The sequence below is a fragment of the Schistocerca piceifrons genome, chromosome 11 (genome assembly GCF_021461385.2).
Source record: "Schistocerca piceifrons isolate TAMUIC-IGC-003096 chromosome 11, iqSchPice1.1, whole genome shotgun sequence".
NCBI classification, from domain to species: domain Eukaryota; kingdom Metazoa; phylum Arthropoda; class Insecta; order Orthoptera; family Acrididae; genus Schistocerca; species Schistocerca piceifrons.
Genome location: NC_060148.1, coordinates 145,502,842 through 145,647,020, shown reverse-complemented (window position 1 = coordinate 145,647,020; position 144,179 = coordinate 145,502,842). Strand labels below are relative to the sequence as shown.

General features: G+C 42.2%; 1 long non-coding RNA gene and 1 other non-coding gene across 2 annotated transcripts; both read left to right on the top strand.

Moving 5' to 3' along the window:
- The first annotated feature begins 55,084 nt into the window (after positions 1-55,084).
- Positions 55,085-121,644, top strand: LOC124720415. Its single transcript, XR_007006152.1, has 2 exons — positions 55,085-55,216; positions 121,305-121,644. It is a non-coding gene; the product is annotated as an uncharacterized LOC124720415 (long non-coding RNA).
- Positions 78,072-78,146, top strand: Trnas-uga. Its single transcript has one exon. It is a non-coding gene; the product is annotated as a tRNA-Ser (tRNA).
- Positions 121,645-144,179: the final 22,535 nt, after the last annotated feature.

The following is a 144,179-nucleotide window of genomic DNA, read 5'->3' as shown; positions in this document are numbered from 1 at the left end:
TATTATTGTAGGAGGTAAAGAAGCAGCCTTGCGCATATCTAGTAATGTGTGTTGACTGTCATCCAATTTCTTTTTAAAAAAATGCCCCAATAATAATTTTTATAATATAAAGTAATTTTTTTAAAAAAAAGCATTCATTTCAATTCAAAGAATATATCCAATGGATAATTATTCCTTTCATGAATCACAAAGCATAGGCCAGCGTTGCACGGAGCTGTGCCGAAAATTTTTTAGGTAAGAGCAGATATATTCGCAGTTTTTATTGAGGTAAGAATTTTTGCTTTTTTTTATTCAGAATACAGGGCCGAGGCGCAGCGTTGCTGCCGTCATAAAATTTACTAGGTTGCTGAATTTTTTTCATTATTTTCGTGTTTAGGAATTTTTCTGTTTCGAACTTAACATTAAATGAGAAAAGAATTTTGTGGGTACATTAAACGTGAATGGATTTCTGCACGGAGATAATAAATGGGAGCCAAATTTTGTTCAGAGGTTACATTAAATTAGAATCACATTCATTATTCTTTTTTATTATTATTACCGTGGCGAGTTTACACTTGGTTCATAGTTTTTTGTAATAATTTTGTGGGGCAAAATTTGAAATAAAAGGTACCAAAATCTAACACCATACTGGTCTTACGGATGAAATCATGGCCTTGAATTAAGTTATGCACCAGTTCCTTAACTAATAATTAGTTGGCAGGTCATGAAAATTCACACATGGAAAGATTTCCCCTCACTTCCCCGCACAGTGGTAACTCTTGCCAACCGATTTCTCATACACAAACAGCAGTTGACCGGCGTTGCCTGGTGAAACGTTGTGTTGCCTCGTGCAAGGAGGAGAAATGCGTACCATCACGTTTCCGACTTTGATAAAGGTCGGATTGTAGCCTATCGCGATTGCGGTTTATCGCATAGCGACACTGCGCTCGCGTCGGTCGAGATCCAATGACTGTTAGCAGAATATGGAATCGGTGGGTTCAGGAGGGTAATACGGAACGCCGTGCTGGATTCCGACAGCCTCGTATCACTAGCAGTCGAGATGACAGGCATCTTATCCGCATGGCTGTAACGGGTGGTGCAGCCACGTCTCCAACCCTGAGTCAACAGATGGGGTCATTTGAAAGACAACAACCACCTGCACGAACAGTTCGACGACGTTTGCAGCAGCACGGACTATCACCTGGGGGCCGTGGCTGCGATTATCCTTGACACTGCATCACAGACAGGAGCGCCTGCGATGGTGTACTCGACGACGAACCTTGGTGCACGAATGGCAAAACTTCATTTTTTCGGATGAATCCAGGATCTGTTTACAGCATCATGATGGTCGCATCCGTGTTTGGCGACATCGCGGTGAACGCACATTGGAAACGTGTATCTGTGATCGCCATACTGGTGTATCATCGGCGTGATGGTATGGGGTGCCATTGTTTACACGTCTCGGTCACCTCTTGTTCGCATTGACGGCACTTTGAACAGTGGACGTTACATTTCAGATGTGTTACGACCCGTGGCTCTACCCTTGTTTCGATCCCTGCGAAACCCTACATTTCAGCAGGATAATGCACGACCTCATGTTGCAGGTCCTGTATGGGCATTTCTGGATACAGAAAATGTTCGACTGCTGCCCTGGCCAGCACATTCTCCAGATCTCTCACCAATTGAAAACGTCTGGTCAATGGTGGCTGAGCATCTGGCTCGTCACAATACACCAGTCACTACTCTTGATGTACTGTGGTATCGTGTTGAAGCTGCATGGGCAGCTGTACCTGTACACGCCATCCGAGCTCTGTTTGACTCAATGCCCAGGCGTATCAAGGCCGTTATTACGGCCAGAGATGGTTTTTTCTGGGTACTGATTCCTCAGGATCTATGCACCCAAATTGCGTGAAAATGTAAGCATATGTCAGTTCTAGTGTAATATATTTGTCCAATGAATACCTGTTTATCATCTGCATTTCTTCTTGGTGTAGCAATTTTAATGGCCAGTAGTGTATTTAGACAACGATTCGTGTGAGTCCTGCATGCGCCAGTAATATCTACACTCTAGCTCTTTGCGCATATGGTCTGATAACTTACCCTGCACGACCAATTGCCTCAGTTGGCAGATCGTCTTACCCTGCTGTAAGTTTTCGGATAGCAGATTACTTAAGCTACCATGTGCTAACTGGTAGAGTGCGGTAAGTATTTCTTAATGCGTCAGCATGTGACTGAAACTTAACTAGCAGCCACAATACCTGTTGTATATTTTCTAAGGTTTCAGTTGACAATTACCGAATACCATTTCAGAGGCACATCATCGGGTTAGGGAAGCGGGCAAAATATTCCCCAGACCGATCACTTAGACCTCGGGCACACATCCACATTCAGCTATTGGATTGACAGAAACACATTCTATATTATTTGTATCAGCCCCACTTTCTAATTCTAAACCTGTAATCTGGATTTGCAAATCAAACAAAGTATTATTTAACCGAATGACATGTGCTAACTGCTCAGGGCTCGGTTCTAGAAGTTTAAGATCCTTTACGCTATTGCGCAAGTGGGCTAATTGTGCATGAATGCGCTTCACTTGCCTCATGGTTGGTTGATTATTTTGGAGAAAGGAGAGGTTTTCTTGTAACTGATTCAATGCTACCATAATAGTTTGTAAATTTTGGCTCAACTCACCAACTGTGCTGACAGAAACGGAGAGTGGTGTGACAACACTACCTGTAACCTGGCTGCCAGCCCCCCACTGTACCGTCAACATTTTGTTGCCTAATGCTCAGCTCATACTCGAGCTGATCCCGTTTTCGGTACGAAATATCGGGATACTCACGTGGATTCATGGTGTGGCTGAGGACAAAAGAGAATAATTAGACGATGCCCCAGAAGAATAAAGTACAAAATTTAAACTGAAGTAGGTTGCATGAAATGAAAATCGTGACAACCCACCGCTAACGGGTCGAAAACAACGTTCTGCTACCAAAGATACGCGATACTTACTGGACTTAAGCAAAACGTGGAATGGAAGACCCACCAATGTAACTTTCTTTTCGTACAACCTGTTTATTTAACAATATACAGGGTGTCCCATATGTACCTTAAATAACTGTTTGTCTAGAAGCAAATTACAAAATGTTTCAAGCAAATTTTCTTTAGCCGTCAGGGGGACATCAATCAGCATGATTGCCATCGTTGTTTTTTACAAAGATATGAACAACGGTATGACTTTTTTAAAAGGCACCCTGTATTTTTTATTCGGTAATTCGTTTCCTCTCCTAAAGGCCTATTCAAAAATGTATCACAGTGTACCATTTACTGAAACACACAACCATATTAATTACAAAACAGAGCATTGATTTTGAGCCCAGGATCACAAACTAGTTCACTTGCTGAAGTTGTCAGAAAACAAATGAAAACCAAGTAAAAACATAACACAAAATTGACTTTGACTCTCCTGCACCATTGCTCAGGAGTAGAACATCCAAAGTTGCTCAAAGTGGTGACCCTGGTCACCAATACACTGGTGCACTCGTTGAATGAAAAAAATTATTTACTGCTTCCAGAGTTACCTGCTGAAGAGAATTACAAGCAAGCACGATACACTCCTGCATGTCCTCTGGAGTTGTTGGAATATCGCGATGGACGACGTCTTTAATACATCCCCAAAGAAAAATGTACAGAAGATTTAAATCAGTAGACCGAGCAGACCAAGTAACTGTTCCTCCTCGACCAGTCCATCTGGCAGGATATCTTCGGTTCAGAACACGACGTGCACGCAAGGCATTATGTGCCAGACATTCATCGTGCTGATACCACATAAGCATTCTGCTTCTTAGCAGCACTTAATCCAGAAGAGGAGGAAGAATTCGTCTGAGAAAGTTGGCACACACTGTGCCGTTTACCACTGATGAAATAAGGGCCAATAATTGTAGTGCCAAACATCCCACACCAGACGTTAACTCTCCATTGACGCTGATATTCCTCCTGTTTAACCCATCGTCGGTTGTCGAGGGACCAATAATGCATGTTACTTGTATTTACCTGTCCTTTATTTGAGAAGGAACATTCATCGGTGAACAGAACATTATAGAAGAAGTTCGGGTTGGTGAGGATTTGCCGCTGTGCCCACTGACAGAACTGTAGACGATTCTGGAAATCATTCCCACGCAATTCTTGATGTAGGTGTACATGGCGAGGGTGGAACTGGTGATGTGTAAGAATACGATGTAGACTGGTGTTAGGAATGCCAATCTCGTGTTCAAGCTGTCGTGTGCTCACACGTGGATTCATAGCAATGGAAGCGAGAACAGTAACCTCGGCAGCTTCGCCGAGCTACGACGATTGCGTTGTCGTGGGTTGAAACTTCGCGCTTCCTGAAGCATCGCAACAAGACAAGAAAACCTCCGTCGGGGAAGGTGGGTTCTTGTCAGGACATCGCTCTCTGTACAGTTCCGCTGTCTGCGTAGCATTTCGCCTACCTTCAACAACAACAACAACAAATGAAAACGCAGTTTGTAGGAAGGACAGCCAATCCGTACCCTGCCGACCCAGCGTACGATGCGGGACAAAGGCAGTAGCAAAAGAAGTAGTAGTTTGGTAATAACGGAGGTTTAAATTCTTTGATTTCTAAGTGGAACATTGCGATATCTGTATATACAGTGTGTACAAAAAGGTACGGCCAAACTTTCAGGAAACATTCCTCACACACAAAGAAAGAAAATACACTCCTGGAAATGGAAAAAAGAACACATTGACACCGGTGTGTCAGACCCACCATACTTGCTCCGGACACTGCGAGAGGGCTGTACAAGCAATGATCACACGCACGGCACAGCGGACACACCAGGAACCGCGGTGTTGGCCGTCGAATGGCGCTAGCTGCGCAGCATTTGTGCACCGTCGCCGTCAGTGTCAGCCAGTTTGCCGTGGCATACGGAGCTCCATCGCAGTCTTTAACACTGGTAGCATGCCGCGACAGCGTGGACGTGAACCGTATGTGCAGTTGACGGACTTTGAGCGAGGGCGTATAGTGGGCATGCGGGAGGCCGGGTGGACGTACCGCCGAATTGCTCAACACGTGGGGCGTGAGGTCTCCACAGTACATCGATGTTGTCGCCAGTGGTCGGCGGAAGGTGCACGTGCCCGTCGACCTGGGACCGGACCGCAGCGACGCACGGATGCACGCCAAGACCGTAGGATCCTACGCAGTGCCGTAGGGGACCGCACCGCCACTTCCCAGCAAATTAGGGACACTGTTGCTCCTCGGGTATCGGCGAGGACCATTCGCAACCGTCTCCATGAAGCTGGGCTACGGTCCCGCACACCGTTAGGCCGTCTTCCGCTCACGCCCCAACATCGTGCAGCCCGCCTCCAGTGGTGTCGCGACAGGCGTGAATGGAGGGACGAATGGAGACGTGTCGTCTTCAGCGATGAGAGTCGCTTCTGCCTTGGTGCCAATGATGGTCGTATGCGTGTTTGGCGCCGTGCAGGTGAGCGCCACAATCAGCACTGCATACGACCGAGGCACACAGGGCCAACACCCGGCATCATGGTGTGGGGAGCGATCTCCTACACTGGCCGTACACCACTGGTGATCGTCGAGGGGACACTGAATAGTGCACGGTACATCCAAACCGTCATCGGACCCATCGTTCTACCATTCCTAGACCGGCAAGGGAACTTGCTGTTCCAACAGGACAATGCACGTCCGCATGTATCCCGTGCCACCCAACGTGCTCTAGAAGGTGTAAGTCAACTACCCTGGCCAGCAAGATCTCCGGATCTGTCCCCCATTGAGCATGTTTGGGACTGGATGAAGCGTCGTCTCACGCGGTCTGCACGTCCAGCACGAACGCTGGTCCAACTGAGGCGCCAGGTGGAAATGGCATGGCAAGCCGTTCCACAGGACTACATCCAGCATCTCTACGATCGTCTCCATGGGAGAACAGCAGCCTGCATTGCTGCGAAAGGTGGATATACACTGTACTAGTGCCGACATTGTGCATGCTCTGTTGCCTGTGTCTATGTGCCTGTGGTTCTGTCAGTGTGATCATGTGATGTATCTGACCCCAAGAATGTGTCAATAAAGTTTCCCCTTCCTGGGACAATGAATTCACGGTGTTCTTATTTCAATTTCCAGGAGTGTATGTTCTGTGGGCATGTGTCCGGAAACGCTTGCATTCCATGTTAGAGCTCATTTTATTACTTCTCTTCAAATCACATTAATCATGGAATGGAAACACACAGCAACAGAACGTACCAGCGTGACTTCAAACACTTTGTTACAGGAAATGTTCAAAATGTCCTCCGTTAGCGAGGATACATGCATCCACCTTCCGTCGCATGGAATCCCTGATGCGCTGATACAGCCCTGGAGAATGGCGTATTGTTTCACAGCCGTCCACAATACGAGCACGAAGAGTCTCTACATTTGGTACCGGAGCTGCGTAGACAAGAGCTTTCAAATGCCCCCATAAATGGAAGTCAAGAGGGTTGAGGTCAGGAGAGCGTGGAGGCCACGGAATTGGTCCGCCTCTACCAATCCGTCGGTCACCGAATCTGTTGTTGAGAAGCGTACAAACACTTCGACTGAAATGTGCAGGAGCTCCATCGTGCATGAACCACATGTTGTGTCGTACTTGTAAAGACACATGTTCTAGCAGCACAGGTAGAGTATGCCGTATGAAATCATGATGACATGCTCCATTGAGCGTCGGTGGACGAATCTAAAATGAGCTCTAACATGGAAATTAAGCATTTTTCGGACACATGTCCGCATAACATCTTTTCTTTATTTGTGTGTGTGGAATAATCCTGAAAGTTTGGCCGTGCCTTTTTGTAACACCCTGTATACATGTACAGCATACTCGGCAAGGCACCAAATGGTGTGAGACGGAGGGTACTTTTGGTACCACTATCTGATCGCTCGAACCCTGCTCCACTAGCGAATAGTGCGTGGGAAGAATGATTGTCGGTAAGCCTCTGTATTGGCTCTAATTTCTCGAGTTTTCTGCTCGTGCTCAATACGCGAGATATATGCGGGGGGAAGTGACATGTTGTCCGACTCCTCCTGAAAAGTGCTGTCCCGAAATTTAAGTGGTAAATCTCTCCACGATGCAAGTCGCATGTTCTGCCATAGAAGTATGATAGATTTTCCATGGAAAATGATGTCCAACCATAAGTAGGATACAGAATTTTGTGGGAAACTGATATTTCAAGAGTCACAGTCATAATGCGGAGGCATTTCCAATACTTCTCTCATTGTTTAATATCATCAGATTGGCACTGGATCATAATATTTAATTGTGATTACACTGATAAATACGTGGCTCGCCTGCTAGGGGAATTTCGCTTTGCATCCAGGGCCATGGTGGAGGTAGCCAGTGGCCTGAATGAATGGACATTTCCATCTTAAGTCCCATGTCACTGCTGAGCCTCCCAAACCTCTCACATGGGGCACAAGGGTGCAGTTGACCTAAGCCTGTACCCCCCTGAGTGGGTTAATAGCGAACCGATACGAAGTGTGTGTTGGGCAGCCTTCACAATCGCATGTGTTGCGAGTGTTACGTGGATATTTGAGAAGGTTCAATATGGCGAGTGTTTGGACTTGTCAATCATTCCCAAACATGTGAATTGGTCAGCTGATTGCTTGGTGGTCACAGTGACACTGACCAATGAGCATCTGGTATCACTGTAGATGAGCCGGACGTAATGGCTGAGCGGTTCTAGGCGCTTCAGTCTGAAACCGCGCGACTACTACAGTCGCAGGTTCGAATCCTGCCTCGGGCATGGATGTGTGTGATGTCCTTAGATTAGTTAGGTTGAAGTAGCTCTAAGTTCTAGGAGACTGGTGACCTCAGATGTTAAGTCCCATAGTGCTCAGAGCCATTTGAACCATGACTGTAGATGTTTGGCCAAGTGCAAGTGTGACCGATGCATGCCCAGACCTCTCCCATTTGGTAGGCGCATGAAGATGCGATATTATGGTCAGCGCCGTTCCTGGCACCCACGTAATTGATTCACACTTTGCAATCGCAAGTGTCTGTGATTGGAGGTTTTTTCCACCAGATGTGTCCAGTGTAAGGTGGAAACGTTGTGGTGGATGAGGATGCTTGTGTTGTCAAACGTCGGTGCATACAAGACTTTGGATATATTGAGTGCTACAATCTATTTGTGGCCTAAATTTAATTATTTGCTTTGTAAAATCTTTGTGTTGGTTTACAGACATTGAAAATATGTTTTATTATGAAAAAGAATCATCATAAGGTGGTGATCAGTGTCTTAAGCAGTCTGCTTGACACCTCTAAATAGTTCAACAATTAATTTGATAGGATACCAATTATCCTGGACAAATAGTGAGTATTGTGACGAATACAGGGATTAGTGACCACAAGGCAGTTGCTGCTAGTCTGAATACCGTATCACCTTCAGTAGAAGGACAAACTTCGTGTCAGCGCACTGTGCATTGTTGCCAAATTTATCCAGGTTGGCGGCGATTTCGTCATCCAAGATGGCGGCATGTAGACTTGACAACATCGCATAACGTCATCCAAGATGGCGGATTTTGGCGGGAGAATAGTCCAATTGTGCTACGTCCACTAACCTAAGCGTCCAGAAGAAAAAAATGACGGGAAGTTTGAATTCCAACAGGATAATGCATGCATTATTCATTATCATTTATTAACATTCATTATTATTTATTATCATTTATTATTATTTATTATTATTGACCTGCCTCCACTAGCAAATTCCCCCCAAAATCAAATTCCAGCACGATAATGGCTGCAAAACCTTACTTTTGTTTATTGTTATTCATTATAATTTACTAACATTCATTATCATTCATTGACATTTATTATCATTCATTATCATTTACTGTCGTTCATTACCATTTATTATTATTATTTATTATTATAGGCCTACCTCCACTAGAAAATTGCGCCAAATTCAAATTCCAACTCGATAATGTCTCGAAAACTGTACTTCTATTTATTATAATAATTTATTATTTATTCAAGGTGTCCGATTTTCTCGGCAAGAAATCCATTTTCCTTACATCCACAACAAAAATCTATCACAAGTTCAAATCCCAACACCATAATTGATCACACGTACGAACTTTCCCTATCACTTATCTTTTTTCACTGGTAGCCTATCATAATCGTGTCAAATAATAAACTGCTCTTATAGTAACGTAAGTCAAGTCCTTTGATTTTGCAGGGGGGAAAGGGACTGAAGACTTTATTTCAAGCAGTGCGGTCATCACTTGTTCTCCAACACAGTCAGCACACACTTGTTTGATATCGCAGTGCAGTCACCACGACGTCCGCGCTCCAACTGAATTAGTTCAAATCCTCGCCACCCCCTGGCCAGCGCGCGGAGACACTGCCGACGCCCGTCACGTGAGGCGGCCGGCCACTCGCGCCGGACTGCCGGGACGCTGGGGGCGAGCCCAGCGATCGCTCCCACGTCGTAAACATGTTTTCGCTGGACACGCTGCAACTTGCCGAGTTTGACGTCACAGCGGTCCCTTGTCCGCTCACCACGTGTATTCGTCGCCTCCGCACGTTTCCCGCCAAAATTGTGTGCCTCCGAGCTGAATCACACAACAGTCGGCTGTTCCCTGCAACACCTTTGGCGCCAAAGTTGTTTTCCTGGGCACGTTCAAACCTGTCGATGCCGACCGCTCACCGTCCACCACGTGTCCCTGTGCGAGTGAGAACGCAGTGCTACACTTTTGGCGGCAAAGTTTGCTCGACAGTGGAATCCGCCATGACTATATAACAGCACATTTGGACCACACTAGAACGCTCGCTAGTAGACTCTCTATAGCGCACGCGTAATAACTGTACAATCGCTGCGGCGCCGCCCCGCTTACGTCACACACCCTCCATACACGCGACGGACCTAGTCTTCTGTAAATACCTAAGTACTTAATCCCATTTCGCTTTTGATCATATTAAACAATTCAATTTACAATTTCATATATGTATGCAAAGGTGTTCAACTACCTAATTTCAACTGCAATTCGAGGACCAGACGCCCGCATCTCGTGGTCGTGCGGTAGCGTTCTCGCTTCCCACGCCCGGGTTCCCGGGTTCGATTCCCGGCGGGGTCAGGGATTTTCTCTGCCTCGTGATGGCTGGGTGTTGTGTGCTGTCCTTAGGTTAGTTAGGTTTAAGTCGTTCTAAGTTCTAGGGGACTGATGACCATAGATGTTAAGTCCCATAGTGCTCAGAGCCATTTGAGGACCAGACAGCCACCTCTTCCTAGGAATCAGCGCTGAGTTGGAATTCTGGCAGTAAAGAAAGGGCACTTCTACCAACCTCCTAGGAACCAGCGCCAAGTTTGAAACCTGTCAGTATACAAAGCTCACTTGCGCTCCCGCCACCAACCTAAGAAAATTGTTGCAAACGAAGCTCATGACCACTAAACTAAGCCACCAGCACTTAACCTCTTCCTATATGTTTCGGCTAAAAGGACTCACCCTGCACTAGGCCCATGGCTGGATGAACCAATTTACTTTATTTAGGAATGGAGTGTATGTATCACACCGACATGTTCCACAACATACAGACCTGCAAAACACTCATACATAATTCATTTAAAATGCTCCAGACACACACTTGCTAATTGTAAACAGTTAAAAATAAGTCATAGCACAGCCTACAGACATGCGAACCGCTCATAAATAATGCAAAACATTTATGTCCAAATAGCCAAACAACCGCTAATTTTCCGCAATGATTTCAGTGCATAGGCTGATGGAAGGAGAAATGAGTCAACTTTATTTATTTGCGACGTATCTTTTTGAAACTTTCGATATGTAAGACTGACATAAGGCAGTTTCTGAACTCCAGTAGTGCACTACATGTGGCAACCCAACCACACCCACCAAGATATTCATTCCAATCCAGACCTCTAACTCCTCTACAGATAAATTTGTCCAGTTATTTGTTGACTCACTCACAGTCTGACTAGATTGCAGTTTTTGCGCAAAAACCACTCAGACTGCGCTGTGCTGCTCGGGGAAGTAAGGAAGGGCTGCACTCTATTTATCTGGAGCCCTTTTATTTAGTCGTTGAGTATATTTGTCACAAAACACTCACACTGATCCGGGTGTGGTCAACTGACGCAGGCCACAAACATGTAAACAACTCCTAATTTCACCACACAGTAGCAAACAGCTCTTAAATAAAGCACCGCACAGTGCACAGACATGCTCGCAAAATAGTGCAACAGACGCACCCAAACACGCTCAGCTGCCAAACCGACCGAAAGTCTCTGCTCGGCCTCCCTCAAACATGACCTCAACACATTCGCATTCGCACCTAACACCGGAGAAATTGATATCGCCTATGCGCCTTAGATTACACTCCAAGGCAGGTACGCGCGCGTGCGGTCGGCGGGGAAGGGGGTTCCAGAGTCTCCAGCCAAGTTCAGCTTCCAAGCGCTCGTGACAGCCGACACATGTGGAAGCTGCATTGTCCTCCTCATGTATACCGCGAGGCGTGCATGTACATAAAGATACAGAAAACAGAGCAAGCACTCTCCGAATGTGGAGGTGACTGGACACTCCTTGATTACATTTAGAGGCAATTTTAGAATACAGAACGATAACTTATGTCGCGATCGCATGGGGGCATTTGTACACGGAGTCAAGTATGCGACAACAAGAGGAATGCAGGAAAACGATGGCATCGAAGAGAGCTGTATAAGGAAGGCAGTCAATTTTTTCTCGTTGAGTTCGTATTATAGTGTATGTCTACTGAGGTAGCAGTGATACACGCCAGTTGAATACTGTATTTGATGCCAAATGTACTGACGTCTGTGTTAAAGGATAACAGAGGGTGTACGGGACGATCGATTGAGACAGAGCTGCAACTAGGTACGATTCAAACGTTGACTCATTTATTCTAGAGAAGCACAAGTTGCTGAAGGTAGATTTTTTTCCCAGTGTTCTATTTGGATGCTTTAGTCACGTGATATAGCCAGCGTTCTGGTCGTATGCGGCTACGTGTTCGGTATGTGGTTTAAAGCACTGTCTACTTGCGATCGTTAATGGTGAACCCGTGGGTCATCAGAGGACTTCCGTGTGACGAAAGTTGACACATTCCTCTAAACGCACTTTGATTTACGCGATCCCCACCCTGTCGCATGCTTGGTGTAAAATCGAGACTTCAGCGTCATAACTAAGTTAGCTGTGGGTATTTGTGAGGGGCTGTAACCATTGTGTACACACTTACCCGACAGACGGGTGTTTACAGAGCTGGTGATGGGAAGACTTGTAATTTTCACATGTTGGACGCTGCTGTTATGCGTATCGGTTTGCTTGTAGGATGTACCGGATGCCAATAACTATCATTTTTATATAGACCTGATGGAGTAACAGTATTATTTCTGACTCGTGATCTGGTGTGATCATTGGGCACTACACGTGTCCGCAGGGCTATATTGGGCTCGTATCATAGAAAGGAAAAGTTTTACGATTGGGGTAGAGATAGCTCAGCGTAGGGTGACTGCGGAGAAGGATGTATGTCTGACAGGACGGAAAAGTAAGCGACGTAAGGTTATTGCCCGTTTTAAGTGCTGAACATTCTAGTCATAGGAGTGTGTGTGTGTGTGTGTGTGTGTGTGTGTGTGTGTGTGTGTGTGTGTGTGTGTGTTTATGTTCTCTCTCTCTCTCTCTCTCTCTCTCTCTCTCTCTCTCTGACCGGAACCTTTGCTGCACCGATCATGGACTCAAGGACAATACTTTACACATGATAGATTGGATGATTTACTTAAAAATCTATCGAACTACGTTGTGTATAAATATCGCTCCATTCTTGTTCTTCTTAACTGTATGCTATTAAATTAAGGAACTTTGAGATCTGTTACTATAGATCGATATGGTGTGCTAAGCTCCAAGACTTGGTTACATTTCGAGAAATGTGGTGCGCTTGGAGGGGTTAGGACTAGGAAAGCTCTATTCAGTCAAGAGAGATGGAGTGTAGCTGTATTCGTCTGGTCGGTTGAGGAATAATTGGGTAGCGATGTTGCGGGATAGGTAGGTCAATGCCGAGGTGGGGATGGTCTTTTAACATAGGAGGACTAGATAGCTCTGTGACCGCCATACGCATAGATATTGATCGAGTACTATGGGTGAGGTCTTAGAAATATGTATAGCGTTGTTTGGTATAATTTGATCGTCTTTATGTGTTCGAGAATTAAGTGTGAATGGTCGTGCTGAGCGGTCATCTATGAATGTTCGCAATGATACTTGCAAAGTAGAGGATGTATGGTTTAGCTATGATACTGAAATTAAGAAAACAAGCTGTCACATGATTGGCCAGTGTTGGACTTACGGTAAACTTTTTGGCGATATCAGCTGTGATGGATAATATTACAGTAGATCGGTGGTGTCTTATCCATCGTGTCTGTGCACTGGGTACGACATAATGATTGACTGACAATGCTTGCTTGAGTTGGGGGCCAAGTTTTGGTTGATGGACCGCAACTTCCAGGGTTGCTAGCACCGAAAACGGTGATCCCGTACTTGTGTGCAAAAATGACCAATCACTAGAAATGGAATGCAGAGTTATAAACTATTTGGTCAGTGCGACATATGAATTTAAATGTAGAGGCCGTCAATCACTTTCGAGGGCAGTGGCTACAACGCCAGCAGGCTCTTCTATTTTCCTTGTGTTGTGGCTGTCCTTTATTTAAAATCATTCAATGTTATGGTATCGACTTTAAGAATATGATTTACAAGGTGCAAGGTATAGTTTCCTGTGAGAGGCCGTGCATCAGTCCGTGTTAATGTCTGTTTAGAATCAGACACTGACTTCGAAGTCGCGGCAGAAAGACGAAATACTCGGCAGTGTGCAAAAGCGTGTTAGAAAACAGTTTGAACAAGGGCCAGAGGCAGCTTCTCATTCGCTTAGAGTATGGGTGATCAAACTTTAAAGGGGTCTCTGCAGCGTGTGTGTATTTAATATGCTCTTGTTCATATAGGCAACTGTAGTCTGAGGTGTCGGACTTGGCGAGCTGTTGGGAATCCTTGGATGGTCGCACTCTGAGTTATTTGGGGGGGAGTCTTGTGAATTCCGTTTGACCGCGCTGGAGATGGATTGCATTGGTGCCTTCGTGACTTTTTCACTGTTTGATGGCAGAGGATAAAGATGATAGGGTGTTGAGGATCTGTTGTACCTAGTTTGAGGGGTACAACATTGCGCGCATTTCCGGCGAATGGTCAAAACAAGGTCCTGTTGTAGTAACTGAGATCGTTCTGTTTATAGACAGGTTGTAGAAGGTAATAGATATGTCTTTCTGCGACTTAAGTTGCAGAGATCAGATGGGTGAAGATAAATGCATACTCATCTATGCTTAGAAAGGGAGAATGCTTTCTTATTATTAAGTGAGTTTTGACAGGAGTGAATATGGTTTTATATATGCGAGTGTTTCAGCGAAGGGTGAATGACTTCGGGTTTGCTGGCTGGGGGAGACACTGTTTACATGTCCTGTTGGAGATGCAAGGGGGATATAGAGATCTGCGCTATTCAGGAATCCATTTGTGCACTGTATGTCGTTAGACAATAGCTGGAGAGCAGGTACAGGGAGGGCCCACTTCAGCATTCTGGTCCTGGGGCTGAGTGGACGGCTGTTTGGATGGACAGCAACGTGGCTTTGACATGCCGCCGGCGGCGCTCGGACACTCGCTTTGTAAGGCGATATGGGATTAGTTTCAGCATTTAGTACGTGTTTTGGTGGTTATTGGATTAAGAACTGTAATATTGAAGCTCATGTCCTCAGCAGGGCCTCTGTGTAATTGAGTAAGTGTGTTTACGCATTTGAAGATATGTTTGGCAAATGGTGATGTTAACTTGATGGCGCAATTTAGCCACCACTGTAAAAAACTAGCTGTCTGCTGCTGAAAGAAAGAAAGAAAGAAAGAAAGAAAGAAAGGGGTGACCTCGCCCCCAGACCTGATGGATGAGTTATTAGATAAGAGCAAGTGACAGCTGAATGATGCTATGTGTTCGGATACAGGAGTCTCTAAACGGCAGGGCAAGAGTTTTTTATGTGGAAATTTATGCAATCTATAGATAGTGATATTCGACCGCTAGTGACAACAGTTAAGAGAGGAAAAATAGGTACAAATCGACCGCTGGCAGAATGTTGCGGCTATGGTAATACTATTTAATTCAAGGTGGAGGTGGTAAATATGGACCAGGCGTTGAATATTGTCATATGTGCTCGATGCTCTGTATAAAAGTTTGACTCTTTAATTGCGTTTGCTATTTCTGGGTGTGTGTAGAATTTATTTTACTGTTGAAAGTGCGAGAAAGATGAGTTGATTGGTGTTTGGATAGAGGCTACGTTTGTAATTCGAAACGAGGGGATGAGAATGGTAAATTGATTGATGGGCATGGTTTGTGGGGTGGTATGTGAGTGTCAAGATAAGGTTGAGGACGTTTGCGTATGTTGATGTGGGACGGGTGTGAGGTTAGGTGTGGTGGGAGGTGTAAATTAGATCGTGTGAGGAGCAATGCGCAGTGTGCTACAGGGTCATAGGAGATAAAGACATGCGCTGCTATGATGTGGCTAGCGCATGGTGGCTGTGCTTTGATAATTATGCTACGTTGATGTAGAGTTGACTTTCACCCGCGTTCGTTGGTAGCGGCTCGGGGTTGTGATGGATTGCGGTCCTGGACGGACGTATGTGTGTGCTTTGACCGCTGACGAGCACGTTGACCGCGCCAACTCACGCTTGCGGAAGCCGAGCAGGGGCTGTGCGAGGTCTGAAATCAGACGGATGGGTGACTTCACGATCCTGTGGGCAGGGTGAGGAGTGGGGGGTACCTGCGCACGCCTGCTGAGTTATTTTGCGAGCGGATCTGCAGGCTCTGCTATGCGTTATTAGGATAGTTTACAAGTACTGAGCGTATCTACACATCTGTGTGAGGAATTATTTAGTAGCAGTTTGCTACAGTGAGTACTGAAATTATGATTGGGTGCGTGTCTGTGGGCTGTGCAACATGGCCCAGGGCACATCTGGGATTGGTGTTTTGTGATAGCGTGATAGATACACTGTATGGTTAAAGAAGTTGTTCGAAAAAATAAATAGTGTTCTCAATGATTACATGCGCCTGCATAGCAGATCAGAGTGATTGGTTTTCCGTCACCGTCTCGGTTGCATGCGAGTAGTAAATGTTTTCCCGGGCGCGTTAATCGTGTGTGTCAACGAGCTATGAGCTATTATGACAATAGACGTGAAGGTAGGTTCAGACCTGAGACGGCGGCGGTATACATGAGGAGGACAATGCAGCTTTCACATGTGTCGGCTGTCACGAGCGCTCGGAAGCTGAACTTGGCTGGAGACTCTGTCACCCCCTTCTCCACCGACACCGCAAGCTGATAAAAATGCTCTTAATGCCTTTTTAAGAGACAGTCTTCAGTCCTTCCCATCTGATCCTGTAAGTGTAGAAAAGTTGTGGAATGTTTTCAAAGAGGCACAACCACCGCAGCTGAAAGAGATATACTAGATACATTAAAAAGTGATGGTACTGATCTCCCGTGGTATACAAAACGGGTCAGATAGTTGTTGCAGAAGCAACGAAAAAACCATACCAAATTTAAAAGAACGCAAAATTCTCAAGACTGTCAAAGTTTTACAGAAGTTCAAAATATAGCGCGTACTGCAGTGCGAGATGCTTTTAATATTTTCCACAACGAAATTCTGTCTCGAAATCTGGCAGGAAACCCAAAGAGATTCTGGTCACACATAAAGCACACCAGTGGCAAGACGCAATCAATACCTTCACTGAGCGATTACAACGGTGAAGTCACTGATGAAGTGCCACTAAACCAGAGTTATTAAACACGGTTTTCCGAAACTCCTTCATCAAAGAAGACGGAGTAAATACTCCTGAATTTGAATCAAGAACAATGCCAAAATGAGAAACATAGAAGTAGATATCCTCGGTATAACAAAGCAGCTGAAATCACTTAATGAAGGCAAGGCCTCCGGTCCGGATTGTATACCAGTCAGGTTCCTCTCAGGCTGTGCTGAAAAAATAGCTTAATATTTTGCAAATATATACAACCACTCGCTCACAGAAAGATTGGAAAAGACTGGAAAATTGCTCAAGTCACACCAATACCCAAAAAGGAAAGTAGGAGAACTCCACTGAATTACAGACATACACTCCTGGAAATTGAAATAAGAACACCGTGAATTCATTGTCCCAGGAAGGGGAAACTTTATTGACACATTCCTGGGGTCAGATACATCACATGATCACACTGACAGAACCACAGGCACATAGACACAGGCAACAGAGCATGCACAATGTCGGCACTAGTACAGTGTATATCCACCTTCCGCAGCAATGCAGGCTGCTATTCTCCCATGGAGACGATCGTAGAGATGCTGGATGTAGTCCTGTGGAACGGCTTGCCATGCCATTTCCACCTGGCGCCTCAGTTGGACCAGCGTTCGTGCTGGACGTGCAGACCGCGTGAGACGACGCTTCATCCAGTCCCAAACATGCTCAATGGGGGACAGATCCGGAGATCTTGCTGGCCAGGGTAGTTGACTTACACCTTCTAGAGCACGTTGGGTGGCACGGGATACATGCGGACGTGCATTGTCCTGTTGGAACAGCAAGTTCCCTTGCCGGTCTAGGAATGGTAGAACGATGGGTTCGATGACAGTTTGGATGTACCGTGCACTATTCAGTGTCCCCTCGACGATCACCAGTGGTGTACGGCCAGTGTAGGAGATCGCTCCCCACACCATGATGCCGGGTGTTGGCCCTGTGTGCCTCGGTCGTATGCAGTCCTGATTGTGGCACTCACCTGCACGGCGCCAAACACGCATACGACCATCTTTGGCACCAAGGCAGAAGCGACTCTCATCGCTGAAGACGACACGTCTCCATTCGTCCCTCCATTCACGCCTGTCGCGACACCACTGGAGGCGGGCTGCACGATGTTGGGGCGTGAGCGGAAGACGGCCTAACGGAGTGCGGGACCGTAGCCCAGCTTCATGGAGACGGTTGCGAATGGTCCTCGCCGATACCCCAGGAGCAACAGTGTCCCTAATTTGCTGGGAAGTGGCGGTGCGGTCCCCTACGGCACTGCGTAGGATCCTACGGTCTTGGCGTGCATCCGTGAGTCGCTGCGGTCCGGTCCCAGGTCGACGGACACGTGCACCTTCCGCCGACCACTGGCGACAACATAGATGTACTGTGGAGACCTCACGCCCCACGTGTTGAGCAATTCGGCGGTACGTCCACCCGGCCTCCCGCATGCCCACTATACGCCCTCGCTCAAAGTCCGTCAACTGCACATACGGTTCACGTCCACGCTGTCGCGGCATGCTACCAGTGTTAAAGACTGCGATGGAGCTCCGTATGCCACGGCAAACTGGCTGACACTGACGGCGGCGGTGCACAAATGCTGCGCAGCTAGCGCCATTCGACGGCCAACACCGCGGTTCCTGGTGTGTCCGCTGTGCCGTGCGTGTGATCATTGCTTGTACAGCCCTCTCGCAGTGTCCGGAGCAAGTATGGTGGGTCTGACACACCGGTGTCAATGTGTTCTTTTTTCCATTTCCAGGAGTGTATATCACTAACATCGATTTGCAGTGGGGTTTTGGAACATAGACTGTATTCGAACATTATGAAGTACCTCGAAGAAAACGATTTATTGACACATAGTCAGCACGGATTCAGAAAATAACATTCTTGTGAAACACAACTAGCTCTTTATACCCATGATCTAATAAATGCTATCGACAGGGGATGTCAAATTGATTCCATATTTTTAGATTTCCAGAAGGCTTTCGACATCATTCCTCACAAGCGTCTTCTAACCAAACTGCGTGCCTACGGAGTATCGCCTCTGTTGTGCGACGGGATTGGTGATTTCCTGTCAGAAAGGTCACAGTTCGTAGTAACAGACGGAAAGCCATCGAGTTAAACAGAAGTAATATCGGGCGTTCAGCAAGTAAGTGTTATAGGCCCTCTATTGCTCCTGATCTATATTAACGACATAGGAGACAATCTGAGTAGCCGTCTTGGATTGTTTGCAGATGGTGATGTACTTTATCGTCTTGTAAAGTCATCAGATGATCAAAACGACTTGCAAAATCATTTAGACAAGATATCTGTACGGTGCGAAAAGTGGCAATTGACCCTGAATAAGGAAAAGTGCGAAGTTATTCACATGAGTACTAAAAGAAATCAGCTAAATTTCGATTACGCGGTAAGTCACACAAATCTGAAGGCTGTAAATTCAGCTAAATACTTAGGGATTACAATTACAGATAACCTACATTGGAACGACCACATAGATAACATTGTGGGTAGAGCAAAGCAAAGACTGCGATTCATTGGCAGAACACTTAGAAGGTGCAACAGGTTTACTAAAGAGACTGCTTACACCACGCTTGCCCGCCCTATTCTGGAGTATTGCCGTGTGGTGTGGGATCTGCAGCAGGTGGGACTGACGGATGAAATCGAAAAAGTACAAAGAAGGGTAGCTCGATTTGTATTACGGCGACGTATGTGAGATAGTGTCACAGACATGATACGTGAATTGGAGTGGCAATCGCTAAAACAAAGGCGTTTTTCCTTGCGACGGGATCTTTTCATGAAATTTCAATCATCAGTTTTCTCCTCCGATTGCGGAAACATTCTGTTGGCACCCACCTACATAGGGACGAATGATCATCGCGATAAAATAAGAGAAATCAGGGCTCGGACAGAAAAATTTAAGTGCTTGTTTTTCCCGTGTGCCGTTCGAGAGTGGAACGGTAGAGAGACAGCTTAAGGGGGGTAGTGCGTCAAACGGGCCGACCTGGAGCAGGAGAGGCACCACAGGACATTTTAATTTCCTCTGTGTATACTTTTACAAGTAAATTCATAAAACTTTGTCAGCATGACCAGGAAGGATTCAGGATTCACACTCGTAGCAGAGGAAGGTCAAAAACATAATAAAGCAAATTTTTTTTACATATGAAATTTCATCATTTTTTCACTTGGTATTGGCTGCATTTATTGCTGTTTTCTTCATAAATAAGAGAGATTCTTCGATGAATTTTGCACAGCATGCAAAACATACTTACAGGTGTATGAAGCTCTAGAATTTCCCAAATCTGTCAAAAACTGTGGTAAAAATTGAGATAATTAAATATAAAATTCGAGTTTTCTCTAAACACGAAGTTTAAAACGTAACAGCCCATTCATTTTTCCATAGATTAAATAAATTCTAGAGTTTCATACACCTGTAAGTGTGGTTTGTAAGCTGTGCAAAATTCATCGAAGAATATCTCTTATGAAGAAAAGTGTACCTATAGCAACAAACGCAGCCAACAGTGAGTGAAAAAAATCATGACATTTCACATTTAAAAAATATTATTTTTTCGTGTTTTTGAACTTCCACTGCTATGAGTGTGAATCCTGAATCCTTCCTGGTCATGGGGACAAAGTTTTATGAATTTATTTGTGAAAGTATAGACAGTGGAAATTAAAATGTCCTGTGGTGCCTCTCTTTCTCGAAGTCGGCCCGTTTGACGTCCTACCCCCCTTAAAGGTAGTTCATTGAACCCTCTGCCAGGCACTTTATTGTGAATAACAGAGTAATGACGTAGATGTAGATAAATGTAGGATAGTGGACTATTTCCCTCTGTTTTTCATATTACAATTCTACTACCTCTCCGTTTGTCTCTAGCATTTGCCAATAAGTGCGCAGTATTCTGGGGAAGGACGAAAACCTCCATCTGTCTGTTTGGAGAAATTGTTTTCGTTGGTCAGTTAAGAAAAGGTGGAGTAGTTTAATTTTTCATCGCATTATTCATCAGAAACCACCTCGAGGGAAAAGTCAGACTGGTGTCTGCTGTGACAGATGTAACGAAAATTACGAATATAATACGCTGACTAAACTGACCTCTACATCATTGAAAATTTAAACAAGTTTTGGAAGAAGTCGACACGGTATATGGAGACATACCTCTTCATTCTGAAAGTTGTTGGTTGAGTGCAGGAAAATGTTTAACTAGTTTCTTTGTACTCAGAATATACAACGAAGAGACAAAGAAACTGGTACATCTGCCTAATATCGTGTAAGCACGCAGAAGTGCCGCAACACGACGCGGCATGGACTCGACTAATGTCTTAAGTAGTGCTGGAGGGAACTGACACCATCAATCCTGCAGGGCTGTCCATAAATCCGTAAGTGCGAGGGGATGGAGATCTCTTCTGAACAGCACGTTGCAAGGCAGCCAAGATAAGCTCAATAATGAGCTTGGTGGCAAGAGGAAGTGCTTACCCTCAGAAGAGTGTTCCTGGAGCCACTGTGTAGCAATTCTTTTCGTGTAGGGTGTCGCATTGTCCTGCTGGAATTGGCCAACTCCGTCGGCATCACAACGGACATGAGTGGATGCAGGTGATCAGACAGGATGCTTACGTGCGTGTCAGCTGTCAAAGTCGTATCTAGACGTATCAGGGGACCCATATCACTCCAACAGCACACGCCCCACCTACCATTACAGAGTCTCCACCAGCTTGAACAGTCCCCTGCTGACATGTAGGGTCCATGAATTCGTGAGGTTGTCTCCACACCCGTACACGTCCATCCGCTCGATATAATTTGAAACGAGAGTCGTCCGACCAGTCAACATGTTTCCCGTCATTAACAGTCCAACGTCGGTGTTGACAGGCCGAGGCGAGGCGTAAAGCTTTGTGTCGTGCAGTCATCAAGGGTACACCAGTGGGCCATCGGCTCCAAAAGCCCATACCGATGATGTTTCGCTGAATGGTTTGGACGCTGACACTTGCTGATGGCCCAGCATTTATTCCGTCTCCCTTACTCCACCTCTCACTTTTTTTACCACTGGAGTTAATTTTATTCGGCTTGTGGTTTTATTTATTTAGATATGATTATATGTGTGTGGCAGCAAGTATGTTGGCACATGGTAACTAGTAACTTTGCTTTACGATATTAAAGTTTGAATTTGCAATGTTCAGACTGATATAAAACTGAAACTGAGAGCTGATGGCAGTACTCAAAATTATTTGTAACAAGTTGCTATGGTTTTGATTCAACGTTATTACTCTGTCTTTACTTGGTAATTCTTTTTCTTCGTAAAAGCAAGTAACTTTGAGTAATGTTGAATAAATATTTCACTTTGGCTGTATGAGTCACACTAGCACACATACGTTAAGTTCAGACATGGAGTGTGGTTGAGGGAATAAACACTTTTATCATAAATGTGGCACACCGTGGATAAAATTATTGCTTTCCGCATCTGCTTTGGATAATCATGTAGGGAACATTCAGTTGCTACTGTAACGTAATCAAGAAAGACAGAGACAACTGTATCTGAACTCACTTCCTTGCATCGTATTCAGAAAAGTCAGTAATGACATTCAAATGATCGTTACAACACTGAATGTTGTTTACGTTATGCAGTGGATTTTTGAATACTGTTAATTAGAATAGGCGCGCGGCTAGCCCGCGTTCTCTTAATCTCAGAGAAAAAATTTAAAGTATTGCTTTAGTTTCACAGAGCAGACCTTGCCACAAAATGTGAAAATGATAGTCATCACACAGATATTCGTTATATTTTTTGCGGCCGTATGGAACATGTCGCACAGCACCTTCCAAATCAAACTGAGAAATGCACTGAATAATATGATATAGTCTGCCGGCACTGCTGGAAGCTGTACGAAAATGTTAAATATTATTTTGTTACCTCGCTTTACTGGCGAGGCGACTGCGATGCCTGAAATAAGTATTTTTTTAAATGTGCCGCGTCTGCGGCCGTTGCCCTCGCAGACTGGTACAGCGGCTTCCGCTAAATTAAATGCTGAAAATGTCTAAATTATTTGCGGGACGAATGGCTGGCAACTTTTCAAATTATTTTAAAGACATATTTGCTCAAACTCTATGTATTCAAACAAAAATGCATTAATTTTAAACACCTTTTTACACCAACTCGCCCAATGGCGGATGTCAAGCTTCATGAACAAAAGAATCACGGCTAGCCTATACATTTGCTTAAGACGCAAGTGTTACGCGTAACAAAACCCAAAGAGAACAGAGAGATTATTACAATGATTTTTACTATTTATACATGTACTGAATTGTCCTTTTTATATGAGGCACAGATCATAATCACTAATTCATTTTACAAGATAATAATATGCCATGGATTCAAAGTTAAAAAATGCCTAAAACGTCAAATCATTATGAACGTTCTACATACACACATAATACATTCGTGAAATGTTTACACAGTCTCGCTTTATTGCTTCACTTGGTCGTGTTTACTCGTGTTTAAGTTATTTCTCTTTCGCCATGTGCGTGGCACTAGATCGATACATGTTAACTGGTCTTACACACACGGAAAAAATTCTCACACACGCTTTTTATGACGACTGGCCAGGAGTCGCTACACATTGAAGTCCGCAGCAATTTGCGGTAGGGTTGCACTTCTGTCACGTTGAACGATTCTCTTCAGCCGTCGTTGATCCCGTTCTTGCACGATCTTCTTCCGGCCCAAGCGATGTCGGAGATTTGATGTTTTGCCTGATTCCTGATATCCGCGGTACACTCGTAAAATGGTCGTACGGGAAAATCCCCACTTCGTCGCTACCTCGGAGATTCGGTGTCCCATCGTTCGTCTGCACACTGTAACACCACTTTCAAACTCACTTTAATCTTCATTTTCTGTCTTATACAGGCGTTGCCGACCACAGCACCGTATCTGCCTGTTTACATATCTCAGTAATTGGATACGCAGGCCTATACCAGTTTTTTTTTGGCGCTTCAGTGTATTACAGAAATTATTTCTATTAGTTTCATACGAAACTCACAAAACTCACAAAACGCGAAGCTGACAAAAAATATTTGGCTACAGCAGTGCCGTAGTTCTCATCCGATCTGTTCTCAGTCCAGTATCTTGGTGCCTCAAACAAATCTTCTTCTGTAGCGGTCAATCCAAGGATTGGCTTGCAACAGATACAATGGCAGCTTGTCTCCATTCTGTGCGTCTTTCAGCTTTTCTCTTCATTTCTTCATAGGTGTTACATCCCACATCTTTCACGATTTGATCCATGTACCTCAGCCGTGGTCTTCCTCTTGGTCTTTTTCCCTCGACATATCCCTCTATGATTGTGTTCAGGAGTCCCTTATGCCTTAATAGATGGTCTGTAAATTGCACTCTTCTTTTAACAATGAAACTCCAGAAGCTTCTCTTCTCACCTGCTCTTTCCAGAACCACTTCGTTTGTGACCTTGTCGATACATTTTATTTTGAGCATGCGTCTATAGCACCACATTTCAAAAGAATTTAGCTTCTGGTCTTCCTCTGTCCGAGAGCCCATGTTTCACAGCCATAGCATGCCACACTCCAAACACATGATTTCAAAAATCTTTTCCTGATTTCAAGGCTGATGCTCTTAGATGTTAAGATGTTTTTCTTCTTGTTTAAAGCAGCCTTTTCTTGAGCAATTGTACTTCTCTCTTCTGCCTTGCTCCTTCCATCCTCGGTAATATTACTGCCCAGATAAGTAAATTTACCAACTTGTTCATGCAGTTCATTGCCTACATGAACTTGGACTTTCACTTGATCTTCTTTGTCGCATGCCATTACTTTTGTTTTTGCTTTATTAATTCTCATATTATATTCTTCACCCATAACTTTATCCATTCTATTCAGTAGGACTACAAGATCTTCTTCACTTTCAGCCAGGACAGCTATATCATCGGCATATCTTATCATAGCTATTCGTTGGCCATGAATTACTACACCTGTCTGTGAATTTTCCCTTACTTTTTCAGCGCCTCTTCAATGTATAGGTTAAAGCTAACAGGGGATAGTGCGCAACCTTGGCGGACACCTTTCCGTACCTGCACCTCTTCTTGTTTTGTCCGTCGACGGATAACTGCTGTCTCGTTTTTGTACAGGTTCCATATCATTTTTCTATCTTTATAGTCTATTCCTACTTTTTTGAGTATCTCAAATATCTTACCCCATTCAACATTGTCAAAGGCTTTCTCTACATCTACGAAAGCTATGTATGTTGTCAGGTTCTTATCTAGTCGTTTCTCTATTATTAGTTTTAGAACAAATATTGCTTCTCTGGTTCCTCTATCTTTCCAAAATCCAACACTTGCGGAGAGTGTAGCTTCGACTTTTTGTTCTATGCGTTTTAAGATAGTTGAGGTTACTATTTTAGAGGCGTGAATAACTAGGCTGAGCGTCCTCTAAATTTCACATCTTGTAGGATTTGCCTTCTTTGGAATGGGGATCATAATGTTTTTCTCAAAGTCTGTAGGAATTTTACCCTGCTCGTACATGTTGAAAACAAGATTATACAACTGATACAGTTTTGCTCCTCCAGATTTCAGAAGTTCAGCTGGGATATTGTCTATACCAGGCGATTTGTTGTTTTTCAATTTTTCCAGAGCTAGTTCAAACTCTTCTTTTAATATAGGTCACCTATGTTGTGTGCATCTACTTCTGTTTCTTCTTCCATGATGTTTTCAGACAGTTCTGGTCCGCTGTACAGTTTCCCTATATATTGTTTCCATCTTCTTGCAACTTCATCATCGTCATCCAACATACAGCTAGTCTATGCCAAAACTCAGCTCTGATCGGCCTCGATTACTGTACTTCAGTCGCCGAAATGTTATTAACATTTAATTATATAACAAATCTCAATAACATTGAGGCGTATTCATGAATCTCAAATGCGTCGTTACCTTAAAACAGCTTATTCTCATTACATGAGAGTTATAACACGAAAATACCTAAATACGACTATTCTTTAACCACCAATATAACGTCTCCCACCGTTTTACTACGACAAATCGTACCAGTAACAATTCGTTCTCGAGACATTGAACGTGTTGGTGCTTTGAAGAGCATATATTCAGTGGGTGTAACGTATAACATAAAACCCATTGAATATGGGCTTCTGCTGAACGTGACAAATAGAATACGATGTCTTGCGTTCTGCTTGTGACGTAGGGAGCGTTCTTGCTTACTATTGGTTCTACTTTACCAGGCACGTTGGGCCGGTATTACACTATCATAATTCTTTGACAAGGAAATAGAATCAAATATTCGTCAAATTTCTTTGACAATAACGTGGCGCTAAGAAAGGGTATTACACTATCTTCATATTTTTGGTCAAATTTCAACATGGCGGACAAAATGGCTCAAATGGTTCAAATGGCTCTGAGCACTATGGGACTTAACATCTATGGTCATCAGTCCCCTAGAACTTAGAACTACTTAAACCTAACTAACCTCACACAACACACAACACCCCAACACACACACATCACACAACACCCAGTCATCACGAGGCAGAGGAAATCCCTGACCCCGCAAGGAATCGAACCCGGGAACCCGGGCGTGGGAAGCGAGAACGCTACCGCACGACCACGAGCTGCGGACACATGGCGGACAATAACTTGTTATTTGCGCTCCAGTTGCTAGTACCACAATATGATTGTGTGGTGTGTCGAGATAGTAAAATTATTCAACAAAATTAGTTACAAGAGGTGCAAGTCTTAATATGTAAATTACTTACGAATGGATGAAAGTGTATTTCTGTGTTTGCTCAGTAAAGTGGCTCCTACAAAACAAAATACTCTCTTGAGAAATGCAAATGAAGACAGGCAAACTGTTATTTCTCGATACACTATAGTTTACAGCACAGCACACGATTATCAGATTGCATTTTAAACAAAATAATTCCAGAAACATGTGAAGCGATTTAAAAACCTCTAAAGGAGGAATATGTGAAGGTAAATAAATGTTTAGTAGACTATATGGGCCATAAGAACTATTTTTAATTTTGAATAATTTAGTTAATGCAGTTAGCGTTCCAACAAGTACAGATTTAATTAAAAGTACGAAACAGATGAAGTGCTTTTTAACTTGTGACGTCCCGAGTTCAAAAATAGACAAAGTAGAATGGCAAGCTAAGAAAGAATTTTTTATTTTACTATGTGACCACATTTTCTATCATGGCTTGCTGAAAAGCTGCCTGGATGTTTCGATATGTAGAGGTGGATGGCTGTAACTGTGATTGTGGACATAAAGTCGCCTGCAGCATATTCCATCTGTCCATCAACACACAATTAATAGCATGCACTGTGCCTCTCGCTCAACCACTACCCTAGTCGAAGCAAATTTATTAAAAAAAAGTGAAGCAAAACAACTACTCTGAAGTCATGTTTACAGAGACACTACAGAGACGTCAAATCAGAGGATGTTTCAGTTACATGGATATCTTTGCTAGAAATATCCATTTGTTTCCCATTTTTCACTAGAGTTTTCCATTTTCTTTTACTTTATAACATGATACACTTATTTCAATTTGTTTAAATTTCACAACTCATACACATTTCTTTTAGGATTGTTAGCAAAAGCATCTTGTGAATAACTTTGTCACACATTTCAATTGTTTTTGGTTTCATTCTGTTTTCTTTAAGGGATTTCGATTCTGTATGATATTCACCTGCTAGTCACAATTACATTTCTGTTCATGTATCGTTGTAAAGATGTTAAGTTGTAATGATGTAATGTTAATAAATAAATTCCACAAAAAAGCGCGCCCTTTGGGCGCATAATTTTTGGAAGTCGGGATTGCGTTCGAGCTAACCAGACGGAAAAAAAAAATGTAGCGACGCCAGCGTTCCCAGCTGTTACATTTCACATTGCAGTGAATGGAAGACGAACTACTTTCATGATCAAATCTACAGCAGAGCTCTAGATTTGATCATATTTATTTGACGACAGGCGTGATTTGATAAAGTTCCGTACTACACCATAAACTTTCTTTCACATTAAATATTTGACGTATCAGCTTTGAAAAAGAAATATGGTAGTTTAATGCCGGTCTTGGCGAAATATAGCAGAGCTTATTTTGTGTTTCATGTAACGAAATGGCTTCTCTGCGAGAAATAGCGGGAAGTGACGTCACAAAACTCGCAGAGCGCCACGTCTACATTAGCAAATTCGCCCCGTCCGTCGACGGCTTTGCTGTACCCGCACTCCATATGAGAAACCATAATACGAGCTACAGTGGGAAGTACCCTCTGCCACGTACTTCACAGTGGTGTGCAGAGGGTGAATGCAGACGCAGAGCCTCAGTGGGTGTGGACGTGGCTTTACTCTTCCCGCACTCCATACGAGAAACTGTAATACATGCTACAGCGGAAAGTACCCTCTGCCACGTACTTCACAGTGGTGTGCAGAGAGTGAATGAAGGCGCAGAGCCACAGTGGGCGTGGACGCGAGTTTACTCTTCCCACACTCCATACGAGAAACAGTAATACGAGCTACAGTGGGAAGTACCCTCTGCCACGTACTTCACAGCAGTCTGCAGGGAGTGGATGCAGACGCAGAGCCACAGTGGGTGTGGAGGCGGCTTTACTCTTCCCGCACTCCATACGAGAAACTGTAATACATGCTACAGCGGAAAGTACCCTCTGCCACGCACTCCACAGCAGTCTGCAGACAGTGGATGCAGACGCAGAGCCACAATGGGTGTGGAGGCGGCTTTACTCTTCCCGCACTCCATACGAGAAACTGTAATACATGCTACAGCGGAAAGTACCCTCTGCCACGCACTCCACAGCAATCTGCAGAGGGTGGATGCAGACGCAGAGCCACAGTGGGTGTGGAGGCGGCTTTACTCTTCCCGCACTCCATACGAGAAACTGTAATACATGCTACAGCGGAAAGTACCCTCTGCCACGCACTCCACAGCAGTCTGCAGACAGTGGATGCAGACGCAGAGCCACAGTGGGTGTGGAGGCGGCTTTACTCTTCCCGCACTCCATACGAGAAACTGTAATACATGCTACAGCGGAAAGTACCCTCTGCCACGCACTCCACAGCAATCTGCAGACAGTGGATGCAGACGCAGAGCCACAGTGGGTGTGGAGGCGGCTTTACTCTTCCCGCACTCCATACGAGAAACTGTAATACATGCTACAGCGGAAAGTACCCTCTGCCACGCACTCCACAGCAGTCTGCAGAGGGTGGATGCAGACGCAGAGCCACAGTGGGTGTGGGCGCGGCTTTACTCTTACCGCACTCCGTACGAGAAACCGTAATACATGCTTCAGTGGAAAGTACTCTCTGCCACGCACTTCATAGCGTTGTGCAGAGCGTCAGTGGGTGGGGGCGCGGCCGATGCGACGTCGCGTGACCCCGCCGTGTCCTCTGGGGCCTGCGAGGTGCTCTCTGTCCCTGGCAAGTGGATGATGGCGGCAGCCATTTCCTCATTGACCCGGTCGCTCGCATTCAGCCGCACCGTCACGTCCGCGCTGGGCGAGATTTCAACGGCGTGATGAGGCCGCCGCTTGGACGGAATGACTCCACTCGACTGTCGGGTTCCCACAGAAGGGCGACCACTATAGAGTCTGCTCTCTTCTGGTGTGCGCGTAATTTCTGGAGTACCGCAAGGGAATGTTAAAAGATGGTCACTGTTAACAGTACATACACAAATAACATTACCGGAATATTCCGACGCTACTTGGAACAATACTGACGTACTGAAATATGGTTCAAATGGCTCTGAGAACTATGGGACTTAACATCTGAGGTCATCAGTCCCCTAGAACTTAGAACTACTTAAACCTAACTAACCCAAGGACATCACACACATCCATGCCCGAGGCAGAATTCGAACCTGCGACCGTAGCGGTCGCGCGGTTCCAGACTGAAGCGCCTAGAACCGCTCGGCCACACTGGCCGGTAGACGTACTGAAAAACTAAAATATACAGTACTATCGTTCGTTATTATTATTATTATTATACATTTTTGCCCTTAAGTTAGTGATTGAACTCGAATGTTCCATATTATCCAGTTTTTTTCCTTTTTTTCATATTTTCCTCTTTCTCTCTTCCCAATAACTCTTCGTTCTTTGCCTCTGTTCGTGTTTCCTTTCTTCTGTTCATGTTTTCCTTGGTCTCTTCCTGGTTTTTACTTCAAATTTCGTGTTCATAATTTTGTTTCTGAATTTCTCTCTTTCATATATCATTTCTTTATAGATTCCAGCTTGTCTTAGGTGTTCTTCTGTTTCGTAAAATCAGTTGGTTTTTCTGATTGAGCTTTTGACTACATCGAAAATCCTGTTTGTGAGTCTAGTGTTGTTTATTCTGTGTATGTGACCACATAATGTTAATCGACGTTTTCTGATTATGTCTGTGAGTCTGTATGTTCATATAGTTCTTTGGTTGGCCTCTTCATCCATATACCATCTCTATGTTGTTGTTGTTGTTGTTTTTGTTGTTGTTGTGGTCTTCAGTCCTGAGACTGGTTTGATGCAGCTGTCCTTGCTGCTCTATCCTGTGCAAGCTTCTTCATCTCCCAGTACTTACCACAACCTTCATCCTTCTGAATCTGCTTAGTGTATTCATCTCTTGGTCTCCCTCTACGACTTTTACCCTCCACGCTGCCCTCCAATGCTAAATTTGTGATCCCTCGATGCCTCAGAACATGTCCTACCAACCGCTCACTATGTCCCTATGTACCGCTCCAAATTTTTTTGTCTCTGTAGATGCCTGATGCCCCGATTGTGGTCGTTTCTGATGCATAGAGGGCTTCTGATAGTACAACTGTATTATAGTGCCAGAGTTTCGCCTGTCTTAAGACACTTCTTTTATTGTATATGCATCCATGCGAGTTTGAACACTTTCTGAAGTTTTTCTGTTCGTTCTGTATTGGATGCCTTGTTTGATCCTCCTATTTGTATGTATTCTCGAAGATACTTAAATTTTTCCACTCTGTTAACCAATCCGTATTTTGTGTGCAAGAGTTGTGTGTTGTTGTTGTTCTTTCTTTCCATGTATTGTGTTTTCCCCCATGATATATTTCCTTGTCTGACCCCTCGATGTATCTCAATGTTAGTAATGTTTATTTCATAATTGGTTGTGATCCTGCTTTAGGATTCTGAGGCCATTCTCAGACAATTAAACCCATTCATGTTTCTGGCGACAATTGTGTACATTAACATCTACAGTGTCCTAGCTGCAACAGAAGTATTTCCTCCCAATGGAAACCTGAGATACACGTTTCTGAATATTCAACCTTTCCATCATGCACAAGTACTACCAACTGTTGGGCAGCACTATGAAAATACCAGCAAGTCAATGTACCACTGAACAGGAGTTCAGTGACCATCACAATACATGTTCGTGATTGGTTCACGATATTCCACTATATAACTGAATGTTATATTGTTTCCTTGCATGGTAATTAATGAATAATCATTTTACTATTTACTACAATAGAAAATATTTCATAATTAATTATTTTAGTCAGTAAAATGTAGCCAAGTGTACAAAGTAATTTTCAAAATGAGTACATATTTTGGATACATCTTGCATCTAAAATCATTAAAAAAAATCACCTAAGAGCATTACCACACAAAGAAAAATTTTCCTTCCCCCAGAAAAAAAATCAGTCCTGGAAAGGATAAGACAAAATAAATGCCCACTCTACTTCACTGTCAGATTATAGCTATTCAGAGGTTTTTTTTGTGAAGATGTATGACCTTTTACGATTATATACCTATACAACAAACGCAAGCGTAATGAAATAAACAAAGAAAGTACGAACAAATAACCACAAAATTATATTATAATCAAAGTTTAAGGGTATAAGAACAGTATACAAGTGAGTACTGGAATAGAGTACTATATTATATGGGCAAAATAACTGGTGAATGTGACAGACAGGCAAAAAAGGGGGGAGGCATTGGGGAGGAAGGACACAGTGGACTGTGGATGGGGAATATTTATACTACATGTATACATATTATCTTATGGCGAGAAAAATATTAACTGGCAGCTACTACTTCAGTAATGTGATGGTCCCAATAGAGCAGATGAAGGCAGAAACTAACATTACTCCAAATTGTAGCTGCCATAAATATCAATCACAGGTCTGCCCCAATAGCTGAGTGGTCAGCGCGAAGGAATGCCGTGCAAAGGGACCAAGTTCGATTCCCGACTGGGTTGGGGATTTTTCTCCGCTCAGGGACTGGGTGTTGTGTTGTCCGCATCATCGTCATCGTGTTGTGTTGCCTTCATCATCATCTCGTCCAACGGGGTGGCTACAGTAAGGGTGTCCGGCTGCCCCTTAAATTAACCATGCCAAACCTGCCATAACCATGCCGAGCTGCGACAATGCGAGGCAAAGCCACAAGGAAAAGAAGAAAGATAAATATCGATCACAGAATCCTAACTTAATACTCAATGATCTAACGCAGTTCTATAATACACTCTTGCTAAAGTGGCATTAGTCAGTTAATATTGTCTCACCATAAGATATAAGGCGACCATCCTGATTTAGGTTTTCCGTGATTTCCCTAAATCGCTCCAGGCAAATGCCGAGATGGTTCCTTTGAAAGGGCACGGCCGACTTCCTTCTCCGTCCTTCTCTAATCCGATGAGGCAGATGACCTCGCGAGTTTGGTCTCGTCCCCCGAGCAACCCAACCCAAGATATCAGGGTTGCCCAGAAAGTAATGCACCACATTCTTTTTTCTTCAACAGTTGTTTATTGAACATTATGAGAATTACACACACAAAAGAATGGTGTTTTATCTAGGCATCTTATTTTTCCACGTAATTTCCATCCCGTTCTATGGCCCTCCTTCTATGGCGGGAAACAAGGGCGTGTATGCCCTGGTTTAAATGGTTCAAATGGCTCTGAGCACTATGCGACTTAACTTCTGAGGTCATCAGTCGCCTAGAACTTAGAACTACTTAAACCTAACTAACCGAAGGACATCACACACACCCATGCCAGAGGCAGGATTCGAACCTGCGACCGTAGCGGTCGCTCGGTTCCAGACTGCAGCGCCTAGAACCGCTCGGCCACCCCGGCCGGCGTGTATGCCCTGTCGGTACCAGTCCATGTTGTAATGGTTGTTATTTACGTGACCATTGCGGCACTCCAACCCCAGTTCTCGATACCAGTAATATCGTACTACTTTTATGGGAAGTAACGGACATATTTTTGTGACAATATTCACATTGATACCAGTAATATCGTACTATTTTTCTGGGAAGTAACAGACATATTTTTGTGACAATATTGACATTTGGTTTTATTAATGTTTAGGTACTCCGATGTATCGATACATTACAGTGATATGGTTTTGTGTGTATTCATTTCTGTGAGACTGTCATAATCTTTGACTTACTTGTAACCGTTTTAGCGCGAATGCGCACAGAGCAGTCTTTGTTTCAATTTGCAGAAGTTAAGTTGTTATTTCGCTTTTTAAAAGAACAGTCGGTTAAAGTGGAAATTAAATATATGAAGATTGATACAAATCTGTTTTCTTGATGATGTGACAATTAAGAAGAAGTATATGTGAATTTACAAGTAGTTTAACAATAATGTAGATCGTTTACACCAAGTCAAAAATTATTTCTACCATACCATTGATCATTAAGAATTTCCTGAGAAACACATTTGTTAGGTCTTCAGATATTGCTAAAATACAGATCTGGACCTTCTAGCAGTCAAAGTGGAATCACCCTAGAATCAACAAGATGAGCCATAACAACTTCGACGAAATCTACGTGGGAATCCATTCAAGGTGAGTGCCAAAATTAATGACTTTTTTACAGTGACTTCATAATTTCCATTCTGACGATACCATCCACAGTAAATAACTTCGTTGTTGCCCGATAAAGCGAACATATGCTGCGTGGGCAACATTATTAATCTGATTTCTAACCTTCTTTGCACGAGATGGTATTGTTAGAATGTCCTGGTGGGGGAGCCAGTGCTTCACTGTGTGAATCCGCTCCTCATCGTTCTCAAAATGTCTTCCACGAATGCCAACACCAGCTCGCTGCAACATATCAGGTGCGACAGCCGTGGATGGTCTCACCGACTGCTGCAAATCGTGGAGCTCCGCCGAGCCGCCTTCTGATGACCTCACCATCCGTGCCCAGCGACTAACTCTACATATATCGATAGCTGATGCACCACAGACTTTGCACAAGCGTTTGCGAATATTCCCCACAGTTTCCTTCTCTACGATGAGAAATTCAATGGCGACAGGTTGCTTGTAACGTACATCACCTGCAGACGCCATTTTGAAACTGTCCTGCAGCTACGCTATCTGTCGGAAACGACGGAAACCTGGCGCGCTCACTCAGGACACTTGAAATAATACACAAGTAACGTTCCGCATTCGTAGCATTGTTTTCGGCTGAGAAAAAAAAAATGCGGTGCATTACTTTCTGGGCAACGCTCGTAGTATAGGACACAGATGACATGGTCATACATTTGCAGTGCTTAATGTGATGTAGTGGTCCTCCACAGCTGAGTGGTCAGCACAATGGAATGTCATATGAGGGGCCTGAGTTCGATACCTGGCTGTATTGGAGATTTTCTCCACTCGAAGACTGGGCGTTGTGTTCTCATCATCATCATTTCATCCTCATTACCATGCAAGTAGCTGAAGTGGCTTCAATTTTTCGTGTATTTCATTATGTCTGTCTGTTTCATGTAATGTATAATCGTAAAAGATCACATATCTGCAGCCCCGGATCTACGATATTTCCGAACCAAAGAAAAATGTGATAGTGGTCCTCTGCCCCTCTACCCTGCGAGCGTTTGAGATAGGACGACAAAAATTTTAAAAAAGATTTTTCAGAAGTAAGTTCATTTTGTAGCGCTCATCTTTATGAAGACTTTGATATATAAAACATATATGTTCGAGGAAATGTAAGACATATTATCTGATCGTAAGTGTGCCATAGTGCAGTGCCACGTCTCTTCACGCAGCATTCTTCTATCTTACGTCACTGTATTCCGGTCTGTGGAAGTCAAATGTCTAGAAGTCTTTATTTTATATTGGAAACCATCAAACCTATGTTCAGGACAGTGGAAATTAAAATGTCCTGGGGTACCTTTCCCGCTCCCAGCCGACCGCTATGACGTCCTACCCTCCCCCCCCCCCCCCCTTAAAAAGAAAAGCCCTCAGTTAATACTGGGCTGGATTATTTGTGACAGGGAGAATAAGAACTCTTCAGAAAATTTCCACTGTTTATTGCCTGTCAGCTAATAGCTTTCTCTTTTGTATGACATAAAATTAAATATAGGTAAGCTAAAACCAGTAAAAAAAAAAAAAATGTTGAAATGTGTGTGAAATCTTATGGGACATAACTGCTGAGGTCATCAGTCCCTAAGCTTACACGCTACTTAACCTAAATTATCCTAAGGACTAACACACACACCCATGCCCGAGGGAGGACTCGCACCTCTGCCGGGATCAGATGCACAGTAAAACCAATAAAGACAGGAGAAGCAAGATAGTAGACGTTTCTTCAATCCTTACGTCATAGCATTTTTTCTCTCTAATTTTGCTACAGCTTTATACAGAGTGCTTTCCTTCATGTGAAAGAGTCTATTATCTCATTAAAGTTCGTGAAACGTTTTGCTACATGAAAAATCAAAATATCGTTGTCTCATACTGGAAAAGCTGTTAATAAGAATAGTAACCAAGACTGGTGTCGTTTCTCGACCTGATTACGTCTATTTTGTCACTGTCTGCTAGATAAAACAAAGTAGGCCTTTCTAATATTGCAGCAACTGTAACAGATGCCAAATAAGCGAGACTGATTTGGCACAAATGGTCATTTTTGTCTACCTCATTTACAAAAATAACACTACAGAACATAGTTCACGAAGTACCAATATGAGATGCCTATTAGACCCACTACAAGCAAAAATTTGTATGTTACGAAATAGTTTCACATTTCATTCATACACTCAAGTACGAGCTCGGAAAATAGTAGTAGTTGTACGAAGTTTTTATATAAATTTGTAATCGTCATATTCTTCCATATAATTTGTATGATGTCCCCGTTTCTTCTCCTCTTCCTCGTTCAAACAATGTTGTTATCACTAATTCTGTAACTGTTCCTGCCATTGTCAAAAGTTATTCTCCCGTTGACTTCACTAAACCTGCCAGAATCACTGGTTTAGTTATCCGGCTTTTATTCTCCGCTTAGGCATTATTACGTGTTCGTACAACGCGTTCTTCGTGTTACTCCGAGAATAGATTTAAGTGGCCGCTAACCGTGGACTGCACAGCTGGCCCTTAGTAGTGTAGCGATCTCGCAAAAATTTTATGCCAAAATTTCATTTTCTTTTGTACACCGATAACACACTATGTAATCTTTCTTACCTGTTATTCTTGTTAGTCGTTTATTTCTACTCTGATAGTCTGAATCTACGGATTTCGCTAATTATTAGAACAACGCTTATTATTCGCATAGCCAATCAACCACATAAACAATCAGCGATTGGCATTCATCCATTCGGGTTTATTCGGCTCAGCTAGTATAGCCCCGTCCCCTTTTATCTGCGGGCAAGTTTTTGTTTCTAGATGGGACGGAGATTGCCCTGGCAGAGACATCACGCGCTCTATGCACACATGCAAAAATCAACTTATGATTCGTTCAGAAATCATCTTAGAATGTGTTAAAAAATGTTCAAAAACCAACTCTGATGCATTTCAAAATCATATGAACAATCGATAGACCAACGTGCGCTGGATGCTAAGCGCTTTGTCAAACGCGGTTTTTTCTTGAGGAATATGAATTTGGCGCCACCTGAAATTGCTGCCAGGAGCGGATACCCCTGTTTGCCCCCACTCCACAGATCCGGGCTTGTATATCTTTAGAAAAACAATCTTTGTACAGCTACAAACTGTCGCTGTTGCATGGAGTATCTGTTTAGTCTTACGTTGCCCGAGGATGGCCTATTGAGCTGAAGGCTGCATCACAACGAACTGCTAAATAAATATACTGTCTAATGAAGTTTATACACTACTGGACATTAAAATTGCTACACCACGAAGATGACGTGCTACAGACGCCAAATGTAACTGACAGGATATGCAAATGATTAGCTTTTCCGAGCTTTCAAACAAAGTTGGCGCCGGTGGCGACACCTACAACGTGCTGACATGACGAAAGTTTCCAACCGATTTCTCATACACAAACAGCAGTTGACCGGCGTTGCCTGGTGAAACGTTGTTGTGATGCCTCGTGTAAGGAGAAGAAATGCGTACCATCACGTTTCCGACTTTGATAAAGGTCGGATTGAAGCCTATCGTGATTGCGGTTTATCGTATCGCGACATTGCTGCTCGCGTTGGTTGAGACCCAACGACTGTTAGCAGAATATGGAATCGGTGGCTTCAGGACGGTAATACGGAACGCCGTGCTGGATCCCGACGGCCTCGTGTCACTAGCAGTCGAGACGACAGGTATATTATCCGAACGGCTGTAACGGAAGGTGCAGCCACGTCTCGATCCCTGAGTCAACACATGGGGACGTTTGTAAGACAGCAACCATCTACACGAACAGTTCGACGACGTTTGCAGCAGCACGGACTATCAGCTCGGAGACCGAGGCTGCGGTTACCCTTGACGCTGCATCACAGACAGGAGCGCCTGCGATGGTGTACTCGACGACGAACCTGGGTGCACGAATTGCAAAACGTCATTTTTTCGGATGTTCTGTTTACAGCATTATGATGGTCGCATCCGTGTTTGGCGACATCGCGGTGAACGCACATTGGAAGCGTGTATTCGTCATCGCCATACTGGCGTATCACTCGGCGTGATGGTATGGGGTGCCATCGGTTACACGTTTCGGTCACCTCTTGTTCGCACTGACGGCACTTTGAACAGTGGACGTTCCATTTCAGATGTGTTACGATCAGTGGCTCTACCCTTCATTCGATCCCTGCGAAACCCTACATTCAGCAGGATAATGCACGACTGCATGTTGCAGGTCCTGTACGGGCCTTTCTGGATACAGAAAATGTTCGACTACTGCCCTGGCCAGCACATTCTCCAGATCTGTCACCAATTGAAAATGTCTGGTCAATGGTGGCCGAGGAACTGGCTCGTCACAATACGCCTGTCACTACTCTTGATGAACTGTGGTATCGTGTTGAAGCTACATGGGTAGGCATCCAAGCTCTGTTTGACTCAATGCCCAGGCGTATCAAGGCCGTTATTACGGCTAGACGTGGTTGTTCTGGGTACTGATTTCTCAGGATCTATGAACCCAAATTGCGTGAAAATGTAATCACATGTCAGTTGAAGTGATATGTATTTGTCCAATGAATACCCGTTTATCATCTGCATTTCTTCTTGGTGTATCAATTTTAGTGGCCAGTAGTGTATGAGAAGCGTCCAATTAGTAATGCAACACATTTTTTTCTGGGCAAATTTCGTTTGAAAGATGTGTAATTGGTCGTGGGACATTGTAGAGTATTCCCGGTTCGTCCCATATGGTTTCATGTAGTTCTGATACGTGGTGGAGCTATGCATATCCTTCAAACAGGCGTCTGTAATGGAGGTACGTTCCAAGCAGAAACCTGTCGTTGAGCTGGTTTTGGCGGAAAACCGGATCACTGCAGATAGCCATAGGCACTTGCAAATGTGAAAGGAGACCTAGCAGTGAACAAAAGCACGGTGAGTCGTTGCCAAGGCGTCATCATCACAACGAGATCGCACAAACTGGCCAATCAACCGCGCGCAGCACACAACTGTGACTCCAGCAATGTTGGAACGTGCAGACACTCTCATGTCAGACAATCGACGGATCGCAGTCAAGCACTTCGCTCCACACCTGGACGCCTCCGTGGGTAGTGCCGACACTCCCGTTCACCAGATGGGGTACTCAGAGGTGTGTGTTCACTGCATTCCTCACCCCCCTAACAGAAGACCATAAAGAGCGACGAATGACCTGTGGAATGGCTTGCGAATATGTGGACCATGGGGAGGTTATTTATGCACTCACACACTGTCTCCGACGTTGAGCAATAGAGTGGCATCATGACGGCATAGAGGCCCTCCCAGGAAGGTGGCATTGAACGGAGATTATGTTGAAAAGTAGGTTTTGTGGCCAGAAGAGTGTGGAATAATGCGATGCATTGGAACCCTGAACAAAGGCAACCTCTTTCACAAAAAAGTTGGATTGCTTATCGAAGGCCTGTCGTAAATATGGCGTGTAAATAAATACAGGGTGGTCCATTGATAGTGACCGGGCCAAATATCTCACGAAATAAGCATCAAACGAAAAAACTACAAAGAACGAAACTTGTCTAGCTTGAAGGGGGAAACCAGATGGCGCTATGTTGGCCCGCTAGATAGCGCTGCCATAGGCCAAATGGATATCATGTATCATATTGGAACAACCAAAATGAAATGTTCAAACGTACCTACGTTCTGTATTTTAATTTAAAAAACCTACCTGTTACCAACTGTTCGTCTAAAATTGTGAGCCATATGTTTGTGGCTATCAGAGCGCCATCTATCACAAAGCGAAAAAAGTGGTCCAACTAAAACATTCATATTTCTTTACGTACTAAACGAGTACGTAATAAAAATGGGGGTTCCTATTTAAAAAACGCAGTTGATATCCGTTTGAGGCATGGCAGCGTCATCTAGCGGGCCAACCATAGCGCCATCTGGTTTCCCCCTTCAAGCTAGACAAGTTTCGTTCTTTGTAGATCTTTCGTTTGATGTTTATTTCGTGAGATATTTGGCTCGGTCACTATCAATGGACCATCCTGTATATCTCGCAGATAACTTAGTTAATAACGGCAAAAGCCTCGTGAATCTTCTTGGGGACTGTGATGTATACAGGAAGACATCAGCTCCAGAATATTGCAGAGATTTAGAGGAAGACCGAGCAGGATTAGCGAGTGGTACAGCGAATGGCAGCTGTCTCTGAACACAAGTAATTGTAACACACTGGGCATCAACATGTCAAGAAGTACGCAGCTGTAGGGTTTCACTGTTGGTGAAAAATCACCAGACACAGTAACTACCGTAAAACACCTAGGAATGACCATTCAGAGCGACCTAAGGTGGAAAGACCACATAAAACAAAAAGCAGAGAAAGCAGGTGTCAGCTTGGTGGAATCTTGAGGAAACATAGGTCATCCAAAAAAGAAGTGGCTAACAAAACATCGTTCGATCGATTCCTCCATTTTTTTCATAAATCTGGGGCCATTCCTGTATGTTGTTGTTGTGGTCTTCAGTCCAGAGACTGGTTTGATGCAGCTCTCCATGCTACTCTATCTTGTCCAAGCTTCTTCATCTTCCAGTACCTACTGCAACCTACATCCTTCTGAATCTGCTTAGTGTATTCATCTCTTGGTCTCCCTCTACGATTTTTACCCTCCATGCTGCCCTCAATTACTAAATTCGTGATCCCTTGATGCCTCAGAACATGTCCTACCAACCGATCCCTTCTTCTAGTCAAGTTGTGCCACAAATTTCTCTTCTCCCCAATCCTATTCAATATCTCCTCATTATTTATGTCATCTACCCAACTAATCTTCAGCATTCTTCTGTAGCACCACATTTTGAAAGCTTCTATTCTCTTCTTGTCCAAACTATTTATCGTCCACGTTTCAGTTTCTCACATGGCTACACTCCATACAAATACTTTCAGAAACGACTTCCTGACACTTAAAACTATACTCGATGTTAACAAATTTCTCTTCTTTAGAAACGCTTTCCTTGCCATGGCCAGTCTACATTTTATATCCTCCCGCCCCTTTCCCCCCCATCAACAGTTATTTTCCTCCCCAAATATCAATTTCTGCACAGGATTAACAAAAGAGACAGACAAGATCCAATGAGGAGCAGCACGCCTTATGGCGAAATTGTTTAGCCAACCTGTTTCTCAATGTACTTTGTCGATCTTTAAATAAAATTCCCTGTGATATTAGAAAAGAGAAGTTTTTCGGATGAGAAGCAAGCCACGAAGGCACTGCTTCCCTCGCCTCTTCACCGCAGCTGAATCGGCTGCCTCCTAAATTACCTCTTGTTTCTCACTTTCTTTTTCATGAGTGTTTACCCCCACAGATCTCTGCATCTATATAATTACTCTGCTGTTCACACTTAGGTGCTTCGCAGAGGATTCATAGAACAACAATTTATCAATTGATCCAATCTCGAACAAGCACATGCGAAAAGTGAACAGTTAAATTTGATTTCTCTTCTTTCATTATGGTGGTCATTTCTTTCTATGTAGGTTGGAATCTACAAAACATTTCTGCAGTTGAAGGAGAAAGTTGGCGATTGATATTTCGTGACAAGATCTCCACGCAACGAAAAATACCTCAGTTTACTGTTGATCAAGTTACAGGATTGTGCAACCCAGAAAACTGAACACATCACTTTTCGTGCACAGGGTTGACTCTTCAGTATCTTTTTGGCTAAAGACTTAGGGTGTCTCCATACCAAGTCTAGTATTTCCTCCCTGACTCATGAATCCAGGTTTCATCTTCAGTGATGATTCGTTTCAGAAACATTTCACCTTCACGAGGATGATGGTCCAGTTGCTGAAGACAGAGTCTCACGTGTGTGCGCTCGTGCTTTTCATTGAGTTGCATTGGCACCCAGCTCCGACAGAGCGGTGTCATATGTTGAACCGTGAGTAATGTGCATTTGGTTTACCACTTCATCAAAACGTAGTAGTCTGTCACACTATGTGTTTCATGCAGGCAATAAATTACTCAAAACTACAGCCTGAAGCTATTTGCTTCCATTCCACAACGGCAAGAAGAATGTATTCGTGCCCGCAGCTGTCACAACTGATACTGTTTCTGGTAGTGGGTGTAGGTTCCAAATGGAATGAAAGTTTCATCATTTAATAACTGTTCTACGATACACGTATCTGCATAATTTGAGAAATACTGGACTGGTGCTTTGTGGTGCAGTACTCTCCACTATCTGCCTGGAGTGTGAGCTAATAGGGGAGCAAAATGTGGACGATTAAGAATACACAAGATTCTTAAAATCTGGTCAATCCTTGCACGTATGTGTGCCAGATTATCCAAAGTGCCAGACTATTGACAGTGTCTTGAATGCAGTGCAAATGCATGAGCGTCATACTTTACTAAACCTGAAGATACATTAATTTTTATAGAAAAATGGAGTCCTTGAGTGTGTAAATACTAGAGGTGTACAAATTCCCCTTGTAGCCTGCTTGCCCCTAGCTGCTATGCAACCATTCATGCAGGTAAGCCTGCCGCGACGTAAACACAAGAGTACGCATGTACTGAGGCATAATGGGTAATGCGACCGACTTGGGCTCCCGCAAGCCCGGGCTACCTAGGTTCCCGCAGGCCTGCCAAGCTTCACGGAACCCGCTCAGCTTGCTGCGCCTGACAACAGGTTGCGCTGTCAAGCTACCGTGACTAGAGTAGCCAGGTAGTTAGCCCACAGTTCATTTATCGCAACGGTGGGGGCAGCACAATGAATAGGTCGGACTTTAGTGAGATTGAAAAAAAATTGACAACTGGCGAATACATGCTGGTAACGAAACAGAGCACAAGTGCCCCATAGGAAACGTTTTCGTGTGTTTATGAGGCCGCTTCAGATAAATCGGTAGGTGTGTCTCAATGCAGACTATTTAAAAAGCTCTTAAGTACTTATTCGGGAACCTCGAGTATGTTACGACATGTGTGCAAATTTGACAAGCAGTTCCCTCACTCCGTAAATATCTTGAAAGAGGACAAAGATTTAGTGGCCGAAAAGGGCGTTGAAATGTGTGCTAAGGACCTGAGACCATTTAGCAGTATAGACGGAGAAGGATTTCATGGTAACCCGCAAACGATGTCAAAATCTTTTGTAAGGTACTCTATTCCATGCACTGTCCGAAATATTATGTAGACAGTAATGTTCCTCTTGATCGTCAAGTGTGCAAAATTTCTTCAAGATCGGAATAAAACTGTAGGTTAGTGTAGAAGTGTATTAGTAAAGTACCCTCCGCCATGCACCATTAAGAATTTTAAGCAGACAGCGCCCTTCGTCCTGCTTTGAGTATCAAGTATGCCAAATTTCATCAAGATCGGAATAAAAACGTACAATTTGTCGAATTCCGTTCGGTAAAGTAACCTCTTCCATGCACCCTACGAAATTTTAAGTAGACTGTGACCTTCCTCTTGGTTTCAAGGTATAGTGTGCAAAATTTCATCAAGATTATATGCAATACAAACACACGGACACAATGAAAACACACTTTCAGTTTTTCTCAAATTTTCCAATTTTTCGGTCGATTTTCGAAAAATTTTATTTCATAAAAACCTTCTCCTGAGAATTACAAACACAGCAAAAAAAAAAAAAAAATTGACGAATTGGCCCAGCCGTTCTCGAGTTTTGCGCTTATCAACGCATTTGGCAATTCATTTTTATTTGTATAGATAATAAGCCCGAAATATACGCGCAAAGGAAGAACGTACAAATAAAACCCAATATTTTTTGATCTGAAATTAATATATAAATGTTAGAGTTTGTCTTTTGGTGCTCAGGTAAAATAAAAACTTTTAATTAACGTTCATAGTATGACAATGAAGCGCGCAGACTAAACGGCTGCGTAGCGCAGCTCAGCAGTAATATGGGCAGGCAAGCAAGTTTCCCGCAGCCTGCCCGGGTTGGGTTCTGCTTGGCTTGGCTGGGAGTGAAGCAGCCTGCCCGTTCTGTTGACAACGCGCGGCGGCCTGCCCGCCTGGCCACCGGGCAAGCATGGGCGGGTTAAAAGCGGAACATGTACACCTCTGGTAAATACGCAATAGTACCACTCACTATGGGACGTGTCCCAGATTTTTAGTTGTTGCAATGATGATACATTATGTCAGTAAGCTTTGTCACACAACCACTTTGCAAGCATTACTTGAGTGCTGCATGTTTCTGATTGTTGCATACTGTACACCAGGAAGACGCCTGCAACTGCAGCACCAGCTGTGTGAGATATCTTATATTCTCTCCTCCTATGTCCTTTTCTTCATCTTTTTATTGCAACTTTCCCATACAATTCTGCTTATCTGTTCGTCTAACAGTTTGGTCATAAACAGTTGCTTGACCGGCATTGTAGTCAGCAGCTCCTCCCATTTGACTGATGAAGTCATCCGTTTTTAAGGTATGCGATCATTCGGACTTGACATGTAGTAATTCCTTGGAAATTTACCATAAATAAAGTAGCGATAAAGAAGATTCCAAGGAAATACTACATGTCAGTTCAACTTGTCTCTAATTTCGTGTTCCTGTTGGAGGTCTAGTAGAACGTGTTTTCTTTTAGAATCCACGATACTGAAGTGTACATAAAACTACAATTTCAAACATTAATGGAATAATTTAACATTTTAATTAACTAATAACATTGTTGCAGACAAGAATTCATTGTTGTGTTCGTCATTTCTACTTAAACGACTGGAAGTTGGATGTGGGCCATATTACTGAGTGGCCGGACAACAGAGGGCTAGAGTAGAGAGAGATTGGTGTACAGTAAAGGAGGTACTAGGAGTTTTTGACTTCTGCTGCTACAGAAGAATGCTGTAGAACAGATGGCTGGATCTAAAAACTAATGATGAATCACTGAATAGTTACCGAGAGGGAAAAGCATTTGTGTAGGAGAAGGGGTCATTTAATAGGAAACATCTCGAGACATCTGGGAATAGTCACTTTGGTATTGGAGAGAAGTGTGGAGGGCAAAGACTGTAGATCAGTGGTCGCCACTCTGCAGCCCAGAGGCCGCATGTGACCCTCGGATTCACACCGTAGTTAATAATAATATGCAGCCAGCAACTAACAGCCGAATCCTGAAAGGTCACTTTATGCGAGAGCTTCTTAAGAGTGTACCGAGCGATGTGGTGCAGTGGTTAGCACGCTGGATTCTCATTCAGCAGGTGGCCAGTTCAAACCCACATCTGGCCATCCTGATTTAGGTTTTGTGTGATATCCCTAAATCCTTCCAGGTAAATGCTGGGAGGTTCTTTCGCAAGGGCACAGCTGGCTTCCTTCCCCATCCTTCCCTAATCCAGAGGGACCAATGACCTCAGTGTTTGGTCCCCTCACCCAGGTCAACCAATCAATCTAAGAGTGCAGTTTTCTTTTTCTGTGACAAATAAAAATACTTATAGTCACAGTAATGTTTTAAGATGTGCGTAACTGTAATTGACGCTGAAGAATTCGGTGGTGAGCTAAGTCGACCGCTTATCTGGCGGGTAGAGGAGTAAGGATAACCCGTGGTCTAGGCGTAGTGTCTTTGATCTATACTCAAAACGTCTTCGGTCCCGGGTTCGATCCCCGCCACTGCCTAATATATATAATTGATAAATAATCAGCATTGGCAGCCGAAGACTTCCGGCATAAGAAGTCAGCCTCATTCTGCCAACGGCCTTGTCAAAGAGGGCGGAGGAGCGGATAGAGGTTCAGGGCACTCTCTTGTCCTAGGGGTGGGAAATTGCCCCTAAAGGCGGAAGGATCAGCATTGATCAACGACATGAGGATGCAGAAGGCAATGGAAACCACTGCATTAAAGACACGTATCGTGTATCCACAGGACATGTGGCCTGTAATTGAAGAAGTGTCATGATGATCTCTCCATTGGCAAAAGATTCCAGAATAGTCCCCCATTCGGATCTCCGGGAGGGGACTGCCAAGGGGGAGGTTACCATGAGAAAAAGATTGAATAATCAACGAAAGGATAACGTTCTACGAGTCGGGGCGTGGAATGTCAGAAGCTTGAACGTGGTAGGGAAACTAGAAAATCTGAAAAGGGAAATGCAAAGGCTCAATCTAGATATAGTAGGGGTCAGTGAAGTGAAGTGGAAGGAAGACAAGGATTTCTGGTCAGACGGGTATTGGGTAATATCAACAGCAGCAGAAAATGGTATAACATGTTTAGGATTCGTTATGAATAGGAAGGTAGGGCAGAGGGTGTGTTACTGTGAACAGTTCAGTGACCGGGTTGTTCTAATCAGAAAATCGACAGCAGACCAACACCGACAACGATAGTTCAGGTATACATGCCAACGTCGCAAGTTGAAGATGAACAGATAGAGAAAGTGTATGAGGATATTGAAAGGGTAATGCAGTATGTAAAGGGGGACGAAAATCTAATAGTCATGGGCGACTGGAATGCAGTTGTAGGGGAAGGAGTAGAAGAAAAGGTTACAGGAGAATATGGGCTTGGGACAAGGAATGAAAGAGGAGAAAGACTAATTGAGTTCTGTAACAAGTTTCAGCTGGTAATAGCGAATACCCTGTTCAAGAACCACAAGAGGAGGAGGTATACTTGGAAAAGGCCGGGAGATACAGGAAGATTTCAATTAGATTACATCATGGTCAGACAGAGATTCCGAAATCAGATACTGGATATAGATAGATATAGACTCAGATCACAATATAGTAGTGATGAAGAGTAGGCTGAAGTTCAAGACATTAGTCAGGAAGAATCAATACGCAAAGAAGTGGGATACGGAAGTACTAAGGAATGACGAGATACGTTTGAAGTTCTCTAACGCTATAGTTACAGCAATAAGGAATAGCGCAGTAGGCAGTACAGTTGAAGAGGAATGGACATCTCTAAAAAGGGCCATCCCAGAAGTTGGGAAGGAAAACATAGGTACAAAGAAGGTAGCTTCGAAGAAACCATGGGTAACAGAAGAAATACTCCAGTTGATTGATGAAAGGAGGAAGTACAAACATGTTCCGGGAAAATCAGGAATACAGAAATACAAGTCGCTGAGGAATGAAATAAATAGGAAGTGCAGGGAAGCTAAGATGAAATGGCTGCAGGAAAAATGTGAAGACATCGAAAAAGATATGATTGTCGGAAGGACAGACTCAGCATCCAGGAAAGTCAAAACAACCTTTGGTGACATTTAAAGCAACCCTGGTAACATTATGAGTGCAATGGGAAATCTACTGTTAAATGCAGAGGAGAGAGCAGATAGGTGGAAAGAATACATTGAAAGCCTCTATGAGGGTGAAGATTTGTCTGATGTGATAGAAGAAGAAACAGGAGTCGATTTAGAAGAGATAGGGGATCCAGTATTAGAATCGGAATTTAAAAGAGCTTTGGAGGACTTATGGTCAAATAAGGCAGAAGAGATAGATAACATTCCATCAGAATTTGGGGGACTATTCCGGAATCTTTTGCCAATGGAGAGATCATCATGACACTTCTTCAATTGCAGGCCACATGTCCTGTGGATACACGATACGTGTCTTTAATGCAGTGGTTTCCATTGCCTTCTGCATCCTCATGTCGTTGATCAATGCTGATCCTTCCGCCTTTAGGGGCAATTTCCCACCCCTAGGACAAGAGAGTGCCCTGAACCTCTATCCGCTCCTCCGCCCTCTTTGACAAGGCCGTTGGCAGAATGAGGCTGACTTCTTATGCCGGAAGCCTTCGGACGCCAATGCTGATTATTGGGGGAAGTGGCAACAAAACGACGATTCACGTTGGTGTGTAGAATATATGAGTCTGGCGATATACCATCTGACTTTCGGAAAAGCATCATCCACACAATTCCGAAGACGGCAAGAGTTGACAGGTGCGAGAATTATCGCACAATCAGCTTAACAGCTCATGCATCGAAGCTGCTTACAACAATAATATACAGAAGAATGGAAATAAAATTGAGAATGCGCTAGGTGACGATCAGTTTGGCTTTAGGAAAAGTAAAGGGACGAGAGAGGCAATTCTGACGTTACGGCTAATAATGGAAGCAAGGCTAAAGAAAAATCAGGACACTTTCATAGGATTTGTCGACCTGGAAAAAGCGTTCGACAATACAAAATGGTGCAAGCTGTTCGAGATTCTGAAAAAAGTGGGGGTAAGCTATAGGGAGAGACGGGTCATATACAATATGTACAAGAACCAAGAGGGAATAATAAGAGTGGATGATCAAGAACGAAGTGCTCGTATTAAGAAGGGTGTAAGACAAGGCTGTAGCCTTTCGCCCATACTCTTCAATCTGTACATCGAGGAAGAAATGATGGAAATAAAAGAAAGGTTCAAGAGTGGAATTAAAATACAAGGTGAAAGGATATCAAGGATATGATTCGCTGATGACATTGCTATCCTGAGTGAAAGTGAAGAAGAATTAAATGATCTGCTGAACGGAATGAACAGTCTAATGAGTACACACTATGGTTTGAGAGTAAATCGGAGAAAGACAACGGTAATGAGAAGTAGTAGAAATGAGAACAGCGAGAAACTTAACATCAGGATTGATGGTCACGAAGTCAATGAAGTTAAGGAATTCTGCTACCTAGGCAGTAAAATAACCAATGACGGATGGAGCAAGGAGGACATCAAAAGCAGACTCGCTATGGCAAAAAAGGCATTTCTGGCCAAGAGAAGTCTAATAATGTCAAATACCGGCCTTAATTTGAGGAAGAAATTTCTGAGGATGTACGTCTAGAGTACAGCATTGTATGGTAGTGAAACATGGACTGTGGGAAAACCGGAACAGAAGAGAATCGAAGCATTTGAGATGTGGTGCTATAGAAGAATGTTGAAAATTAGGTGGACTGATAAGGTAAGGAATGAGGAGGTGCTATACAGAATCGGAGGGGAAAGGAATATGTGGAAAACACTGATAAGGAGAAGGGACCGGATGATAGGACATCTGCTAAGACGTGAGGGAATGACTTCCATGGTACTAGAGGGAGCTGTAGAGGGCAAAAACTGTAGAGGAAGACAGAGATTGGAATACGTCAAGCAAATAATAGAGGACATTGAGGACGTAGGTTGCAAGTGCTACTCTGAGATGAAGAGGTTAGCACAGGAAAGGAATTCGTGGCGGGCCGTATCAAACCAGTCAGTAGACTGATGACAAAAAAAAAAGAAGAGGAGTAAGTAGTATGGCCACTGAGGGTTTAACAGAAGTGAGAGAGAAATTTTTTTACTGTGTGTCATCCAGTACTGACAATAACACTGCAGCCACTGCAGGATTAGAGAATATGACAGGATGAATGTTATATTGTGTTCCAGTACTGACAACTCACAGGTTTGTGACTAGTACCGATCAGCGGTTATGGTATAAATTTTCACACAGAAGGAACATGGAGTAAGATTGAAGAGACAGCCATCTTCAAATGCAATATATATTTGTAGGAATGAATACGAAATTAAATTAAGGCTTTTTTAATGCTATGTATTGAGTAGAAGGAAAAATACATTTAAAAGATTTAGTAAACATTTTTGATCCTGTCTCATACTGCATAATGCATTTAAATACATGTACACTTATTTGTTATTTTTGTTATGGATTGTGAACCCATGAAGTCAACATCACAGATGAGATCTTCTTCATTTGGGTTCACTATTAGTTTCGGCTGGCAAGCTAGCTATCTCCAGATCATAAGACATTCTCGATTAGTGCTGGTGAAGCCGTCCGTAATGACACCAACAATAAACAAGAATGTTTTATGACCTGAAGCTGTCTAAATTGTTGGCCAAAATTACATATTTGTAGGAATGAATATGAAATCAAATTAAGGCTTTTGTAATCCAAGAAGAAAAATGATCTTCAAAACACTTAATCGTGTCTCATACTGCATAGTCCAATTAAATACCCATACAATTATTTTTTTATTTATGTGGGGGTTGAGAACCCGTGAAGTCAAGATGACACATGAAATCTTCTTCGTTTGCATTCATTGCTAGTTTCTGCTGACAAGTTAGATATCTTCAGATCATAAGACACTCTTGATTAATGTTGGTGAAGCCATAATGACGCCAACACGTATCAAGAGTATTTTATGATCTGAAGGTGGCTAAATTGTTAGCCGAAACTAGTAATGGATCCAAATGAAGAAGACTTCACGTGCGATCTTGATGTCATCGGTTTCCAACCCCTAACTTAAAAAAAATTACGACAGATCGCGTGTCTTTTGGTTCACAATGTCAACAAAGTTGATAAGTAAAGTTATTATTAACGCGTGGGATAGTCTAAGCTGACTTGTCACGGTCCGCGCGGATCCCCCCGTCGGTGGTTCGAGACCTCCCTCCGGCGTGGGTGCGTGTGTTGTCCTTAGCGGAGGTTAGTTTAAGTTTGATTAAGTAGAGTGTGAGCTTAGGGACCGACGACGTCAGAAGTTCGATCCCGTAAGTGCTTTCCACAAATTTACAATTTGAACTTACCATTGTTACTGAATTACGCATCTGCTCACACAGATAACACAAAAACACCTTGTCAGGCAATTGCAGTGTCAAAACTGTGGGTTCGTCGAGGATGACAGCAATCTCAAACACAGAAAAGTTGATACGAAGTATTCCGAAAGGTGCCGATTTTTAACGATGAGTACCTGGGGGCCAGCGGGAAATCTGTCGTGTCCTTACTGTAGCTAAAATACATGGGTCTCGTAACATGCAAAATTATACAGCGTGTTACAAAAACGTACGGTCAAACTTTCAGGAAACATTCCTCACACACAAATAAAGAAAAGATGTTATGTGGACATGTGTCCGGAAACGCTTAATTTCCAAGTTAGAGCTCATTTTAGTTTCGTCAGTATGTACTGTAGTTCCTCGATTCACTGCCAGTTGCCCCAATTGAAGGAAGGTAATGTTGACCTCGGTGCTTGTGTTGACATGCGACTCATTGCTCTACAGTACTAGTATCAAGCACATCAGTACGTAGCATCGACAGGTTAGTGTTCATCACGAACGTGGTTTTGCAGTCAGTGCAATGTTTACAAATGCGGAGTTGGCAGATGCCCATTTGATGTACGGATTAGCACGGGGCAACAGCCGTGGCGCGGTACGTTTGTATCGAGATTTCCAGAACGTAGGTCTCCCGACAGGAAGACGTTCGAAGCAATTGATCGCCGTCTTAGGGAGCACGGAACATTCTAGCCTATGACTCGCGACTGGGGAAGACCTAGAACGACGAGGACACCTGCAATGGACGAGTCAGTTCTTCGTGCAGTTGACGATAACCCTAATGTCAGCGTCAGAGAAGTTGCTACTGTACAAGGTAACGTTGACCACGTCATTGTATGGAGAGTGCTACGGGAGAACCAGTTGTTTCCGTACCGTGTACAGCGTGTGCAGGCACTATCAGCAGCTGATTGGCCTCCACGGGTACACTTCTGCGAATGGCTCATCCGACAATGTGTCAATCCTCATTTCAGTGCAAATGTTCTCTTTACGGATGAGGCTTCATTCCAACGTGATCAAATTGTAAATTTTCACAAACGACATGTGTGGGCTGACGAGAATCCGCACATTGTGCAATCACGTCATCAACACAGATTTTCTGTGAACGTTTGGGCAGGCATTGTTGGTGATGTCTCGATTGGGCCCCATGTTCTTCCCCCTACGCTCAATGGAGCACGTTATCATGATTTCATACGACCTGTACTGCTAGAACATGTGCCTTTACAAGTACGACACAACATGTGGTTCATGCACGATGGAGCTCCTGCACATTTCAGTCGAAGTGTTCGTACGCTTCTCAACAACAGATTCGGTGACCGATGGATTGGTAGAGGCGGACCAATTCCGTGGCCTCCACGCTCTCCTGACCTCAACCCTCTCGACTTTCATTTATGGCAGCATTTGAAAGCTCTTGTCTACGCAACCCCAGTACCAAATGTAGAGACTCTGCGTGCTCGTATTGTGGACGGCTGTGATACAATACGCCATTCTCCACGGCTGCGTCAGCGCATCAGGGATTCCGTGCGACGGAGGGAGGATGCATGTATCCTCGATAACGGAGGACATTTTGAGCATTTCCTGTAACAAAGTGTTTGAAGTCACGCTGGTACGTTCTGTTGCTGTGTGTTTCCATTCCATGATTAATGTGATTTGAAGAGAAGTAATAAAATGAGCTCTAACATGGAAAGTAAGCGTTTCCGGACACATGTCCATATAACATATTTTCTTTCTTTGAGTGTGAGGAATGCTTCCTGAAAGTTTGGCCGTACCTTTTTGTTACACCCTGTATAGGTTAACAATTAATAATAAGATGGGTGCCGGCCGGTGTGGCCGTGCGGTATTAGGCGCTTCAGTCTGGAACCGCGTGACCGCTACGGTCGCAGGTTCGAATCCTGCCTCGGGCATGGATGTGTGTGATGTCCTTAGGTTAGTTAGGTTTACGTAGTTCTAAGTTCTAGGGGACTGATGACCTCAGATATTAAGTCCCATAGTGCTCAGAGCCATTTGAATAAGATCGGTACATATTCGGCCCGAGAAGCTGCTCCACTAAGTCAGTACTGGCTCTTCTTCCAAATAAGTTTGGCTACCACTGCTGTCGAGGGATGGCAAGGCCTGCCTCCAATAATAATCAGCTTCAGGTGGCTGTAAGCTTAGGGTGACCAGACGTCCGGATTAATCCTGACATGTCCTCCTTTTTTGTTTTTTGTCCGAGGTCCGGGCGGATTTTTAGTGTCCGGCTTTTTCGCAAAGTTGAGCGTAATACAGTTACATTTACAATTCGTCCTGTTCTACTGCTCTTTTCTTAAATACTCGGCACAGGCCGGCCGGTGTGGCCGAGCGGTTCTAGGTGCTTCAGTCTGGAACCGCGCGACTGCTACAGTCGCAGGTTCCAATCCTGTCTCGGGCATGGATGTGTGTGATGAACTTAGGTTAGTTAGGTTTAAGTAGTTCTAAGTTCTAGGGGACTGATGACCTCAGATGTTAAGTCCCATAGTGCTCAGATGCATTTGAACCATTTTTATTGACACAGCCTTCATGATAAACAAGCACGAAAGCGGTTTTAGTAGGTGGCGACAGGATCGTCGATGTTATCATTGATCGAACTATAGGCGAATGCAGATGTCGATTATTTAAAATTTTCGTTCCGTATCCTCGCTTTGTATTGGCGTGGCTACCTGTAGTGCACGTGTGATTTGTGAGTGTAATTTTTAACCGAGTGAGTTACGTAAAATATTTGGCTACGCCTGTACGAAAGTGTACATTTTCTGATGTCCTTTCCTGCAAATATCCGGCTTTCAAGAAAGGGAGAAATAAATTTGAAGCGGAATGTAAGATATGTGGAGGCTGGAACATACGTCTCAGTGGCCAATAAAGGTAAGAAATAGCCCGACAGAGTGTCATGGTTTTATTTCATTGTTTCATAGTCATTCAGTATATTTGTATTCGGAAGGTTAAAGTGCGGTTTACATGCCGTCAGCTGCTGCTTGAATTGTAGATGTTGGTAGCGATGCGTCGAATGAAGGGAGGTGAATGCCCTTACGTTTTTCGCTTTGTAAACAATTCCGTGTTGTTGACATAACAAAACAATTGACGCCACACTGTCACCACAATCAATGTCTTTAATTTCTTTATATTGCTCAGTTAACCACCACCTGACCATTAGTAACAATTGACAACTAGTTTTAATTCCCGGCAGAAACACGCAATCCTATTGGAGACCTGAGCGCTATAAAACGAAATGCATGTTGCTTTGTCACTGAAATGTTAAATTTCTTCCAGAGGTGGCCAAGATATTGAACATCATATTGCCACTCTGAAGCATAAAAAAATAATAAACTCATTTATTAAAAGTTATCGTATCTTTGGTGGGGAATACTGCAGGTGAGGATACCACCCGTCAGCTTTGGACAAGTAACATGGAAGTAGCCAATCAGTAGTGGCGTTTAGGCAGCCTTATTTGTTAAATCTTAAAACTACGCGTAAATATAAAAACAACTGATGCCAAACTGTCACCACAGTCAATGTTTTTAATCTAAAATAAAAAGATATTGCTCTGGGGATCACCAGCTGATCACGAGTAACAATTAACTACTATACATACGAAGACAGTAACTTGTTCTCGAAAGAACAGTTACTATTGATGACTGTGCAGCTTTTCCGTGGAATAAATGATGACTAATTGAAAACCTCAGCTCCCGACAGGTGTTGTTGATATACTTCGATGTGGACAGCTGAAAAATGTGTGCTCCTACCGGGAACTCCAGCTTACATGGCAGACGCTCTATCCATCTGAGCCACCGAGGAAACAGATGAATAGCGCGACTGCAGGGATTTATCCCTTGCACGCTTCCCGTGAGACTCACATTCCCAACTGTCCACAATTCTACATATGTATTGTACCTTTTTATAGACATTTGCCCAACCACTCATTACTCGCGCACACTTTGGCGATTCCCGTAAGAGTTTGGGCAACCTGTGCGCATTCACACAGATGAAGGTCAATGGCTGGGTAGCCTTTAACTATATATACGAAGACAGTAACTTGTTCTCGAAAGAACAGTTACTGTTGATGACCGTGTAGCTTTTCCCTGGGATAAATGATGACTAACTGAAAACCTCAGCTGCGCACAGGTTGCCCAAACACTTACGGGAATCGCCAAAGCGTGCGCCAGTAATGAGTGGATGGGCAAATGTCTGTAAGGTACATTACATATGTAGAATTGTGAACAGTTGGGAATGTGAGTCTCACGGAAAGCGTGCAAGGGATAAGTCCCTGCAGTCGCGCTGTTCATCTGTATCCTCGGTGGCTGAGATGGATATAGCGTCTGCGATGTAAGCAGGAGGTCATGGGTTTGAGTCCCGGTCGGGGCACACATTTCCAGCTGTCCACATCGAAGTATATCAACAACACCTGCCGCGCGCGATTAGCCGCGCGGTCTAAAGGCGCTGCAGTCATGTGCGGCTGGTCCCGGCGGAGGTTCGAGTCCTGCCTCGGGCATGGGTGTGTGTGTTTGTCCTTAGGATAATTTAGGTTAAGTAGTGTGTAAGCTTAGGGACTGATGACCTTAGCAGTTAAGTCCCATAACATTTCACACACACACACAACAACACCTGTCGGCAGCTGAGGTTTTCAGTTAGTCATCAATGAACTACTAGTTTTACCGGTAATTTCCGGCAGTCACGTGACTTGTCCACACGTGACGGGTGGTATCTTCATCTGCAGTTCACATGTGTGATGTGTCCTCTTTCTTTTCCTTTGTCCTCCTTTTTGAAGCTGCTTGTCCTCCTTTTTAAACAACTGCATCTGGTCACCCTATGTACAGCTGTAAGCAGCAGTAGTTATGCCAAGACGAAGAGTCTTGCCCAGGATGGACTAGCGCAGAGAGCTGTGTCAAACCAGTATTTGGGACTGAAGACCGCAACAACAGCATGTAGCTGTGTGACGAGCGTCTAGCAATCTTACAATTGAGTCTGCACGCGGGAGAGCGGCCAGGCAGGTGACGTCAGAGAGGGAATTATCAGACCGACCAATGGCCTCCAAGCGTCCGCAGCAGCCAATCAGAGTGCGCTGAGCGGTTAGGCTCACTAGCCAGCCAGTGTGTCGAGGGAGCAGAGACCAGCGGACATGGCGGGGCTACGGACTGTGCTGCTTCTCGCGCTGCTCTTCGTCGCTTCGTGCCACCTCTTCTCAGCAGGTAAACACCGCCACTGCAGTCGTGAATCACCTATCACGCACAACAAACTTTTTATTTCTTGTACTTATTACATCGAACCAGGGAGTTACACATGCAATAGGGCTGGCGCTTATCGCTGAAATAACCGGTATTCAGTTATATCGGTTTTTTCAACTCCAGTTTAACTGGACTGTTAAAACCGCTCAAAATAACCGGTTTCTGAAATGATTTTCGGTTCTTTAGTCTTATTATTTCCTAACGTAGTAAATTTAGAAATCAAACAGTTTGAAGAATTCATACTCGCTCATTTTTAAGACACACCGAATCAAAATAAAACTTCCTGGCAGATTAAAACTGCGTGCCGGATCGAGACTCAAACTCGGGACATTTTCCTTTCGCGGGCAAAGGTCCCGAGTTCGAGTCTCGGTCCGGCACATAGTTTTAATCTGCCAGGAAGTTTCATATCAGCGCACACTCCGCTGCAGAGTGAAAATCTCATTCTAGACTCAAAATATTCAATTAAACAGGTTAATAAAAGAAGACTTAGTCGATCCACCACTCGCTGCTTTTCTCGAAAACTGATACGTGATTGAATACTGCAATACAAAAAAAATCACCAGTGTTCTCTTATTGGTTCTTATTTTTTCCAAACTCTCCTCAAAAATCATGTTGTAATCGCGGACCATTGGGCATTACCAGTAGTCAGTGGTAAAGGATGAAAACGGAGAGTGAAGAATTCTATTTTTCGTGTTAATTTGTCCGTTTTCAAGGGCTACAAGGAGACAAAGGTTTGTTAATTAGACACATGCAGCAGATCGGCTGTTTTCTATTTTTATTGTAAGTATGAGTGAATTGTTACGTTACGGGTTTTCTCCTCATATCATTGTCACAAGTTTCTTGTGGCTTCTTCCATTTTTAATCTTTTAAATCAAATGGAGCATTGTACTTGACTCACGCTGCACTTCCTAAAGACTTCCAGCCTGGGTATGGTTGGCATTCTGTAAAACAATTGATGCCTGACGACGGAGAAACTACCATACAGACTATATGCGGAAAGTCTCGCACATTGCACGTACACACGTGCCATCCAACAAGCCACGCCACATTGTAACAGCAATGCCGTGCCAATTCTTGCTCGTTTTTGCTGGCGTTGCCGGCCGGAGTGGCCGAGCGGTTCTAGGCGCTTCAGTCCGGAACCACGCGGCTGCTACGGTCGCAGGTTCGAATCCTGCCTCGGGCATGGATGTGTGTGATGTCCTTAGGTTAGTTAGGTTTAAGCTGTTCTATGTCTCGTGGTCCGATGACCTCAGATGTTAAGTCCCATAGTGCTCAGAGTCATTTGCATTTGCCATTGCAACGAAATTTTGAACCAGAGAATCATAAATAAGCATCTGAGGGCAAGACACATAAATTTCGCTACTAATTAGGATACAACTTGTATACAAACTATACGCTTGGCCACCTCTGACTGCCCTTTCTGCTTGAATAAAACCTTCACGTGCTTCACTTCGGCCTTAAACTAACGGTTTATTTGTTACTGTATTTATTAGATGATTTGCACTACACCCATTTGTAGTCTTTCTACTTATAATTTTTAAATGAGTTCCTTTGACTCATAGCGGCATTTTTGTGCTACATACATAAAGAAATGCATAAATATTACATGAAAATCATTTGTTTTGCTTACCATCATGTATTCCCTGAGGCATCCCAAACTGACAGTGCTCCTTCAAAAACAATAGTAGCTGCTGAGATAAAGCTGCACTGAATTAGAGGACTTGATAATATACGCCAGCAGCTGGAAATCTAAACCCTAGCAGTGCCAACGTATTTTCAGTAAAGTGTATTTCCAAAGAACCATGAGGGTACTTTGTGAGCACCGCAAAATGTTTTAAAAAAATATAAATTTCCGTTAATTATTTTTGACTGTCACTTGGAACATACTTTTTAAAGACATGTTGAAGTGTAAGTAGGGTATGCAACCTGAAAGTGTCGAACATGCCACTCATTGTGCAAAGTCACATCTTCTACAAAGGGGGGAGACATTGTGATCACCTCACGTAGGCTTAATTTTTTTAGGTTAAAATAACTACAGAATCCGGCAGGAGAACTCGTTCAAAACAATAAAAGCTGACTATAAAAATGCTGATAAGTGGCCTACGTAATACATATCGATATGGTATGGAATCCATTGTCATCAAACGCATTTCGGGTGTAGCCCATCATCAGGTGACATTGTGACAAATAATAAAGACAAGTGCAAATAATGATATCATACAAGGCAGCGCAATCAAAGAAATGACATTATATGAACCTCAAATGAAATTAATTGTGTACAACCTAAATACACGCCATTTAAGATCATTACAAGCATTGACAGGGACGTTGAATAACTTCAGTACAAAAGTCTAGCAAAACATTTGTCGTTGTGTACAAAGAGTAGACCTAACAGCAGCTGATTACAGTTGTAATGTTGAGGTACCGCTAATGGAGCCATAATGTAAACCCTTATCGCTAGCGGATAGCACTTCTGATGCATGTTAAAAAAGGGAATATTAATACAAAAGAGCAAAAGTTCAGCCAGCACTTGTGTGCACAAACGTCAGTTGTAAAAAGCAGTATTCTATTAACAACAACGTCATACAGAACCAAATTATGTGATTTGCTCGTGATTGCAGTAGAGGGTGTCACATCTGATGCAAAATTAATTGAAATAATTATTTTTAAATAAGGCAAATATAATTAAAATTATTTCAAATTTACCATCACAGTTATGTAAGAAAGTCAACAATAAAGTACAACACAACAATTCAGATTTCGTAGAACAAATGTATTACTACCTGCCAGCTTTAGATTTACAGTAAAACTTCTGAAAGACCGTTCACTAATAAACTTATATGTCGACATTAAAATTCCATAAATATAGTGAAACCTAAACGAAATAATCTGGATGGGTTTTCATTGCTTTTTCCTATTCGCAAGAAAATCATTGAAAAACTCAAAGAACCACCTACTAATGCTTGATATTTGCTCATTTTTTATAAATTCTCACTCTAACTGATTACCCATATACATTTTAATTTTTTCAAAAATATCCAATATTATGCACTTATTACTAAAATGCAAACTGGACAGCTCATATTCAGTATTTTTAAGCTGATAGTTCTCCTTTAAATGAAATTGCAGCGCTCTCCGATTACTTACATATCCATGTTCATGAAATCTAATTTGAAACTCCCTTCCAGTTTGCTAGATGTAATATACCCACATGAACCGCAGAAAATTTTATAGATACCAGTAATACAGAATTTATTAGGTGGTGGTTCTGAGTTGTGTCGCAGCAATTTACCCAGTTTATTATTCGTTTGATATCCCACTGCATTATTATATTTGCGGAAGACATCTGCTATCCTATCTCACATGGACTCATAGTATGACAACGAAACATACTTTTCCGCCTCCTTGTTAACCACTTCATTCTTTTCTAATCTGTCAAATATCTTTCATTCAATTCTCCTGACTGCCGCCGCTGTGACGCCGTTAGATATTCCGACTTGAAGCACCACGTCAGTTTCCTCCTCAATCATATCTTTTGAGCAGCCTAACTCAGCTAGCCGATAAAACCTTCAAGTAAAATAAACATACTTTTGAGTTGGTAGGTGACATGACTCTTGCGATGTAATCAAAATCGTAGCAATTGGCTTACGATATGTTTCAATTTTAACAGTATGTCCTGTTCTGGTGATTTGTAAGTCCACAAAATTTTATTGAATCCATTACTTCGATTTCATGAGTTAATTCTATATTTCTATGTAAAGAATTGGAAATATTCGTTAGGTCCTGAACGTCATTTTCATCACCTGACAAGATTATGAAAACGTGGTCGACGTTTCTGCTTTACACTGTAATCTATTCTCATGCTGTGGCGCATGTATCAAACAATTTGCTCTCTAGAAAATTTATAAAAATTTTTGAAAGGATTCCTGAGAGACTTGAACCCATTACAAGACTATTTTTTGCTGACAAATTTTCTTATTAGGGGTAAAGTTATTAAAAGATAAGGATATATCAAGTGACTCCATTAACTCAGCAGCATATATGTAGGGTCTATTTTTCCAAACAATGAAATTATAATTGTTGTAGTTGGGATTCACAGTCATACAAAACTGTTTGGACATCATCTTTACGCCAGTGACTGTTATAGATTTTTATTATGCGATTGCAGTTTCGGCCATAGGCCATTATCAGCACTTGATAATGGCCTAAGGCCGAAATTACAATATTGTAATAAAAACCTATAACAGTCACTGGCGTAAAGATGTTGTCATTCAAAAACAATGAAATTGTTATAAATAACCTCTGTTTCATAAATTGGCACATTCGTATAAAGATTCTTAACATCGAAGGATGCAAGACGTTCATTTTCAGGCAAGACTGTATTTTGTAAAACTGTGCTATCTCAGAGCTATTTTTGACACTGAACAGTTTTTGGAAGGTACAAAACTCTTTAATTTTTGCTTGACAAAAGATATTTACAAGCGCTATCTACAGGACGAATATAATGGTTTTCTTTACGGAGCTTCGTGCTCGTAAAAGTGGCATTGTTAGATCATCAGTGACTTTTTCTTCCTCCATTTAGTATCTGGAAGCATAGTAGAATTGTTAATAGCATTCCTGACAACATTATCAAAAGGCGCAAGTGACTATTTACCTGTACTATTTCATTGTCTTCAAAATATATTTCTGTTTTAAAAATGTATAGGCATCGTTAACGAGAACAACTGGGGAACTCTAGTCAGCCTTCGTAGCGACATCTTATTTTTTACCAGTTTTTACTTTAATTTCTGTACCGTGTTACACAGGCACTTCAAAGGTCCATTTTTATTACGAGAAAGTGCAAGCGAATTATATGTTTTTCAAAAAATGTTCAAATGTGTGTGAAATCTTATGGGACTTAACTGCTAAGGTCATCAGTCCATAAGCTTACACACTACTTAACCTAAATTATCCTAAGGACAAACAAACACACTCACCCATGCCCGAGGGAGGACTCGAACCTCCGCCAGGATATATGTTTTTATTGATATATTCGCCTGTACAGATTTAGACAACTTTAGCACCTTGCAGCCACTTTTAATCTATGAAATAATTTCTTTAAGTAACTCATAAATAAAGTTTCGTGGCAAGTTAAAGTTTATGATGTGTTGGCAAATGTGCCAACACCTTGTAGATAGAGGAAGCCGAAATGCACACTATCTAACACAGACGGGCGTGAATTCTGGAACAGGATAAGTATTGAATGCTAATAAGAAAAGTATGCAGCTCCTCGAATACTTAACTTTTATTTATCCTTGTTGTGAATACAACGTTCTTGATGAGACATTTCATACGATCACTATCAAACTATGTAAGGCTAATGGCGCCTTGCTAGGTCGTAGCCATGGACTTAGCTGAAGGCTATTCTGTCTCTCGGCAAATGAGAGAAAGGCTTCGTCAGTGTAGTCGCTAGCAAAGTCGTCGTACAACTGGGGCGAGTGCTATTCCGTATCTCGAGACCTGCCTTGTGGTGGCGCTCGGTCTGCGATCACACAGTGGCGACACGCGGGTCCGACATGTACTAAATGGACTGCGGCCGATTTAAGCTACCACCTAGCAAGTGTGGTGTCTGGCGGTGACACCACAGTTTAAGCCTCTGTTAAGCACTCATAAATCTTCGTGTGAGAGTGTGGTACCGGTCAAATTAACAAATTTTGCTTCGAATTCGTGTTTAATTACTTGGTCTGTTGCAGATGTACAGCGCCCGACACGGTTCACGATCAGTTTTTGCAACTTCCGCGAAGGCCTCTGTTGAACAGTACTACACTCCTAACACACGTATTCGTAGATTAATGTAGCCCCATCATACTTAACTGCTTTGGAGTGAGTAACGCACAAACACGAGCGTGGAAAATATTTGCAAAATTGTTAGTTAAAAGTTTAGATTTGTGTATTACTCTGGTTTCAGTTTTTATCCAAGTCACATCAGACCTAGCTATAATACAATATGCACAACATGAATCACTTTACATCTTAATTTTAGCGTACTACCATCCACAAAACTATATGAATAACCTGAATTGCGTTTCGCCTGATTTGCATGCAACCCGCACAACGTAACTGTCTTGCGGGTCCTCTAATATCATTGCAGTACAGTCGTTTGACTTTCCAAAATTGCTACCTCAAGACATCACAAGGATTAAAGCAATCAGTCCAGATGCAAATTCTAGGAAACGCATCATTAGAAATCAGACAGTCCTTAACACATGTAAACTCAATTTTGTTACAGTGACATTTCAAAATGGTTCAAATGGCTCTGAGCACTATGGGACTTAACATCTATGGTCATCAGTCCCCTAGAACGTAGAACTACTTAAACCTAACCAACCTAAGGACATCACACAACACCCAGCCATCACGAGGCAGAGAAAATCCCTGACCCCGCCGGGAATCGAACCCGGGAACCCGGGCATGGGAAGTGAGAACGCTACCGCACGACCACGAGATGCGGGCTACAGTGACATTTCAAAGTCACTACCACACTTATTAGAAATTGAATCACATATATCATTACAGCAATCTTTCGGCAAAGTTAAACATTTTTACGAACAAGATATTTTGAGATAATGTCTCGACTAGTAAAGTTCTCTGCTAATTCGAAGTATTTTTGCACTTTTAATGGTTTTCCCCCCATTTGTGAAAAGTCGTTCCTGATATGAGTGGTTTGTCATAAAGTGATTGTTGAGCTAACCAGTTAAAAGCAGTGTGACTAACGGCATCAAGCGCTCTCTAGAAACCACAAAATTGACATAGTGCCAGCACTAATTTCTCTGTACTCATGATTGAACAAGTATTAGTCCCAACGACATGACGTCCTTTTTTGTTCTGGATCTGGATTGCAACCAATCGGCTTTAGCCACTGTAACTAAGGAAAACTTTCGTGCTGAACGAGACTCGCTGACTGCCACTTTCGTCATCGGTGAGCAGGCATAAAGAGTCGCGAAATATCGAAGTTTCCACCAGTAACAGTTGGCAAATGTAAACTTGAAATGTAGTACTCTGGCTGGAATACTGTCGAGACTCCCATCTCCCTGTTAACTAACCACGAATAACGTTTCATATAATTTCAAGTAGTAAAGTCTGCACGTGTTTAAGATGAAGTTTTGTGACACAGACTCGAACCCAGCAAGCAATCAGATTGTTAACGAAGTAAAATCAGATGTTAGACATCGAATTTTTTCACCAGCAGCGAGATATTCGAATTTGAAATGAGGATATAATTTTTTTCCTGACCGAGGATCGTGCCCAGTACCTACCGCCGTCTTTTTCTACCCAGGAATTGTTTGCACACCAGTAGTGAGGTGCGAGCATGGTTGACGGGAAATAACGGCACCTTTCGTTGTTGCTGACAAGACATGAAGAGACATTAAAAATGAAAATTATTTATCACCAGTAGTTCGGTGTGTATATACTAGGGCTTGAAATGAAACCATGAATAGTTTTGTTCTGGACCAGGATTCGAACCCACATACAGTATGTGATCAAAAATATCCGGACACTTGCTGAAAATGACTTAAAAGTTCGTGGTGCCTACCTTCGGTAACCCTTAGCCGTGATAACAAATTCCACTCTCGCAGGGATACGTTCAGTGAGGTGCTGGAAGGTTTCTTGCGAAATGGCAGCCCATTCTTCACGGAGTGCTGCACTGAGGAGAGGTATCGAAGGCCTGACACGAAGTCGGCGTTCCAAAACATCCCAAAAGTGTTCCATAAGATTCAGGTTCTAGCATTTGTAGACTTAGAGAAAGCTTTTGACAATGTTGACTGGAATACTCTCTTTCAAATTCTGAAGGTGGTTGTTGTTGTTGTGGTCTTCAGTCCTGAGACTGGTTTGATGCAGCTCTCCGTGCTACTTTATCCTGTGCAAGCTTCTTCATCTCCCAGTACCTACTGCAACCTACATCCTTCTGAATCTGCTTGGTGTATTCATCTCTTGGTCTCCCTCTACGATTTTTACCCTCCACGCTGCCCTCCAATTCTGAAGGTGGCAGGGATAAAATACAGGGAGCGAAAGGCTATTTACAATTTGTACAGAAACCAGATGGCAGTTATAAGAGTGCGGTAGCGTTCTCGCTTCCCAGCCCGGGTTCCCGGGTTCGATTCCCGGCGGGGTCAGGGATTTTCTCTGCCTCGTGATGGCTGGGTGTTGTGTGCTGTCCTTAGGTTAGTTAGGTTTAAGTAGTTCTAAGTTCTAGGGGACTGATGACCATAGATGTTAAGTCCCATAGTGCTCAGAGCCATTTGAACCATTTTAGTTATAAGAGTTGAGGGGCATGAAAGGGAAGCAGTGGTTGGGAAGGGAGTGAGACAGGGTTGTAGCCTATCCCCGATGTTATTCAATCTGTATATTGATCAAGCAGTGAAGGAAACAAAAGAAAAATTCGGAGTAGGTATTAAAATTCATGGTGAAGAAATAAAAACTTTGAGGTTCGCCGATGACATTGTAATTCTGCCAGAGACAGCAAAGGACTTGGAAAAGCAGTTGAACGGAATAGACAGTGTCATGAAAGAAGGGTATAAGATGAACATCAACAAAAGCAAAACGAGGATAATGGAATGTAGTCGAATTAAGTCGGGTGATGCTGAGGGAATTAGATTAGGAAATGAGACACTTAAAGTAGTAAAGGAGTTTTGCTATTTGGGCAGCGAAATAATTGATGATGGTCGAAGTAGAGAGGATATAAAATGTAGACTGGCAATGGCAAGGAAAGCTTTTCTGAAGAAGAGAAATTTGTTAACATCGAGAATCGATTTAAGTGTCAGGAAGTCGTTTCTGAAAGTATTTGTATGGAGTGTAGCCGTGTATGGAAGTGAAACGTGGACGATAACCAGTTTGGACAAGAGGAGAATAGAAGCTTTCGAAATGTGGTGCTACAGAAGAATGCTGAAGATTAGATGGGTAGATCACATAATTAATGAGGAGGTATTGAATAGAAGTGGGGAGAAGAGGAGCTTGTGGCACAACTTGACTAGAAGAAGGGATCGGTTGGTAGGACATGTTCTGAGACATCGAGGGATCACCAATTTAGTATTGGAGGGCAGCGTGGAGGGTAAAATCGTAGAGGGAGACCAAGAGATGAATACGCTAAACAGATTCAGAAGGATGTACGTTGCAGTAGGTACTGGGAGATGAAGAAGCTTGCACAGGATAGATTAGCATGGAGAGCTGCATCAAACCAGTCTCAGGACTGAAGACCACAGCAACAACAACAAGGTTCAGTCAGGACTCTGTACAGCACAGTCCATTACAGGGTTGTTATTGTCATGTAACCACCCCGCCATCGGCCGTGGATTATGAACAGGTGCTCGATCGTGTTGAAAGATGCAATCGCCATCCCCAAATTGCTCTTCAACAATGGTAGGCAAGAAGGCGGTTAAAACATCAATGCAGGCCTGCTCTGTGATAGTGCCACGCGAAACAAGAATGGGTGCAAGTCCCCTCGATGAAAAACACGACCACGCCATAACACCACCGCCTTCATATTTTACTGTTGGCACTACTCACGCTGGTAGATGACGGTCACTGGGCATTCGCCATACCCACACCCTGCCATCGGATCACCACATTTTGTACCGTGATTCGTCACTCCACACAACGTTTTTCCACTGTTCAGTCGACCAACGTTTACGCTGCTTGCACCAGGCGAGGCATCGTTTGGCATTTACCGATGTGAAGTGTGGCGTATGAGCAGCCGCTCGACCATGAAATCCAAGTTTTCTAACCTCCCGCCTGTCATAGTACTTGCAGTGGTTCATGACGCCGTTTGGAATTCCTGTGAGATGGTCTGGATAGGTTTCTGCCTATTACACACTACGACCCTCTTCAACTGTCGGTGGTCTCTGTCAGTCAACAGACGAGGTCGGCCTCTACAATTTTGTGCTGTACGTGTCCCTTCACGTTTTCACTTCACTATCACATCGGAAACAGTCGACCTAGGAATGTTTAAGAGTGTGGAAATCATGCGTATGACAGAAGTGACACCCAATCTCCTGACCACGTTCGAAGCCCGTGAGTTCCGTGGGGTGCCCCATTCTGATCTCTCACGATCTCTAATGACTACTGAGGTCGCTGATATGGAGTAACTGGCAGTAGGTGGCGGCATAATGCACCTAATATGAAAAACTAGGTTTCTGGGGGTGTCCGGATACTTTTGATCATAAAGTGTATGTGCCTTTCGACGAGACCTAAGGTAGTTTGCAACCTTGGGGAAAACAATGAAATGGTCGAACTATATCGCTCCGTGTCGGTCAGACACCACAAATGAGGAGATTCGAATTCGAATCGCAGTCCAGCGTCAAATTTCGCAACGACTCAAGTTCAAATAAAATAGAGACCTGTGAGCTTCTAACAACCCTACCACAACAAAGGTAAAAATTTAATAATGATTGTAGTGTTGCTCTCGCTGCTAAATACTGCATTATCGAGTAAAAACAAAGTTATTATGTGGCAGGTGTCATTAGAGCACAGTTAATAAAGTTATTTCTTGTAATAATGAATAAACTAGGCACTCTTTTCGTGTTTGCCACGCTGGTCTCGTTGTAAATTCATGGCTCAATCGTCGAAAATCTAGGTGGTGATGATTCCAAGCTCGGATGCAAAGAGGCCTAGGTTTTATTCTGCTATATTCCAAAGTTTTATAGATGTGTTTCACAAACCACTCTTGAAGATTAAACCTTTCAAAGTTAGCACAATGTAAAAAAATAATCAGCACTCCGAATTTAAGTTTAAGAACTCTTTTTTATTGCTTTTGTTGCAATATCACGTAACACACAAAACATCACTTCACAATACAAAACATACTTGAAAACATCTTCCTCACTGTTAAAGTTCACATTTTATAAGCTGACTACAATATGCGTCTTTCGAACATTACGACCAAGACTTGACTTTTCCAAGGTCGGACTCTCTAACTACTTACGCGCCCAAAAATCAGAGTTACAAGTACGACAAAGATCATTGTGACAAAAGAAAGAATACATATAAGAATAAAATCATTGCAATATAAACATATCGATGTATCAAAAATGAAATCAAATCTGAATGTTGTCTCAGAAATATGTTAACTACTTTAAAGAAACACAGTAGAATATTGCTGGTATCGAGAGGTTCAGGTGAGGTGCCGTAATGGTTGCGTAATTCAAGTACCATTACAACCTGAAATGACCACTGGCCCATTAAATACAATAAAGTTTCTGGTGTAAGGAGCTCACTGGCGACAGAGTTTCTGTTCGCTGCAACATGTGCCTCTGCTATGGCCCAACCTAAACCAGCTGTCCCTCACATGGTGGCGAAGCGATATGATGTTTATAATGCGGGTCCTGAACGAAGGTGCAACTAGACGTTACTAGACGTGAAGGAGATCTCTTCGGTTGTGTTTAAAATACATGACAGAAGTTGGAATCGAAACCATACCCCGCAACAAAAAAACTATGACGGCATGCGAGACAACTGAAACCCACACTGGCTAGATTCATGATTGTGTCGTAACGTATGATGCGCATAACTTACAAAATTATACACGCTAAAAAAAATTCAGTTCTCTATTAACTGGTTATGTCATCAGGCTTCTGACACGGAAATTATGATAGTCTCGTGTTAGCAGGATGTAAAGAAGCTTTTCACCATCCTAGGCTCGGTTCGAAGCCATTACGAAATTTTCACTATTTGAAGAAATTTCTTGCATCGAGGAATACCATTGCAGAGTATGAAGCTACCAAATATTTCGGTTAATAGTGTCGTTGTCGCTATTAACTTCTTCGTTCTACTGCTGCCACACGCGTGCTTAATGGTTCTTGTTCATTTTTAGAAGCAGTTGCCCAGAAACAGGTAAGTACAGGGTGCGGCGCGGGAGCTTCCTTATTTGAAACGCGCGGCACACAGCGGCCGTTTCTCATTGTTGAGTGGGTTTCAGTGTCAACCTAAACTTTTTTTTAAGGTTAGTTTAGTAGCGATCATGCAGTGGGCAAGAGAGGAGAGCGCATTCGCCGTTGCGGCCTACTTTTCGAGTGGACGTCCGGTCATCAGAGCTCAGCGCGCATTCAGGAAACAGAATGAGATTTTCACTCTGCAGCGGAGTGTGCGCTGATAATGAAACTTCCTGGCAGATTCGCAGGAGAGCTTCTGCAAAGTTTGGAAGGTCGGAGACGAGGTACTGGCGGTATTGAAGCTGTGAGGGCGGGGCGTGCGTCGTGCTTGGGTAGCTCAGTTGGTAGAGCACTTGCCCGCAAAAGGTAAACGTCCCGAGTTCGAGTCTCGGTCCGGGACACAGTTTTAATCTGCCAGGAAGTTTCATATCAGCGCACACTCCGCTGCAGACTGAAAATCTCATTCTGGAAACATCCCCCAGGCTGTGGCTAAGCCATGTCTGCGCAATATCCTTTATTTCAGGAGTGCTAGTTCTGCAAGGTTCGCAGGAGAGCTTCTGTAAAGTTTAGAAGGTAGGAGACAAGGTACTGGCGGAAGTAAAGCTGTGAGGACGGGGCGTGAGTCGTGCTTGGGTAGCTCAGATGGTAGAGCACTTGCCCGCAAAAGGTAAAGGTCCCGAGTTCGAGTCTCGGTCCGGGACACAGTTTTAATCTGCCAGGAAGTTTCATATCAGCGCACACTCCGCTGCAGACTGAAAATCTCATTCTGGAAACATTCCCCAGGCTGTGGCTAAGCCATGTCTACGCAATATCCTTTATTTCAGGAGTGCTAGTTCTGCAAGGTTCGCAGGAGAGCTTCTGTAAAGTTTAGAAGGTAGGAGACAAGGTACTGGCATAAGTAAAGCTGTGAGGACGGGGCGTGAGTCGTGCTTGGGTAGCTCAGTTGGTAGAGCACTTGCCCGCGAAAGGCAAAGGTCCCGAGTTCGAGTCTCGGTCGGGCACACAGTTTTAATCTGCCAGGAAGTTTCATATCAGCGCAGACTCCGCTGCGGACTGAAAATCTCATTCTGGAAACATCCCCCAGGCTGTGGCTAAGCCATGTCTGCGCAATATCCTTTATTTCAGGAGTGCTAGTTCTGCAAGGTTCGCAGGAGAGCTTCTGTAAAGTTTAGAAGGTAGGAGACAAGGTACTGGCATAAGTAAAGCTGTGAGGACGGGGCGTGAGTCGTGCTTGGGTACCTCAGTTGTTAGAGCATTTGGCCGCGAAAGGCAAAGGTCCCGAGTTCGAGTCTCGGGCAGTCACACAGTTTTAATCTGACAGGAAGTTTCAGAACGATAAGCGTTGTGTTCAGGTGACTGAACAGTTTTTTCTTCCATAACTGGAAGAAATCGATGTGGGTGATGTCTGGTACCAATAAGATGGCGCCACATCTCGCACGGCACGAACACCTTGGTGTATAGCAGTCGTCTGCAGACCCCGGCTGAGCTTCGGAACTACACTCGTGTTGCCATTCCCAATATCGACAGAGACATGTTGCAAAAAGTGGACCGAAACTTGCGATTTACACTCTCCAAAGGGATTGAGCAGAACGGAGGCCACCTTCAAGATATCATTTCCAAAACGTAGATGTTACTCTTTGTAAAAGAAAAACCATTAAACTGATGTCTCTAGTACTGCCTTATTTACGATTTTTTTAAATAAGGAAGTTCCCCCGCCGCACCCTGTATTTAGTGCACAGCAAATACACTCCTGGAAATTGAAATAAGAACACCGTGAATTCATTGTCCCAGGAAGGGGAAACTTTATTGACACATTCCTGGGGTCAGATACATCACATGATCACACTGACAGAACCACAGGCACATAGACACAGGCAACAGAGCATGCACAATGTGGGCACTAGCACAGTGTATATCCACCTTTCGCAGCAATGCAGGCTGCTATTCTCCCATGGAGACGATTGTAGAGATGCTGGATGTAGTCCTGTGGAACGGCTTGCCATGCCATTTCCACCTGGCGCCTCAGTTGGACCAGCGTTCGTGCTGGACGTGCAGACCGCGTGAGACGACGCTTCATCCAGTCCCAAACATGCTCAATGGGGGAGAGATCCGGAGATCTTGCTGGCCATGGTAGTTGACTTACACCTTCTAGAGCACGTTCGGTGGCACGGGATACATGCGGACGTGCATTGTCCTGTTGGAACAGCAAGTTCCCCTGCCGGTCTAGGAATGGTAGAACGATGGGTTCGATGACGGTTTGGATGTACCGTGCACTATTCAGTGTCCCCTCGACGATCACCAGTGGTGTACGGCCAGTGTAGGAGATCGCTCCCCACACCATGATGCCGGGTGTTGGCCCTGTGTGCCTCGGTCGTATGCAGTCCTGATTGTGGCGCTCACCTGCACGGCGCCAAACACGCATACGACCATCATTGGCACCAAGGCAGAAGCGACTCTCATCGCTGAAGACGACACGTCTCCATTCGTCCCTCCATTCACGCCTGTCGCGACACCACTGGAGGCGAGCTGCACGATGTTGGGGCGTGAGCGGAAGACGGCCTAACGGTGTGCGGGACCGTAGCCCAGCTTCATGGAGACGGTTGCGAATGGTCCTCGCCGATACCCCAGGAGCAACAGTATCCCTAATTTGCTGGGAAGTGGCGGTGCGGTCCCCCACGGCACTGCGTAGGATCCTACGGTCTTGGCGTGCATCCGTGCGTCGCTGCGGTCCGGTCCCAGGTCGACGGGCACGTGCACCTTCCGCCGACCACTGGCGACAACATCGATGTACTGTGGAGACCTCACGCCCCACGTGTTGACCAATTCGGCGGTACGTCCACCCGGCCTCCCGCATGCCCACTATACGCCTTCGCTCAAAGTCCGTCAACTGCACATACGGTTCACGTCCACGCTGTCGCGGCATGCTACCAGTGTTAAAGACTGCGATGGAGCTCCGTATGCCACGGCAAACTGGCTGACACTGACGGCGGCGGTGCACAAATGCTGCGCAGCTAGCGCCATTCGACGGCCAACACCGCGGTTCCTGGTGTGTCCGCTGTGCCGTGCGTGTGATCATTGCTTGTACAGCCCTCTCGCAGTGTCCGGAGCAAGTATGGTGGGTCTGACACACCGGTGTCAATGTGTTCTTTTTTCCATTTCCAGGAGTGTAGTTGCAGCGTTCTGCGGCAGGTGGATCGTAACATGTAGCTATTTACACTACTCTCCATTAAAATTGCTACAGCGAAAGGAAATGCAGATGATAAACGGGCATTCATTGGGCAACTATATTATACTAGAACTGACATATGATTACATTTTCACGCAATTTGGGTCCACAGATCCTCAAAAATCAGTACCCAGAACAACCACCTCTGGTCGTAATAATGGCCTTGATACGCCTGGGCATTGAGTCAAACAGAGCTTGGATGGCGTGTACAGGTACAGCTGCCCATGCAGCTTCAACACGATACCACAGTTCATCAAGAGTAGTGACTGTCGTATTGTGAAGAGCCAGTTGGTCGGCCACCATTGGCCAGACGTTTTCAATTGGTGGGAGATCTGGAAGATGTGCTGGCCAGGGCAGCAGTCGAACATTTTCTGTATCCAGAAAGGCCCGTACAGGACCTGCAACATGCGGTCGGGCATTATCTTGCTGAAATGTAGGGTTTCGCAGGGATCGAATGAAGGGTAGAGCCACGGGTCGTAACATATATGAAATGTAACGTCCACTGTTCAAAGTGCCGTCAATGCGAACAAGAGGTGACCGACACGTGTAACCGATGGCACCCTATACACTCGCGCCAGATGATACGCCAGTATGGCGATGACGAATACACGCTTCCAATGTGCGTTCACCGCGATGTCGCCAAACACGGATGCGGCCATTATGATGCTGTAAACAGAACCTGGATTCATCCGAAAAAATGACGTATTGCCATCGCGCACCCAGGTTCATCGTCGAGTACACCATCGCAGGCGCTCCTGTCTGTGATGCAGCGTCAAGGGTAACCGCAGCCACGGTCTGTGAGCAGATAGTCCATGCTGCTGCAAACGTCGTCGAACTGTTCGTGCAGATGGTTGTTGTCTTGCAAACGTCCCCATCTGTTGACTCAGGGATCGAGACGTGGCTGCACGATCCGTTACAGCCGTGCGGATAAGATGCCTGTCATCTCGACTACTAGTGATACGAGGCCGTCGGGATCCAGCACGGGTTTCCGTATTACCCTCCTGAACCCACCGATAACATACTCTAACAGTCATTGGATATCGACCAACGCGAGCAGCAATGTCTCGATACGATAAACCGCAATCGCGATAGGCTACAATCCGACCTTTATCAAAGTCGGAAACTCGATGGTACGCATTTCTCCTCCTTACACGAGGCATCACAACAACGTTTCACCAGGCAACGCCGGTGAACTGCTTTTTGTGTATGAGAAATCGGTAGGCAACTTTCCTCGTGTCAGCAAGTTGTAGGTGTCTCGACCAGCGCCAACCTTCTGTGAATGCTCTGAAAAGCTAATCATTTGCATATCACAGCATCTTCTTCCTGTCGGTTAATTCCGCGTCTGTAGCACGTCATCTTCGTGGTGTAGAAATTTTAATGGCTAGTAGTGTAGTTCCTTCCATGTCTAGGAAATTCTTTTCAAGTTGATATCGGATATCTCCAATTATTCGTAGATTACGATAAAAGTAAACTAACTGATGAAGACGTTACTTCATAACAGAAACTGCGTTGCATTACTTATTTTACTTGCGCTTAGCAACGACGTTCGTAAAATGCTAAAACTGGCGGTAAAGACCGCTTTGAAAGCCAGAGGATATTAAAGTTATCTGTTATACGGCATAGTCATTCCCTCTAGACGACTTTGTCGACGTCACTTTCTTCAAGTGGCACAAGGAAGAAAATATTGCACAAGATCAACTGTTTTCGTTGCAACAAACTCAGTTTATGTGGTCCAAGGTCACATTTTCACGGAATTGCTCTAACTGTTGTATCCACTTCAACAATGTAGAAAAGTATTCCACCGTTGCAAAACTGACGTCTGACTCAGAGGTTTTCCACTTAGTCACGAACCAGAAATTCTATCTCTGTGGAACATCAGTTTCAGTAAATTGATGGAGCGAAGACTGTTTACCACTACTCTTTCCCACCAGAAAATACGCAGTACTTATTTGACTCTATAATTATACTCAAACAGTAATTCCGTGTGCAAGTAATGCATACGACTCGCAGAATTTAATAGTGCCGTGTTATCCAGTTCTGAATATTCCTGACCTAAACTGTCTCCGCATCATTTCAGGTTACAGCTACTACTACTACAACGTCACAATGCCAACTAGGGGTGGCAAACAATAACTTAAGTGATCATGTTGTTGTTGTTGTGGTCTTCAGTCCTGAGGCTGGTTTGATGCAGCTCTCCATGCTACTCTATCCTGTGCAAGCTTCTTCATCTCCCAGTACCTACTACAACCTACATCCTTCTGAATCTGTTTAGCGTATTCATCTCTTGGTCTCCCTCTACGATTTTACCCTCCACGCTGCCCTCCAATACTAAATTGGTGATCCCTCGATGTCTCAGAACATGTCCTACCAACCGATCCCTTCTTCTAGTCAAGTTGTGCCACAAACTCCTCTTCTCCCCAATCCGGTTCAGTACCTCCTCATTAGTTATGTGATCTACCCACCTTATCTTCAGCATTCTTCTGTAGCACCACATTTCGAAAGCTTCTATTCTCCTCTTGTCCAAACTGATTATCGTCCATGTTTCACTTCCATACATGGCTACACACCATACAAATACTTTCAGAAATGACTTCCTGACACTTAAATCTATACTCGATGCTAACAAATTTCTTTTCTTCAGAAACGATTTCCTTGCCATTGCCAATCTACATTTTATATCCTCTCTACTTCGACCATCATCAGTTATTTTGCTCCCCAAATAGCAAAACTCCTTTACTACTTTAAGTGTCTCATTTCCTAATCTAATCCCCTCAGCATCACCCGATTTAATTTGACTACATTACATTATCCTTGTTTTGCTTTTGTTGATGTTCATCTTATATCCTCCTTTCAAGACACTGTCCATTCCGTTCAACTGCTCTTCCAAGTCCTTTGCTGTCTCTGACAGAATTACAATGTCATCGGCGAACCTCAAAGTTTTTATTTCTTCTCCATGAATTTTAATACCTACTCCGAAATTTCTTTTGTTTCCTTTACTGCTTGCTCAATATACAGATTGAATAACATCGGGGAGAGGCTACAACCCTGTCTCACTCCTTTCCCAACCACTGCTTCCCTTTCATACCCCTCGACTCTTATAATTGCCATCTGGTTTCTGTACAAATTGTAAATAGCCTTTCGCTCCCTGTATTTTACCCCTGCCACCTTCAGAATTTGAAAGAGAGTATTCCAGTTAACGTTGTCGAAAGCTTTCTCTTATTCTACAAATGCTAGAAACGTAGGTTTGCCTTTTCTTAATCTAGCTTCTAAGATAAGTCGTAAGGTTAGTATTGCCTCACGTGTTCCAACATTTCTACGGAATCCAAACTGATCTTCCCCAAGGTCCGCTTCTACCAGTTTTTCCATTCGTCTGTAAAGAATTCGCGTTAGTATTTTGCAGCTGTGACTTATTAAACTTATAGTTCGGTAATTTTCACATCTGTCAACACCTGCTTTCTTTGGGATTGGAATTATTATATTCTTCTTGAAGTCTGAGGGTATTTCGCCTGTTTCATACATCTTGCTCACCAGATGGTACAGTTTTGTCATGACTGGCTCTCCCAAGGCCATCAGTAGTTCTAATGGAATGTTATCTACTCCCGGTGCCTTGTTTCGACTCAGGTCTTTCAGTGCTCTGTCAAACTCTTCACGCAGTACCTTATTTCCCATTTCATCTGCATCTACATCCTCTTTCATTTCCATAATATTGCCCTCACGTATATCACCCTTGTATAAACCCTTTATATACTCCTTCCACCTTCCTGCCTTCCCTTCTTTGCTTAGAACTGGGTTGCCATCTGAGCTCTTGATATTCATACAAGTCGGTCTCTTCTGTCCAAAGGTCTCTTTAATTTTCCTGTAGGCAGTATCTATCTTACCCCTAGTGAGACAAGCCTCTACATCCTTACATTTGTCCTCTAGCCATCCCTGCTTAGCCATTTTGCACTTCCTGTCGATCTCATTTTTGAGACATTTGTATTCCTTTTTGCCTGCTTCATTTAGTGCATTTTTATATTTTCTCCTTTCACCAATTAAATTCAATATTTCTTCTGTTACCCAAGGATTTCTAGAAGCCCTCGTCTTTTTACCTACTTGATCCTCTGCTGCCTTCACTACTTCATCCTTCAGAGCTACCCATTTTTCTTCTACTGTATTTCTTTCCCCCATTCCTGTCAATTGTTCCCTTATGCTCTCCCTGAAAGTCTCTACAACCTCTGGTTCTTTCAGTTTATTCACGTCCCATCTCCTTAAATTCCCACCTTTTTGCAGTTTCTTCAGTTTCAATCTGCAATTCATAACCAATAGATTGTGGTCAGAATCCGCATCTGCCCCTGGAAATGTCTTACAATTTAAAACCTGGTTCCTAAATCTCTGTCTTACCATTATATAATCAATCTGAAACCTTTTAGTATCTCCAGGATTCTTCCAGGTATTCAACCTTCTTTTATGATTCTTGAACCAAGTGTTAGCTATGATTAAGTTATGGTCTGTGCAAAATTCTACAAGGTGGCTTCCTCTTTCATTTCTTCCCCCCAATCCATATTCACCTACTATGTTTCCTTCTCTCCCTTTTCCTACTGACGAATTCCAGTCACCCATGACTATTAAATTTCCGTCTCTCTTCACTACCTGAATAATTTCTTTTATCTCGTCATACATTTCATCAATTTCTTCATCATGTGCAGAGCTAGTTGGCATATAAACTTGTACTACTGTAGTAGGCATGGGCTTTGTGTTTATCTTGGCCACAATAATGCGTTCACTATGCTGTTTGTAGTAGCTAACCCGCACTCTTATTTTTTATTCATTATTAAACCTACTCCTGCATTACCCCTATTTGATTTTGTATTTATAACACTGTATTCACCTGACCAAAAGTCTTGTTCCTCCTGCCACTGAAGTTCACTAATTCCCACTATATCTAACTTTAACCTATCCATTTCCCTTTTTAAATTTTCTAATCTACCTGCCCGATTAAGGGATCTGACATTCCACGCTCCGATCCGTAGAACGCCAGTTTTCTTTCTCCTGATAACGACGTCCTCTTGAGTAGTCCCCGCCCGGAGATCCGATTGGGGGACTATTTTACCTCCGGAATGTTTTACCCAAGAGGACGCCATCATCATTTAACCATACAGTAAAGCTGCATGTCCTCGGGAAAAATTACGGCTGTAGTTTCCCCATGCTTTCAGCCGTTCGCAGTACCAGCACAGCAAGGCCGTTTTGGTTAGTGTTACAAGGCCAGATCAGTCAATCATCCAGACTGTTGCACCTGCAACTACTGAAAAGGCTGCTACCCCTCTTCAGGAACCACACGTTTGTCTGGCCTCTCAACAGATACCCCTCCGTTGTGGTTGCACCTACGGTACGGCCACCTGTATCACTGAGGCACGCAAGCCTCCCCACCAACGGCAAGGTCCATGGTTCATGGGGGAAGTGATCATGAACGAAAGTATTTTTATTTGAATATGAAGATGTAGTTCATGAGAAACCTGGAAGAATGGGAATTATCAGTGCAAATTAAAGTTGAAACCTCATGAATTATATGTTCATAAAACTTTACTGTATTTAGACGGATCTACAGAAAATGAAGATCTGGGGGATCATAGAAAGTGTTGTAGTGAATACAAAAGTCCATTGGTTATTGTGGGGAAAGAGATTTGGGAGTGAGAAATGTACTTGATTCCAGACAGTTAAATAAACACTTGAAGAGAGAAACAAACTATCCAGAGAATGTAGATGAGCTTCTTAATAAATTTGAAAATATATCCCATATGTGAAGTCTTGACCTTACTTCTAGTTTTCATCAAATTTCTCTTGATCCTGGTTCTAGGAAATACACAGTTTTTTTATATGGTGGAAGATGTTTCCAATATTGTGTAATATCTTTTGGATTAAATATGTATGTGGCTGAATTCATTATGGCTTTGGATTACATGTTGGGGAAGAAATTGTTAAATAAACTAACTATATATGTAGACAACGTACTTGTAATTGGTAAAGTACGGAAGGAACATTTGAATATTTTAAGGGATGTGTTGGAGAAATTAAGAAAAAGGGGGATGACCTTAAAATCAGAAAAGTGTAAATTTGCAGTGACTTGACATTTGTGGGACACTGCATAACAGACAGGCAATTTAGCCCAATTAAAAGAAAATCTTGGCCACAGCAAAATTTCATAAACCTAGAAATAAAAAGAGTTAAGGGCATATTTTGGGTTGCATAATTTCTACAGAAAATATGTAAAGTCTCAAGTCCTTAATGCACCATGACTGAATAATTCTCTTACGAAAAATAGTATTTGGATTTGGGATGAAAATTGTCAGCAAGCCTTTGAGGAGATAAAGGAACAACTTTGTGACAGTAAAATCTTACTCAGATCCTGGTGGTTCTCTACCATCTTCTATTATGTATGACAGCATTGATAGTGGTACTCAGGCTTATTTATTTCAAGAAAAAGATGGGTAAGTGGAGCACTGTTCAATATCTTTTGCACGCAGAACTTAACAGGAACATGACAAAAATTACACGGTTATGGAAAACAAACTATTGGCTATTCAGTCAGCATTTTTCAAATTCACAAATTATCTGATAAGGCATGAAATCATTGTGTATTCAGATCATATAGCACTGAGCTATTTACAGGCCTGTAAAGTGTTACGCAACAGGATCATATGGTTGGCACTTTTTCTGCAACAGTTTAATTATGCCGTGAGATATATAACAGGTAAAGAAAATGTTATTGCTGATGTATTGTCTAGACTACTACTGAGGGGTGAGAATGAGAAAAATGGAAAAGAATGTGATAAAAATTTCAAAATTATGTTTTACAAGGGTAATTAAAGATGAGAAGGAGATAACCAAGATTTGTAATGACATCAGTGGGAAACAAAATCATGATTCAAATTGGAAACGTGAGAAAGCTATACTGGTATACGGGAAAATAAAAGTGGGATTATGTTTTAAAGTTTTAGAGGGGACTCGTTTTGAAGAAATAGCCCACACAGTGATAAGTGGAACGTATGTTGGCCAGAAAAATTTGTTGGTGCTCTTACTTGGTGTGCACATGAAAGCTATGGTCATTGTGATGCACTGAAATGTATACAGAAAATTCAAGAAAACATATATTTTCTATAACATAACAAAAAGGGTTAGAAACCCTTTAGCACCTTGTGACAGATGTCGGAGAACAAAAGTTACTAATCAAACATGGGGAGGCTATATGCAAAATGTTCTGCCAGAAATACATTTGGAGTTAATAGTGGTGTATATTTATGAGCAATTAGCAAAATTTCAAGGTGGTTATAGCTATATTTTTGTGATGATTGATCTATTCTCAAAATGCATCAAACTTTAGCTCTTAAGAAAAGCTACAAGCAAGAACATTATCTGTAAAATGTGAAAAGACTATTTTCAGAATTTAGAGAGACCCAAAGGCATAATGGGACACAATTCACTTCCATGGTAGGGAAAAAACTTTTTCAGGGATGAAAACATAAAACACATTTTCTATATATGTTTCAGCTAGGGATCCAACAGAAAGGTATGTGAGAGAGATAGGTAGAGTGTTTAGAACATATTGTGGTAAAATGATTCTGGATGGGTAGAATATGTGAGGAATTCTGAAGACATTTTAAATAGGAGACGATATACTGGCAGAAGTAAAGCTGTGAGTACCGGGCGTGAGTTGTGCTTCGGTAGCTCAGTTGGTAGAGCACTTGCCCGTGAAAGGCAAAGGTCCCGAGTTCGAGTCTCGGTCGGGCACACAGTTTTAATCTGCCAGGAAGTTTCACATTTTAAATAGTTTACAGTATTCCGCTACTGGATTTTCTCCTTATGAAATTAGTAGATCAAACAACTTGACAATATTTTCAACGAAATCATAGATTACCCTGAATGTAGAAGCTTAACTGCATGTGAAAGGGAAGAAATTGTTAGGAAGACCATGGAACAAAAATAAAATTTAAGGAAGCAGAGACATGACAGAAATGTAAAAGTTACAAAATGGTTCAAATGACTCTGAGCACTATGGGACTTAACTTCTGAGGTCATCAGTCCCACAGACTTAGAACTACTTAAACCTAACTAAGGACATCACACACATCCATGCCCGAGGCAGGATTCGAACCTACGACTGTAGCGGTCGCGCGGTTCCAGACTGTAGCGCGTAGAACTGCTCGTCCACTCTGTCCGGCTCCATATTATCCCCATTTTCTCGCATCTCATCTGAGTGGCCCTTGCATGAAATGTGCGTTGGTGACAGTACATTCGATCTGTTGTCAACTTCAAATACTGGTTCTCCGAATGTTCTCAGCAGTGTTCCATTCCTCGAAAACAACATCGCCTTCCCTCCAGGGATTTCCATTCGAGTTCCTGAAGCATCTCCGTAATGCCAGAATATTGTCTGAACCCACCAACAACAAGCCTAGCATCTCACGTCTGAACTGCTTCGATGTCTTCCTTTAATCCGACCTGGTGCAAATCCCAAATACTCGAGCAGTACTGAAGAATAGGTCGCACTAATGTCCCATATGCAGTCTGCCTTACAGGTCAACTATACTTTCCTATAATTCTTTCAATAAACCAGAGTCGACCATTTGCCTTCCCTACCACAATCCTCAAATGCTAAAGTGCGCGTCATTTACGATGGCGGCCGAGTTTAGGTTCGTTCTGCGCATCTGACGTCACAAAACACAGTCAGCCAATGAACAGAGAACGACGTTGCCTGAGCTCAACTGCAGTGCAGAGCACAGACCAGTGTCTTCAGTTTTAGAAACGTTCAGTCATAAATAAAGTAATTGAACAAAAGCAATGTCTCGATAGCAGACTTTCGTTTATAGAAAGTTTGGAAAAAGCATTCTTTATACCAATTGCTTCATATTCTATTAATTAATTAAACCAAACAAGCAATAAGCCTCCTAATTCAGGCGATAGCAAGGTAAGGTGTTTGCATCATTCTCACTAACCGCTTTTTCACAATAAAGAACAGCGGTAATTGTTTATTTCCTATTGTACTTCGACGAAACGTGAGTAATTCATAATCATACCAACAGTGTTTGTCGGTATTTTGCGTGATATTTAAAGTCCTCATGGAGAGATATTGAATGATGAACTGTGTTAGCATAGTGGTTAAAATGTATGGCTGCTAAGTGAAAGGTTCTGAGTTCAAATCTTGTTTGGTGCTTAATATTTTCTTTATTTAAAAACAATATCGAAGTGTCTTACTTCATGAATTTTTTTCGTTTGAATGTAATTTTCTGAAATTTCTAGTAGCAACTAAAATCGAACATACGGAAACTATACGATATGGACTCTGCAAACTCTTCAAAATTTCGTGCAATGGTTTACTGCATCTAATGCTGCACAATAACTGCGTTGAACATCGAAACAAAATTAAGTCATTTATTGGGGGCAGGTATCAGTCAAGAAGATGTGTAAAAATCAAAGTTTTGGGCCAAATAATTTTGTGAAATCGAATGATAAAGTGTGTCAGAGCAGTCGAAACACCAAATGTCTGCACAGGCGAGCAATGCAGTGATGACAAAATCGCACACATCGCGGAATGCGGGGAGCACGTCTCTGTAGCAGCGAAAGGACATTTTAATTTCCACTGTCTATACTTTTACAAATAAATTCATAAAACTTTAACGGCATGACCAGGAAGGATTCAGGATTCATACGCATAGCAGTGGAAGCTCAAAAACGTAACAAAACACATTTTTACATGTGAAATTTCATCATTTTTTTTACTTACTACTGGCTGCATTTGTTGCTATAGGTACACTTTTCTTCCTAAGTAAGAGAGATTCTTCGATGACTTTTGCACAGCATACAAACCATAGTTACAGGTGTACGAAACACTAGAAGTTATTTAATTTATGAAAAAATGAATTTTAAACTTCATGTTTAGAAAAAATTCAAGTATTGTAGTTAATTGTCTCAAATTTTTCCACAGGTTTTAATAGATTTGCAAAATTCTAGAGTTTCATACACATGCAACTACTGTTTGTATGCTATGAAAAATTCATCGAAGAATCTCTCTTGCTTAGGAAGAAAAGTGTACCTATAGCAACAAATGCAGCCAGTAATAGGTGCAAAAATGATGAAATTTCACATGTAAGAAAAGGTGTACCTATAGCAACAAATGCAGCCAGTAATAAGTCAAAAAATGATGAAATTTCACATGTAAGTAAAGGTATTTTGCTACGTTTTTGAACTTCCACTGCGATGAGTGTGAGTCCTCAATCCTTCCTGGTCATGGTGACAAAGTTTTATGAATTTATTTGTAGAAGTATAGACAGTAGAAATTAAAATGTCCTGTGGTGACTCTCCTGCTCCAAGTCGGCCCGTTTGACGTCCTACCTCCCTTAAGGGTCAGAGAGACAGACAGACAACCAGACGAACAACAAAGCAATCGTATGATGGTTCCGTTTTTTCCAGTCGAGTCACGAAACTCTAAAAAGGACGCATCCAAACCACCTGATTCCTCCGTTTTTTGCTAAGGATTTTCCTTATGGAATGGAAAACAGGAGAGCTGCACTCACTGCCAACAGGTCGCTTTCGTCCATTTCGAATCCACAGTGTGCTCCGTGTAAACATTTGTAACACGGATATGTACAGGGTGTCCGAAAAGTCTTTCCCTGATTACGTTAATTGATAACTCAGGCTAGAAGTAAGATACAAATATGAAACTGGTGTCTAATTGTTTACAAACTATCAAAGTTTTTTTTTCACACATCAGTAAACTTCCACTTCCATTGTTGCCCAATGACAGTACACGTCGATATGACTTTGCGGTCGAAATGCTATCAAGTATTGAGGATGATGATGGTTATCTCAGACGAATTGCCTTTGTCAGTGGAGTAGTGAATCGCCATAATGTGCGCATTTCGGGTTCACAACCCCCTGGCGAGGTCACGGAGTGCACCAGAGGCAGTCCAAAGGTGAATGTTTGGTGCGCGCTATTGCAAGATCGAATTATCGGGTCATTCTTCTTCGCTGAGGCTACCGTCACATCTGCAGTGTATCTGGACATGTTGCAACTGTATGCTGTTCCTCAGCTGCTTCAGTACCACCCCGATGTCTTGTTTCAGCAAGACGGTGCACCGCCTCATTGGAGTTTGGACTTCCGTGCCTATCTCAATATGAACTTTCCTGGACGATGGATTGGTCGTCATGGGCCAACGGTTTGGCCTCAACGCCCTGCTGACATAACCCCATTAGACTTTTTATGGGGTTATGTCAAGGACGAGGTCTACCGAACACGTGTACCAGATCCTGAAACCCTGCGGCAACGGATAACCACAGTCGTTGAATCGATCCCTCCAGTGATGTTGGCTAATGTGTGGAAGGAAATTGAATATCGTCTAGATGTGGTACGTTCTACCAAGGGTGCTCATGTGGAAGTTTACTGATGTGTGAAAAAAACTTTGATAGTTTGTAAACAATTAGACACCATTTTCATATTTGTATCTTACTTCTAGCCTGAGTTATCAATTTATGTAATGAGAGAAAGACTTTTCGGACACCCTGTATCTCCTCAAACTCTGTCGGACAAGACTGGCTGGCTTCACCCCGATACATGTGACTGCTGGGCGTCCGATGGGCATTGTTGCGAGACAACATTGCCAGGCTATAATATTGGCAACATACACTGATAAGGCAAAACATTATGGCCACTGGAAACTCGAAGGTTGCATGTCTGCTGATGGCATTGCGGACGAGTATGTAAACCGAGCAGAGGTGGACGGGGAATCATACTAGCGAAGATACGCGCCGCAAATGGGTATCTCCACTGAGATAAGCGACTTTGCCAAACGGCAGATTATTATTATGCAGAACCCGTGAATGAGCATCTCGGAAACGACGAACTTGGCCGAATGTTCATGAGCATCTGCAGAAACTGGTAGGACAGTGAAGCTACGAGTAGGCGCTAAGCGACTGGACGTCCACAGAGCGTGGTGTTGGAGGCTTGTCTGCTCTGTAAAGTAGGACAGATGGTGATATGTGGCACCTCTGGGGAAAGAGCACAACGTCGGTGGAACAATACGTGTTTCGGAGCACACCATTCAGCGCACATTGTCGAGAAAGAGGCCTCTACAGCAGATGACCTGAGACTTGCTACCAAGCAAGGCAGGATTGGGTTACAATTGCCTAGCTTATTTTGCAGTCACGTACACTTTATTTGGAAACAACAACAAATAAAAGGTAACAATAAATTAAGAAGTGTGTCATGGCTGAAGGTCTTAATGGCAGCAAATTGAAAGCTATTTCTCGGCTGAAGGCCCCAATACTGATAATTTAAAACTCTTTCACGACTGAAGGCCTGTATAGCAATCTTAAGAACTAGTTAAACTACTTCAGCTTCAATTACATATGTTAAAATATTTTTAAGAACAATTATCAAAGTCTCACTGCTAGAATACAATTGTCTAATTAAGATTTTTAAGACAAGTAACACTCACGGTTGAGGGCCTTACTAACAACAAATTTAACTACACAACTGGCCATTAAAATTGCTACACCAAGAAGAAATGCAGATGATAAACGGGTATTCATTGGACAAATATACACTACTGGACTTTAAAATTGCTACACCAAGAAGAAATGGAGATGATCAACGGGTATTCATTGTACAAATATATTATACTAGAACGGACATGTGATTACATTTTCACGCAATTTGGTTGCATAGATCCCGAGAAATCAGTACCCAGAACAACCACCTCTGGCCGTAATAACGGCCTTGATACCCAGGGCATTAAGTCAAACAGAGCTTGGATGGCGTCTATAGGTACAGCTGCCCATGCAGCTTCAACACGATACCACAGTTCATCAAGAGTAGTGACTGGCGTATTGTGATGAGCCAGTTGCTCGGCCACCATTGACCAGACGTTTTCAGTTGGTGAGAGATCTGGAGAATGTGCTGGCCAGGGCAGCAGGAACATTTTCTGTATCCAGAAAGGCCCTTACAGGACCTGCAACATGCGGTCGTGCATTATCCTGCTGAAACAAAGGGTTTCATAGGAATCGAGTGAAGGGTAGAGCCACGGGTCGTAACACATTTGATATTTAACGTTCACTGTTCAAAGTGCCGTCAATGCGAACAAGAGGTGACCGAGACGTGTAACCAATGGCACCCCATACCATCACGGCGGGTGATACGCCAGTATGGCGATGACGAATACACGCTTCCAATGTGCGTTCACCGCGATGTCACCAGACACGGATGCGACCATCGTGATGCCGTAAACAGAACCTGGATTCACCCGAAAAATGACGTTTTGCAATTCTGCACCCAGGTCCGTCGTCGAGTACACCATTGCAGGCGCTCCTGTCTGTAATGCAGCGTCGAGGGTAACCGCAGCAAAGGTCTCCGAGCTGGTAGTCCATGCTGCTGCAAACGTCGGCGAACTGTTCGTGCAGATGGTCGTTGTTTTGCAAAAGTCCACATCTGTTGACTCAGGGATCGAGACGTGGCTGCACGATCCGTTACAGCCATGCGCATAAGATGCCTGTCATCTCGACTGCTAGTGATATGAGGCCGTTGGGACCCAGCACGGCGTTGTGTGCAGCATCACGGACTATCAGCTCGGAGACCGTGGCTGTGGTTACCCTTGACACTGTATCACAGACAGGAGCGCCTGCGATGGTGTACTCGACGACGAACATGGGTGCACGAATGGCAAAACGTCATTTTTTTCGGATGAATCCAGGTTCTGTTTACAGTATTATGATGGTCGCATCCGTGTTTGGCGACATTGCGGTGAACGCACATTGGAAGCGTGTATTCGTCATCGCCATACTGGCGTATCGCCCGGCGTGACGGTATGGTGTACCATTGGTTACGCGTCTCGGTCATCTCTTGTTCGCATTGACGGCACTTTGAACAGTGGACGTTACAATTCAGATGTGTTACGACCCGTGGCTCTACCCTTCATTCGATCCCTGCGAAACACTACATTTCAGCAGGATAATGCACGACCGCATGTTGCAGGTCCTGTACGGGCCTTTCTGGATACAGGAAATGTTCGACTGCTGCCCTGGCCAGCACATTCTCCACATCTCTCACCAACTGGAAACGTGTGGTCAATGGTGGCCGAGCAACTGGCTCGTCACAATACGCCAGTCACTACTCTTGATGAACTGTGGTGTCGCGTAGAAGCTGCATGTTCAGCCCATCCAAGCTCTGCTTGACTCAATGCCCGGGCGTATCAAGGCCGTTATTACGGCCAGAGGTGGTTGTTGTGGGTACTGATTTCTCAGGATCTATTCACCCAACTTGCGTGAAAATGTAATCACATGTCAGTTCTAGTATAATATATTTGTCCAATGAATACCCGTTTATCATCTGTGTTTCTCCTTGGTGTAGCAATTTTAATTACCAGTAGTGTATAACTGGATTGTGCTACAACGGCTCGAGGAGCCTGAAAGTGAAGTCAAGTTAATGTATTGGCCACCAATGTCGCCGGATGTGAATGCGGTGGTTGCCATTACGGTCCACAAATCTACAATCGAACTGTAGAATCGATGATACTCAAAATCGGTGATATATTTATTGCCTTACAGAGATGGCCCAACAAGTTATTAAGGAGGTGGTCATATTGTTTGGGCTCGTCAGTGTACAGCAGCTGTAGCCCGTGTAAACACACCCCTAGGCCGAATCTCACACTGCCGGCCAGAGCGCGTTGACCAGCCTCCTCAGGGAGAGACAGGTGCGCCTCCTTATAAAACTGTCATGGTGGCTTTTCTCCCTCATTCTGGTCGTTTTCGTCACTGCCGCTCCTTACACTGCAGGCTCGCATTTATCTAACAGTAACGACGATATAAATCTCGGGTGAACTGCCTGGTATGAGTGTGCATTGGACCAATATTTCGGCAATCGACCACGTTGGCATCATCAGGTGCGCTGATGTACGGACCGGCGGTGGGCCGCTGCCATATATATATAGGACAATCCCTGTCCTGCTGCTCCCTTAGGCGCTTCCCATATACAGGGTGTTACAAAAAGGTACGGCCAAACTTTCAGGAAACATTCCTCACACACAAATAAAGAAAAGATGTTATGTGGACATGTGTCCGGAAAGGCTTAATTTCCATGTTAGACCTCATTTTAGTTTCGTCAGTCTGTACTGTACTTCCTCGATTCACCGCCAGTTGGCCCAATTGAAGGAAGGTAATGTTGACTTCGGTGCTTGTGACGACATGCGACTCATTGCTCTACAGTACTGGCATCGAGCACATCAGTACGTAGCATCAACAGGTTAGTGTTCATCACGAACGTGGTTTTGCAGTCAGTGCAATGTTTACAAATGCGGAGTTGGCAGATGCCCATTTGATGTATGGATTAGCACGGGGCAATGGGCGTGGCGCGGTACGTTTGTATCGAGACAGATTTCCAGAACGAAGGTGTCCCGACAGGAAGAAGTTCGAAGCAGTTGATCGGCGTCTTAGGGAGCACGGAACATTTCAGCCTGTGACTCGCGACTGGGGAAGACTTAGAACGACGAGGACACCTGCAATGGACGAGGCAATTCTTCGTGCAGTTGACGATAATCCTAATGTCAGCGTCAGAAAAGTTGCTGCTGTACAAGGTAACGTTGACCACGTCACTGTATGGAGAGTGCTACGGGAGAACCACTTGTTTCCGTATCGTATACAGCGTGTGCAGGCACTATCAGCAGCTGATTGGCCTCCACGGGTACACTTCTGCGAATGGTTCATCCGACAATGTGTCAATCCTCATTTCAGTGCAAATGTTCTCTTTACGGATGAGGCTTCATTTCAACATGATCGAATTGTAAATTTTCACAATCGATTTGTGTGGGCTGACGAGAATCCGCACGCAGTTGTGCGATCATGTCATCGACACAGATTTTCTGCGAAGGTTTGGGCAGGCATTGTTGGTGATGTCTCGATTGGGCCCCATGTTCTTCCACCTACGCTCAATGGAGCACGTTATCACGATTTCATACGGGATATTCTACCTGTGCTGCTAGAACATGTGCCTTTACAAGTACGACACAACACGTGATTCATGCACGAAGGAGCACCTGCACATTTCAGTCGAAGTGTTCGTACGCTTCTCAACAACAGATTCGGTGACCGACGGATTGGTAGAGGCAGACCAATGTCATGGCCTCCACGCTCTCCTGACCTCAACCCTCTTGACTTTCATTTATGGGGGCATTTGAAAGCTCTTGTCTACGCAACCCCGGTACCAAATGTAGAGACTCTTCGTGCTCGTATTGTGGACGGCTGTGATACAATACGCCATTCTCCAGGGCTTGAGGGATTCCATGCGACGGAGGGTGCATGCATGTATCCTCGCTAACGGAGGTCAGTTTGAACATTTCCTGTAACAAAGTGTTTGAAGTCACGCTGGTACGTTCTGTTGCTGTGTGTTTCCATTCCATGATCAATGTGATTTGAAGAGAAGCAATAAAATGAGCTCTAACATGGAAAGTAAGCGTTTCCGGACACATGTCCACATAACATATTTTCTTTCTTTGTGTGTGAGGAATGTTTCCTGAAAGTTTGGCCGTACCTTTTTGTAACACCCTGTATAGATGGCGCTGGCCCACCTCCGGTCAGTACATCAGCGTATCTGATGATGCCAACGTGGTCGATTGCCGAAATATTGTGTCCTAAGCACACTCATGCCAGGCTGTTCAAATGGTTCAAATGGCTCTGAGCACTATGGTACTTAAGTTCTGAGGTCATCACTCCCCTAGAACTTAGAACTAGTTAAACCTAACTAGCCTAAGGACATCACAAACATCCATGCCCGAGGCAGGATTCGAACCTGCGACCGTAGCGGTCTTGCGGTTCCAGACTGCAGCGCCTTAACCGCACGGCCACTTCGGCCGGTAGTGCCTTTTGTGCCCTACGTCCTGCACGAAGATTGATCTCCTGCAAGCCACTCCAAGCGCCTTGGAGGTTGCAAAGTACTGAGCACATGTAATATAAATACAATTTGTGTATATATATGTACATATTTATTTATGTGTATGGCTACTGTAAATTTGTATGTTTCTGATTCGAGAATAACTAAATCTCACATTAATTTTATTTAACAGTTGTCTCACACCAGCTGTTTAGTGCAGCTGCAGTTGCGACCGCCCGCTGCCGGTTTGCTACTCGCGAACCTCGTCTGCAGCGACTGAGCGAGGTGGCTGGCGCAGCGGCAGCACTCTGCACCCGTACTCGAGAGAACGGCGATTCAACTCCTTGTCCAGCCATCATGATTTAGCTTGTCCACGGTTCCCTTAATAGCTTCACCCAAATGCCATGATGAATGTGGTGTCACCGCCAGACACCACACTTGCTAGGTGGTAGCCTTTAAATCGGCCGCGGTCCGTTAGTATACGTCGGACCCGCGTGTCGCCACTGTCAGTGATAGCAGACCGAGCGCCACCACACGGCAGGTCTAGAGAGACTTACTAGCACTCGTCCCAGTTGTACAGCCGACTTTGCTAGCGATGGTTCACTGACAAATTAAGCTCTCATTTGCCGAGACGATAGTTAGCATAGCCTTCAGCTACATTTGCTACGACCTAGCAAGGCGCCGTATTCAATTGATAATTAATATTATGAAGCATGTACCGTAACGAGAGATGTTCTACAATTGTGGATTAAAGTTAAGTATTCTACCAGTTACCTCCTGTTTTGCTAGTCTTATTTCTCTGACCTGTTCCAGACCTAACGCCAGCCAGCGTGTAATTAAACGCGTGCATTTCGGCCTCCTCTAGAAAAACAGTGTTGGCTCTTCTGCCAACACTACAATGAATCCTCTTAAAAGCGGAGGGCCGATTTCCATTCTCTTCTTTTTATAATGCAAGCTTGTGCTCTGTCCTTAATGACCTCACTCTCGACGACACGCTAAGCTCTGACCTTCCTTCTTTGTTTCTCATCCATCCTGGTTCTGCTGCACGTCTATCTTACCTGTACAATCAATTTTACTTTCTTTTCTAGTTGGCATTGGCGGTTCTAGGCACTTCAATCCGGAATCGCGCTGCTGCTACGGTCGCAGGTTCGAATCCTGCCTCGGGCATGGATGTGTGTCTTGTCCTTAGGTTAGCTGGCCGAAGTGGCCGTGCGGTTCTAGGCGCTGCAGTCTGGAACCGCGAGACCGCAACGGTCGCAGGTTCGAATCCTGCCTCGGGCATGGATGTGTGTGATGTCCTTAGGTTAGTTAGGTTTAAGTAGTTCTAAGTTCTAGGGGACTAATGACCTCAGAAGTTGAGTCCCAAAGTGCTCAGAGCCATTTTTTGTCCTTAGGTTAGTTAGGTTTAACTAGGTCTAACAAGGGGATTTACTTCAAACTTTGCACACTCGTAGTACTCCGTGACGACAACATTATGTGAGTCGCTTAGATGTCCACTTTTAAAAAAAATTTAGTTGGCAAATGTGGATTGTAGAGCATGACATTTTACACATGCTTGAAATGCTATTTATGCTGAAAGCTCTCCACGTCCTATGGAAAACAGCTCACGAAAAGTGTGGTTAGATTCAAAACTGTCCGTGTCCATCAGTAAGTTGGGTGCAAAACTTGTCTTGTCCCTTTTGGCAAATCGCATTGAAGGCTGGGGTCATGTAACTGTAATGTAAGATGGCTACCACAAGCATGTAAACATTGTACTTGCGTGGTGTCTTACAGCTGTTTATTCTAAAAGCTATACACATTCTTAGAATGCTATAAAAATCCAAGGGGAGCCTAATTATAATTCTGAAATCAACCTACCAGTGTCCGTATGCAAACGTGGGAAACACTTAGGACACACAAACTCGAGCTGCATTACGAATACGTTTGTTCCTGTTAATGAAAAGAAACTGGAGGATGTTTCAAAACTCCTCGAGAAACACTATGGTGAGTCCTGGAGGGAACGTGAATCCTTGTCGTGGTACATGACATTACTAGGTTCCAGCGGATCAGGGGCATCAGTTGAATCAGAATGCCTAGTAGGAGAAGATGAAGACATTGTTCCAGATATGATGTATTAAGTGGATTGAGGGTCAGTTGTTACACCATGTACTTTCATAAATATTAAAAGAAATTAAAACTGAATACACAGTTTTATGTTCACCCCATATCCTCTCCTCATGTACAACTAGTCAGGTTCAAAACTGTCCATGTCCATTTCAGTTGCATGCAAAAGTGGCCATCTGCAAAGTCAGATGCAAAACTGGCCAAGTCCATTTTTATTTTGCTTATATCTTACATGCATTAAGTTCCTGATTTTTTTTTCAATAGCCCAAATGGTTTTGTACTAATCCATACTTATGTATACAACAGACAGTGTAGGGCAGTGTGTATTTAAACAGTAAAAACAGTTTTTCCACTTTTTCTCAATACCGTCTATGGAGGACATGGACAGTTTTGCATCTAGGCGACTCATGTGTAAGCAGTAGCGCGTACTTCTCAAGCGTTGCTGAGAAAATCGCAAGATAATTTCGGTCGTCAAATATAGCCGGCACGGTAGATCAGCGTGTTCGATCGGAGGGTTTAGCTACCCTCTGTAATTAAAAAAAGTGAGTGAACGAATCAACGAACAACCTGAACGAGTGTGATCGGACGTCCGCCACGAACAAGTTCAACGAACAATATGGAACAAAATGAGATTTTAAAAAAAAAAAAAGTGATTAGCGTTCAAGCTCCGTAATCGCTGGATCGCTGGGTCGAGTCCCGTTTGTCAGTTTTTTTTTTTCATTTCTAACACAGTCATTTTGTTTACTATTTATATAACAATTGATACAATGGGAAAAATACGTGTATTCGGATGGACTTTTATTAAATTTACAATGTTATTTGGCTGCCTACAAATTTTTGCTATCACAAATAATATAATATTCATAACTATCGACTATTAAACGACCGAACGTATAAAGTGATACTGAAAGTGTATATGCTTGTCCCTGATTTGAGAAATCCCTTATACCTAGAAGGAGCCCGAAACGACTTGTTACCTCCAAGTTTTGACCGGCACAGACGGCTTTCGAAAGATATACAATTAGTCGTCGCTTTCGTCATTACGAGTACAAGTTGCAGGGTGGTATTCTTCGTCAAAACATGGAAAACATGAAATTAAACGGCGCCAGCTGCATTGAATAAATGCTATGTTTCCGCATACGCAAGGTCTTTTTTCCGTGGAAAAAACAAACTTTGTTAACAATTTCAAAAGCCTCACTTTCAGCCGATAATTTGCAAGCAAACCATGAATAACGAAGCATTTCCTTAAATATCGGCGCTGATAATTGGTGATGCAGTATCGAGTGTATTTTAATAGCGTCTTCACGAGAAGCAATTTGTCGTTCTCTTTCGATTAAATACGAACAATTTTGAAGACACGGACATGCATACATTTTCAGTATCATTTTGTGCGTTTGGTCGTTTACTAGTCGATAGTTATGAATATTATATTATTTGTGATAGTAAAAATTTGCCAAATAACATTGTAAATTTAATAAAAGTCCATCCGAATACACGTAATTTTCCCATTATACGAGGGCCGTTCAGAAAGTAACCTCCGGTTGATTTAAAAAAAATACACCAAGTTAAATAAAAATATTTTAATATACACATCTTACAACTACATCTTTGCACTATTTTTCTACATAGTCTCCATAGCGATTGAGGCCCTTATCGTATCTCTTCACAAGCTTTGAAATTCCTTCTGCATAAAAATCACCCGCTTGTGCCTGGAGCCAGCCTGTGACCGCATCTTTGAGCTCTTCGTCGTCATCAAACCGCTGTGACCTGAGCCATTTCTTCAAATGCATGAAGAGGTGATAATCACTTGGCGCCAGGTCTGGGCTGTAAGGTGGATGGTTGATAACGTCCCACTTGAAGGACTCAAGAAGGGCCGTTGTTCTGCGAGCAGAGTGAGGACGGGCGTTATCGTGCAAAAAAACGATACCGGAAGTCAGCATACCACGGCGTTTGTTCTGTATAGCCCGTCGTAACTTTTTTATTGTTTCACAGTACACGTCTTGATTAATGGTCGTACCACGTTCCACGAATTCAACCAACAACACCCCTTTGGCATCCCAAAACACCGTTGCCATCAGTTTTCTGGCAGAAAAATCTTGCGAGGCTTTTCTTGGTTTGGTAGGCGAATTTGAATGTGCCCACATCTTTGATTGTTCTTTTGTCTCAGGGTTCACGTACTTAATCCAGGTTTCGTCACCGGTCACGATTCTGTTTAACAATGGTTCTCCTTCGTCCTCATAACGTGACAGAAAGTCTAATGCAGAAGCCATTCTTTGAGTTTTGTGGTGGTCGGTAAGAATTTTGGGCACCCATCGTGCACAGAACTTACGGTAACCCAATCTTGCTGTCACTATCTCGTACAAGAGAGTCTTAGAAATCTGTGGAAAACCAGTAGACAACTCCGACATTGAGAAACGTCGATTTTCACGAACTTTTGCATCAACTGTCTGAACGAGTTCGTCAGTCACCAATGATGGTCTACCACTCCTCTCTTCATCATGAACGTTTTCTCGTCCACTTTTAAATAAACGTACCCATTCGCAGACAACTCCTTCACTCATAACTCTTGGTCTGTACACGGCACAAAGCTCACAATGAATAGCTGCTGCAGAATATCCTTTGGCTGTAAAAAACCTTATGACAGCACGCACTTCACATTTGGTGGGGTTTTCTATTGCAGCACACATTTCAAACTGCCACAAAAACTAAACTAGCGCAGGTACGACGTTCACTCCACCACGGCTTGATGCCGACTGACCTGTTGAGTGCGTGAACGCACAGATGGCGTCGCTACTCCCCACACAACCCGCACTGTGACCAATCGGAGGTTACTTACTGAACCGCCCTCGTATCAATTGTAAGCAAAGAAGGGAAAGCAGAAAGGTGGAAGGAGTATATAGAGGGTCTATACAAGGGCGATGTACTTGAGGACAATATCATGGAAATGGAAGAGGATGAAGGTGAAGATGAAATGGGAGATATGATTCTGCGTGAAGATTTTGACAGAGCACTGAAAGACCTGAGTCGAAACAAGGCCCCGGGAGTAGACAACATTCCATTAGAACTACTGATGGCCTTGGGAGAGCCAGTCCTACTCTACCATCTGGTGAGCAAGATACATGACAGACGAAATACCCTCAGACTTCAAGAAGAATATAATAATTCCAATCCCAAAGAAAGCAGGTGTTGACAGATGTGAAAATTACCGAACTATCAGTTTAATAAGTCTCTGCTGCAAAATACTAACGCGAATTCCTTACAGACGAATGGAAAAACTAGTAGAAGCCGACCTCGGGGAAGATCAGTTTGGATTCCGTAAAAATATTGGGAGTATAGATTTAAGCGTCAGGAAGTCGTTTCTGAAAGTATTTGTCTGGAGTCTAGCCATGTATGGAAGTGAAACATGGACGATAAAGAGTTTGGACAAGAAGAGAATAGAAGCTTTTGAAATGTGGTGCTACAGAAGAATGCTGAAGATTAGATGGGTAGACCACATAACTATTGAGGAAGTATTGAATAGAATTGGGGAGAAGAGGAGTTTGTGACACAACTTGACTAGAAGAAGGGACCGATTGGTAGGACACGTTCTGAGGCATCAAGGGATCACCAATTTGGTATTGGAGGGCAGCGTGGAGGGTAAAAATCGTAGAGGGAGACCAAGAGATGAATACACCAAGCAGATTCAGAAGGATGTAGGTTGCAGTAGGTACTGGGAGATGAAGAAGCTTGCACAGGATAGAGTAGCACGGAGAGCTGCATCAAACCAGTCTCACGACTGAAGACCACAGCAACAACATCAATTGTAATATAAATAGTAAAGAAAGTGACTGTGTTATAAATAAAAAAAACTGACGAGTGGGACTCGACCCAGCGATCCAGCGATTACGGGGCTTGAATGCTAACCACTTTTTTTTTTTTTGTCGTAACATTCCACAGTAGTACATAATTTTCAACTGAGATTTAAAAGTAATAAAACAAACTAAAATTAATTATAGGTTCCTTGACATTTTAGATAAAACTCCAAATGTAAACCAGATAGTGATGGTCTTCACTTTATCGTATTTGTTGTTCAAAGATCAAATTGTCTCTCGTTTCTTCATGTTCTAAATCGTATAGTCGAAAATGGAGTTCACATGACTATTCTTCTGAGGAAGTTGGTGTATGTATCATAGTAATTATTCATGCGTAGTAGCTTGTGATGCTGGGCGGAGATGTACGTCAAAAAATCTCCTTCGCTCCTTTCTTTACTGAACAGCAGGTAAAATACCGCGTGTCCCTTCAACCAGTTGACGGCATTTTTCTTCCAGGTAGGGTATAGTTCTTCTACTGGGTATGAAAGGGACGCTGGCGTTATCAAATACGGCGGTTTTCTCTGCATAGTTGCTAACTTTTTTCTGATTGACAACCATATATTATTTTGCATTTCCACAGACAAATTGGTGTTCATCTGTGTCAGTCACGTTGCAAGTGGTACATAAAGGGGAATCAGCCAGGTGAATGGAATGTAGTCTGGAGTTCGTTGGAAATTTCCTGTTCACAACATAGTACCACAATGACCGCACTTTTGTTGGTAAATACGGGTGGTGTATGTTCCTCCAGATATCATGGCAAAAGTGACCGACGTATTTTTGTTCTATGATGTTCTTGGTCTGAAAGTTCATTACGTTTTAGTATATTTTCTTGACTTTGATGACATCTTTCTCGGGTGTTCCCAGTCTAATGTAGCTATATTCTACGAAGAAATGTTTTAGGTGGTAAAGTTCATTTGGAATGTGGTGAACGTCTATTGGGGCGTCCTGGTTGGTCGGTGCTATTTCATTTATCAGAAATGCGGCAACACTGTTAACTGACCGCTTCCACAGTTTATATGGTTTACAGACGTACAATGCTTGTGCTTTATTGTACACGTTTGTGAGATTCAATCCACCGTTGTCAGTCGGTAGAGTCAATGTTTGGTACTTGACTTTGAAGATATGGCCGAGGCTGACGAAGTGGCCAAAAGCGGCCAAAATCCTGTTCGCCACTTCCCTCGGCATTGGCAGGGCTTGCACCACGTAATCTACGTCTACATCATTACTTTGCAATTCACAGTTAAGTGCTTGGCAGAGGGTTCATCGAACCACAATCATACTATCTCTCTACCATTCCACTCCCGAACAGCGCGCGGGAAAACGAACACCTAAACCTTTCTGTTCGAGCTCTGATTTCTCTTATTTTATTTTGATGATCATTCCTACCTATGTAGGTTGGGCTCAACAAAATATTTTCGCATTCGGAAGAGAAAGTTGGTGACTGAAATTTCGTAAACATATCTCGCCTCGACGAAAAACGTCTTTCCTTTAATGACTTCCATCCCAACTTGCGTATCATATCTGCCACTCTCTCTCCCCTATTACGTCATAATACAAAACACGCTGCCCTTTTTTGCACCCTTTCGATGTCCTCCGTCAATCCCACCTGGTAAGGATCCCACACCGCGCAGCAATATTCTAACAGAAGACGAACGAGTGTAGTGTAAGCTGTCTCTTTAGTGGACTTGGTGCATCTTCTAAGTGTCCTGCCAATGAAACGCAACCTTTGGCTCGCCTTCCCCACAATATTATCTATGTGGTCTTTCCAACTGAAGTAGTTCGTAATTTTAACTCCCAGGTACTAAGTTGAATTGACAGCCTTGAGAATTGTACTATTTATCGAGTAATCGAATTGCAACGGATTTCTTTTGAAACTCGTGTGTATCACCTCACACTTTTCGTTATTTAGCGTCAACTGCCACCTGCCACACCGTATAGCAATCTTTTCTAAATCGCTTTGCAACTGATACAGGTCTTCGGATGACCTTACTAGACGGTAAATTACAGCATGATCTACGAACAACCTAAGCGAACTGCTCAGATTGTCACCCAGGTCATTCATATAGATCAGGAACAGCAGAGGTCCCAGGACGCTTCCCTGGGGAACACCTGAAATCACTTCAGTTTTACTTGATGATTTGCGTCTATTACTACGAACTGCGACCTTCCTGACAGGAAATCACGATTCCAGTCGCACAACTGAGACGATATCCCATAGGCCCGCAGCTCGATTAGAAGTCGCTTGTGAGGAACGGTGTCAAAAGCTTTCCGGAAATCTAGAAATACGGAATCAACTTGAGATCCCCTGTGGATAGCGGCCATTACTTCGTGCGAATAAAGAGCTAGCTGCGTTGCACGAGAACGATGTTTTCTGAAACCATGCTGATTACGTATCAATAGATCGTTCCCTTCGAGGTGATTCATAATGTTTGAATACAGTATATGCTCCAAAACCCTACTGCAAACCGACGTCAATGATATAGGTCTGTAGTTCAATGGATTTAATTTAAATAGATGGTCACGAGAGCCACTCTTTGTATCTCATCAAGAGTGTGGAGATTGTGCTGACGTATACAGGCACGGATGGTGTTGACGATTCTTCTGTAATTAACTGCGATGCTCTGCCGAATATTCCTTGTATACTGCACCCCAAGACATTTCATGGTGACAATTTCTTTTATTGGTCCACGAATGGGAACTCCTAATTCGCTTCCAATATTCATTATGCCAGACTTATTTCTATTCAGTTTCGCACCAGATACTTGTTCATGTTTGTTTATTATGTCGAGTGTTTTCTCTATCTCGTCGTTGTCTTTGACAATAAATCCAACGTCATCGGCATATGCCCTGCAGACAATGCTACGGCCACGTCTAGTGAATCCTTGTAGGTTGTGGCTCAAGCGAAAAAGTGATGGCTCGATTGCTATTGCAAAGAGTGACATAGACATCCGGCACCCTTGTCGCACCGAACGTTTCATTACAATGGGCCTACTGGACTGACCGTTTACCATAACTATCGATGTTGACTTCTGCAGAAGATTTGTAATAATGTTGATAAAACTTTGCGGAAAGTTCATGGCACGCATGGTGTGAAAAAGGTAACCACTCGGCTGGCGCCGCTACGTCGTAAAAAACGCCACGCACAGGTATATACGAGGTTTGTCCGGATAATACGTATAAAAGTTGAATAATAATTTTATTTTTCAGTTATTCAGGTATTACAATATGGTCTCCTTCAAAGTACTTGCCCTGAGACGCGATACACTTCTGCCAACGCCGTATCCACTGTTGATAACATTGCTGAAAGTCTTCAGTTGTGATGCTGTTCAGTTGGCGTGTCGTTTCCGCCTCAATCGCTTCCACATCTCCCAAGTGCCGCCCCCGAAGCACCATTTTGCATTTCGGGAACGGGAAGAAGTCACACGGAGCTAAATCGGGTGAATAAGGTGGGTGGTCTGTCACGGTGATTGAGCTTCAGGCCAAAAACACGCGCACAACGAGCGACGTGTGAGCGGCCGCATTGTCGTGATGAAGGATCCACCTGCCCCCTTTTGACAACTCCGGTCGAACTCGGGCCACACGAGCTCCGACACGTGTCAGAACTTCAACGTAAAAATTTCCGTTCACTCTCTGGCCGGGAGGGACAAATTCCTTGTGAACAATGCCCTAGAATCAAAGAAAACAATCAACATTGTCTTCATATTGGACCTCGATTTTCGCGACTTTTTTGTTCTCGGTTCTCCTGCTAGTTTCCATTCCTTGCTTTGAGATTTGAGCTCCACATCGAATTCGTAAAACCAGCACTCGTCTCCAGTGATGACTGGGTTGAGAAAGTCCCCTCGTTCCTCTGCTTCCAACCAATCCTCACAGCACTCAACCCTCTTTGCTTTCTGTTCTGGCGTCAAGAGCTTCGGTACGATTTTCGCACAAAATTTCTTCGTTTCAAGTTTTTGTGTCAGGATTTCGTGAACGATTGTTTTGGGGATTGACAGCTCGTCAGCAATCATTTTGACTGTCAATCTACGGTCTTTAAGAACACAAGCCCGAATTCGTTCAACGTCGGAACCCGATGTCGACGGGCGTCCTGGGCGAGGGTCATCGTTTACTTCTTCTCGGCCATGCCGGAACCTTTTTAACCACTTGTTCACGGTTGGTTCCTTCAGAGAATTGTCTCCATAAACCTGTTTCAAACACTCAAAAATCTCATGTCCTTTCTTGCCTAGCTTTGCAAGAAACTTGATGTTGACGCGCTGTTCCACAATCAGCGAGAGCTCCATGCCGACGGCAGGTGACAAAGGGTCGCTGTCAACAAGCTGCCGCACACTCCCACCTTCACGCAGAGTGGTCTGACTCGAACTGAGCGTTGATGGGATTGATTACAGCAGTAGTCCCACCTGGCGGTGACTGCAACCTGTAACATAAAGACATTGTTCATCTTTTATACGTATTTTCCGGACAAACCTCGTATTTGACGAGCGAAATTATCTTGCGATTTTCTCAACAACGCTTGAGAAGTACGCGCCACTGGTTACACATTTTGCTGTCCTCACGGAGTACTGCGAGTGTAAGAAGTCCAAACGCCGTGGCCCCACCTTGTAAGTCTAGGGGGCTGATCACCTCACATGTTAAGTACCATAGTGCTCAGAGCCATTTGAACCAACCTAGTTGGCATTTAAGAGGCTGGTCGGTATTACGTAGTCCAGGAATACTGCTGTCCACTAACCACTGTCCCGCGCTGTGCACTGTCATGTCAGTACAAACACTCACTGTCTCCGAACTGTCCCTCTACTGCATGAGGCACAAAATGCTGTAAAATGTTCTTATATCTTTCCGCATTTATCGTTTCCTCATTGGAGTGTGGCGTTCGCTGTGTTATTCAGTGGTTTGATATTTAACTAATTTGTAAATGAAAATGATAATCTTATTTTATTACATTGAGTAATTACTAAATAATTTTTCTCCCGGCTAAAGATTTGGTCAAGTTGCTAAAGAACTCCAAGTTAACGTTGTGTTAAAGTGTTGTCTGTAAGTTGTGTAAGTGTTGCTAAATCACAGTTCATACATCAGATTCTATACAACTATTGATTATGATGGAAATAGTTATCTTCAGCAAAATGATCATTAAAACAACCGAATATCAGCCGCGCGCAACACTGACGTATGTTACCTGAAACAATATTCTTCGCAACTCGTGCTTAATTAATTTCGGCTCCATATATCAGCTAGAAAAGTTTGTTATAATGATCGTGCTATGAGCACTGTTTTTAAAGAACCAATCTGATTCGAATAATTTTCATTAAAATGAGTTCGGGACCACCGGTGCACATTTATTTTTTATACATTTGTATCACGTTCGGCATTTATGCCTGCAGAGTTGCGTAATTTGAATTTGCCGCTGAGATAATTGTTAAGATGGCGGCAGACAATTGATAGAGACTTTCTATTATTAGAGCAAATAAGTAAGTATTTGAAATGCTTATTAAACTCTATAAACTCTACTTCCGTATTGTGCACTATTTAGACTTCATCAAGCAAACATTTGATTTGTTTCTAAGGAAAACACAGACAAAAACGCGATACAAATCGCTATCATCAATGGCTGCGCTCCTTGCAGCGGAAAGAAATAATTAACACAGATAATGCTTACTGAGAGAGGAATTAAAGTTACAAATAATTATTCACTCATATTTATAATAATAATGAACTCTATTTTCAAGTAATAATTAACAAATAATTACAGTTTCTTAACAGACCTCAGTTTGATATGCGTCCGCAACCTACAAAAGCCAACCAACAAAAGGTAAAAACAAAGGAAGACAAACGCAGATCATAAAAGGAATTTACAATTATCATTGTCTTTGTATGATACACATCGATATATCCAATTACATCATAGAATGTGATATAAATAATTAATATTTATCATCGTTTTCACTGTTTTTTTAATATGTCGAATACATAATGTATATAACTGTTAAAGGCATAATTTCCTCTCGTCGCACTGTAGCTAAAATTTATCTCGTGGATGTTACAGGGGACCATGCCCTAACGACGAGAAAACAGTACCGTAACTTGTAACCAGCTCCTTCGTACTTCACTACTGGCACTGCACACGATGGCCATCGGATTGCCACAGGGTACAGCGTGATTCATGGCTCCAAACAACTCGTTTCCAGTCATGCCCACTGGCGTCACTTTGCACTGACTTCTGTGGGCAATGAGCAGCTGCTCAACTGCTGCACACACTCCTTTTTTAACCCCCTACGGGCAGTGACTGTGCTAGCTGGACTGGAGCTCATGAGTGATTCCTTCCGATGATTTCAAGCGATTTTTTATACGACGACACAGAAAATCGGCAACGTTTCCACAATCCAATAAAACTAGAAGCGACGAAGCAAAGAAATTGCATTCACAGTTACTGAAACCTTGCAACTTTGCCATTTAAGAAATATTAGGCTCCAGGAGTAGATAACATTCCAATGGAACTACTGACGGCCTTGGGAGAGCCAGTCCTGACAAAACTCTACCATCTGGTGAGCTAGATGCATGACACAGGCGGAATACCCTCAGACTTCAAGAAGAATATAATAATTCCAATCCCAAAGAAAGCAGGTGTTGACAGATGTGAAGTTTACCGAACTATCAGTTTAATAAGTAACAGCTGCAAAATTCTAACGCGAATTCTTTACAGACGAATGGAAAAACTGGTAAAAGCCGACGTCGCGGAAGATCAGTTTGGATTCCGTAGAAATGTTGAAACACGTGAGGTAGCACTGACCCTACGACCTATCTTAGAAAATAGATTAAGGAAAGGCAAACCTACGTTTCTAGCATTTGTAGACTTACACAAAGCTTTTGATAACGTTAACTGGAATATTCTCTTTCAAATTCTAAAGGTGGCAGGGGTAAAATACAGGCAGCGAAAGGCTATTAACAATTTGTATAGAAACCAGACGGCAGTAATAAGAGTCGAGGCGCATGAAAGGGAAGCAGTGGTTGGGAAGGGAGTGAGACAGGGTTGTAGCTCTCCCCGATGTTATTCAATCTGTATATTGAGCAAGAAGTAAAGGAAACAAAAGAAAAATTTGGAGTAGGTATTAAAATCCATGGAGAAGAAATAAAAACTTTGAGGTTCGCCGATGATATTGTAATTGTGTTAGAGATAGAAAAGGACCTGGAAGAGCAGCTGAACGGAATGGACAGTTTCCTGAAAGGAGGATATAAGATGAACATCAACAAAAGCAAAACGAGGATAATGGAATGTAGTCGAATTAAGTCGGGTGATGCTGAGGGAATTAGATTAGGAAATGAGGCACTTAAAGTAGTAAAGGAGTTTTGCTATTTGGGGAGCAAAGTAACTGATGATGGTCGAAGTAGAGAGGATATAAAATGTAGACTGGCAATGGCAAGGAAAGCGTTTCTGAAGAAGAGAAATTTGTTAACATCGAGTATAGATTTAAGTGTCCGGAAGTCGTTTCTGAAAGTATTTGAGTGGAAGTGAAACGTGGACGATAAATAGTTTAGACAAGAAGAGAATAGAAGCTTTCGAAATGTGGTGCTACAGAAGAATGCTGAAGATTAGATGAATAGATGACATAACTAATGAGGAAGTATTGAATAGAATTGGGGAGAAGAGGAGTTTGTGGCACAACGTGACCAGAAGAAGGGATCGGTTTGTAGGACATGTTCTGAGGCATCAACGGATCACCAATTTAGCATTGGAGGGCAGCGTGGAGGGTAAAAATCGTAGAGGGAGACCAAGAGATGAAGCCACTAAGCAGATTCTAAAGGATGTAGGCTGCAGTAAGTACTGGGAGATGAAGAAGCTTGCACAGGGAAGAGTAGCATGGAGAGCTGCATCAAACCAGTCTCATGACTGAAGACCACAACAACAATTGTGGCATTTATCATTTTTTTTAAATTACGTCCTTTAGATGCCGTCCTCCTGTACGAATACACTCGTGAAATCTGCTGTTGAGATCATTTACCGCTGGAACATCTTAACTGGGATTCTGTGAATTGCACCCCGAATTATCTGTTTTAACTCATCCAGGGTTCTGGGTCAAGTCGTGTAAACTTTGCTCTTCAGGTAGCCCCACAAGAAAAAATTACAAACGGGTAAATCTGCCGATCTATGCTGCCAGGTAAAGTTACCGAGATCACACGGTTGCCAAACAATTCTCGCACATATGCCATTGATTGCCGTGCAGTGAGTGATGTCGTTCCATCCTGTAAAAAACCAGGCTTCTTCAACGTTTGGAAAGTTGTTCAACGCAGGTCTAACGAAAGTTCGTAACATCTCCACGTAACTATCGGCGTTGACAGTTATTGTGTTTCCCTGTTCATTTCCGAAAAAAATACGGTCCGATAATCCCATGTGATGAAACACCAAAGCATACTGTCACTTTACTAGCGTGTAAAGGGCGCTAATGAACGTCATTAGGATTTGTGTTTGCCCAGTAACGGCAGTTATGTTTGTTCACATAACTTGTGACATTAAAATGTACCTCATCTGACATCCACAACTTGTTTAGGAATTCGTCATTGTTTATTTTTGTTACCATTTGTTGACAGAATCCTAATCTTAACTGGTAATCGTTGTCCTTCAATTGTTGCACCATCTGTAGTTTGTACGGATGAGCACCCCGGGACATTCCAACCACTGCTGCTAGATTACGAATTGAACGCCGTGGGCTCCGTAAGACAGACTAGCGTACGACATCAATGTTCGCTGGATAACGCACACTTCTTGGTCGTCATGTTGGTTTCTTCTCGAGGGCAGATCCAGTCTCTTCAAAGTTATTAATCGAACATTTTATCGCGTATATCGATGGAACAGCATCATGACATCCTAAATGAGAAAAATATCGAAACTCCCTCTGCGCCGCTACCAAACTATCACTGTTTTTATAAAATACTAGCTGACGCGGTGAACTCTGTTCCGCCTTAAAGCTAATAAATAACCAGATTTCGGATGTTAAGTTCCATTTTTTATTTGGAAATACAAATAAAAAATTAAGTATTTTAATGATTCTTTATTCTTTGTGTTTTTTGGTGCATAGCTTCCACTCTTCAATTAAATACCTTGTGATACACGAAATTTTCTGTTTTATTATCAGGTGTAAGAACAAACAACACAGATGGTTTTCTGACCCGTGAACGTGCCACATGTAATTGACCATGTGAAAAACGTGGATAGTCCAGATTTAAACCACAATCTTTCAAGGACTGGCCTTGTGATTTGTTAATGGTCGTGGCGAATGCAAGACGGATCGGAAAATGAAGTCTTTTAAACTCAAACGGCAAATCGGTTGGGATCATCGGGACCTTCGGAATGAGAACTTCCTCACCTTCCAATATTCCTTTGAGTATCGTCGCGTAAATAACATTGTTCATCAATTTACTTACCACCAAACGCGTACCGCTGCGCAGTTTTGGTTGGTTTATGTTTAGAAGCATGATTACTACGGAGCCAACTTTTAGGCGTAAATTGTGCGGTGGTAAACCAGGCACATCCAAGGAGTTTAAAAATTCAATTGGATAGTCGGTCGCTTCATCTTGTTGTTCTTCTTCAGTCCTTTCATTCGCAATGTTTTGTATCCTTCTTGCATTACGGCTTTGTCGATAAATATTCGGTCGTCTTGGTCGCGGCATTGTTACTGATGATTCAAAGAAAATACTAATTATTTCTTTAAATTTTTAATTAATGATATATATTGATACTTAACCACAGACGTTTAGCTGTCATTTGCGTTTTGTTATTCCATGTCAGATGCGTTGTTGGAATACCACGTTTTATAGTGACGTTTAGCTGACATTTGCGTTTTGTTATTCCATGCCACGTGAGTTTTCGTTATACCACGTTTTATACCGGTCGAACGGGATAAAAAGTATTCAATGCCCGTCTCCTGGTTCTGAGCTACCTCTCCACCAATTTTCAGCCAAATCGGTCCAGCCGTTCTTGAGTTATAAATAGTGTAACTAACACGACTTTCTTATATATATATATTATGGCTAACACGTCCTACAACTACATCTACATCTACATTTATACTCCGCAAACCACCCAACGGTGTGTGGCGGAGGGCATTTTACGTGCCACTGTCATTACCTCCCTTTCCGGTTCCAGTCGCGTATGGTTCGCCGGAAAGCCTCCGTGCGCGCTCGAATCTCTCTAATTTTACATTCGTGATCTTCTCGGGAGGTATAAGTAAGGGGAAGCAATATATTCGATACCTCATCCAGAAACGCACCCTCTCGAAACCTGGCGAGCAAGCTACACCGCGATGCAGAGCGCCTCTCTTGCAGAGTCTGCCACTCGAGTTTGCTATACATCTCCGTAACGCTATCACGCTTACCATATAACCCTGTGACGAAACGCGCCGCTCTTCTTTGGATCTTCTCTATCTCCTCCGTCAACCCGACGTGGTACGGATCCCACACTAACGAGCAATACTCAAGTATAGGTCAAACGATTGTTTTGTAGGCCACCTCCTTTGTTGTTGGAGTACATTTTCTAAGGACTCTCCCAATGAATCTCAACCTGGCACCCGCCTTACCAACAATTAATTTTATATGATAATTCCACTTCAAATCGTTCCGCACGCATACTCCCAGATATTTTACAGAAGTAACTGCTACCAGTGTTTGTTCCGCTATCATACAATCATACAATAAAGGATCCTTCTTTCTATGTATTCGCAATACATTACATTTGTCTATGTTAAGGGTCAGTTGCCACTCCCTGCACCAAGTGCACCCGTTGCAGATCTTCCTGCATTTCGCTACAATTTTCTAATGCTGCAACTTTTCTGTATACTACAGCATCATCCGCGAAAAGCCGCATTGAACTTCCGACGCTATCTACTAGGTCATTTATATATATTGTGAAAAGCAATGGTCCCATAACACTCCCCTGTGGCACGCCAGAGGTTACTTTAACGTCTATAGACGTCTCTCCATTGAGAACAACCTGCTGTGTTCTGTTTGCTAAAAACTCTTCAATCCAGCTACACAGCTGGTCTGATATTCCGTAGGTTCTTACTTTGTTTATCAGGCGACAGTGCGGAACTGTATCGAACGCCTTCCGGAAGTCAAGGAAAATAGCATCTACCTGGGAGCCTGTATCTAATATTTTCCGGGTCTCACGAACAAATAAAGCGAGTTGGGTCTCACACGATCGCTGTTTCCGGAATCCATGTTGACTCCTACAGAGTAGATTCTGGGTTTCCAAAAACGACATGATACGCGAGCAAAAAACATGTTCTAAAATTCTACAACAGATCTATGTCAGAGATGTCGGTCTATAGTTTTGCGCATCTGCTCGACGACCCTTCTTGAAGACTGGGACTACCTGTGCTCTTTTCCAATCATTTGGATCCTTCCGTTCCTCTAGAGACTTCCGATACACGGCTGTTAGAAGGGGGGCAAGTTCTTTCGCGTACTCTGTGTAGAATCAAATTGGTATCCCGTCAGGTCCAGTGGACTTTCCTCTGTTGAGTGATTCCAGTTGCTTTTCTATTAGTTGGACACTCATTTCGATGTCAGCCATTTTTTCGTTCGTGCGAAGATTTAGAGAAGGAACTTCCTCTGTGAAACAGTTTTGGAAAAAGGTGTTTAGTATTTCAGCTTTACGCGTGTCATCCTCTGTTTCAATGCCATCATCATCCCGGAGTGTCTGCATATGCTGTTTCGAGCCACTTACTGATTTAATATAAGTCGTCTGTTGTCTATTCCACTGTCCCATGATTACTGAAATGGCGGACTGTTTACTCGCGAACTGTCACGAACCCGCATTGCTGCCACCTGCCCATGGCTGCAACTACTCATTTCAAAAATTCCCATTATTCTGTGTCACCCTATATCTACCCTCCGCAATGCTTGATAGTTCCTCTCCATTTAGCTGTCTTCGTGCCATTATGTTTCCACTTCGCGGTCCTATCACCAGCACTGAACTTGGGCACGTTCACAAAGGTTGAAACATCCCTAATGGATTTGCTACTCAGGTGACACTGACCAAATATCCCACATTCTAACTCACTGAGCTTCCCTTACCGAGACGTTCTGCTCTTACTTCTTCTCAGCTGACAATACTCCACTCCCCCCCCCCTCCCCCCCTCCTATTCGTCTATATTGACGGATCCGCCTCTCGTGAAATCTAGTGGCCAATTCCACGTTACATAGGAATGTCTGGTCACTCTTCATCAGATTTTGTAATTTGGAAGAAAGCAAGCTACAATGCATTTCCAGATACAATCAAACATCAGAATTAAAGCTCCTAATGGTTTATTCAGCCCAAACGTCGATTCATATAGATTACACTACGAAGGGTATACTCAAGAGTGTGACGGGTACCGTCAAAGAGAGGTGACAGTCTATGTTTAACTGTAGGATTGCCCACAGTATTATCCTATAGATGTGTATCATGTACCAACGCTCCATCTACAACTACATATACATCTACACGCAGCAAAAGCTGTCGATTGCATGGCAGAAGGCACTTCCCATTTTACGAGTTGTTAGAGCCTCTTCCCATTCCATTCACGTATGGAATTCAGAAAGTATGACTGTTTAAATACCTCTCTGCGCGCTGTAATTGATATAACTTTGTCCTCACAATCCATACTGGAGCAATACATACAGGGTTGTAGTATATTCCTAAAGTCATCATTTAAAGCCAGTGCTTGAAACTTCATAAGTACGCTTTCTCAGTTATCATGTATTACTAAACTTGTCACTTAAAGCTGTATTCGTAACTAATTAAGGAGGCTTTTGTGCTATAGTTCAAATTTAAAAAAGCTTGCCATTTCGGTTTCTTCAGCATACCCATGGTACTCCCCCATGGTTCAAACAAGAGTGTGGTCATTAGTGCTGGCCTCGTCTGTATATGTTCAATATCACCTGTTGTGGTACTTGGGACAGGTCCTGCAGACTTGAGCAACATTCTATAGTAGTCATATGAGTGATTTGTTAGCAGTGTCCTCTGTACAATGATTACTTTTCCTCAGTGTTGCACTTGTAGACAAAGTCTGCCATCTGCTTTACCTCCAATTCAGCCTATGTGATCGTTCCATTTAATATCCCAACAAAGTGTTACTCATAAATATTTGCATGAGCTGATCGATTCCAACTTTGACACGGTGCTATGGTTTGTTTTTCGTTTTTATAGTGCACAATTTAACATTTATGAGCTTTTAAGACAAGTTAAATATGTTTGCCCCACTTTGAAGTTTTATGAAGATCTAACTGAACATTCGTGCAGACACTAATTCATTACAGATAACTGTGAAACGTCCCAGGTTACTGTTGCTGTTGTCCACTGGATCGTTAGCATACAACATGTTCATGTTCTTCTCTGGGAAACACCTGAAGTTACTGCTACATATGTTGAGGACTCTGCGTCCAAGGTAACATGCTGTGTCCTCCCAAACAAGGAAAGCCCTCAGTCGAATCATAAACTTCGCTTGATACCCCATTAGATGGTAGCTTTGATGGTAAGTGTTGATATGGTACCAAGTGAAACGTTTTATGGAAATCGAGAAATTCGTGGCTTTCAGGACGTCATGTGAGAAAAGTGCGATTGGGTTTCAGATGATCAATGTTTTCAGTATCCGTACTGGCTGTCATGGAGGAGGACGCCCCGTCGAGATACCTCGTTATGCTTGAGCTAAGAACATCGTCTAGGATTCTATAATAAATGGTTAACAATGGTATTGGATGACAGTTTTGTGGATCACGTCTAATACCCTTCAAAAAATGGTTCAAATGGCTCTGAGCACTATGGGACTCAACTGCCGTGGTCATCAGTCCCCTAGAACTTAGAACTACTTAAACCTAACTAACCTAAGGACATCACACACACCCATGCCCGAGGCAGGATTCGAACCTGCGACCGTAGCAGCAGCGCGGTTCCGGACTGGAGCGCCTAGAACCGCACGGCCACCGCGGCCCTGATACCCTTCATGTGGATAGGTGTGATCTATATTTTCTTCCAATCACTGGGCACAGTCTTTTATGCAAAGAATCTGTGGTATCTTGAGATATAACTCAGCTCTAAATTCTGTGTGAAATCTGACAGGGACTCTCTCAGGACCTGGTGGTTTCCTTAATTTCTCCATTTCAGCTGTTTCTCAACACCACAGACACTGATATCTCCATCACTCATATTTGCAGTGGTGCCAGAAGTGAACTGGGACAATACATCTGTGTGTTCCTCAGTAAAGGAACATTTGAACAGGAAGTTGGGAAATATTTCGAGTAGATTTCCCCACCATGTTATAGTTCTGGGTGGAGATTTTAATTTGCCGGATATTACTGGGAGACTCGAACGTTCATAAGGGGTGACAGGGACAAAGAATCCAGTGAAATTTTTTTAAGTGCTTTATCTGAAAACTACCTTGAGCAGTTAAACAGACTCGTGGCGATAACATATTAGGGCTTCTGTTGACAAACAGACCCGAACTATTTGAAACAGTTAACGAAGAACAGGGAGTCAGCGATCATAAAGCGGTTACTGCATCGATGATTTCAGCCGTAAATAGAAATATTAAAAAAGGTAGGAAGATTTTTCTGTTTAGCAAAAGCGACAAAAAGCAGATTTCAGAGTACCTGATGGCTCAACACAAAAGTTTTGTCTCAAGTACAGATAGTGTTGAGGATCACTGGACAAAGTTCAAAACCATCGTACAATATGCGTTAGATGAGTATGTGCCAAGCAAGATCGTAAGAGATGGAAAAGAGTCACCGTGGTACAACAACCGAGTTAGAAAACTGCTGAGGAAGCAAAGGGAACTTCACAGCAAACATAAACATAGCCAAAGCCTTGCAGACAAACAAAAATTACGCGAAGCGAAATGTAGTGTGAGGAGGGCTATGCGAGAGGCGTTCAGTGAATTCGAAAGTAAAGTTCTATGTACTGACTTGGCAGAAAATCCTAAGAAATTTTGGTCTTAAGTCAAAGCGGTTGGTCGATCAAAAGAAAATGTCCAGATACTCTGTGACCAAAATGGTACTGAAATAGAGGTTGACAGACTAAAGGCCGAAATACTAAATGTCTTTTTCCAAAACTGTTTCACAGAGGAAGACTGCACTGTAGTTCCTTCTCTAGATTGTCGCACAGATGACAGAATGGTAGATATTGAAACAGACGACAGAGGGATAGAGAAACAAAATCGCTCAAAAGAGGAAAGGCCGCTGGACCTGATGGGATACCAGTTCGATTTTACACAGAGTACGCGAAGGAACTTGCCCCCCTTCTTGCAGCGGTGTACCGTAGGTTTCTAGAAGAGCGTAGCGTTCCAAAGGATTGGAAAAGGGCACAGGTCATCCCCGTTTTCAAGAAGGGACGTCGAACAGATGTGCAGGACTATAGACCTATATCTCTAACGTCTATCAGTTGTAGAATTTTTGAACATGTATTAGGTTCGAGTATAATGACTTTTCTGGAGACTAGAAATCTACTCTGTAGGAATCAGCATGAGTTTGGAAAAAGACGGTCGTGTGAAACCCAGCTCGCGCTATTCGTCCACGAGAATCAGATGGCCATAGACACGGGTTCACAGGTGGATGCTGTGTTTCTTGACTTCCGCAAGGCGTTCGATACAGTTCCCCACAGTCGTTTAATGAACAAAGTAAGAGCATATGAACTATCAGACCAATTGTGTGATTGTATTGAAGAGTTCCTAGATAACAGAACGCAGCATGTCATTCTCAATGGAGAGAAGTCTTCCGAAGTAAGAGTGATTTCAGGTGTGCCGCAGGGGAGTGTCGTAGGACCGTTGCTATTAACAATATACATAAATGACCTTGTGGATGACATCTTAAGTTCACTGAGGCTTTTTGCGGATGATGCTGTGGTATATCGAGAGATTGTAACAACGGAAAATTGTATTGAAACGCAGCGAATTGACGCACGGTGCAGGGAATGGCAATTGAATCTCAATGTAGACAAGTGTAATGTGCTGCGAATACATAGAAAGAAAAATCCCGTATCATTTAGCTACAATATAGCAGGTCAGCAACTGGAAGCAGTTAATTCCATAAATTATCTGGGAGTAGGCATTAGGAGTGATTTAAAATGGAATGATCATGTAAAGTTGATCGTCGGTAAAGCAGATGCGAGACTGAGATTCATTGGAAGAATCCTAAGGAAACGCAATCCGAAAAGAAAGGAAGTAGGTTACAGTACGCTTGTTCGCCCACTGCTAGAATACTGCTCAGCAGTGTGGGATCCGTACCAGATAGGGTTGATAGAAGAGATAGAGAAGATCCAACGGAGAGCAGCGCGCTTCGTTACAGGATCATTTAGTAATCGCGAAAGCGTTACGGAGATGACAGATAAACTACAGTGGAAGACTCTGCAGGAGGGACGCTCAGTAGCTCGGTACGGGCTTTTGTTGAAGTTTCGAGAACATACCTTCACAGAGGAGTCGAGCAGTATATTGCTCCCTCCTACGTATATCTCGCGAAGAGACCGTGAGGATAAAATCAGAGAGATTAGAGCCCACACAGGCATACTGACAATCCTTCTTTCCACGAACAATACGAGACTGGAACAGAAGGGAGAACCGATAGAGGCACTCATTGTACCCTCCGCCACACACCGTCAGGTAACTTGCGGAGTATGGATGTAGATGTGGATGTAGAAGCTGAGTATTTGCGCTTTTTCCGTTGTTACTATCTGTAGAATAAATACTTCATTGTACCACACAAGCAGCTTGTAGTGAAACTGCGTGCTTATGGAATATCGTCTCGGTTATGTGTCTGGATTTGTGGTTGCCTGTCAGAGAGGTCACAGTTTGTAGAATTGACAGAAAGTCATCGAGCAAAACAGAAGTGATTTCTGACGTTCCCCAAGGTGTGCTACAGCCCTTTTTCTGTTCCTTATCTATTTTACTAGTACTCTTTGAGCTTTCTGTAACAATAATTTTATAATAGTAACATTAGTTTCTTTAAATTCCCGAGAAAATCTGAACAACTCTGTACTACTAGGATACTATAATAATTAACAGTCACTCGTCATATCAAATATTTATTGCACATTTCCTAATTTTTGCAAGGTGTGATTCAGAAGTTTCAAGACTGATTCATTTCTGACTAGAAGAGCACGTGCGGACTGGTTCCGCCAGGTGGGGGAAGTAGTGGAGGGTCTGGAACTGAGGCTGCGGCAGTTGCCTGTGGAGCCCTGGAGAGCGTGCGTCGCTGCAGTGTGAGTGCATGTCATTGACCTTGGTCGAAAAGTGGCAGAGGCGAAAATGGAGCAGCACTTGGAGCAACTGAACAAAACCGCCACAGAGACTCTCGGTATGATTCAAGAGGCCTTTAAGGAAGAAGCCATGTCCCGTGCAGTGGTTTTGATGTGGCACAAACGTTCAACAATGGCCTCAGCAATGTTAGAGATAGTAAGGGAGTGATTCACAAGGAGTTTGTTGCTCTTGGACGGACTGTCACAGGTGACTATTACGCTGGAGTGCTCCGCCGCTTGAGGAATCGAGTTCGCCTTGTCCGCCCGGCGATCGAGGGCGATTGGATTCTCCACGACGACAACGCGCCCGCCCACACGTCGCGCGCCGCCGACGAAGTTTTGGTCAAGTCCAGCGTGACAACACTGCCGCAGCCACCCTACAGCCCCAACTTGACTCCAAGTGACTTTTTCCTCTTCCCCCGAATCAAGACAGGCCTAAAATGGAAGCGATTCGACTCCATCGACGCCATCCAGCAGGCTTCGACGAGAGCCCTTGACAGCATGACTCCCGAGGCCTTCCAGAAGGGCTATGAACAGTGGAAGACGAGCTGGCAGCGCTGTGTTGATGCTGAAGGATCGTATTTTGAAGAAATTTAGTCCGCTGTACTTACATGTTCAATAAATTTCTAGTTTGAGCTAAGTCTTGAAACTTTTGAATCACACCATGTATATCACAAGAGAGAAGAGTCAGCGGTATTTACTGTTCTGAACGTTTTGATAACATTTGAGACAGTCCAACTGTAGTACAATTGAAGAATGGTACACTTAGATTGGAAAGGCTCATTATTTGGGTGGCCACAGTCTTGAAATGTGGTTTAGCAAAAATTAACGACCTCCAGTCGACTTAATTGTTACCGCAAAGCTATTTGCCAGCCCACACATAGAGAAGTCAGCTTTCCGTACCATTCTGTCGTTGGGATGTGCAATGTAAATACGCTGCACACAACACAGCTGTTAAACATAGCCCTTTGAAAATGTTATTTCATGACAATAACATGTCACAATAATTGCACTTAAAGTCGGCGAATATTGTCTTACTTCACTTCACATTATTTCGTAATTTGCAATCCAAACTTAACCTCACCACTCACTGTCTCGTCAGCCATGTCTCACAACATTGCCTTGTAAGGTTGAAACACGCCAAAAAATCAATCACAAAGTTATATTCTGCATTCATTGTTCTTGGCTGTGTTGCCAACTATACATATACAAGTTATTAATACATTTTCATAACACGATTTCTACCTAAACTCTCTTTCCCGTATTACAAACGAATTGTACATGTTTCTATACAATTAATAATATTTTCACAAACAGATTTACGTTATGACATCACAAGATGCATTAAATGCAGTTAACACAAGTTTGTCTTATTTACACATGTTTGACAAGGATTATTCTTTCCTGCTACCATTCTCAATACGCATTCCTACCTAGTGGTGGCTAGCTGCAAATAACTTCACTGTTGTACTGCGCAGCTATCAGATGGCACAAACATGCACATCCTGTTATTAGTGCTGGTGTTACTGTCACCTACACATTCCTACATGTTGCGTAGTATAGGACACAGATGACGTGGTCATTCATTTGCAGTGCGCCTCCATAGTTGAGTGGTCAGCATAACAGAATGCCAAGGAGGGACTGGGTTCGATTCTTGGCTGCACTGGAGATTTTCTCTGCTCAACCAAACTAAGTGAAGACGGATTCTTTTATTCTGCAAGCGGAGATCAGACCATGCGTTTTCCATTGTGGTGGAGGGTTGAGAAACACACAATCCATAGTTTGAACACACTGTTTGAGTGTGGTTGTTTGTGTTTCTTGCTAAGGGTAAAAATTTGTAGATAATGTGTGTCAGAAAAGAGAGGCAATAATTACTACAGAGGGTGTAACCAATATTCAACTTACCTCAAGTCTTCTGAAAACTGACAAAATTTTTATCCCAAAAGCAGCATCACAACTACAAGGGAGTGTGAAAGTTTTCGATGACGCTTGTCTGCGTAAAATCTGTTTCCAGGGAGAGATGGGTGAAGGACATACTACTGCTTGCATTTAATGTACACGTCTCCTTTCTATGTGTGTTGTGTGCTGGAAATCTGTTTCTGCTGCAGAAAGAACAATTTTGCTGAAAAAGACAACTTTGTAATAAATGTTATCATTTTATTATATATTTTTATACATTTTTAATATAAACTGTCGAAAATAAAGACTGTCGTTAAAGTACTTATTTTTCTCTACACAACCCAACCTAGGTCAATAATATGATGGCTATGGTTACAGTATGATCTTAACACTTCCTTCGATAAAACTAATCACCATTAAATGGCCATGAATTTAGTGTCAAATTGTATGAAGTGACTATTGGTAGTTAGCATTATGTGTTGAGGAAAGTTTTATTTTCTGGTATGATCTTTGAAAGATGTGGAAAAAGTTATCTTGCACACACTTAGTAGAACTCTTAGTTTGCTGCCACAATAGATATCCGTATCGGTTGCATAGGAAACATGGTAACCTAGCCAATAAGAGCATAAGTAATCTTATACAATTACGGTACTCATAGGAAAAAAAGATGGAAAATATGGGAAAAATGTGAAATGTGGAGAAAAGGAAAAAGTGGGGAAGACGTGGTTAATGAGTGAATATCAAAACTTGATGCTGATAACCGCATTGTACTCATTTTCGTGTTAGGTCACCACCTGCCTGTGGATGAATGTAAAACACTGTAAGTGACGGAACCGTTACTATATACCACATGTGTATTCAACTACAAGGCTACTGTGCAATTCACGTTTTAGTACGTGGCAGAGGGTTCATTAAAAGACTTACACTCTAGTTCTGTAGCATTTCACTCTCGAAAAGCATTCGGGAAAAACGAACAATTTGATCTGTGTGAACTCTGCTTTCTGTTATTTTATTACAATGATCTTTTTTCCTCATGTAGGTGTATTTCAACAAAATACTATCGTATTCACAGGAGAGAGCTGGTGATCGGAATTTCGTGAAAAGATATTGCCGCAGAGAAAAATGCCTTTGTTTTAACGATTTCCACTCCAGCTCACGTACTATATTCATGAGAGTCCCCTATTTCGCGATAACACAAACCGAGCTGCCCTTTAAATTGTTTGAAATTGTCTTTTCTAGGTATGTAGTTGAATTAATAGGTTTCAGCCTCGCGTGATTAACAATGAAACTGAAATTTAACGGATTCCTTGCAGTACTCATGTAGATGACTTCACACTTTCTTTATTTAAGGTCAATTGGCACTTTTCGCACATTATAAATGTCTTGTCTAAATCATTTTGCAATTGGTTTTGATATTCTGATGATTTTACTAGATGTTAAATGACAGCTTCATCTGTTCGCAATCAAAGGTGGATGCTCAGATTGTCTCCTAAATCTTTTAAGTAAGTTAGAAACAGCAAAGAGCCTTTAACACTTCATTGTGGAACGCCACATATGATTTCGGTTTTACCTGATGACTTTCTATGACTTACAAAGAACTTTGACCTTTTACATGATACCTCAGACATGAGGAATGTACAAGATAAGTCGGTTTTATGGGTGGTTCACATTGCATTATAGATACTCATTTGCAGTTACTCTGAAACAGCCATATGACAGCACTTAATCATAGTGCTGTGGAGCAAGTTAGAATGCTGGAGGTGCCATGTCATGTCAGAGCCATTCCTATCTGAGGCAGTAATGCTATCTGTAACAGCCACCTAGTGCCTGTACGTGTCCCATAGTTCGATGCTTCACATTTACTGTTATCTATTATTATTATCTTTTTAAATAAACTAATGCACTCTTGTTGCAAAGAGAAACTAGTCGCTATAACAAGAGCGTCCTAATGGAACACTGTAACAGCCTCATATTGACGATAAATAAGTTATCCTTAGACGCCATATTATTAAAAAGCTGGAGAAACACATTTTGGATTCTGTCTACACAATACCACGATTCGTGAACTCTTGGGTGTAACTTGTTTACGATATTTTGTTGCACTTGGGTAAAGCAATTACTGCATACGACTAAGTTATCTTTAGCATGTGGGGATCTAGTGCTTTTTGTTTGGTATCACAAAGGGTTAACGAGCAAATCCGCATTGGAGCAACAAAGTACGCTCTCATGCAGAGCAAAACGAGGCAGAATAGCCCACGATTGTTTCATGAGCACCTAGGTGGTGTATTGCAGAGACTGAACGAGTCAGTAGAAAGTCTTATCCATAGAACAAGGAGAATCAACGTAGACACATAGGAGTTGATGGCTGTCTTGTGTATAAAACAATACATTCCATACAATCAGGACCAAGAATGCATTATAAACCGTGCTGTGTATGCCTATAGTCTTAATTATGTATACCTATTACCCAGAGGAGATAATTAACATAAACATGATATGTTGTAAACATTAGTGTTGTATTTTGTATGTGTTTTATGCCATAGAAGTCTATAGTTTTTAATGGAACATTTTTGGTAATGGCAGGAGGCACAACAAAATGCGGTGACATATCACACACACCTGACTAGATCAGTATTAAAAAAATTACTTTAAGGTTAGTGCAGTAAATGGGAGTAATATATGAGTATGTTGCTCTACGCTACACAGCATTACCTTTCTAAAAAATAGGACTGACTGGCGTAGTTTAAACCACCTCTTGGTCAAGTCTTTGTTATTAATCTGATTCCATTGCTCTGCTGGAACACTGGATATTATCTGTGACCAATTTACTTTTCAGAATCATGATGCAGTGTATATGGAGCAGTTTATTTATGGAACATTTGTTAATGGTGGGTGGTAGAACCACACACAGCAATACCGTATTTTAAAAAAAGGGTATCAACATGTCTATTGTAGACTATATTTGTTAATAGAGACTCCAAGACATTGTGGAAGGGAGGAGCTCGATCTGTTTTTATTTGGGAACGATATCTGATATCATGTAGATATTGTACTAAGCACAATATAATTACAATTAAAGGTTTCTTTGATCATTGCCATGTAGAGCTATAATTCTACCTACTCCAGTATGCTGATCATTAAAAACTATTGTCCTCAAGATGCACAGCAAATTACGACTTCTTGATGGCTGTCTTAAATATGTTGCTATTGTGGTCTTCAGACCTGAGACTGGTTTGATGCAGCTCTCCATACTACTCTATCCTGTGCAAGCTTCTTCATCTCCCAGTACCTACTGCAGCCTACATCCTTCTAAATCTGCTTAGTGTATTCATCTCTTGGTCTCCCTATACGATTTTTACCCTCCACGTTGCCCTCCAATACTAAAGTTGTGATCCCTTGATGCCTCAGAACATGTCCTACCAACCGATCCCTTCTTCTAGTCAAGTTGTGCCACAAACTTCTCTTCTCCCCAATCCGATTCAGTACCTCCTCATTAGTTATGTGATCTACCCATCTAATCTTCAGCATTCTTCTGTAGCGCCACATTACGAATGCTTCTATTCTCTTCTTGTCCAAACTAGTTATCGTCCATGTTTCACTTCCATACATGGCTACACTCCATACATATACTTTCAGAAACGACTTCCGGACACTTAAATCTATACTCGATGTTAACAAATTTCTCTTCTTCAGAAACGCTTTCCTTGCCATTGCCAATCTACATTCTACATTTTATATCCTCTCTACTTCGACCATCATCAGTTATTTTGCTCCCCAAATAGCAAAACTCTTTTACTACTTTAAGTGTCTCATTCCCTAATCTAATTCCCTTAGCATCACCCGACTTAATTCGACTACATTCCATTATCCTCGGTTTGCTTTTGTTGATGTTCATCTTATATCCTCCTTTTAAGACACTGTCCATTCCGTTCAACTGCTCTCCCAAGTCCTTTGCTGTCTCTGACAGAATTACAATGTCATCAGCGAATCTTAAAGTTTTTATTTCTTCTGCATGGATTTTAATACCTACTCCGAATTTTTCTTTTGTTTCCTGTACTGCTTGCTCAATATACCGATTGAACAACATTGGGGAGAGGCTACAACCCTGTCTCACTCCCTTCCCAACCACTGCTTCCCTTTCATGTCCCTCGACTCTGATAACTGCCATCTGGTTTCTGTACAAATTGTAAATAGCCCTTCGATCCCTGTATTTTACTCCTGCCACCTTCACAATTTGAAAGAGAGTATTCCAGTCAACATTGTCAAAAGGTTTCTCTAAGTTTACAAATGCTAGAAACATAGGTTTGCCTTTTCTTAATCTAGCTTCTAAAATAAGTCGTAGGGTCAGTATTGCCTCACATGTTCCCATATTTCTACGGAATCCAAACTGATCTTCCCCAAGGTCGGCTTCTACCAGTGTTTCCATTCTTATGTAAAGAATTCGCGTTAGTATTTTGTATCCGTGACTTATTAATCTGATAGTTCGGTAATTTTCACATCTATCAACGCCTGCTTTCTTTGGGATTGGAATTATTATATTCTTCTTGAAGTCTGAGGGTATTTCGACTGTCTCATACATTTTGCTCACCAGATGGTAGAGTTTTGTCAGGTCTGGCTCTCCCAAGGCTGTCAGTAGTTCTAATGGAATGTTGTCTACTCCCGGGGCCTTGTTTCGACTCAGGTCTTTCAGTGCTCTGTCAAACTCTTCACGCAGTATCAGATCTCCCATTTCATCTTCGTCATCCTCTTCTATTTCGTCTTATATATAAAACAACACATTCCATACAACCAGGACGAAGAAAGCATTATAAACTGTACTGTGTATGTCTATAGTTTTAATTATGTATACCTATGACCCGAGTAGATAATTAACATAAACATGATATGTAGTAAAATTAAGTGTTGTATTTTGTATGTGCTTATGCCATAGAAGTCCATAGGTTTTAATGGGACATTTTCGCTAATGGCAGGAGGCATAACAAAATGTGGTGACATATCACACAGACCCAACTAGATCGGTATTAAAATCATTACTTCAAGGTTAGTGCAGCAAATGGGAGTGATATATGAGTATGCTGCTGTACCCTACACTGCATTGCCCTGCTAAAAAAAGGGACTGACTGGCGTAATTTAAACTACCTCTTGGTCAAGTCTTTGTTATTAATCTGATTCCATTGCTCTGCTGGAACACTGGTTATTATCTGTGACCAATTTACTTTTCAAGAATCATGATGCAGTGTATATGGAGCAGTTTTTTTAATGGAACATTTGTTAATGGTGGGAAGTAGTACCACACACAGCAATATCATATTTATAAAAAAAAGGGTACCAACATGTCTGTTGTAGACTATATTTGTCAATAGAGAATCCAAGACATGATCTTTAAAAACTATTGTCTTCGAGAGGCATAGCAAATTACGAGTTCTTGATTTTCAAATACAGCTATCTTATTGTCATCAGCAGCTCTATTTCTGAAATTATTACATAACAATTTTAAAATTGTTCTGAAGGGATGAGGATACTTTGTAAGTATTTTCTGTCGAAAACATTATGAAACATCTACTTATATATTCTTAAAGAGGGTAGTTATATTGTACCTAAGGTTCCATCTCGTTATTCACCTTACCAAAATTTGGTGATATGTAACACAGACCAAACTAGACGTCTATTAAAAACATTACTTCAAGGTTACTGCGGCAAATGGGGGGTGATATACGAGTATCCTGCTGTACCCTAAAGCTAACAATGGAAAATCCAGGATGGAATAATGACAGTATTATGAAAACGATAGATTGCTATTCACATTAAAGTGGAGATGTTGGGTCTCAGATAAGTACAACTAAAAGACTGTCAAACAAGTAAGCTTTTAGCCAAAATGGTCTTCATTAGAAGAATACAAAACACACACACACACACACACACTCATGCAAATGCAACTCACATGCACATGACCACAGTCTCTGGCTGCTGAGGCCAGACAGTGAGCAGCAGCACATGATGGGAGAAACAGTCTTGGTGGTGGGGGTAAGGAGGAGGTGGCTGGGATGGGGAGGGGAAGGGGCAGCAGCGTAGAGGTGGGAGACTGTGAAGTGCTGCTTGTGGGAGCATACAGGAACGAGATGGAGAGAGGGTGGAGCAGAGACTGTGTAGTGCTGGAGTGGGAACAAGGAAGGGGATAGGTGGGTCCAGGACGATGACTAACGAAGGTTAAGACCAGGAGGGCTACAGGAATAAAAAGCTGGTTTTCGAAGGAAGGATCCAGATGGCACAGGCTGTGAAGCAGTGACTTAAGTGAAGAGCATTGTGTTGGGCAGTGCGCTCAGTAAATGGCTGGTCCAGCTGTTTCTTAGCCACAAGTTGTTGGTGGCTGTTCAAGTGGAGAGACAGCTTGTTAGTTGTCATGCCTACGTTGAATGTGCTGGGTCTTTCATACATAAATTAGCAATAATAGGTGACAACAGGCTTCCCAATCACAACTTCATCTATCTGATCATAGTACTGGTCATCGAATAAAAAGTAAATAGAAGTCAATGCACATCGAAATAGGTTCATTAATCCAACACCAAACCTAATCTCACTCAACTATAATCAATCAGACAGACGTGGATGATGAGGGAAACCATTCAAAGATAAGTGATATATTAGAGTCATTCAAACGTATTCTCTCTAACTGACATAAGAAATTCACCTATATGATGCTCACACAGCCCTACTAGTGGGCTCAACTGAGTAGTTAGGTATTTGCCACACTGTATGTCAGAGCAACAATGTTACAATCGTCCGAAGATGAACTCCTTCCTTGTTTATCTTCAGAAGACGATATAATCTATCAGCGACAGCACAGTAACAATTAAGGTTCTTGATACTCTATTGCTACAATGAACTTTTCTTCAGGAGGCTGTTAGTCTTTCACTCAACACTTTTCATAGGCTGACTGTATTAGATAGTAAACAATACATTTTCTGAACGTAAGCCTGCTTATCCAAAACAGCTGTAGCATTGCATTTGCTTGTGGATAAAATAACAATACTTGGACAAACTCTAAATGAACGTAAAGCAGCCCTCTCAGTACAGTCTGGAACCGCGCGACCGTTACGGTCCCAGGTTCGAACCCTGCCTCAGGCACGTATGTGTGTGATGTCCTTAGGCTAGTTAGGTTTAATTAGTTCTAAGGTCTAGGGGACTGATGATCTTAGAAGTTAAGTCCCATAGTGCTCAGAGCCGTTTAAACCATTTGAACCACCCCTCTGAGTTGCTGTTAAGTTTCTCTTGGGCGGACATACGCCAGTCAATACATGACAGACTTCCTGCTCTCAAGCATCAGGAAGTAGTTTAGGAACGGAGTGTTCGATAGAACTAATAAAATCAACGACTGGCAAACGCTTGGGAGTTGCTGCAGAATTTAAACCTTTCTGTAGCAAAGATAAAGCTGCATTGTCAAGAGCTCTCTCTGTGTGATTGATCATAGAATGCTGAGATACAGTATCCAAGCAATGGAAACTTCCAAATTTTGCCACATGCCAACCAGTTACAGAATGACGCTGGTAGCCAGACTGCGACCATGAAGTACTGTCCCAAGAAAAAGCCGAAATTTTTAAAGCAATCATTAAATGGAGCCAAAACAATTCCTTGGAAACAAAATCTAGCTGTCGATGAGTGTAATGTATTCTTGCACAAATAGGAGGTAAGCCAATTTGTTGCTTGATGTGACTGGTGGAAGGGCGGTTACTGTGATGCACGATTTTGCGAAATGTTGGAACAATACTATGATCTCGACACCTCAACAGAAGCGCCGGTATAAACTGAAACCTTATTTCACTACTGCAAAGTCTGTCCAACCTTCACAAGCAATGATTCATTTCTGCCCTGTAGAAATAAACAATGGGAAACTGGAGTGTCTCCTGGTATATACAATGTTCAGATAACTTAGGGGAATGTAGCTAAATGACATATACAAGAAGTGCTTACAGAAATGTGATGACAACACTGTATTATAGTGTTTCTGTCAACAGTTCAATGCACCCATTTTGAAACATACACTATGATGTAACATATACTAGTAATGCAGGGATGATGCAGATGTGTTATTTAGCAAAATATTTTGTTGTGGTATTTGTTTCACAGTTAAAATCTTAGTATAAATATATTTGTTGTCAACAACACATTGCAGAAATTTAACATAGGATAACGGCATAATTTATTAAATAATGTGCTGTGGTAATTGGTAACCATTATAATATTTACATATATGGAAATGCAGGTATTTGAAAATTAGGTAAAATTGCGAAAAATCATCCCAAAATTGTAAATAATAATTAATTGTTAGTGGAAGAGGTTAACCATACTTACCTGTCTTCTTATTCTTTTTATTCTGCTTGGTGGTAGTGGCTGGTCTCCACCTAGTACTTCATGATGATCCTTTCACATCAATGCACAGACCTCGAATGATGAGGCTCATGCTAATGTACTTGTAATAAAATAAGGAGTGGACAGGGGAAAACTTGATTCCTAGTGACCAAGAGGGAAATGGGGGAAAGGTTTCCCACCTTATTAATCCTTCCCATTGGCCTAAATCAGTGAAGTGAGAGAGACATCGTCTTATTTCAGTATCTATGCCTGAACCCATTGCAATTGAGCGAGAGGCATAGTTGGGGTATCAGGTTATATCTCATACCACAAACAAGTCCCAAGATGTGGGGATTCCACATGGGTGGGGGGTAGAGCCGGAAAGTCCCTCTGACATCGAAGGTATCAAGCCGAATTGCCTCAGCCCAATTGCCTCAGTTGTATTCTGACACCGAGAGTGACCGTAAGATTAGGTTTTTCTGTTTTGAAACTTCCCTGGACCACTATTATTGCAGTGTGTAGCCATACAAGGGCAGACTGGACACTGCGCTAAGGCTATTGTATACAAGTGATTGTTGTTTTCTCTTGTGCTTGCAGCCGGCGCTGGTGCGGTGAGGATGAAGCGCGGGACCTGTGACAACAGCATCGACGCCGTGAACACGGTGGCATGCAACACCTACTGCGTGGCCCAGCTCAACGGCTACTCTGGGGGCAAGTGCTTCCTTGGCACCTGCATCTGCCACAAGTAGACATCTTCTCCCTCCGTGGACTAACAAACAAGTGTCGCTATCATCATGCCCATACGTTGTAATGTTGCTTTTGTAACTGTACTTGTAGCCATCAGTCCCAAGAGTGGGGTGATGCTGTAGTGGCAGATACACAGTGTATAGCTTGCAAATTAGTATCAAATAAATAACAACAGATACTTAGAACAAAAAATACGTTTCCAGAACTGGAAAATCCTCTATTATAGAACGATCATCTACGTCTACACTTATGTCTACACTCTCATAACTACCTTTTGATGTGTAAGATTATTTGGTAAGTAATCCCAAGGAACACTATTCGTCAACTGATATGGTTCCAACAAGATGAGGCCCCACGTCCCTTTGGATCAGACATTTCCTGAAAAGTGGACAAGCCAAGGAGCTCCTATTTCGTGGTGGGCACGTTCACCTGATCTCACCCCAGTTGATTTCTTGTTGTCGGGCTATATGAAAAGCCTTGTGTACGAGACGCCTGACAAATGTGAAGAGGATCTCCTGGCAAGAATTTTCGCTGCCTCTGAGACTGTTCCAGCGATACTGGGGTTACTGAAGCGGCCACAACAGACATTGGTGCAACGTTGCCATGCCTGTATTGACGCTGGGGTACCCAATTTTCAACAACTATTGTGAATGTAGCAGCTTGTGTAACTTCTGTAAGTTAATGGAATTCATTATTACTGCACTTAGGATTTTCAACCTGTCTGCCATCAATTTAAGTGTGCCATCACTACTGCATTAACAGGGGATATTATCTGAGTGTACTGGGAGTGTTCAGCGAGAAGTCTGGAAGCTGAGGTCGTTAGTCTGAGCGCTGCGTGGGGCTAAGGTGAAACCTGATTAGATTTTCGCTGGTGACTTTCAACGGAGTCGTTCCCAGACTTGCTTCAAATTGGTTCATTTACCCTTCTCCACCATCACTGAAAGTTTCTGACACGTATCAGCACAACCAGTAGTTCCGCTAATGTAAACGTTCAGAGTCAATCGTTTCTCACTAGAGCACCCACAGGGAAATTGTCACCTAAAGAAAGCGCCATACAAACCAAAATAAGTCCGACCACACACATCCAAAAGGAATTCTGAAGAAACGAAAAGGGGTAAACATGTAGAATACTGCCAACAGTTCTTCCTGCCATACCGAGAACGTAAATCAACAACATGTGTCATGCAGAAGTCACGTGCCTTGACAACATGTTCATCATTATTTCCGAAACATCAGTCAGGCCTGGTGGTCTAGTGGTGAACTATGCACCTAGAAACCGATAGTTCATGGGATCGAATTCCAGTGAGGCAACGCATTTTTCCATTCTCATTTAACCTGGTGCTCACCTCTTAATAATGTGAAGGCTCGCCAGAAACGGTGCATGGTTCTGATCCTACTGTAAGTCCCCTTTCCCCAGTTGGATAACTGGGGGACTTTGAGCCACTGACCTACACGAAGTCGTTACCATTACACCCAAATATAAAGTTTTCTTGTTGCACCTCATTTCTTTATTGTGCGATTGGAACAGATAGCTGTCCCTGTAATTCTTTCAAGCGCAGTGTTTAATGAGATTTTTACTTTCCCGATTTCCTCTTCCGACATAATCTTCAGGGCATTGCATACAATCACATGTGATTGATTATGGAGAAGTTTCTCCGCAACTACGTTGCGTGAAGTCTGCAGTTCCATAATAAAGATATTATGGGCTCCATGCTTTCAGTAACCATTTAATGTTTGTGTGAGGACCATTAGCTGCGTTTCAGTCTTGTTAGAGTTGAATTTATTTCTAGATTTGTGTATCTTCTTACCAGACAGACAGTCTGATACTTTTCCAGACCTCGTTTAATCCTGTGCAGTATGCTTTCTCCTACTTTCGAAGGATGTTATATCGCTATATTACATACTCTACATATTTGAAATGTGCCACACCAGTCGTCTACTAGGTTATATTGTAAATTACTGAACGAAAAAGGGAAGTAATACACTGAAGAACCACAGAAACTGGTATAGGCATGCGTATTCAAATGCAGAGATATGTAAACAGGCAAAATATGGCACTGTGGTCGGCAACGCCCGTATAAGGGAACAAGTGTCTGACACAGTTGTTAGATCGGTTACTGCTGCTGCAATAGTAGGTTATCAAGATGTAAGTGAGTTTGAACATGGTGTTGTAGTCGGCGCACGAGCGATGGGATACAGCATCTCCGAGGTAGTGAAGAAGCAGGGATTTTCCCGTACGACCATTTCACGAGTGTATCACGAATATCAGAAATCCAGTAAAACATCAAATCTCCGACATCGCTGCAGCCGGAAAAAGATCCTGCAAGAATGTGACATACAACCACTGAAGAGAATCGTCCATTGCGACAGAAGTGCAACTCTTCCGCAAACTGCTACAGATTTCAATGCTGGGCCAGCAAGTGTCAGCGTCCAAATCATTCAACGCAGCATAATCGACATTGCATGGGGGCTTAATTAAATATTAATGCAAATACTTTTTAATTTTAGTTGCTGACTGTACGATTATGAGGTCTCGTAAAAGGTAGGCCCTGACTAGTATTTGTACGCAATCTGACTGCATAGATCAACAACAAAGAATGAAACGAAGTTTCCGTTAACACAATTAATTAATTAAGTCCCCAGCAACTATAAAACCTACGAAACAACAAAACACAAGTGTAGCTGTTCTGTGTGTGGAAGTGTGATTCAACGTACACATCTGGCACGGTTCTTCCTCAATAAGAGCAGATATTTTAAACACCATTTATACTGAAGTAATTTTTAAAAAAACCAGAAATACTATAATTGCACATAGAAACCAGAAATACAGTCTAATACAAGAACACGAGCCAGATGCTTTGTTGACTGAACCTGTGACCAAGAGGCATTATTGTTTAAGACATTGAAATAATTAAAAAAAGGATTTTTTTTACCTTCATATATATTGACGAAAAGCGCACTCTGATCATTACAGCATCCCCAATCCAACAATATCTGGTGTCTAGCCCATCAAAACAATATGACAACATCTGAACAAGCACTCTCCATGGGAACTTCTCAACAATCGACTCACCACTGTTACATCTCAATAGCACTCTCCACCACGACTTCTCAGCAAGCACTGCTTACTACGACTTCTCGACAAGAACTGCCGGTGGAGGCGGCAGAATAATACTCTTTGGCGCAATCTCTGGCGCTGTGGCTCAGTGTAGCCACCTTTCATATGCCCCTCCTCCACGGGCCAGAATTTCATGGTATTTTTGCCAGCATTGGTGGTGAAAATACCACCAAATTCGTCCAAAAAAATACAGACAAAAATAAAAGATAATATTAATAAGTAAATATCACTTCACTAAATAAATTTTGGCTTTGCACTGACCATTCCATAACCTAATATATAAAATACAGTAAGGAATACAAATGCTTTCATACATGTGATTTTACATAATAGCTTACACAAGTACCATTCAATCAATGGCACCAGCAATGTCAAATAGGTGTAGGTAAGAGTCTCATAACATTTCACAAACAGTAAATACACAAAAAAATCAGTTTATACAAATATTCACATAAAATGCTTTCCATAGTTCAATAAACAAGTAGTTGACAGTTCCAGCAGTAGCACCCAGCAATGGTCAACAGGTGCAGACACCAACGAGTGACATTATTTCAGTAGAAACAGTTCCATCAGTGGCACCCAGCAATGTTAAACAGGTGCAGACAGCAAGAAGTAACATTATTTCAGTAGAAACAGTTCTAACAGTGGCACCCAGTAATGCTGAACAGGTGCAAACATCAACAAGTGACATTATGTCATTAGAAACAGTTCCATCAGTGGCACCCAGCAATGTTGAGCAGGTGCAGACAGCAACAAGTGACATCATTTCAGTAGAAGCAGTTCCATCAGTGGCACGCAGTAATGTTGAACAGGTGCAGACAGCAACAAGTGACATTATTTCAATAGATGCAGTCCATCAGTGGCACCCAGTAATGTTGAACAGGTGCAGAACCAACAAGTGACATCATTTCAGTAGAAGCAGTTCCATCAGTGGCACCCAGCAATGTTGAACAGGTGCAGACAGCAACAAGTGACATCATTTCAGTAGAAGCAGTTCCATCAGTGGCACCCAGTAATGTTGAACAGGTGCAGACACCAACAAGTGACATCATTTCAGTAGAGGCAGTTCCATCAGTAGCACCCAGCAATGTTGAGCAGGTACAGACAGCAGTCCATAATATTCACTATCACTACTCACACTGTTCATTAGAGTTTATCAGCAGAAATTAAACATCTCCTAGTGGCACACATCAATGTTGAACCAGTCCAGGCATGAACAACAGTTTGAATGCACACACAATTGCTTTTACAAAATCATTATCAATGCTCTTACACTAAACATATAAATTATAAAAAACGCACAAATCGATATCAGAGAATTGTCATATTAACTATTAAAAATACACAAATATCAGTAAACCTATAATATTTATGGGTGTCAGTGCAAGCCACAACAAAGAAGTAAAATAATATTTAGGAGACAGGTCGGTACCAATTATCTGGGATAGGAAAGGAAAACACACAAAACACACTCACTCATCTTTCATCCACATTAAGTACTACTGTGTAATTGAATAGTGTTAACTGTGTAAATGCAATTCTGTCAAAATTTGATGTTCAACTTGTGTATCAAATAGTAATGGCAGCAGTGTGTAACAGTCAATAATAGTTAGTCAACGTCATAGTCATCATGTCAAGGCCAATGTTTGCCGAGCCAAATCAAATGTACGGTTGCTGAACAACTGTCAGTGTGCCAAGATATGCAAATACTTCCTCTCTCCAAAAAAAAGTATATACTGCTTAGTGATTTAACAAAGTTTGTGTGTAGACAATCTTCCTTCTACTTGAGTGTTCTAGTCTGCCATCTTCGTCCTCCTTGTTCCATATAAACCAACAAAAAAAATATGCTCCTCTTATCCACCAAAACTCCAATAACCATCAGCATCACATAATCTCAATACTTCAATAATACCTCTTACGTCGATACATATAAACCTTATCATCAATATCATTTACCTTACCTCTTGTCCACCAAAACTCCAATAATCATCAACTTCACATAATCTCAATACCTCAATAATACCTCTTCAATACGTCGACACATATAAACCTTATCGCCATTATCATTTCACTTCCGTAGCAACTCTTTCCTCTAGTCAATCTCCTCGAACAAGTACAGACAAAGTCCTAGTGCAAACTTCAATTCATCATCCCATACAATCCAAAGACACAATGTCCACACACAACCTCTGTGTAGTCCACCTGAGCCAAATCTTCTACTCATTATGAATTATAAAATACATTTTGGTTACCTTGTCCATCATAAAATAAAAGAAATGCATACATGACCTCTAACAGCCTTCAGTTTGAATAACTTTCAGTAAGTAGGTGCGAGTACATAGTATGAAAGATCACATAAGACTTTGAATGAATAAATCGTAATATTTCACAGTGTGTACACCACTTCAAGAATCATGGCAAAACAGAAGCAAACATGTGGAGTATTTCTTGTGTCAAGTGTCACTTGCTATTTCAATTGCTCACGAAGAATGCAGTGTAATAACTGTCAATGGTCTAAACCTAGTGTTGGCGTGTCATGTCGTTAGCTTCCTTCCTAGTAACATAAATTTATACAGCTTCCATAAAACCTCCAGCTCATGTGACTTCAATGAAGTTTCTTGTACCAATGTCGTTCGTAGAATTATAGCAGTTCATTTTCTTATCTTAAATTATAAGGCACTGAGCGTAAGCAAAACATGCAATAGCGAGTAAATATACCAGTAGAGAACAGAATGTCAAGCACAATCCCTACAACGAGGCTCTGCCAAGCAAACAATCTATAATTAATACCATAGTGTGACCTAAACTCCATGTTCGTACACCGCATATCAGCATTTCTATATACCAAATTAAAGAGTAGTTATGACAACAAACAGAAATGTATAAATATGCAATCCATACGCAAAGCAGCAAATATGTATCTTACATAATAAGCAGGTCATTAGCATCATATCAGCATAAGCAAATAAATGTTCATATGTAATCTTAATAAGTAAACATGAAGGCGCAAGCAGATAAATCACAAAGTGTAACCTACATACATAACCATATCAGCACAACTAATCAGGTGACAATTATAATTTAAATAAATAAGCACAGCAGGCACATAATAAAAAATATGACATCAGTGAAAAAGCATAGCTGCCAAGCAATGCATAATATACACAAGTAACAACCCTGTTCATTAACCAATCATTGTCAATATCAGTTAACACGAAGTATGAATCACGTAATCGCGAGCAGCAAATTACGTCTAAAGTACGTACCTAAGTGGAAATATGTTACCTGAAAAATAAACTCAATTAACAGTAACCTTTTTGGTTTATTACTTTTTTCTTCGAAATTACATTCTTCCTGAAATTTTCTCCACAGCAAGTCCTCTTAACGTCGGAGACACACAGAATTTACCTGAAGTTCTTAAATATTTAATACAACCGTATCCTGAAAAATACTGAACGTTAATAACATAATTTACCAAGTCACTATAGCTTTATGCTGAATTTAATCGGAGGAATTAGACTGTGTATTTGTTTACGGCTGTCAGTGCATTCGCACTGAGCGCTCGATCAGCTGTAGGTACGCGTGACGTAGGAAGTAATTGTTTGCGGTCAACGACTGCCTTGTGCGGCGCGCAGACTTGTATGTGCCGCCGCCAGAACACGGCGCGGTATCCTTGTATTCTCTGCATGTTTACGTATAACTGTTGATGTCTCAAAAGTATGTCATTCCACAAAAATTTTAACGTTCGATATATGATGTATTCCCTTAGAGCGCCGAGATTTAAGAGTTTCTACTTCGACAGTGTTATCATGAATAATTTTGCGAACTCTATATGGACCGTTATAAAGCAGAAAAAATTTGCGACACAAGCCCTTTCCTTTATGAGACAAACGATGAGACTTAATTAACACCTTTTGACCAACTGACAAGGTTTCTAACGACCAGGACGCTTAGCTGATTTCTCTCTTCTAGCAGCCACAGACGCAATATTTTGTAGAGCCAGGTTCACAACTTCAGAATGCCGCGGTTTCCGTGCAGGCGGAAAAGGAACAATTTCAGAAATGCGATTTGTCGGTGCTTTGTTTTTTAATATCAATATAGGCGGTAAAGAAGTTGAATCATTAGGAAGTTCATTCAGAATGTTTTGAAAAATATGAAGATACTGATCCCACATTCTGTGATTCTGATGGCAGTAAAGACGACACAATTTATTGATTTCCTTCATCCATCTCTCTGAAGCGTTAGACTGAGGGTGAAAAAGTGAAAGGAAAATTGGTTTAATCTTACGACGCCGTAGAGTACGAAGCCAAATTTTAGAACGAAACTGTGATCCATTATCTGATATAACCTTATCAACATGACCCACTTCTTTAAGAAAATGTTTGATGAAAGCATTAGATACTGAATGAGCTGTTGCTTTGCGTAAAGCTGTAAAACACACATATTTTGATGTCAATTCCACTGCTACCAAATGTACGCAAAACCATTAGTAGAACGAATCACTGGACCGAACAAATCGACTGCAGCCATGTCCTTTAATTTCGCTGGAATGATAGGAAACAACGGTGCTCTGTGAGAAATAGTTGGCGGCTTAGCCTTTTGACATAATTTGCATTTGGCAAGAACAGATCGAATACGTTTTTCCATATTACTGAAGTAGCAATTTTCTCGTAATTTATGGAAGCATTTTCTGGGACCAAAGTGTGCATAACTGATATGTGTGTACCAAATCAATTTATGGACCCACTCATCAGGAATACAAACTAACCAAACAGAGTTGTCGACCGATTTACGTTTACAAAGAATATCATTGCGAACTAAATAATACTGTCTAATCGCTATGCTTTCCTTTCTCCTCCACTTCTCCTTAATGTCCTTCCAGATTGGATCCTTGTTTTGCTCCTTAGCGATGTCCTGGAGCGAAGACGAAATAAAATTTTCAAACGCAACACCTTGAATATACATCAAACAGTAATTGTTTTCTTTGCAGTCTTCTTCAGCACTTTGTTTCAAACCCACAGGTGCACGTGATAAAGCATCAGCAATAATATTTGAAGAACCCTGTATGTAAACAATACCAAAATCAAATTCCTGTAGATACAGCGCCCATCGTGACAATCTTCCATGAGTTAATTTTGTTGACATAAGAAATTCCAGAGCTCGATGATCGGTGTAAATCCTAGTATGTCTGCCATACAAAAATATGCGAAATTTTGTAAAAGCCCAAACAACAGCCAAAGCTTCAAGTTCCGTAATCGAATAATTCTTTTCTGATTTTGAGAGAACACGACTTCCAAATGCAATAGTTTTCTGTACTACAACGCTGTCTTCTTCTATCTCTTGAAATAAGTGTGCACCTAGGCCTTTGTATGATCGTCGCCAAACAAAAATCTTTAGATAAATCCGGATGTGAAAGAAGTGGAGCAGCAACTAAAGCATCACGAAGTTGTTCAAATTCTGATTGAGCTTCCTCATCCCAACACCAATTAGAATTCTTTCCAGATAGTTCACATAAACGAGGTGTGGCCAAATCGTCCAATCTAAAAAAGCGTCTAAGAAAATTACAGACACCAAGGAAACTACGAACATCACGTTTTGTAGTAGGAACAGCATAATTACGAAGAGCGTCTAGTTTCTCTGGATCAGGAAGAATACCGTCTGTAGAAATAATATGACCAAGAAATTTCACCTGAGAACGACCAAATTCAGATTTTCCCAAGTTCACTGTAATGCCAACTCTTGCAAAAATACGTAATAATGAATCCAAAATTTTGTTGTGCTCATTCCAAGAACGTTTAGCAATAAGAATATCGTCAACATATGAAGTAATATTATCAAGAAGATAAACAGGTAAAATTTCGTTTAAACTACAAATGAATGCTGCTGAAGATACAGTAAGTCCAAACGGTAATTTCCGAAATTGGTAACAGTTACCAAAGGCTAAAAATGCAGTGTATTTTCTACAATCAGGGTGGAGTTCTATTTGCCAAAAACTTGCGCGCATATCAACCGTGGACAAAACTTTAATTCCATGGAAATGTTGAAGAAGTTCATCTAAATTTTGTGGACGGTCAGTTTCAGGAATGATAATATTATTTATTTGTCTGGAATCCAGAACCAAACGAATTGACCCATCCTTTTTAAGAACGACGTGTAATGGGCTAGTATAAGGACTGACTGCTGGCTCAATAATGCCTTGATCTAACATGTATTGAAGTTCACTCTTAACCTTGTCTCTGTAAGCCAAAGGAATAGCGTACGTTTTTCCTCGAAATGGTGTGTGTTCTTTTACTTTAAATAAATAATGTAAGCCTTGTATAGTTCCTGTGTGATGACTAAATACTGTAGCATGTGAAGTCAAAATTTGGTGCAGTTCTTCTCTTGCAACGTCATCTGGCACTTCAGCTTCGTTAACCTTTTCATTAATTAATTCTTCACTATTAATTATATCATCCATCGCGTCTCTGTATCTATTGTCGTTGTCATGAATGAACACATTGTCGTCATAATACTCAGCGAAAACATCAGAAGTAAGACACTTTAAACATTTTGTATCTGATTCAGATCTTGTTAAACACTCGAAAAATTTCAAACATTTCGGCATTCTGGCAACAGTCAAATTCACACTTCCTTCTTTAAAGTTTAAAATTTCCTTATGTGTGTTAAGAAACTCCATACCCAATATAATTTGTGTACTGAGTAATTGAACAATAATAAAATTAGCAGAAAATTCGTATCCTTGACAAATGAAATTTAAGTTGGTCTGTTGTTTGACTTCCACACTTTTTCCAGAAATAGCGCCTCGAATTCTAGCTTTAGAAACAGGTAACACAGGACAAGCAATAGGTCTTACACATATACGAAAAACTGATTCACTAATGACATTCAATGGGCTCCCAGAATCTAACACTGCAGTGAACTTATTCTTACCCACACATACTTCAATAACAGGATGTAAAAATGCGTCTACATTATGTTCCTTTTCGTCTAGCAAAATGTCTCTCATGTCTTCCAGGCGTACGTAGTGTAAAGTCGTAGTGTCATTACTTTCTGAACCGTCTATATTGCTGCCAGAAGCCGAAGCTACAAGTCATTGTCGATTGCCTGCGTCACGTCCTTGATTATTCGCGTCATTTCGCGGATCAATTTCTACGATTTTCACTTGTCTCTCTGAAGTTCTGTCACGTGGAGGATGCCAATTAGGTCCTTCATGTCTGTTGGATGCAAATTCTTGGTTGTGTCTGTTATTAAAATTTCTATTTTCCTGTCTGTCTGCATAACTACTTCTTGTGTAATTTCGACTGTCACTTCTGAAATTACTGTTAGATCTACTACCCTGGTTATTTCTGTAGTAAGAATTTCTATTATTGTATGAATAATTTCTGTCTTGATGATACCGATTACTGTTTCCGTATGATTGATCATTCCGGTAGGAACTACCGTTATTATAATTGTCTGTGTAATTTCTGTTAGAACGTCTGTTATTGTCATAAGGCTGGTATCTATTGTCCTGTCTGTTTCGTCTGTCATTCTCAAAATTACCCATATAACGTCCGTTCCGATCACTATCCCTTTTCTCTGAAAATCTATTGTAATTACTGTTACTGAAAAAATTACAAGAAGTCCCGTCGTCGTTGTCATACTCAAGTTCTTGTAGCAACGTCTTAAAAGTCTCAATGTCGTCTTTACATCTTCCGGCTAAAGCAATTTGTCTTATCGATTGTGGCAGCTTAGTTAAACAAATGCGAATTAATTCAGTCGGGCTATAAGGGCTGGAAAGGAACTGATTCTTTCGAATCATGTCTTCAAAGTATTCTGCTGGCGTGCGGAACTCAGACTGTTTAAAATTACGCTGCGTAATAAGACTATGTTTGACTCTGTCTTGCGTGTTTTCGGACCAATATGCCGATAGAAATGCATGATAAAAATCATTTAGATTATTACAATCTCTAATAAGTGCACGCATGCGCGTCGCCGGTTCGTTTTCTAAATATCCACACATAAATTCCAGTTTGTGACTTAGTGGCCAATTTGGTTGAAGTGCGTACATAAATTGATCTAACCATGAACATGGATGTATGTCGTTCTTAGAATTGCGAAACATCTTAAATTTCCGAACAGTTAAGAAGTGTTTATAGTCAAAGTTTTCTCCTCGTGGCGACAAAGACCTACCGCGTCTGTCCCAGTCCGAATGTCGATTATTGTCAAGTTCGCGCGCCTGGCGCTCTCTTGTTGCATCCCGTAAATGAAACAAATTATTTTCTTCAAACCCCTCTGCTGTCTGTGATTCTAAATTTCTTCTGCTGTCTTTTCCTACGATTTCGCCTTCAATTTGTTTGACTTGCTTTCGTAATGCCTCAAATTCTCTTTTGACGCGTTCATTAAATTTTCCCTGATTTTCAACATGCTTATTTATGTTCTGGTACTCTTCGGTTTCTGCAAATGGCAATGGAGCTGTATCATCTGAATCTCTGTCCCCATTTAAACTAAGACTTGTCAATTTATCTGAAATCTCCTCAACTCTTTCCGATAAGTCACCTATTTTTTCCTTGTGTTTATTTACGTCTTCCGTAAGTGTCGCGACTCGGGTTTCAGTATTGACACATTTAGTAGTTAACTGTTCATATTGTTGTGTTAGGTTATTTATTCTGTCATTTGGTACGGATTCCTCGATTCTCTCAAATATTTCTTCCTTATCGTGTGCACGTTGTAAATTTAACTCTGAAAATTTTTGTACTATCACGCGATCTCTTTCTTCCTGTTCTCTATCCTGATCCTTTCGTCTAATCTCTACTGCAAATAATCTATTATTGTGAGAATTCAAAATCGGTTGTACTTCTTCTCTAATTTCTTTCTTTAATTCATCTTTCATGTTTTTGAAACATGTCCCTATTCGTGAGTCTAACCGTGTTTCCATTGTTCCCATCTCAGTTCTAATTGTTCCTATTTGTGATCCCACTGAGTCTAACCGTGTTTCCATTGTTCCCATACCAGTTTTAATTGTTCCTATTTGTGAGTCTAACCGTGATCCCAAATTTAATATTGCACTCATCAACTGCTCCATATTAACTTGTTCGAAATTCCTTTCGCCCCTAACATTTCCCGCAAAATCAACTTCTTCCGTCAAAGCTGTAAAGCTATCAGTGTTCGACACTATTCCAGAATCTTCTGTCGTTAATCTCGTATTCTGAAAATTTTTTGATTGTGAAAAATTTTGAACTGGTTCCGGACTATTTTCCCGACTTATTAAATTGTTTTCAACTTCATTATTCATCATACTGTTCTCCTGTGCTGGCGAGTTCGCCATGTCAACAATTTCGTCATTCTGACTATCCATCATTTTTGCCTTTTTCATCGATCGTGTAATCATTTACAAAACATACAAAACTCGTCATTATATGAAAATTACACTCAATGACACTTTATCACCAACAATACCATTCACACGAAATGCTTCCCTCAAACACGATTAACGAACAATTGAAATCTTCATAATTGCACAAAATTGTCAAACCCGTATACAAGACAACAAAAATTAAATTCTGCAAAAAATACCATTAGAAGAATGACAATTACCAAATCTACACATGCAATATAGACTACAATTACTAAACTACAAATTACTACAACAATACTACTGTCTGCTATTTTTACAATCAGAAGAATTCCAAGGGACGATCCGAAGCAGCGGTCGCCACGTGCATGGGGGCTTAATTATATTATGAATGCAAATAATTTTTTTAATTTTAGTTGCTGACTGTACGATTACGAGGTCTCGTAAATGGTTGGCCGTGACTAGTATTTGTATGCAATCTGACTGCATAGAACAACAACAAAGAATGAAACGAAGTTTCCGTTAACACAATTAATTAATTAAGTCCACAGCAACTATAAAACCTACGAAACAACAAAACACAAGTGTAGCTGTTCTGTGTGTGGAAGTGTGATTCAACGTACACATCTGGCACGGTTCTTCCTCAATAAGAGCAGATATTTTAAACACCATTTATACTGAAGTAATTAAAAAAAAAACAGAAATACTATAATTTCACATAGAAACCAGAAATACAGTCTAATACAAGAACACGAGCCAGATGCTTTGTTGACTGAACCTGTGACCAAGAGGCATTATTGTTTAAGACATTCAAATAATAAAAAAAAAGAAATTTTTTTACCTTCATATTTATTGATGAAAAGCACACTCTGATCATTACAGCATCCCCAATCCAACAATATCTGGTGTCTAGCCCATCAAAACAATGTGACAACATCTGAACAAGCACTCTCCATGGGAACTTCTCAACAATCGACTCACCACTGCTACATCTCAATAGCACTCTCCACCACGACTTCTCAGCAAGCACTGCCTACTACGACTTCTCGACAAGAACTGCCGGTGGAGGCGGCTGAATAATACTCTTTGGCGCAATCTCTGGCGCTGTGGCTCAGTGTAGCCACCTTTCAATATGCGCTTTTGGAACCGAAGGCCCACTCGTGTACCCTTGATGACTGCATGAAACAAAGCTTTACGCCTCTCTTGGGCCCGTCAACACTGACATTGGACTGTTGATGACTAGAAACATATTGTCTGGTCAGAAGAGTCTCACTTCAATTTGTATCGAGCAGATGGACGTGTACGGGTATGGAGGCAGCCTCATGAATCCATGGACTCTGCACGTCAGCAGGGGACTCTTCAAGCTGGTGGAGGCTCTGTAATGGGGTGGGGCGTGTGCGGTTGGAGTGATATGGGCGCCCTGATACGTCTAGATACGACTGTGACAGGTGACGCGTAAGTAAGCATCCTGATGCCCACTGTGCACTCCGACGGACTTGGGCAATTCCAGCTGACAATGCGACACCCCACACGTCCATAATTGCTACAGAGTGGCTCCAGGAACACTGTTTCGAGTTTAAACACTTCCGCTGGCCACCAAAATCCCCAGCATATCTGGGATGCCTTGCAACCTGCTGTTTAGAAGGGGTATCCACTCCCTCTTACTCTTACGGATTTATGGACAGACCTGCAGATTTAATGGTGTCAATCGCCTCCAGAACTACTTCAGACGTTAGTCGAGTGCACGACACGTCGTGTTGCAGCGCATCTGCGTGCTCGCGGGGGTCCTACTCGATCTTAGGCAGGTGTACCAGTTTCTTTGGCTCTTCAGTGTATTTCAAGTTTTTGGTTTAAAAATATGGAAACATTCGCACTAAGTGGTCACGAACAATTCATGGGAAATATTTCACCCCTGGAACGAACGAACGAATGAACGCTCTTGTTTGTGTTGACCATTTCACCGAGAACTAGATTGTCACACAAGATAAAACCAGGAGAACAGATGTTTCTCTATTAGCAATTCGTAAGACACCGGACACTGTACCTTCATTGTTTCCAGGACTACCATCTTATACATGTGGGCATCTTTCATCACAAATGAAATAACAAAATTAAAAAGCAAATACGTGTATAGGGGCACTAAATTTCATTGTAAGGTATGAGCAGAATAAGATAGAGAACTTTCACGATTCTGGGAATAGACTGGGAAAACCAGATTCAAGTGACGTTTCTTAGGTTGCTATTAGGGTCTTTATTTTCTTTTATTGTAACTTTTTCCAGTGACGTCCTATTCGTTTTGCATTTCTTTGAAACTTCTCAGAGTTTTAAGTGTGGAAGCGTAACTGAATAGGTGTAAGGTGCCTTCCAACAAGTGCTCATGGACATTAAAATGATACTCTACTTTGCACTAGATTCTCTATGTTAGAGATCCTGCTACTATCATGAACAATAGTTCTAAAACAAGGAACAACCGCCTTGTAAACAACAGACACTTACATTTTCAAAGTAAATGCTGATTTCTGTGTAGTGTTTTGTCTTTCTTTATTACCTCCCCTTCCTGAATGTTTGTTTTCTTCTACCATGTGATGCAAAAGTTGTATTTTGGACACTCGGTTAAGCTCGAAAGCTGCATGTGTCACAAAAACTCGAAAATTAATCTCACAGTTTGCTTAAAGGTGAGTTGTGTGTACAGTAAATTGTTGAAGAGTGTTTACAGTTTATATTCACTCTTCTCAGTTCCTCACTTGAAAAACAAAAATTTTCCAAAATGTTCTTGTCTTATAGTTAACCACAATACATCGACGACTTGCATGTCGATGCAGATGAAATGATACTGAAGACAACACCATACCCAGTACCCAAACGGTAAGAAACTCCAATCCGACTGGGAATTGAACCAACGACCCTTGCATGGCATTCTGCCATGCTGACCCTTCGACTATGGAGACGGGCTGTAAGTATAAATCAAATTTATTTAAAGTATGTGTTGTACATCATTTATGAATTGTAAGAAATACCATGAATTGTAGGCTTGCTTTGCGGTCGCAAGAATCTGAAGGATTTGTGGGTTGAACCTGCAGTCTTTAAACAGCCCTGTTTGGAGGAATTTTCTTTTATTCAGTGTAGCATCCACACTCAGAATGCTATGCAGACACCGTGTAGCTTCCTTGCCATCTGTGAATGTTTCTGAAAGTGCTTTTCGCATTTTGTATGGTCATAATTAAAAATTATTTATGTTGGATCCTCTCTAGTAGTCTAATAGACGAAATCAGCCAATACAAGTACGAACATTTGGTTATCCCAAAAAGCCATCATGTATCTTACCACAAGGTATCTTTCAGAAGAAGAATATTTCATTATGGTTCTTACTGGCCAAAATTAATTGCAGAATTTGGTGAAAATTTAATTTCTACTGTAATGTTGGCTTCCTTGATAAGACTTTTACACAATAGGTGTCATAATTATTATAGAAGACAATTTAAATACTATACTGAAGTTATTTTAATTTTGAGCAAACTCAATACACATGTAGGCTACGCTAAATATGCCAAACGAGAAGTTAAAAAAAAATCATGTAACAAGCACTGCTAATTGCTAAAGCCAACATTAAAATATGCTCTAACACAATAACACAAACATAGGTTACTGACTTTAGATGTCTTAAAAACAGTTCTATGCCTACTGAGTCTTACAAAATATCACACTATGACCATCTAAGAACGACACCACCATTTACTTTCTCGTATGTGAATAACACAGGATACAGTAAAACTACAGCAGTCATAGCTTTGTATATATACTATAAAGCTACGAGATTTATGTAAAAGATGAAAATAATAATACCATTTGAAGAACTAACTCTATCCTGTTGTGAACAAACAGACATCAATTACACAATATTGTGTGTCACTGTCTCAGATGGGACCTCAGTTCCTATCTGCAGACCTACTATACATGGATCCATCTTCTGATGCTGTCCCATACTTAATGCAGATGGATCAACCTTTAGACACCGTCCTGGACTGAACACTGGTGCATCTACCCCAGGCTTAGTGTGGGTGGATCCACCTTCAGATCTACCCTGGACTTTATGGATTCACCTTCTGACACTACCACAGACTTAACACAGATGATGTCACTTCCAAAACCTGTCCCTATGTCAAACCTTTCCTGGATAGTGTGGGGTCCAACAAGAAACTGTCTCACAAAAATTGTAATTGAACTATTTCTGTTCAAGATAGGACATTGACAATTTATTGTACATTATATATGGCATATAAAATGTGTATATATATATATAATATGCTATATTTTTGAACATTATATATATATATATATATATATATATATATATATATATATATATATAAAGCTTTGTCCACTGTAGTTGGACTGTATTGTGTTATTAACATACAAGAAAATATAAATGGATGTCATAGTTGTTAGATGGTCATGGAGTAATATTTTGTAAGACTCAGTAGGCACAAGGCAGTAGTTAAGATACTTAAAGTCAGCAATCCACATGTGTGTTTTACCATGTACCAATAAGCCCTGATTCTTTAAATAATCGTACTCCCATCTACTAAAGGCCTTCAAACGTCTGATTACTTCATAAATTTAATATGTTAAATATTTGACTTTAAGGATATAAGTGAGAAAAAGTTCAGGAAATATTTGAACTTCTGCTTAAAGTTAACTGGAAACACTGAATAAATATAGTGTTGGTAATATGCACTTTATTTCAAGCAAAAGCTGATTTCTTACACATCTAACATTCAGTAGTATATATGGGTACTGCCTGCAAATTAAGTGTTTAAATTCGGTCAATAATTACGCGAAAAATGAAAAGCAAAGTTTTGTTGTCCATGGGAGCCGTAGGATAAAAGTAACTGGTACTATTCTCCAGCCTCTGGGATAGTCGTTTAGTAATATAGATAAGGGCTGGCTTCAGCAGTTATCATTGTGTGTTAACACATGTTTATTTTTCCGCGCAGAATCTGGAATACTAAGAGATACAAGTAATCTTGCAGACAGTTTGTACATTATCTCTCAGGCATGGTGGGGGGAACCTAAAATAACTGTTGGGCGCAAAAGAAACTTGGTAAACTAATCAATAACAGAACTAACAGTCGTGAACATTTATCTACATCTATACACCGTTAGGTGCATGGCAGAGGGGACATGCCATTGTACCAGTTATTAGGATTACTTCCTGTTCCATTCACATATGGAGCACAGGAAAAATGAATGTTTTTATACCTCTATATGTGCATCAATTATTCCAATCTTGTATTCACGATCCCTATGTGAACGGTATGTAGGGGACTGTAGCATATTCCTTGAGCGATCGTTTAAAACCGGTTCTGGAAACTTTTTTAATAGACTCTCTCAGGATAGTTAACATATAACTTCAAGAATCTTCCACTTAGTTCCTGCAGTATCTCTGAGACTCTCCCACTGAAACCTGTGACCATTCATGTTGCCCTTCTCTGTATACATTCAATAACCCCTTTTAGTCCTATCTCATACAGGTCCCATACACTTGAGCAATATTCTAGAACCAATTGTACTAGTGATTTGTAACCAATCTCCTTTGTAGACTGATCACACTTCCCCAGTATTCTACAAATAAACCAAAGTTTACCACCAGCTTCACCCATGACTGAACTTGTGTGATCATTCCATTTCATATGACTACTAAGTGTTACACCCAGATATTCGTATGAGTTGGCCGATTCCAACAGTGACTCATTGATATTATAGTCACAGAATACTACGTTTTTTCGTTTTATGAAGTGAAAAATTTTCGTTTCTGAAAATTTAAAGCAAGTTGCCAATCTCTGCACCACCTTGAAATCTTATGAAGATCTGACTGAATATCTATGCAGCTTCTTTCAGATAGAAGTTCATTATAGATAACTGCATCATCTGCAAAAAGCCTGATTTTACTATTAATATTGTCTGCAAGCTCATTAACAAACAGCAACACATTTCTGGGGCTCATCTGAAGTTACTGCTACATCTGGCCATGACTCTCCATTCAACGAAAGGTGTTGCGTCCTCCATACCAAAAAGTCCCCAGTCCAGTTATAAATTTCACTTGATAGCCCATATAATGGTACTTTTGACAAGCGTAGGTGTGAGACTGATTTAAATACTTTTTGGAAATCAAGAAACACTGCATCTACCTGGTTACATCGATCCACTGCGTTCAGTACATCATGGGAGAAAAGTGCGATTGGGGTTTCACATGATCAATTTTTTCGAAATCCGTGCTGCCTGGCACCGAGATGCTCATTCTGTTCAAGATACCTCATAATGTTTGAGCTCAGAATAAATTCTACCACAAATCGACGTCAAGGAAATTGGATGGTAGTTTTGTGAATAACTTCTACACCCTTCTTGTAGACAGGTGTGGCCTGTGCCTTTTTCCAAGAACTGGGCACAGTTTCTTGTTGGATGGATCTACGATAGATTACAGTTAGAAGAGAGGCTAACTCAACTGCAAATTCAGTATAGAATTTGACAGGGATTCCTACAGGCCCTTGAGCTTTGTTCATTTTTAACGATTTCAGCTGTTTCTCAACACCACTGTCAGTGATACTTGTTTCATTCATCTTTTCAATGGTAAGAGGACTAAATTAGGTCAATTATCCTGGGTTTTCCTTTGTAAATGAACATTTTAAAACGGAGTTAAGAATTTCAACTTTTGCTTTCGTACCCTGAATTTCATTTCCTGTCTCAATCACTAGGTATTGGACCCTAACTTTGGTTGCACTAACAGCATTTACCTATGACCACAATTTCTTTGGATTGTATGAAAATCACTTGACAATATTCTTTTGCAACAGTCATTGAAGGCATCATGCACTGCTTTGTTTTACACCTATTATGCAGAATCTCTTTTTCTTTAGAAGTTTCTTTACAGTGACCGTATACCACAGAGGTCCCCCCCCCCCCCTCCCAATTAAGAACTGTTCTACTGGATACATATCTGTCCAGTGCATGGTCAACTATTAAACTTGAGCCAGAATTCGTCCACGTGCTCCTGCTGTGTGCCGAAAGTTTCAAGTTCCGCATTGAGGTATGACACTCCTGATTTTTTATCTGATTTACTGAACATATATATCTTTCCACTTGTTTTACTTGTCATGTGTACTTTGCTAATCATTGTTCCACAGCTGCTTCATGGTCACTGATACCAGTTTCGATGTGGACATGCTAAAAGAGGTCAGGTGTACTTGTTGCCATTACATCCAGTATACACACAATATCGATGAAAATATGGAAAAAAATTGTAAAAAAATGGAGACTGTTGAAAAATGAGGACAAGATACTGATATGAAATCGCAGTACAGGTTATCTACATTTGTATAAAGGAAGTGAATGATATTTTGGCACATGCATTACCTGTAGGTCATATTGCATCAATCTCAGGCATGTCGTGAAGTGCTGGAAGTCATTTCGTTGAAACATATGACACATAAAGTGAAGTTGACTGGCACTGGTATGCCTGTGCTAATGGATCAAGTGTATACACTATTGCATAAGCTTCTTGGATATATTGCAAGACTTTGGTGGTTACTTTTTTTAACAGGGATGTATTCAGTACTGTATGCATATTATTTAATATGATGCATCAGACATGATTCTCATTAGCCTGTAGCTAATAAAAATTCACTCTGCCATGAACAGTCTTATTTTCGCTTGTAAATGCAATTAAAAGACAATATGTTGCAGCAACTGCAGGCTGCTAAGCGCCAAGTTAGGTTCACTCTGACGTCAGCAGTGCGCCTTGCTACTGCGTATGCATCTGGTGATCCCTACCGTGTACTATAGTGTCCGTGATATATACCATGGAAGACTGTAGTCTTTTCTAACGGAAAATTTGTTAATGGTAGGAGGCTGTACTACACACAACTATGCTAGCTGGAGAAATGTCTCTTCCTCATTCCAAGAAATTCTTTTCCGTAACACCATAAAATATGTATCCAAGCATCATTCGTCATAGAGGATAACCCAATTAAACTGTAGGCGAAATCATTAAGACCTGATTCACATTATGAAGTAGAACCGCTGGTGAATAACTATGCATCACATGTCGATGTATAGAATATGAAGGATGAGTGAATGGACAATTTTGATGCTCATAAAGAAAGGTTTTGTTAGTTACTAACATGTAGCTAGAAGCAAAGAATCTATCTATGCCTTGCAGTAGGAAACTCGTGGGAATTAGAGGTAATACGTAGATTTATCGACAATCACTCTTTAGGTTCATTGCCAAATTTCTTTTTTAAACCTATAGAACAACTGTGTTTCACGAGCATTTGTTTTCATAGAGTGTGAACTACATGTAAATCTATTGCACATTATATATGTTTTGGTAGCCAATGTACTGAGTTTGAATCCTTGATATATTACTATAGAGGTGTAACACGTCTTTTTTTCTTTTTTTGTGTGTGATGCGCTAGCTATAGCTCCAACTTCCAGAGATTTGCTACTAGTACAAACAATTTTAATCAACGAAAAGCATCTGCTGATGGCAAGCGTTCTGATCATATTGCTATGGTAAATGCTTTCCAAGCATGGGAAGATGAATGGACGGTGGTGGAGATAAATGACAGATATAAATACTAAGAGTGACTCACGCTGGATCAGAAGCAGCCTCTTTCAAATCATGGCCAAGAAGGAAATAAACATGAAAATGGTCGAGGATGTGCAACATATAACCACTTATGAATCTGAAGTCTAAATATTCTCAAGAGAATGTATTGAAGACGTCATGATTTTCATTGCAGGGTAGAAAAATCCATAGGGAGGACAAAGTACAAGCAGCTTAATGAGAGCGTTGAGACAGAGTTGCACAGGTATGAAAAACATCACACACCAAACCAGAGGAACGTTTTTATGGTAAAAGTAATGTTAAGAATATGGAAAAATCAAGTGAAAGTTATTGTCTTCATGATGGTAGATCTGAGAATGCAAAGAATACCTACAGATCTCTGCTAACAAAAGGAGAGGTCTGATAGCTTCGCTACAAAAATGTAGAACATATTTGGTCTTCCTGTTTTTAAATGCAGCCACCTCATTCTCGGCAGTTCTATTTCTACAGTTGTTACATCACAATCTGCCAATCGTTCAGCAGGGAGGATATATGGTATACAGTTTTCTGACGCTAATATTATGAAATACCTATTTGTATCTCCTTGTATATAAACATATTTTTCTTATTCCACAGTTGCTAAGAAAATCTGTTAAAGTAATAAACCACACATCGAAAAATTCTGTATCAAGACAGTTAACATCTAAGTAACCAACATGTCAACAGACATAAACTAATCCTTATTAAATATTTCGAGGATTGATGACTGTAGTTCTGCAATTTGTTTCCCAAGAAATAATTAGCGGTTATAAGTTGGTCATGTGATCATTACACAACTTCTGGTTATGTGTGGCAAAGTTACAACACATATTGACACTACTGACAAGAATCGCATTACAAGAATGATTGGTTGGTGATATATATATATATATATATATATATATATATATATATATATATATATGTGTGTGTGTGTGTGTGTGTGTGTGTGTGTGTGTGTTTGAATGTGTGTTAGGTGCTGCTAGCCCACCACTCTAACAAACAGGTAACAGTACATGTGGAGAATATAATACAGCTCCACCCTATCTGTTAATGTCAATATGCCATCATAAAAATACCTACAATTAACTGTCATCATCAGTATAATCTGTAATTATTTATCACGTATAATAATTTTTTGGAAATGAATCGGATTTTCAAGTGCGTTTTTCATGGTGTTACAAAAAAATACATCAGGTTATGGTAATTGCTCATCTGCCTGAAACGCTTACCAGGCTGAATGAATAGACATGGGATATACGATTGTGTGCTGTTTAATTGTCACGCAGTCTACCTCAAATGTATGTTCCCTGAAAAATACCCAGCAGAGTTTCGCGAGAACTATATTGTCATTCTTTGAGGGAAACCTAATTTACTATGGAGATGCGGAACATGACTAGGGATTGAATATACAAGGGTTATTCAATAAAAAAATCTGGAATTTTTTAAAAGAAATGCATTGTGAGGACGGAATACAACAGTAGTTTATTTTTCAACGTAATCTCCCTTAGTTCTGTGCTTTAAACCACGACTGTACAAGCTTCTCAATTCCACATCCAAAGAATTCTTGTGGTTCCTGATGCCAGGATTTCCTCACCATTGGTGAATCTTGAGCCACTAACAGTTTCTTTA